Source organism: Mytilus trossulus, chromosome 1 (genome assembly GCF_036588685.1).
Source record: "Mytilus trossulus isolate FHL-02 chromosome 1, PNRI_Mtr1.1.1.hap1, whole genome shotgun sequence".
Taxonomy (NCBI): Eukaryota; Metazoa; Mollusca; class Bivalvia; order Mytilida; family Mytilidae; genus Mytilus; species Mytilus trossulus.
The window spans coordinates 59849464-59962539 of NC_086373.1; the positions used below are offsets into that span (position 1 = coordinate 59849464).

General features: G+C 31.2%; 2 protein-coding genes and 2 long non-coding RNA genes across 5 annotated transcripts; 3 read left to right on the top strand and 1 right to left on the bottom strand.

The window, feature by feature from the left end:
- Positions 1–12652: 12652 nt before the first annotated feature.
- LOC134680873 (uncharacterized) lies at positions 12653–15919 on the top strand. The gene is made up of 3 exons (XR_010100528.1): positions 12653–12789; positions 14125–14155; positions 15131–15919. It is a non-coding gene; the product is annotated as an uncharacterized LOC134680873 (long non-coding RNA).
- Positions 15920–31477: 15558 nt separating this feature from the next.
- On the top strand, positions 31478–70771 carry LOC134682748 (receptor-type tyrosine-protein phosphatase T-like). Its single transcript, XM_063541797.1, has 28 exons — positions 31478–31505; positions 32119–32358; positions 34900–35100; positions 37618–37791; positions 39322–39516; positions 41579–41713; positions 45163–45300; positions 46187–46291; positions 48255–48389; positions 51124–51258; positions 54000–54111; positions 54915–54982; positions 55265–55521; positions 55725–55812; positions 57144–57211; positions 57811–57847; positions 58553–58650; positions 60202–60339; positions 61645–61790; positions 62049–62184; positions 63487–63636; positions 64192–64291; positions 65529–65602; positions 67084–67209; positions 67854–67964; positions 68740–68885; positions 69393–69528; positions 70529–70771. Exons 1-28 carry the CDS (start codon positions 31478–31480, stop codon positions 70598–70600), a joined length of 3549 nt encoding a protein of 1182 aa, XP_063397867.1. The 3' UTR covers positions 70601–70771.
- Positions 70772–74709: 3938 nt separating this feature from the next.
- LOC134680839 (uncharacterized) lies at positions 74710–84485 on the top strand. The gene is made up of 7 exons (XM_063540094.1): positions 74710–74942; positions 76415–76614; positions 76936–77079; positions 78648–78698; positions 79590–79746; positions 83375–83488; positions 84050–84485. Exons 2-7 carry the CDS (start codon positions 76436–76438, stop codon positions 84077–84079), a joined length of 675 nt encoding a protein of 224 aa, XP_063396164.1. The 5' UTR covers positions 74710–74942; positions 76415–76435; the 3' UTR covers positions 84080–84485.
- Positions 84486–98587: 14102 nt separating this feature from the next.
- LOC134680866 (uncharacterized) lies at positions 98588–108409 on the bottom strand. 2 transcript variants are annotated; one of them, XR_010100527.1, is made up of 6 exons: positions 108143–108409; positions 104897–104991; positions 103897–104076; positions 102717–102880; positions 101453–101476; positions 98588–99707 (listed from the first exon to the last, which is right to left on the bottom strand). It is a non-coding gene; the product is annotated as an uncharacterized LOC134680866 (long non-coding RNA). The 2 variants fall into 2 exon arrangements; XR_010100526.1 differs by lacking the exon at positions 101453–101476.
- Between the last annotated feature and the right edge of the window lie 4667 nt (positions 108410–113076).

Below are 113076 nucleotides of genomic sequence, written 5' to 3' on the forward strand. Positions count from 1 at the left end.
TACATACCCGACACCTTTACATTCAATGCTCTGAACTATATGCTTCTTTCTGAATTCACATATATATTATATATTTTTTTTAGAATGTCCTTACGGTAGCTTTGGAAGAAATTGTTCAGGATTTTGTGAGGGATGTATATTAACTATGTGTGATAATGGTAATGGATTGTGTGATAACAAAACTAGCTGCAAGCCCGGTTATGCAATAGGTGAATATTGCAATATACGTACGTTAAGTGTAGATTTTAGTTTTAAATTGCATATACATGTATCTGATATTACAAAATATTTAACAATTTGAAAGATAACGTCAATGATATTATAATGTAGATTTTTAAAAAGTTACACATTGAAAAATATATAATGGAATAAATAAAGGAAAGAATAGTTATGTCATTATAAATAATTTTACCTGGGTTTTTTTACGAAAACATTATAATTTGTCAATTTCTGTAAAATCTGTAAAATGAAAAATCGTTGAATACCACTAAATGGCGTCGCTATCAATATCTCTGTACCGTTGTACCTTATGGTTTATGAGAATAAAGATTATTATTCATCAAAAACAGACCCAAAATAAAGTGCGTTATATTCCTTTTCACAGGATGGTAAGCTATAGAGGTTATGCATGCCCTTTTGACTAAATTAGGATTAATTTGTACACACATTTTATACGTTTGGTTTAAACAACTTATAGTCACGAAAGTTCGTGGATCAAGATTAAAGTTTAAAAAAAAATTACATTCAACACGTGAAGACTCTGAAAAGAAGCTTAAGGTAAGGTTGAATTTGTAGAGATATTATATATATATATATATATGGAAACTATGGAAACTATTGCATATATGTGTTCGACTTGTCCATTACAGCATGTTCAAGTAATACTTATGGCAAGGACTGTCGTCAAGCATGCTCAACAAACTGCTTAAATCCAACATGTAATCGCATAAATGGAGAATGTATTGGTGATTGTAATGATGGATGGAAGGGACTCGACTGTACAATAAGTTTGTGTTATTTATAAGTATTATTTCTTTTTGTATAAATAAGTAAAAAGAAAATATGTTTATAAGATCATTGGATATACTTTATTCAAACCGGAAAGCATTATATATGTGTTTTAATCATATGAAATCATTATAATAATGAAATACTAATTATTTGTATTTCGTGGTTCGTTCTTATTCAAATCTTCCAATTCTATGAATAAGTGGAATTTAAATATCGGATTTGGTAAAGTTTTTTCGAAGTAGCTTTAAAACTGAATGAAACTAGTTAGACTATCTTACACAAAAAAACAGTAAAAAATTACAATGACAATTACCTACCAGAATCTTTACATTCAATGCGCTGAACTATATGCTTCTTTCTGAAGTCACACATATCATTTTTTCAGAATGTCCTAAAGGTAGCTTTGGGAGGAATTGCTTAGGATTTTGTGATGGATGTATATCAACTTTGTGCGATAATGTTAATGGATTGTGTGATAACATAACTAGCTGCAAGCCTGGTTATGATATCGGGGAATACTGTAACACAAGTACGTTAAGTATGGATTTGTTTTTAAATTGCATACACTGGAATCTAGTATTACAAAATATCAAACCATTTGATGGATAACATCAATGAGAAAGTAATGTAAATTTCACAAATAGAAACACATTTAAAAATAAATAAATAAATAAATAGATAAGAGTGAAAATATATCATTATCAATAATGTAGCATAGTTAATAGTGTTTACGAGAACACATGAGAATAAAATAAACATGTGCTGTCGCGAAAGCAAACTAGGAAATTTGATAATCATAAAAGGTTTTGTTAGCTTTGTATGACTTTTTTTCAAAATGATAAGACGTAAGAACCATAAGCTTGGTCATATGCATGTTTCTATTAATGAATAGTTAGTTGCATTTAATTTTACTTCTTTTAGCTTCTTTTTATATAATTTAACATGTTTAATGTATGTGTACATATCTCTTCAATATTGGTACGCAAAACCAAAAAAGTACATGTACTCTTAACTGTTTCAGCTGTAACAAGTGTTTAATCTAAAAGAAGATGAAACATGCCCCAGACTTTTATCATCTACTTCAATAATGTTATATTGCGCCCATTCTGTTTGCATTTTCATTAAACAATACTCGGTTAAAGGTAAATCTATGAACGCATGATTTATAGATATATACGTGTCAAGTTTTACTAGTATATCAAAATAAGACGATGTTCTTGAATTTTATTTTTGAAATTTTAATGTTTGTTTATCTGTTTCACTGTAGGTTGTGACGATTGGTATTTCGGTAATAATTGTACAAAACATTGTCACTGTCTAGAGAAACCCTGCAACAATGAAGATGGAATATGTTCACTAGAAGGATGTAAGGAAGGATGGCATGGTCAATCATGCGATCAAGGTATTTGAAACTATGTTTGTCATACCAATAGAAACGACAACGCATACAGGTATTCATTGATACAATTATTAATGATTTCTGTACAAATAGTTCCTTTGGCTAACACACTTGATTTCTTCTATAGCCGGAACCTACATATGACAATCATTGATTTTAGGTGTGTCTATCCCTTATAATCACGGCGTTAATTTGTGATTTTGTTCTGTGTATATAGAAAATTCAAAAACACCGTTATGGGTGCACCTGGCTGAGCGGGAAGATTAGACAAAAACACACAAGATATTGGTATCGGATTTGATCCGGCACTTGTGAAGTATGAGTAATTTTAATTATTTGGAAAACAAAAGGACTGGCAATTGTGTATTTTTTTTTATGAATACCATTATCCCATAATAGTAACATGAATATATAAAGTTGATTTCATTAAATAATCGTGTTAACGTCATTCCATTTAACAAATTGGACCTCGTTATTTTAGTCGTATAGATAAAAAGAATCGCAGGTAAATGCTGTTTGATCTTGCATTATGTATATGCTATACTAGGTGCAATTAGAAAGCTGACACAATAAGCTGTGTCGGTATCTTGTCGCAGCTTCGATTCCTGAGGAATCAAACATAATGGAATTAAAAATTATAATGAATACATTTAAATTATGACAAATAATTTATTCTTTCAAGACTAATAACTTTTAACCTTTTTTAAAATGTTTTAATCTTTCGTTCACTTTCAAAACAAGAAAATTTATGCAGCGTCGTTTTTTTTATAAATTCAAAGAACTGGCGCTCAGAAGTAAAATTAAAAAAGGTATTGCAATTCTAAATTTATATCAAGGGTGCTTAATTGCGACCCACCATTACATACACATTTCCATTAGGAAAAAGTGAATTCGACGTTCACTATTGTGACAACATGACACCTGCACTATTCCATATATATATTAGTCAACAATTACAGCGACGATTATATCTTATACCAGAGAGTGACGTCGTACATGTAAAATCAATGTACGTAAAACTAACAGCATTTCACATTCCTGACATATAGACATGAGTTATTTTAGGTTATAACAATGGTATGGCACAAATAAAACTGGCGTATGAAATTTTCCAAAGTAGATTACATTTATAAAGATCAGAAATAGAAAGACCGTTACAATATTTTCATATTTCTAAAGCAAATCCGTTATTTCATTGATATACGATAATATATTGGTTTTATTGTAGCATGTGATGATTGGTATTTTGGTTACAACTGTGCATGGAAGTGTTACTGCTTGACTGGTCCTTGTAATTTATTAACAGGAGAGTGTCCACCTGGAGGTTGTCAAAAGGGCTGGCACGGCGTAGCATGCGAAGGTAGAATGAAGTAGGAGAGGCTAACAGTTTTAACTCCGTTTCGCCTTAAAAATAGCATCATGTTCCATCTCGCTTTGCTCGCTTCGTTCGCTTTGCTCGTCCGAACATACAGTATTTCTCATTCTAAAAAATGAATAGACTAATATGGCAGGAGATACACATCAAACAGTTTTAACTAAAAAATTGTTTTCAAAATACATATGTATCAAAGTAAAGTCCATATTACATCATGCGTCATATTATTCATCTCAACTACTTATATATACAAATAGAAAATACAAAGAGTTAGGATTAATACAAAGCTCAATTTTACAATAAGGTTGTCAAACAAGTTGTGTGTGTGAAATCTCGATGACATGAAAAGGGCGCGAAAACAGTATATAAAGTCCGAAAACCGAATTACTTAGTATTGCGCAACAGAAATAGTAAGAAATCTTAAAAACGAAAAACAATACAAAATTATCATAATTAAAACAGTGTGTGTAAAATTGCAGGTTCTGTATGTTCTCTGATTAAAAAAATAATCCCTGGTTGAGGTAGGTCGGGGTTCATGCATAACAAGAACAACTTTAATGTACATGTATGTTAAGTTAGTGGCCGGTTCGTCGTTAGATATTCAGTAACCAAACGGCTGCTAGCAGTCAGTTCAATATCAAACGTTTCTTTAAAATAATAAAAATGAAAATAGTCGATTACATTAAAAGCACTATAGTCCTAGTTAACAAAAATGGGAAAACATGTGTAGGGAATGATGTTATGATCACTTCAATCTATCATGTATTCAAACATAAACCCCTATATAAATCGTACACGTATGTATGTTTCTGTCCCAAGTCAGGAACCTGTAATTCAGTTGATGTCGTTTGTTGGTGTGTTACATATTTGTTTTTCGTTCATTTTTTTTTATGTAAATAAGGCCGTTAGTTTTCACGTTTGAATTGTTTTACATTGTCATTTCGTTGCCTTCAGTAGCTGACTATGCGGTGTGTAGAGGGCCTTACGGTGACCTATAGATGTTAATTTCTGTGACATTGACTCTTGTGGACGGTTTTCTCATTGGCAATTATATCACATCTTCTTTTCGCTACACCAATCGAGGGAGACGTCCTTACATTGGTAGCATATAACTAGCACATGTCTTGTTACCGGTTTCTAAATATACTTTTTTTATATACATGTATATAAGTATATCACAGACGACACAAAGGTGAACAACCATATAAATTTTCTGAACAATTTTATGACACCTATCAATTAATAATGTACATTTCATTAGGGACTATCATTTGCTCTTGATTTTTTTTCATTTTCATAGTACATGTACCTTCTGATATGTGTTTTTTTTTTTTGTCTCTCAACATATACATATATTTTCTAGTAATTCAGCAACCATGTTCGTCAAAGTTTCATAAGATTACTCGCCAAAACGTTAAATACTAAAAATAAATTAAAGACTGAAAGTATAATTATATACATAATATCTTAAATTATGTTATATGAATTTAAGGCGCAATTACTTCATAAGTAAGCCGCCTTCCAAAACCAATAACAACAACAACATCTTCTTTTATATATTTGTCTTTTTGAAATATTGATTTGTTCCTATAAAATGCAATCAAAGATGAACTTTTATACATGCTTTTCCAGAAACAAAAACAAACAATCACTCAAGTACAAAATGTATTATATACAACTATATATAGGATACTCAAGGAAAGCCCCCTTTGAAATATATAGTCACTTTATAGTTAAAATATACACTAAAGGGCAAATGGAGTTGGTTCACCTCCCTGAACTCTTAATCTTCAAATTATTATCCATGTAGCTGCTAATAAAGAAAAAGAAAAAATGGCCAACAAAAGAAATCACATATTCTGACATTGGACTCGGAATGCCTGTAAATGCATTTTATTGTACGTATTGTTGTGTGTTTGTTCTACATTTACTACATATATAGGCGGAAGGTTGAAAAAATATAAAATATATATAACCTCGCAGCATTTTTGCGCTTGTCCCGAGTCAGGAGCCTCTGACCTTTGTTTCTCTTGTGTATATTTTTTTAATTATTATTATAGTTCATTTATATATTTTATGAAGAACATGTTTACTGAGCTAGTTGTCACACATTATTTTGGTACTAAATTTTATTTTCAAACTGTTTAATTATATTGTTTTCTATAATGTACATTTCGTATACAGCATGCACATTTAATTTATTCAACACGAATGATCTTGGAAGTCGCTATGATTTTACCTGTCCGAAATATTTGTTAACATCTGAAACATGTAAGATTATAAATTTCTATTTGTCAATAACCTTTTAAACTCTAAGCTAATGTAAATATTTTACAAGTTCGTTATTCAACTTTTTATTCGGTCATATCAAAATACACACACAATTCTATTGATTGATTGATTGATCACCTATCGTAATTATCTTTGATAAATTAAATCAGTTTATCATATAACTTCTGTTTACAACATGACCCAAACAAACTGTGGTGTTATAGCAACTTTATTTGGTATTCAAAGAAAGATAAACTTCTATTCAGGGACTCCGTTTGGATATGCCAACGAGAGCACATGAACTGCGTTCGGATTTTCCCTCGCAATCATATACATTGTTTTTAATTTAAAATAACCAAGTTGTAACACCATCATTTCATATTCGGACTTTATTAAATGAATTTGGATTTTACCAATTTGTTTATGTTTACTGTATTGAACTGCCGACTTGTGTGTGAATAAAGAGCTCGTACTCCGCATTGTGAATCGTTTCCAAAGACGAAATCTCACTCGAAGCGGTTCTGCCAATGTTAGTAAAGAAAGCACAAAATACTCTCTTTATACTAGTACATATTTTTGTTAAGGGGCCTCTGGGTGCGGGGTTTCCCCACTGTGTTGAAGACCGATTAATGGCCTTCGACTTTTTTTGCCCTTTGATAGTTGTTATTGTGTCTTTGACGCATTCCTTATTTTCATTCTCAAATCTATTTTTTGTCTACGGGGGACTGAAAATGTCAGTTTGATAGTCGAAATACCTTTTGGTGTCTTTATATTAACTTACTATAATTTTAAAACTTTAAAAATGACAATATTTGTTGGGCTTCCCATAGGTATTTTGAATTATAGTTTCAAATGGTAATGGAGTGAATATTTGTTTTTATTTATAGAGTTAACCTGTATAAAAGTTCATCTTTGGTTAAATTTTATTCACAAAAATCGGTTTTACATAAAGACAAATGTGCAATTTACAGACGATTTATATTTGAGACTTAAGGGCATACGATACAGTTACAGGAAAGGTAATGACGTTGCTAACGTCATTTGTTATTTTCCCCTATTTTTCAAAACGGCATTTTGTTTCATTTTGCCGGGAGGTTATGTGACCCAAATTTTATAAAACTATAAATAGAGGATTTTTTTTAATTTTGATAAACATGCAGTAAAAAATTACGTTTTTTCCTCAATTCATAAACATTTGACAAATATGAGTTATTTCTGAATAAAAAATTGCATATTTTTTAAAGATATTTATAAAATACAGAAATTACCGATTATTTAACAAAAAACAATTTGTGTTTATCTTTTATAACAAAAAAGTTATGTCTTTCTTTCGAAAAAGAAATTAATGCCTCAAATCTGAATTTCGAGCAAATCTACAAAATTTCGACCTCATTTTACTCAAAAAGTAGCACATGAAGGTATAATTTTTATTACATATTTGATTTAATCAGGTAAAAAATAGCCTACATGCAAATTTTCATGAACTTGTAAATACAGGATCAAAACTGTATCGTATGCCCTTAAGGTTGCTGCTCACAATAAAGCTATTAAACCAAGACTTGTGCCATGTGTAATATTGTTTGTCTTTTTGTCTTTTTCATTTTTATACGCCCGTCTTTTAGACGGGACGTATTATGGTATACCGTTGTCTGTCCGTCCGTCCGTCTGCCCGTCTGTCTGTCCGTCTGTCGTCCATACTTTGGACAATAACTCAAAAACACTATCACCAATTTCCATGAAACTTGAGTGAATTGTTTATATCTATTGACGTAAGCTCCCTTTCGTTTTTTTTTAATTTCATATTTTAAGCTTTGGATTTATGGGGCTTTATTCATAATAAGGGGGGAAATTCAACACTTCGGACAATAACTCAAAAAGGCCTTCACCAATGTCCATGAAACTTTGGTGAATTGTTTATATCTATTGACGTAAGCTCCCTTTTATTTTTATAAATTTCAGATTGTAAGTTTTGGATTTATGGGACTTTATTCATAAAAAAGGGGGGATTTTCAACACTTCGGATAATAACTCAAAAAAGGCTTTCACCAATGTCCATGAAACTTTGGTGAATTGTTTATATCTATTGACGTAAGCTCCCTTTTAATTTTTATAAATTTCAGATTGTAAGTTTTGGATTTATTGGGCTTTATTCATAAAAAAGGGGGATTTTCAACAATTCGGTCAATAACTTAAAAAGGCTTTCATCAATGTCCATGAAACTTTGGTGAGTTGTTTATATCTATTGATGTAAGCTCCCTTTTAATTTTTATAAATTTCAGATTTTAAGTTTTGGATTTATGGGGCTTTATTCCTAAAAAAAGGGGGATTTTCAACACTTCGGACAATATCTCAAAAAGGCTTTCACCAATGTCCATGAAACTTTGGTGAATTGTTTATATCTATTGATGTAAGCTCCCTTTCGTTTTTTATTAATTTCAGATTTTACATTTCCATGTTATGAAATTTTATGCTTAAAAAAGGGGGGATTTTCCAATTTTGGGACAATAACTAACACTTTCACAAAATTTTACGCAACTTTGATAAATTGTTTATATCTATTGACATAAGCTCCCTTTCCATTTTTATAAATTTTAGATTTTACGTTTTCTTAAGTAATGAATTTTTATACTTAAAAAAGGGGGATTTTATGAAACTTTGGTGAATATATTAATGTTACATCCCTTTTGATTTGTATATATATTTCTAGTTGATCATATAAATTCATTTAAAGCATAAAAGACAAGTTAAAAGAGCAACGGGTGTATCATGCACTATAGCGCAGCCCTGCATTAGCCATGGCGTTGTCAGTTTGTTTTAGATATACGAGTTTGACTGTCCCTTTGGTATCTTTCGTCCCTCTTTTTTAAGGACAACAAGAATGTAAGACAGCTGGAAAGGGTTATAAAACTATTTCATTCATATCATTATTTTCCTGTTAATCTTGACTATAATGCTTTTAATGTTATCGAGTATTTTAACATTTTTATTATTTTCAACTAATATAGTGTCATATCGAACCGAGTGCTAGCCCCCGGTTGATTATTGTAACAGCTACTTCCCACTGTTTTTCAGTTTGTTTGTGTTTTGTGTTTTTGTTTTTGTCATTATTATTAAATTCTTAATTTAATTAAGACATATATATACTAAAGATGTTTCAAATAATGCTTCAGATTACAATAGAAAATAAATAAGGTCGAAGTTTATATTCCTTTGTTATGATGGCATCAGTTATTCAATTTTTGTATCCTATCAACCCATGGCACGAAGTGTTTCATTTACCTACAAATCATATTTGTTCTTCGGACAATCATATGGACATTTAAATCTTGAAAGATTTGATACCAATTTCTGAAAATAATTCATTCATTCTGGTAGAACAATATTTATGAGAAAATGATACGACTCCAACACTGACTTGGAACAATGGAAATAAACAAGGATGTATTATTGTTCTTATATTTTCCTGAAAGCCTATTAGACAAACAATGATTGCAGATATGTCCCTAGCAACCATTTACTTCTTAAAGCATGATGTATCAAGCTATGTTCTCTGACGTTTCATAGAATAATGAAAGGAGTAGGTCCGGTACGGGCCGATTTTGGCTTTAAATTTCGGGTTCATTTAACGAAAGGTTTTGGACACTTTTAAAACACTTAAGTGTTTATTTCAATTGATTCAATTAGTTTATGTGAAAGATTTTAACTGATTAAGTCATTGAAAACGCTCCGATTCAAGTTTAAATAAAAAAAAATCTATCAAATATGCCATAAACGTCACTTTTCAGATGGTTCTTGTCAAAAATAAATGTGGCCGCATCCTTGTTCATCATCAAACTTTATATATGTATTAGCATCAAACATGTCAAATACGACTTATATTTCAATATAGTGAATGAACTCGGCAGCCACTTTCATTTAAGACAGAAACCTTCTGAAATTTAACTCAAATGCTAAAATTGTAAAGATTTCAGTAATTTAGCATGAACAAATGATGCTAGTATCCGATATATGTGCACTGTATTGTCAAAACAGCCCATGTTCATGTAGCAGAAGCATTCTACTTTCTACATTCTACACTTTATACAAGTATTCCAAATTCCAAACTAAACGTCAAATTAATGAGTTGGTATTGCTTTGTTTTATGAAAAAGAATGGCAAACGAAGATACAAGTATCTTGTCTTAGGAAGGGATTAATCCTACTTTGTAAAGGACCACAACCAAAAATTCTCTGAAACTAACATTATCAAGATGCTTGATTTCTTGATTGACAACATATTTGTAACGTTCGGATAACGGTTTTTTTAACAGACTCTTCTTGCCGCCTTTTTTTTTTTTTTATTATTATGAGGCTGACTTCACACAGGAACTTCTTAGGAAGAAAGATAAGAAGTATGCACTATCCTTTAACTCTACTTTCCGCTATACAGATAATGTTCTTTTACGAAATAATTCAAAATTTGGTGACTTCGTCAAACGCATCTATCCAATGAACTACAGATAAAGTATACAACAGATAAGGTTAAGTCGGCCTCATATCTTGACTTAGATCTAGAAATTGACAATGAGGGTAGATTGAAAACTAAATTTACGGCAAAAGAGATGATTTCAGCTTTCCAATTGCGAACTTTCCATTTCTAAGTAGCAACATTCCAGCAGCACCTGTATACGGTGTATATATCTCCCAATTGATAAAGAGGGTTGTTGCTCACAATGAAGGTATAAAATCAAGAGTTCCAAATGGTGAAGTTTACATCATCTCTTCGTAAATTATACGGACGCCATCACGAGGTTGACCGTTATGGAATAACCGTTTCACAAATGATATCGGATATGTTCCGTTCGTCGTAACTACAATCCCCTTCCCTTTCATAAATGTGACGTACTGATTTAGACGTATTTGTTATATCATAAGCAAACGAAGGGTGCCAAATGTGTAACAGGATCTTCTTATCATTCCGGCGCACCTGAGATCGCCCCTAGTTTTGGATGGGGTTCGTTGTTTATTCTTTAGTTTTCTATTTTTTGTCATGTGTACTGTTGTTAGTCTGTTTGTCCTTTTCATGTTTAGCTATGGCGTGTTAGTTTGTTTTCGATTTATGAGTTTGACTGTCCCTCTGGTATCTTTCGTCTCTGTATTCCAGTAAATAGCTAAACTATTACATTTTCACAATTTTATAAAACTGCTATATTTTTAGTCATACATGGGTCTTACTGAACCTACTTTTTTAGAAAAGGACTTTCTATTCATATGATTTAAAATTAGTATTACCTGCACTCTGAGTTGGAACCATTATATTTCATTATGATGTGAATTTATTTTTGTTAGTTACTCTTTAGAGTCTCAGAAGCTTCAACATGATATTTTAAGTTTTTGCTTCGTGTAAACAAAGAACAAAAAGTTTTTTCTGTTATCTCACTGATTTTTTCATTGTTTCATTTACTTGTTTAAGTAGATGGTTCGTAAGAGAGCAAATGTTTTATCTTTTCTGTATCTATCAAATGTCAAACATGTAGAATCTTCACACAAAGTGATATCACTTCAACGAGACGTCTAAAGGTATATTGATATTAAAGTTTGCCGACATCTGCTTTCTGATTAAAACTTGTAACTTCTTAAATCAACCATAAGGTTTAAAGATTTTTTTCAAGTGTCAGATTCAAACAATCAAATTACTCAACGCTCTTCAACTTCGTACTTTAGTTTGGCCTTTTTAACTATTTATTTGAGCGTGGCTGGTATGTCTTTTGAAGACGAAACAATGCGCGTCTGGCGTCTGGCGCAAAACAAGTTCAAATCCTGATATCTATGATCAGTTTATTTACATTCGAACATTAAATTAATGAATTTAACGATAGCATATTAGAGTTGAAAAAAGATAACAATCAACACCATTTACTTAAATTCAGACATGAAGTCATGATATCTTTTACCTTTTTCTTTCAAGTTCATTCGATTTGTCTCTTCCTTGTCGATTTAGAAAATTTGAACATCGGCGAACTAATGTTGCCACTGTTAACAATGCTCTTTGTATGAGTAAATGAATGTTTTCTTTTTAGATAGGAATAGATTCGTGTCATACATAAAGATTCTACCACTGCTTCGAGTTTGATACGATATTTATACACAGTTAAATTTTCAAATTTAAAACGCGAGGTTCACCGAGTGGATAAATATCGTATTACACGAGATTTAGTAATGGAATGTGATTATCTAATGATTTTCCAATAACACAGCCTTACTAAGTCCTTCTTTTCGATAGATCTGCAAAAAGGTGTGTTTTTTATGTGACGTCATCAGGTATGATCGACTTTTTTCCTGCCTTCACAATAAGAAATTAAAAAGAAAGCAAGAAAATTCGACGTCATATTCGAATTTTGATCAAACGAACAACACGTTGATTAAATGTTTTTATACACTGAGAGTAGAAAGGAATATTAAACGAAGAATTAGAGAAAAATTATCCATAATGAAAGAATGTCTGTTCCATAGTATATAAATTCGACCCAATGTTCACGTATAGTGAGAATTGAAATAAGAGTTCCATATCAGAATTTTTTCTTCGTTGTATCAATTAGACTACGTCATTTTTTTTTCTACAGTTACAGATGAAAACAGAGCTTTATTACCGATTCAGATTGGTCTTTTTATTGGAGGTTTTCTTCTAGGAATTATGATGACAGCAGCTGCATGCTTTTTAGCAAGGAAAAAACGAAAACTACGGAAAAATCAAGGTATGAAATATCCGTACTACATTGGCTTTACGACAAATGAATTCGTTTAAGATACTCCAATAAACTCAAAATAAAATAAAATTTTCTCGTTTGAATTGTTTTACATTATCTTATCGGGGCCTATTATAGCTGACTATGCGGTATGGGCTTTGCTCATTGTTGAAGGCCGTACTGTGACCTAAAGTTATTTTAAATATTTGTGTAATTTTTGTCTTTTGTGGATAGTTATTTCATTGGCAATCATACCCCTCCTTCTTTTTTTTATCATCATAATTACCGAAATTGAAATTTTGCACCTGAGTCAAACGCGCGTTTCGTCTACAAAATACACATCAGTTACGCTTGAGTCAAAGAGTTGAAGACAATTGCAATTGAGGACCTCATTTGTTTTGGATATTTGCTCTATGCAGGTAAGGTCAAATATTCCTAAGGTTTAAAACCCTTATAATTTCACATATTAAAAGTTTTGTAACAGTTAATTCATATGATGACCATATCAATGACAATTCATGTCAATACAGAAGTGCTGACTACTGTGCTGGTTTAACCCTTTGAAATAATTTTAAAAATGCAAATGTTTATGTCAGCGTAACTGTAAAGTAACATTACCATCTTCGACTGCAATCCGCATCTGACCTCATTTATCTGACACCTTTGTTGTTAGACTCGTCATGACCAATTGTATCACCAGCCAAGTGTTTTGCATGTTTGTGTTCACATGAAATATCTTAAGCTTTGATTCGTGTTTTTTTTGTACATTTAGTACTTTAAGTTTTTATGACATTTTGCCCTATTGGGAACACTAAACAGATATATGTACATGGTTTACCCTATAATATCTTAGCCTAATTACTTAATACAACTTTCATATATTTTTGTTTTAACCGTTCCTAAACTTTGAATTTAAATTTCTTTCTTATTTTTATTATTCACTTTTGTGGAGTCAAAGTGACATAAGAAATGAAATGTTACTCTCTGGCGTATACGTAGGACATTCAATGAAATAGGAAAAAAAATAGATCAAATTGTTTTGACCGAACTTAAAACTTTTTTTACGTATTCATATCAAATCAAATTGTTAAAAACGGACTAGTGATTGGTAAACGCTTTATTCTTTACACACAACCGTTTATAATTTGGATTTTGTACTGTTACGACTTTATAGTAACTTTTTCACTAAGTAAAATTTTACCGTATGACTGATTATGTTTTTTTGCAATAAAATTACATATGTTAATTTCTTAAAACATTTCACTAGCCTATATGGTGAACTAAGCCATGTTATTATGGATAACAACATAATTATGCACTTTTATAAAATAATCATATTTGCAGGAAAAGATAATATCACAGAAAAAACACCCAGGTATGTAAGTTATGCTTATGCATATGTGACAATTTATTCGACATAATATTATATTATTATTATTATAAATGTCATTCATAGGAAGGAAAAAAGCTTCCAATGAAAAGTATTTTCCACCAAAAATGTCTGCACGTATTCGAACATATTCAGTGAATTTGATTTTTAAGAAACTTATTTTTCATCTCCACGGTCACAGTTTATCTTAAATTGATTTGGCTATTATTTCTAGGTCATTGATGATCTTAAACTGTTCAAAAACATTCGTTTAAATCAAACATGATTAAATGAAAAACAAATTCCAAAAACGTGGTTCAAATTTTACCTCCATTAAGTGATCAGAAATAGATACTCAGAGGACTCAATATTTTTTTTTCCAAAGTAATCACTGGAGTGGCTCTGAATTCGAAGACCTGTCCTTCCGCGTAACATTTTTATAACAAATAATATACCGGATCTGCCTGTAAACGTATTGGAGTTACTTCGGCGTGCGCCTCGCATTATTTACAAATATAGTTATGGCTACAATGGGTTGTTTCCCGGCGTAGTACACCCTCTTAAACCTTTCTTTTATAATTATAGTATATAATTCCTTGAAAATGTTGAGTCTTTCTTTTACGATCGATGGTGTTGGCTCTTTTGGTCATCTGATGTATGTTTATGTGTATGTTTACTAGTATTTACGTATTTATGTATTTATGTACGTGCATGCTTTTCTAAGAGGGAGGGGTTGGCAATGTAAAAACAGGGATTTCACTTAAATCTCGTCAAATATCTAAGGCCTACGTGCATCTGTGTTTTTCTAAGCCAGGAGTATGTTTTCCACTAAGACCATTCTAAGAAATATATACTAATGACAAGCTTTCGCCAATGTAACATTTGAATTTATTCCTCATGTTTCTGTAAGTTTTTCAACACCTAAAAATCTGTTTGCATTGAACATGTAATATTGATAAGACATTTGTTTTATTTTCATAGTCATGAGCAGCAACACTATGATGATGTTCGAATGGAAAATATATCAACATATCAAGATCTCATGACATTCCAAACTACACATGACTATGAACATATTAATACAACATTCGTCCGTCACTAAGCAAATACATGGTTTTGTTATCGACAAGATTGTAAACAACATAACAATCAAAGGAGGAAAAACAGTCTAAGTAGTTACCAGAGTTGTCTGCATATTGATATCGGAAAATATCAACCGCGAGTAGTAATGTTTGCATACTCTTCAAATACTTCTTATCACATTTATTTAAGACGTTTCCCTTTATACTTAGATGTCCTGTAAATTTCCGTCATTTTCAGCTTTTCATTTAATTCTTTCCTATCGTTAAAACCATAAGTAAATTTTCAAATAGTCATTACAAGGTTTCAATTTTATATCAGATAGACAGGAACATCAAAGAGATTACTATTCTACAATTAAAGTAAAGTGTTCTTCGCTGGAATATAGAGATGTTATTGTACAAATTACTGCTTACATGTGTATGTAAATCATTCAAATATATGTCTTCATTTAACTAGACCTAGACTATTTTATTTAATTCCTGTAACATAATAATATACAATAATATTCGATTTTTTTTTTAGATACTATTTCAGTGTATCTGAATGTTTGATGTAGCACGTCTTCGGTTTGACTGACAAGGTTTTGTCTATCATCTCAAAGACATAGTTGTGTCAGGTGTCCGTGACATCATAAACAATTTACTCCTGCTTAGAATTTTTTTTTTTTAATAAATTTTAAGGAATGACTGTAATGTGTTTTTTACTCTATTCGAAAACTCTAAAATGTGGTGCACATTCAAAATTAACAAGCTTCGCGGGTTATACAGTGTTCATCGCATTTTTTCTTAGAACAAATTTGTTTTTTTTATGTCTTGTGTATACTGGTTTGTCTTTTCATCGAAATTGATCTTTTATCAATGCAAAGTTTGTTTTCGCCTTATGATTTTGAAAATACATTTGGTATCTTTCGTATCTCATTCAGTAATAAACAGGCAATGTACATGATGTTTTCATTAGGTAACCAAGGAGTTATCGCTTTTCCATTACAAAAATGACACTTAGATTCCTATATATTATTGTAAAAAAGTACTTTAAAATGAAAAGGTATATGTCATTATCATATATTAAAAAAATATTTTAAACTTTGTATACAAAATTAGGGATTAAACTTGGTTTTCTAGCTTGCTAAATTTCTAATTTGTATGACATTCGCATATAATTGCAATGGAGGGATTGGGTAACAACATAAACAGACATGAAGTAAAAATGTCAAAAGTGTGGATGCCACAGTCATGAAAATATTATTATCACAACTTAATCATTAAAAAAACGAACAACTTTGTCACCAAAGAAAAATAAAAATACATGTAAACTCTCTTATGTTTCCATTTAAAATGTAAATTTAACACGTAATGTTGAATCAGCAACTCTCAAAATGTGTCCTTGTAAGTGTAACAAGTTCCGTAAAAATTGACACTTTCTCCCTACATTTAGTACGATTGTTTAAATAAAAGAGAGAGAGAGGCCAAGGGATAAATCAATATTGTTCTATAAAACTGAATTCATTGTCAAAACAATAGCATAAAAGAACAGGATAATTAAGAAAATGACATATGGTGTAGCATTCTAATGTTTTCATTGGATATTACGATCCCTTGTTACGTATCTGAAGCCTTGTTTCTATTTATACGTATATTGACGCTATTTTTCTTTTTATTTGTATATTGGTATTCATTATAAGAAGTCTGTTACTCAATTTAGATTGATAACGTCATGACGTTAAACATCACAATCATGGAGGACGCCCGGCAGCATACGAAAAGAAATTTGCAACTTTATTAGAAGGAGATATAAAAAAATTCATGTTAAATGCGGACGCTAAGAATAGTAAAAAGCTAACACAACAAGATATAAAGTTGATATTTTGAATAGCATGGTATTTCTTTTGCAAAATACAATTTAAGAATACACAGAAAGAACATAAAGCGCCATCTAATTTTCCTAATACATTATTTACATATGTAATATAACAATTAAGGACTTTCACTCAGTCAAAATGTTATATATGGACTTGTAAATTAGATTATTATTTTACTTACTTCATGTAGAAAGACGAAGATAGCAAATTGTGTTGAGATAAATAACAATTCAGACTGGTCGAGTACAGATCAGTACAGTTGAGTACAGATATAGGCTTTCTTAGATTTTACTGGTTTGTAGTGTAGTGTTAATCTGACGTTTTTACTATTGCCTTCATTTTTGAAACAAAGAATCATACATGAATTTGCACACATTTTAATTCATTAGTTTTTCTGTTTTGTTTTAATTAGTTTTATTTTCGGTTTCTGAAAATCATTACTTTCAGTTTAAAAAATTTAATCTTCCAGTATTCTCTTGAACAGCTTGGGGGTTTCAAATCCGTTTAACTTCGATCTTGATTGACTATGATTATCAGTTTTCATCCAACGTCAGTGGTTCTCTACAGACACTACAAAAGTTATTAACCCCACGATATGGCAAACAAGTGGTGAAGGTGGCGATAAATACTTACAATCAATTAATCAATATGCAGGTTTTGCACCATTTATCATGTTACATATATCATGTATATACAACTTGTTATTCGAAATTATGCAATTTAAGAAATAGAGTCAATTGTCGAAAAAAAGAAATTACCATTTCTATGTATTTAAAGTTCTAAAATAAATCGTAAAAATTCATAGATTCATTTAATAACTTTAATGTTGTTTTAGAAATATAATGTATTGTTATTTTCATGTAACATCTTTCTGACAATGACGTTCTATCTCAATATGCTGTCAAATATCGTAACAGGTCGAATATAGTTAGTGAAATTCGCAAAACATTCAGTACTGAATGTTTAGTGAAGGAAATTAAATTTTTTTGAATTGTTCAATACAAATATATGCTTCAATAGTTTCAATTATGAAATTGTGTCCATTTTGAGTTGAAATTACATGGAAAAACTTAAAACAATATATATACATCCGCATACATTCATGCATTGTTTAGAGACATTTCTATAATAAGGTACGTTGTTCTTATGTAGCATTATTCATTGAGACATAAGGGCATTTCCATATATGTTGTCGAAAGGTTTTTATTCGTCGAAAGATAAAGATAATTGCTTTTGTTCCTTATTCATGAGAGTTAAATAGAAATATTGCATACATATATCAAAGGTCAATGTGTAACCAACACCTACCTGCTAGTGTGTATAATTACCATTTTAAAGCTTCCTGTTTTTACAAGCTGTAGATATTGAACAGGTAAGTTAAATTTAATAATGTTAACCTTCAGTTGTATATTTGTCGTCTAAAATCATAGGAAATATATTTTTTTATTCAGGCCAGCGCTTATAAAAAAATATGCATCCTTTGATGTTAGACTTCTGTTAAAAGATAAAAAAAAAATGTCCGATTTTTCCGATAGGAGGCTCTTTTATTTGCATTTTCAATTGTTTTGTCTTCATTACATTTTGATATGAAGACAATATGAAAATAAGTGTATACGATAAGGAGATACAAGTACACTACACTATTTCAGGGCTGGTACTGCTTATGTTTTACACAGTTAGGTCCCTCTCGTCGTCTTGTGTAATTGAATTGTTAAAATGTAGGTACAATGTAAAAGTCCAAATGACAAATACAGGTAGTTAACTCTATTTCTTTGGTAAGATAGACAAAAAATAGGGTTTAAATACAACATAGTTACAACAAGTGGTTGATTTACAATTGGACTTGATATATGAACATATTATTCCAAATGATGTTTCCAAATACATAACTGGTCTAAAACTTGGTTAATGTTATTGAATCCAAATAAGCAGAAATTGGATATCTACATCACCAAGTTATTAGTTGTGTGGATGACCACTTGTGAATGACTTTAATGTCGCGATACAGAATGGAATGGTCCCGCTCTTTGAAAAAAACAAAACATATCTATACGGATATGTTTACAACGAAAGTTTTAATATAATCTCATAAATTTAAATCTAAATGGACTATATTTAACTGACATGATACAATCACTAGAGTATGATTGAAAAGTATGAGATAACTGTGTTGTCGCCAATATTGAACCGTTATAAAAACTTAAGTAGAGCGAGAATTGTTACACGTCTCTATTTAAAATGCAGTCTTATATTTTTAAATAGGCTCTGAAACTTTGTTTGATAGAAAAAACCATAGAAACTTAAGGTATTCTACAATGTTTTTCGTGGACCTGCTACTTATTATTTACTAACACTTATACCACTTCCTGAATCAACTATTTATATCCTTTGGTAGATTGAAACTTATAAAAAACAATCACATTTTTCAAATAGTATATAATATGGCAATACAATGACATTGATAAGTATTTAGAAATAAAAATATTCCTTACGTTAATTTGTCATTGATTAACTAATATGTATCCCGTCTTTAGATCTAGTTGTTTAATAAATCGATAAGAAAATTTAGCCATAATCTCAATGTTTCCTTAGTGAAAAAAGAAAGTGCACGTTTTAACTTTTATATTTTTTTCTTTCTTCCATATGAGTATATATGGTTCAGTATGTTGGAGAAATTTTTTTTATGACGTAGGAGTGTTATCTATTTTGGGGAATTTTGTACTTGTTTATGTTACTGTTGTGTATAATTATAATTGTAAAATTTTCTGTTGCGTGTCTTTATTCTTATAAATTCTGTCTTATTATATTTAGGAGAATACTATCTTAGTTGTGATAACTTGTGTTTGATTCTCTAAGCTACAAAAATTGTTAACAGTTTACTTCATGCATGCAGTTATTGGACGCTTTCTAAAAACTTCTTAGAATGGTTAGCCTGTGGATGAAAATTGTCCATTATAATGTGTTAGAAACGCAGAAACAAGTTTTAATACTAGAAAAGAAATATCGTTTAAAGATAAAGTTTTTTGTCATTTGTTACATTTAAAAAAGCTAAATCGATTACATACTACACGTGATACCATGTTAACTTCTTCGTTAATTAAAATACTGTATTCAAATGTAGGTATAGTGTAAGACAAAATTTTGTGAGTTATGCGAACTCGGCTTAATAGTTATCGAATTAAAATTTAATGTTCAAAGTCATCACGATGTTTCAGTTTGACGTCAACATTCACTGAACTACTACATATTTGTTAAGGGGCCAGCTAAATCCCGCCAACGGGATTATTTCGCGGTGATAAAGATTTATTGGTGGATGTTGTCTTCTTCTGTTCGGGTTGTTGTAACTACATATGTTGGTATATTTTTTTGGTTTTAAAACACACAAGTGTCTTATTTTGTGTATTCGCTGGGATAAAATGTGATTTTTTTTTCTCTTTAAAAAAAGTATCTTTTTTTCACAGATGAAAACGAATGGTCTGTAGAATTTCATCAATTTTATTAGAATACGTGGTAAAATTCTAAGAAAAGGACATTCGTTAAAAAATGAAAATTTGTTAATCAAATCGTTTATGCATAAATATGAAACGTTTATAAATGTTTTACAAGAGCGTGTAAAAGATGCAAATTAACCAATTTTTGAATAAGTTGTTGTTATTTTTTTTTTATATTTAAATTCTAAAAGCTAATTGTCTACAACATATGAACCCTTAAACAAAAGTTTTCACTTTAAATGATATCAAATTAAAAAAAAATATTAAAAGATTGTTACAAATTGAGAGCACATAAATAAAGGAACTAAAAAGCAGGAAAAAAAATGAAGGGTACCTTCGCTTGATTTTAAGATATAAGCCATTAAAAACTGGGCGGGAAATAATTATCACTAGACTGTTAATACGTTTAACACTAGTACCCTTATTCTTTTAAAAGTTATGAAAAAAATAACAAGGAATTTATAGCATCTTCAACTATGGCTTTTTAAAATATATGTTATAAAATTGTGAAAAGAAAAGCATATTTAGGAACTACCGTTTTGTGTGCAATTAGGGGGGGGTCGAGTCATTTTTAAAAGGGGGTTCCCAACTCTGGAGACAGGGGGTTTCCAACCATATGTCCTCATTAAAATGCATTGATCGTTCGAAAAAAGAGGGTTCAAACCCCCGGCCCCCTCCCTGGATTGCCAAGTAAAAATCGCCGTTTTGTGTAAGACCAATACCTTAGAATAGAGACATATGACTGGTATCAATAATGTTTTTTTCCAAAATATGCTTAATATTTGTTCGCTATTGAAATTTCTTAAATGTGCTTTTTTATTATCTTGAAACCACTTGTAGTAAACACTGTTAGTCATTTCTTATGTTCAGGCTATTAAATGTAAGAAATAATCAATTTCTATTGTTATGAATAACAATAGACTATGTTTTCGGGATGAAAAATAGGGGTTTCAATAAATCCCGCTCGTTTCACCCTGTGGTCAAAATCCATTGTTATTTGTATCAATAGATCTATTCAATGTCCATGTGATTCAGATATAGAAACTATGAAGTAAAACAATATTACTCGGGTGTAACAATATTGCAGAGTTAGTGTACAAATGAATGGCCGGTTTAAATTAAAGTTTATACTGATTTTCTTAACATGATCGATTTCTCTACACATAGTATGTCGTCTTTGTCATGTGATTATCATTTGACACGTTTTACTGGCATTATGTTTTAATAAGTGGTCTGATAACATTTGTATACGACTTCAAAACAGTGTTTTGATATGATACTTGTATTATTGTTTCGTTGTTTATTGTACATTTTTGAAAACCATTTCTAACAATGTCAAACAGCTCGCGAAAATAAATTATAATCGGTACACCTGTACCACAAATGACTGATTTTATGTACACCATTTACTACATAATGTTGACTTTCCCTTAAATAAAATCGTAAAAAAAATTGGTAATGCAAACGATAGTCCGCTTTAAATTTATTTCAGGATAATATAAGTTCCGCATGCCGAATTATAATAACGCTGAAATGTTATTAGTGATACTAGTCCAGGCAACTGTACTGTTGACCGTAGCCCAACGTAAGTTTATATTTTGTAAAATTGAATGTTTGTTGTATTTATGTCAATCATATATTTTTTTTAGTGATTGTTATTCACGACCTATATATAGCTAATAGTTCATGTGTTCCAATTCTAAGATATTTATGTTCTTGCTTTTTGCATTTTTCACTTACAAGGTTTTCATCATATAATGTGAACACAGATTTTCTGTGTGCTTTCAAAATATTAAATACATCATGTAGTTTATTGTTCTTATACATCATTGCCTTTCAAAATTCGGTTTTGACCGTTCCTAATGACAGCCAATCCAGAAAAAAAGTGCTTCGATATGACGACATTTGTTAAGTTTTTGCTTCATTTTAAATTCTGTTCGAAATCTTACAAGCACTTTATATTTGTTCTCTTATTTTTGTTTGCTGACTATAAAAGATATTTCTCCATGTATTCGTATCAACAAAAATCACGTATAGTTTTTAATATACACACAATATTAAACTCTTCACTCAAAATGTTAAAAAATTATTAAGGAAATAAATGTGGAAAACTTAATATTACAGGAATGAATAAAGTATATGCAAAAACTTCCTTACCAAATGATTTGAATAATCGTTACTGTAGTTATTTTCTGGCTTAGATTTAGAAATGTACGTTCTTGTTTACAAATCATTATCAAATTGAACACTCACTGACACTTAGCCAATGTAAAAAAGAGAGTGTTAAACTAGATGATTGGGTAAATAAATTTTAAAATATTTACTCGTTTCTATGGAAGTTGGATGCGGTTCATTTGACGTTTAGCGTTTGTGCAAATTACCGTTTGTCAATTACTGTCCATCTCTGTCAGTCATCTCGTGTTTTTGTTCTGATTGAATATTGATTAACAATTTAAAGATTTGACGCCTATAAAGTTACAATGCGTAATTAAGTATGCACACTATTTGCCAAAGACAACTGGTAACACTTGTCGGTTTGATTTTATTTTTGTTTGGCTAAACTAAATTCCAACGCAAAATGAGCATACGATAAACACGTACAAAAATTAAGTACATTTCAAATTGAAGTATAAATCTGAACTAAGTTTTAAAGACTTTTTTAATTTTCTATTTTTAGTTGATAAATTCCCTTAGCTTGACTTGAAAATCAGACCACAACAATTTTAAGAGAAGTTAAAATATGAAATATCTTCCTATGCACAAATATCAGTAATGCAAATAGGTTTATTTCTCATTCATGTTAAATGAAAAAGAGCAAAAAACATGTTTTACCCAAAGTCAAAATGTCCTTAAAATGTAAAAGGTTAAGGATTTGGGAAACCTCAATAAATAGTTCTTATTCTATCTTGTTTTGGATTAAAAAAAATCGGCACAGTTAGCACATATGTTTGAAAAACTGCATTATCTTCATTTTCCGTGAGTTAAATATGCCACTGTAACATAAACTTTACAGGAATGATGTATAGAAGGGCCTACTCAAACTATACCTATTTAGCTCTGATTGGAAGAAAATATAGCCACTAGATTAACCCTCGTGATTTTGATTGGCCGCAGTATTTAAAACTGCATGGCGAATCGGTTTGAATCTTAACTTGGTTGAGGATTCGTAGACCCTTGAGTAACTAACATCGTTATCATTATTCGGATGGCGAAACATTGAATTATATTTTGCACAAAGATACCGTTCAAGTTATATGTATAGATTTTCTTTTTGTAGCCATCAGTATAAATTTCAACAACCATTTTCTTTACATATTTTTTCATACTAGGTATTCTGGTAAAATAAATTATAATTATTCGCAATGTATTTAGAGTACCGAGTATTATTTGATCTCCAACTACCACTCTCCTTTCCACAACGTATCTAAAAGATAAGAAAATTGTTATTATTGTTATAATTCTATTTTATCAAATTGATATGTGTGTACAATTAAGGATTATTGGAACCTCATGGTGTTAGTAGTGAAGGGAAATATATATGCATAATATAGTATAAAAACTCACAATACTCCGATCACAAAATTAACCGTTATATATATGCTCACAATATCCCTACTACAAATTAAATCATTTAATATATGCATATATTTTCATTTTTACACTAAGTTCCCAGTGATAAAACGAATTAGGAAACTTATTCGTGGAAAACAGGCCGAAACATGTTTCATGTGAATGATAATGAGGAACACTGAATTGAACAAAAACGTATAATTTCTGCATGTTTGCTACGATTTTCTATATTTACCTTCAGCAGGAAAACTAAAACCTAAAATTGAAAATGAAATGCGACATAACCAAACTAAAGCTAAATGACCAAAAGGAATAAGAAAAATAGTTACGGATAACTGTTTAAACGGCGAGTAAGACCTTTCTGTTCATGTTTCAAAGAAGTATAATTACAGTTATCAAAGGTACCAGGCTTATAATTTTGATACGTCAGACGCGCGTTTTGTCTACATTAAACTCATCAGGGAGGCTCCGATAACAAAAGTTAAAAAGCCAAACAAGTATAAAATTAAAGAACATTGAGGATCCAAAGTTCCAAAATAAATTCCAATTACGGCTTAGGTAATCTATGCCTGGGTTACGAAAATCCACACTTTTTCGAATAATTTTTACTTTTGCAAACAGTTAATAAAAATTAATTATCAAAGGTACCAGGATCATAGTTTAGTACGCCAGACGTGCTTTTCGTCTACATAAAACTCATCATTGACGCTCATATTAAAATATTTATAAAGCCAAACAAGTACAAAGCTGAAGAGCATGGAGGATCCAAAATTTCAAACAGTTGTGCCAAATACAGCTAAGGTAATCTATGCCTGGGATAAGAAAATCCTTAGTTTTTCGAAAAAAATCAAAGTTTTGTAAACATGAAATTTATAAAAATTACCCCATTATTGATATTCATGTCAACACCAAAATGTTGACTACTGGGCTGGTGATACACTCGGAGACGAAACGTCCACCAGCAGTAGCATCGACCCAGTGGTGTTCACAATTATCAAAGGTACCAGGATTATAATTTAGTACGCCAGACGCGCGTTTCGTCTACATATGACTCATCAGTGACGCTCATATCAAATATATTTATAAAGCCAAACAAGTACAAAGCTGAAGAGCATCGAGGATCCAAAATTCCAAAAAGTTGTGCCAAATACATGTACAGTTCAGGTAATTTATGCGAAAAAAAAGTTCATACAACATTTATACAAAATGATCATATAATTCATATTTATGTCAACACCGAAGTGCTAACTACTGGGCTTGTGATATCCTCGGAGACGGAAAGTTCCACCAGCATCGACCAAGTTATGTAAATAGTTATCAAAGGTACCATGCTTATAATTTTGATACGCGTTTCGTCTACATTAAACTCATCAGTGACGCTCCAATCAAAAATGACAAAACGATATCATAATAACTATCATAAAATCTTCCAATAGATGTGGCTACCAAAATAAACAAGCTATTGACTGTCTGGTCATGATAGAAAACGAGTTACTTTGTTTTTGTTTTCCTTATATTGGTTTCTTAAGGAGTAAATATAAAGAGCCTTTTGGAAATTCATCGGGTTCTGATGCTTAATTAATAATATAATATAATAGGTAAATAATAGTCAGACATTATATTGATATCTTAAAATTTCATACAACAGTCATCCAATGAATACATCTATCACTTAATTTGGTTATATATTCTGCTCATTGGTTTTACATTTTGATAGTAGAAAAAACAAATATGATGTCATCCACATCACGTACTTGAATTCCATGTATATTTGTTTTAAAACAAATCAGAAAAAAATCATCTTCTTATATTGCAGATCGATTTAAACACATTTTTTGTAGGTTTTTTAAATGTTCAATACATTAGTATATAAGTTGATTCGTATATGTAAAATATCTGTACTTTGCAAACAGTGACACGTTTTTATTTTGTTTTGCTTCGAATTTTACAGATAACCTTACACCACACGGCATTGCTTCGCAAAGTTCTAGTTACAAGAAACCTAATGGTAACGCGGAATATGCCATAAACCCACCTGCATCAAACACTTTTACATATCGTACGTGTTCCACTACAGTTGTGATGGATACAAATAGTCAAGCTTGGTGGATGTTTCAGTTTTCGTTCGAATTTGCACATATAACAGATATAACAATTTACTACAGAGAAGGCTGTACGTATATATACGTAGATATCAAAACATGTTTAATTTTTCTAATCTTTGATTTATCTAAAATGCAATTCCTTGGTGCTATATATGTATATGTGGTTGCAGTGATGACTATTTCATTATAGTATATAATAATATGGTTTTTAAAATACAATATACACACACAATGATTAAATTTGCAATATATACACACAATAATTAAATTTGCAACACCTTAGTAAATATAAAACAAAAGAGTTATGTAATGCCATGGGTAATTTACGCCAATAAACCCTAATATAATAGTGTAATAATGAATTATACTAACTAATAATATTCTATTAAGAGAAACCTCCGCTCATCTGATGAATATCAATTCTTAATTGTCATTTTTCATTGTTAGCCAATTACATTAAAGTGATAATGTAAACATGGCAATCGTTCCCGCTTAAATTTGAAGAAGATAAGCAAGATTAATTTCTAGTGAATGAAAGCAAACAAATAATTTTACCCTCAACTAAATTAAACAGCCACATGCCTCACTGTCTATGTCTTAAAAGTTCAATTATGATATACTAAACCTTCATTTATTCCACTACACCAATTCCACACCACAAATATTTACATTCAATGAGTTTCTATAAGTCCTTCTGGTGCCTTTTTTCTCTTTCTGAGAGGCCAGTAATGATAGTGGCATAAGCATTTTCAACAGTTGTATTTTTGGTTATCTTAGTTGGTCCGGTTTTCAGAGTTTTTGTATCGCGGCTTGAACTTAATGTTGGTACTATAAATATATATAATTCATTGTCAATATCAGATTTGGTATTTGAAGTATGTTTGGTATGTCTTTACTTTCCTTCGGTATTTATTCATGAATTTGATCAATATACATCGCCATATCGAATCACCAACTTGGACTTGATAAATTATTGGTCCCACATTATGGACGATAACTTATTGTTTCCTCTTGTCACTGTCTCCATAGCCCCTTAATTAAAAAAAAAAGTAAAATCACAACAATACAGGAATCCGAACGAATGGTCCCTAATCAAATGGCAAAATGAAAAGCTCAAACACATCATACGAATTGACTACCACTGTCATATCCCTGACTTAATATGGGATTTTCTTTGTAGAAAATGGTTAATTAAACTGGTTTTATAGCTAGTTAAACCTTTCACTTGTATGATAGCCGTATAAAATTCGAACAAAACAACTTACATTGGTTCTGTTTATGCGATTGTCTTACTTTTCTGTTTTTGTATTCTTTCATTGATATTTGGTTTCAGCGATTTTAACCTAATAATCACTCGTATTGATTTAGCTTTATATGTGTATTGAACAATCAACTTGAAAGTCTTTCTTTTTCCTTTTTATTGTTTACTTCAGTAAAAAAAAGTTGAATGTGTCATTCGGAGTCTGGAAATTTATTTAACAGGATGTATATTTTTACACAAAAGACTATTTGCAACATTAAACATGACACAATTGTAAATAAAAAGATTAATCAGCAGATCGTAAGATGATCATAAGATTTCAGATTTATGTGGATCAGCTGTGAAAGATGAAAATAACTCCTTTTAGACTGTCACAAAATACTATTGATTGTTACATTTTAAACAATATGAATACCTTTATGTAAGCTTAGTAGACAAAAAATCCAAAGTAATAGTTATACACCGAGGGAAAGGTATGTCTGGATAAGAAACCCAGTCGGCCGTAGGCGTTAGGGATTTCTTATCCAGACATGCCGTATCCTGAGATGTATAACTAACTTACACCCTTATTCTAATCTATAACATTGATTATCAAATGAAAAAAAAACCCGATAGCATATATTAAATTGATAATATCAAACCATGATTTATAATATTTTTTTGTTAATACATGAAAACCCACTAGTAACCTTTTTTGGTTATCTTCGTTCACACTTTGACAAGTGAGTATGTTTTACCAATGTCAAGGTTGTTTTGCATATTCCAAATAAATCCTTGGGTTGATATGAATCAGCAGGTCAAGGTTGACCGTATCGTGTATTCATATTAAAAACAAAAAATATGTCATGCTCCTTGTATGCAGTTGTCAATATAAAAGGGTAGGAGACGGACGATATTTCTTAGGAAGCATTGGATTTGGTAGATGAGACTAATTTAAAAGATAAAGGCAATATTATAACTCAAAGTACTTACCTGTATCAGTTTAATAAAGGTAATCATAACTATATGTTCTATCTTACGGTTTTATGGGGGAAAAGCCCCCCCTCTTCTCGAGAATAAATAAACATTCATATTCGGACCTTCAAAGGGATAAGTGTGTCTGCAATAGAAACCCTACCAGGCAAACTCAGAATACAAAGATACAGAGAGTTAGAATCCCCCTTTTTTTTTATAATAGAAAGATAGGACTGGGATAACATAATATTACTTTCAGCAAAGGAGTAAGTGAAGGATTTTTTTTTTAATTTAAAATAAATGCTTAATTTTTTTTTCGCTATTGGAATTTTCTTAAATGTTTTTTTTTTCTCAATATCTTGAAACAATATGTAGTGAACACTGTAAGTAATTTCTTGTGTTCATGCTATTTAAAGAATACTATCAATTTCTATTGTTACGAATAACAATGGACTTTAATTGCGGGATGTAGAAGCAGGGGTTTCCAGAAACCCCGCTTGTCACAGCCTGTGGTCAAAATCCATTGTTATTCGTAACAATAGATCTATTCAATTTACACGTGTTTCAAAAATAGAAACTATGAAGTATAACAATAGAGCTGGGGTATAATTCATGTTCCTTATGTCTGCTGCATGTCAATGTTCTTTTTTTTTTGCCTAATGTAAGCTTAGTAGACAAAAAATCCAAATTCATGTTCCTTATGTCTGCTGCAGCTCAATGTTCTTTTTTTTGCCTAATGAAAAATCGAAGTATGTATTACATTTTTTTTGTATTTCTCATTAAAAGTTTTTACAGAAATCTGTTTTCGTGTAACGTTCAGTTCGTAATTCATTTATGCTGGGTTTTTTTTTGTGCTGTCTCAAATTAATTTTAGGTATTCGCTTATTTAACAGTGCCATTAAGTGCGAGGTTTGGTTCAAACCGACCATTTATTTTTTCTTAAAATATCTGTACCTAATCATGAATATGGCAGTTGTTATCTAATAGTTCATTTCTATGTATGTTGCATTGTTGCTGGTTTTGTTGCTCTTCAGTGTTTTTTTGGTAACGTTGTTACTTTGTCTTCTTCTTATAGTTGATGTGTTTCCCTCAGTTTTAGTTTGTAGCCCGGATTTGTTTTCTCTCAATCGATTTATGACTTTAGAACAGCGGTATACTACCTTTCATTTGACTGTAATTTTTTTATAAAGGCACTTTATAAAGTTTATACACTGATGTCTTGGTTTCATTATTGATACATACATTGGTAATAAAGAATTTTGTTGGTAGTGGGGGTGTTGTTGTCGATTCCAATGTAAAATTAACAGACTTCTGTTACTGTTTGTAAAGGTATGAATTATTCAAAACACTAAAGATTTTCTTATGAGACATAGATTACCTTAGCCGTATTTGGCACACCTTTTTGAATTTTGGGTCCTCAGTGCAATCTAACATTATACTTGTTTGGCTTTCTAACTTTTTGGATCTGATCGTCACTGATGAGTCTGATGGAGATTAAACGCGTGACTGGCGTATAAAATTATAAGCCTGGTACCTACGATAACTATTTACACAACTGGGTCGATGCCAGTACTAGGTAACATATCGTCCCCGAGTGTATCACCACCCCAGTAGTCAGCATACTCTGAATTTACTGTTTGCAAAAGTATGAATCATTCGAAATACAAATGATTTTCTTATCACAGGCATACATTACCTTGGCCGTTTTTGACACAATTTTCTGGAATTTTAAGTCTCAAATGATCTTTATCTTTATAGCTGTTTTGCTTTCGAACTATTTTGATCTGAGCGTCACTGGTGAGTCTTAGGTAGTCTAAACGAGCGTCTGACGTATCAATTATAAGCCTGATACCTTTGATAACTATTTATACTTCTGGTTCGATGCCACTGCTGGTGGAAGTTAGTCCCGATGGTATCACACGCCAAGAAGTCAACACTTCGGTGTTGGCATGAATATCAACTGTATGGTATTTTTTTTTTATAAATTTACTGTTTGCAAAAAAAGAACCATTCGATATATTAAGGATTTCTAATCACCGGCTTAAATTATTTAGTCGTATTTGGCAAAACTTTTGAAATTCTGGGGTCCTCAATTCACTTTAACTTTATACTTGTTTGGCTTAAACACTATTTTAATCTGCGTGTAACTAATCAGTCTTGTGTAAAAAAAAAAAAACGCGCGTTTGGCGTATCAAATAATATAATCATGTATTAATTTAAAAGTAGAAGCCCGTACCAACATATCATGGCCCTGTCTTTATTTAGAAATGAACTATATCAGTACGCATTCGTGCACTTTTTAAACTGGTATAACCCTGTACTTGAAAAAAAAGAACTAAGTTTTGGTAAATTCGACCGACAACCAATTGTAATGAAATATATTTTGGCCTACATGACCTTATCAAAAACACTAATAAATACCTTTAGTGTCATACAAATGTTGATTGTTTTAAAAAGGAATAGACCTGACAATGGGTAAAGTTGCAACATTGACCCCAAAATGTAGTAGTCTAGTAGTAGTAGTTATCAACGTCTTGGGTTCAAGTAAATAAAGGCAACAGTAGCATACCGCTGTTCGAAATTCATTATTCGATTGAGAGAAAAAACAAATCCGGGTTACAAAAAAAAACTGAGGGAAACACATCAAATATAAGAGAACTAAGAAATCTACGACACAACAGAAAACAACATTAAAATGTAACACACATAGAAACGAAAAAAAATATAACAATGGCCATTTTCCTGACTTGGTACAGGACATGTTAAGAAAAAAATGGTGGGTTAAATATAACATTAAAATGACAAATTTAAATAATAAGTTGAATTGTTTACTTCTTAACTTACTACGTGTTTGTTCACATTCCCTAACTTTCAAAAAAGAAACTGCTTTCAGCATGATCATCCGTATAGACATAAGTGTGGTATGAGTGCCAATGAGAAAACTCTCTATCACAATTACAATTTGTAAAATAAGCTATTAGAGAGACAACTATAACCCTGGGCAACATGCCGCCAAATAAAATAGTGTACACAGGTAAATGAAAATACTTTTTTTGTTTAGTATAGTTTATTTGTGAGCGTTACAAATTTATATATTTAACATACATACGTAAAATATATGGGTTAAAGAGCGTAGTAATAAATATTTGAACCCAAAAATACAGATTTTAGTATTAATTGATATACCATTCATAGATATTGTTGTGTTAATCATTGTCTAAGCGTTTGGGAAATCAACCTAAGATGTAGACATTCTGCATAACCCGAAGTGAACTGCACCATATTTTCCGACCAACGGTGTTACAAGTAGAAACAACGAAGATACAAAAGGGACAATAGAAATGAAGTGTATACAATGAAAACAAACAACACCATATGCAAAAGTTAAAGTGAAGAAAAGAAAAACATTCATAACACAAAGTTACACAGGAACCTAAAGCTTATAACTCATTACCTAAACCAAAAATCATCGTTGTGCTCAAGTAGCTTATGAATTTTTATTTCTGAAGAGTCCTCATGTTTACTTTTTGATTTGAAAAACATCAATAGTCAAACATTTTTTTTAATCAAACTGTATAAATTACCAGTTTCTAAAATATACTTACAAGTTGACAACTAACATTGAATCAGAATAATTTGTATTACAGTTGCTAAACGTATGGACGGATTTCAGTTATATGTGACCAACACATCGAATATTCCGCCTGATGGTTATCTCTGTTATGCAGATCCTGAACCTAAGGGATTTCTAAAATTCCCAAACATCACTCAGACAATACCATGTAATCAACTAGGAAAATATGTCGTTTATTACGATGGAAAAGGTTCAGATGAAGGCAATCGCATCCCAGGACCCATTGTTGAATTGTGTTACGTTGCCATCCAAGGTAGGTTTAGTATAATTATGAAAACAACCGTATTTCTTTTAAATCATGCCCGAATTGCTTCTTTTCCTTCCTAAAAAAGACATCTGCTGAATAAAATTTCGTTTTATATTGAAATTAACTTATATTTAATAGACCAAGTTCATAAATAAAGTTGAATAATCAAAACAATTCTCAAATAAAAAAAAAGATTGAAAAGTTATAGGGATTCTCTTAAGTGTAATCAAATGCAGACAAAAGCACCAGGTTTTATCCACCGTATTCCACATAAGGAAATGACTGTAACATCAAGAATAGGTATTGCTTTCCAACCGTTTTATGTGTTTGGGCTTTTGACTTTTTGAATTTTATGAAAGGATTTATCGTTTCGAATTACCTCGAATTTTGTTATTTTTGTAATCTGCTATGTTCATACAGAACGAGACAAACTATGCTCACATCAAATGATAAAAACTGGTCGAGAATGAGATCGTAATATGTGTGCGCCAACACAATAATCATTCCTCATTATGGTGGTTGCCAATCGTGCAGCAGGAACTATGCAACCTTCTTGGTCGGCACATGATCCAAACACCAGATTTTGATGAAGTATACGTTTCTTACTTTACAGTTTCTCTGTCCTGTAGAATGTCGTTTATATTTTATTTTTTTTGCTTTTAATTCATGCTTTTTCCAGTTTTCTTCGACATACTTTGCAAAATTGTCCTTTTGCATCTTTGCCCTTTTTGAATTTCGAATTGATTAAATGAACTGTAAAATCATAATTTTCAGAAGGTGGTGGATGCATCAAGATTGAGACTAGAATAGATCATGTATGATTATTTCTGTTGAATAGAAAACGTGTTTAAGTTCCTTTGCATATTCCTGAGTTCATAAATAATAAATATAATTATGAAATAATTGATGCAAGCTATACTTTATTGTTGTTTTAACATGGATAAATAACACGAATATAATGCCTACCCAGGTTAAAACTACAATAAAGTATAGCTTGCATCAATTATTTCGATTCTGAGTAGGACAATTTAGGTTATTTCTATGTTCGATGTGTATAAAGAGAAGCGTTTGTGAAGGCTCTTCCATGAACCTTCCTGTTTGTTTGTAAACAAGCAAACGACTGGCAATGTGATTTTTCAGAGGAATGAGTTTTTATAACAGACAGCCTGAACGGTTGTCGTATCCAGGTCAAATACATCATTTAAGAGTTTGGAAGTGTTTTAAGTTAATGAATTATCTTACATGCATGCCAACTTGATAAAATGCATCAATCTGCAGTAGTCAATATACGCATTTGCAAACAAAATTTATTGGATTTAGAGCATGAATGTATTCACAAAGCGAAAGAAGCACGTCATATTGGAATCACCAATAAGTATTATTATCATAAACTTATCAAATAACACATATATTAGCAGTTTACTACAATGAGGAATGTGTCATAGAGACAACAAACCAACCAAAGAGCAGAAAACAACCGAAGGACATCAATTGGTCTTCAATACAGTGGCCCCTTAACAAAAATGTCTGCACGTTCAGTGATAACGGACGTCATACTAAAACATATGTTTAATTTAATACTATACATATTAAATTAAAAATCTTACAAGACTAATATAAATAAAGGCCAGAGGCAACCTAACACATTTCAACAATTAATATTGCTCCGAGGACGCTTTTGCCTTCATCTGATCCTTTACTATCGTAATAAATGACATATTTTCCTAGTTAATTACAGGGTATTGTCTGACTTTGGACGGGCGCAAAAATGCAGTTGGGTTAACAATGTTTTTTGATATCTCAACCCTCTCCTTATACCGTAAGAAAATGTAGAACAAACATCAATATGCGCAGTAAAACTCGGTAAACAATAGTCAGAGTCTGATGTAAGAAATGGTAACAAAAGAAACGAAACACAGTCACAATAATAAATTAACAAAGGACTACTAGATGTTACTGACATGCTTGATCCAGACTTTAATTAGACTGATTGAAAGATATGTTTTCGTCATATGTATATGAAGCACAATCCCCCCGGTTTATGATTTAGTATCATACCATCATAAGATATATGACAAGAACATAACCCGTATCATGCCAACAAATGGGTTAAGAATAAATGTGTTTATTTCCTATGCACAGACCCTATGAGTGAATCAATATTAAAACCAAAAAATGCCATCTGTTTAATATTTTAGTATTATGTTTAGCATGTTTCAAATCGGCTCTAATGTTTATACAATTAACATGTATGTTCTAATGAGTACATATTATATCATATTATATAAATAAGTAATATAAAAGACTAATTAATGGCTCTCCTATACCTCAGTCTTTGTCACAGAAATATGGATCGATGACGTTATAGTAACGTTGAACTTTAAAAAATGACAATAAAAAAAAACAACAATAAGTTGATTTTTTTTTTTAAATAAATATAATTGGCCCCTTTTTAAACACAACATGCAAAATATAAAACAATATTATAAAATATGAAAATTGTATAAGTATCATTTTGTAATAAAAATTGTATAAGTTATATTTCAGGTTGTGCAATGAGTTATTGGGGAATCAAATGCGACAAATATTGTCCCGAAAATTGTCTAGGGCAACATTGCTTCATTGAAACTGGTTCCTGTGTTTGGGGATGTAATGCCGAAAACTGTTTTGGCAATAATTGCAATAGAGACACATCAATTTGTACCGATGGTTGTAAAAAAAACCGAACTGGACTTTACTGTAACAAGTGTAAGTATTTGTGCATTTTTGTAATCTATTACAAAACAGATTTTACAACAGTTATGAATACTCGTTTGATGTTGGTTATCGCCGGCTTTGACGACAATTGATTACAATGATGTCTTATATAAAATTATGAATATGAGGCTTTGCTTTTGACAAAAGTAGAAAAGTTAACAATTGACGACTTTTTTTCATTGATTCGTTTTTTTATTTAGATATTTGGGTAAATAGAAACTTTCATCTGTTTGAACATTAAGATGACCATGGTTCCATCTTTAATGACAGAAATACCCATACCAGCAACTATATGGATGTTATTATTGCATATAATATAATAACCATCACTCGAAGTAAAAGATTCAATTGTCTACCCTTTTTTATTACTATTCCATTGCCCCATTGCTTTCTATGTTAAATGCCTCCATTTCAAGCAGGCACACCTCCTTTGTTTTAAGTTCAAATACAGTGGCAATGATTGCATGTCAAAGCAACACTTTATGGTGTCTTGTTCTGAAAATAATCAGCATACCTGTAATGGCATATCAGCATGAACTGGTCCCCGGAACTTCAGATATACCAAAACAGGTTCTTCAGATCTGATGAACAGACAAAATGTACCCTCTTTGTTGGTTCAACTTGGTACAGTTATTTGAATATTCATAATTATAAGTCAAAAAGTGTTCTACAATGATCAACAGTCCATCAGCTTACATTTGATACCAAAAATACCTAAGTATTTTACATATTTTGAAAGATACACTCATGCGTAGGAATCATTTTGTGTTAAATATGTACTACTTTCTGGTATGTGCTTTTTGACCCGCCCGAATTAGTGGTGTTGCACCTTTTATTTCCTGAATTCAAGCTTTAGTAACCATGTAAACCATGTATAGAAACATAAAAAAAAGAATTGTGCTTTTTTAAAAACCCAAAATATATGTTTATGACTCAGAATTGTTTAACTGCTTTAAAATGTAGGATTCTTTTCCTACAATTCATATTCAAGGTAATTTTTTCTTCCTTTTTTTCATAACCGGATGTGACATTCTATGATTTGGTGGTATTATAACTAAAATTAGACTTTTTTGCTGAATAAATTTACTGTGAAATTGCCTTTGTGAAACTGGTTATTTCAATCATTCCTGTCAAGTTTTTTCATAATCAGTTCTATAGTTTGAGAAAAATTTAATATAGCGTATGACGATATCTACAGCAATTGGAACAAAATATCTCCAAACCGTATATTTCTCATTTTCTCAAACATTTTATTTGAGACCAGTCAATCAAAATTTTAGTGTACATTTCACACATGTATGCAAGAAATGTGATAATAAATGAGTAATTGAAGTATTTAAAACTGAACGAACAGTCCATACAAAAGTTTACTGATTAAATGTAGGTTTCAATAAGTCCTTACGTTTAACTTAAATTTGCTCCGTGCTCCTGTGCTGTACATAAAATGCTTCCCTTTAGGTGAATACATTAATGTTACTGCATCAAAAAATTTTCATTAACTTATTACTATATATTTATTTTTCAAAGTATTATTCAGGAAAATAAAATTTTATAAGTCTATTTTAACCTAACCTTTGAGATGAGCGCCCTTGGTGAGTCTTACATGTAAACGAAACGAGCGTCTAACGTAACCCAGCATTAGTAGATTTGATGAATTTAACATAGTTTTTAACTAAAAGCACTTTTTCTGAATATGTCTGAATTGACATAAATTATCAAACGTACCCACATGAGTGTATGCTTATATGATCAACAATATGTCTAACTTAAAGGCTACTCATTGGAAACAGTACTATATATTTAAAACTATTCAATCAATCATAATCGTAAGCAACCAACAATTATCAATCCAATATAATCACATGTGTTAGAACATAATGTCGTACGTGAAAAGAATCAGTATTTTAGAATATTTCATGAAGCTTTAGATTTAATACAAGTACATTTAACTATTTAATAAGGCATTAAATTGTTTCATATGTTATCCTTTTTTTAGAAAAGGGGAAAATAACCGAGTCCGTTTTATAAAAAGAAATAGCTTGCACCTGGTTAAATTTATTTATCAGCAATTCATGTTTAAACACCACTTTAAATTTAAACTGAAAATTACCAGAAAATTACCAGAAAATATGATAGTCGACATTGTGTTTTGCAATTGTTAGATAATAAATTATACTACTGTATACTACAATGTACTGCTGAGTCAATGCTGGTGAAGATTAAGTTCCGGAAAATGTAGTCTTTCCAGCCATCATTGCTTTTGTCTTAGTGTGTGTTAAAACACTTCAAGACTATATTTTTAGTAATATCGTATTTAGTATGATAATAATTATTAAAGACGATCGTGTTGCGGTATATATACCAAAGCCGTAACAAAAATCAGACATACTTGTAAATGAAAACAAGCATGCATTCATTAGAAGTGAACAATCATTTACATGCGATATCAGCTTCGATCACTATCAATATAAATAAAAAGATTCACACTTTATACATCTTTTATTACAGATAATATGGCGTCTGATAGTTTAGTCTCACAATATCCAAATGGTAGTGAACCTGCGAATAAAGCAACTGATGGATATAAGATATCATGTTCAAGAACACAGGGACATAATGTAAAATTTCAGGTTGACCTAAAAAAAGAAAGCATTGTGACAGGAATTTATATAACATTAGGTGGTATGTTTGTTAAACATGTTAAATATATCAACATGGCAGAAATCGACAATTTTTTTCAAATATAGCTGTTACATAGGTACTGCCTAATGATGGTTTTACCAATTTTTTTTCATTTTTGGGTGTATACAGTAGATAAAGTGTACCTTTTATAGTGATCTACAAATAAATCAACTTGAACGAATTCGTCAGTTAACCCCTTATTAGATTCTTTTCCCTTTCGAAATATTTTTTTAAAGTTTTTTTTATTACACTTTATTAAATGCAGAGAAACTGCAAAACAGAACATATAGTTCAACATAACAAAATATAGTTATCTGAACTCTTTTATGAGTTATTGTTCTTAGGAAAGCTGTTGTTTACCCGTTTTATTTACAGATCGAGGAATTGCAAAACTACAACTTATGATATAGAAATAGGCTTATGACCTTTTATTAGAGTTTGTGCCCTTGAAAAATGATGTTTACCTGTTTTAGCGTTTTTCACACCTACAATAAATTAAGACAAGTTATTTTTGGCAAACATAAAATAAAAAAATAAGTCAATATTATTTGATCTCTAATAATTGGCATTCATAAAGCATATCTTCTTTTTTATGTAGCCAAAATTGTCAACTGACTCCATTGATTAAATTTTTTACCAAAGTTATGATTTTTTGCAGTAACTACGATATATAGAGAGCAGCAGTAAAAGGAAACATTGTTTGTCAAAATAAGATCTACAAATAAGACGATAATATATATGACACTCATAATTAATATAAGATTTATGAATAATGAAACAGTCGGATTGCAATAAAGGTGAAATAAATATCAAGATCACATATTTTAACCGGTTTAGAAATCTATGCTCTTTTGACCTCTCCGTGTCGTTCTACCAAACCAATGTCTACAATTACGCTGGTTACTTAACCACTTATAACAGTCATATCTTAACGATCTGCATTCACTATGTTCCATATCTATGCTCTGAACTTGTAGTTCCTAGATGTCCTATAGATATAGGAATAGACCCGACAAGCATTCGTAATAGTATTAAAAACAAAGCATTAAGCATGCAATTCAATACATAAAGGGCTTGCAAAGATGAACTTCAAATCATAGATAAATCAAGTGCGTTCCATGATATATGTAAGGTCCTCTAACTGAATTATCAACTAATTGTTAATTTATAGGTGGCATTTATCGCAATGAACTGAATAAAAAGATATCTCAATTTAACAATATTGGTTTTTTTTTTAGATTATCCTGCACCATGCAATCGTTAATAAAAAAAACTCACTTTAAATGTTTACATTTCCCGTACCATTTCTTTATGCACCTTTTTTAAACAGAATCTTCATTTGAAATTATTTTCATTGCGGAACATCATTTCAACGTTTACATTTGTCCTATCATTTTCGGTGAAAACGTGATACTCAATAATAAACACAGTTCAACAGCATGTATTAATGTTCAATTATGATTTATATTCAAACTTCAGTTTAATTCATACAAAAAAAATCTTTTAATAAGTTCGATTTTATTTATTTAGAATTGACTACAAAGAATGGTATGTATAGTGTTTATGCTTCAAATACAAGCATCTGGACAGATGGAATTGTGTTATATAACGGAAATGTTTTGCCTAAAGAAATCCATTTCAATGAAGTTTTCAGATATTTGACTTATTTACCTACAATCAAAGGTTTATCATTTGACCTTGAAGTATGCGAAATTGGGATTATTGGTGAGTATTTTTCTGATAGCATTTTGCAAAGCTTTTGAATGTTGATACACTAAAATAAAATTAATAATACATACTATGCATATGTGTGATCATCTTACAAAAATTCGACACCTTTAAAAAAAACTTGAAAACAAGCAGTGGTCTAACTTAAGTTCTAACAAGGTTGACAATCAATTCAATTGACAAAATAACCACCATATGTAGTTATGTGGCCATGGCAACAAGCTACATAATTGCATATGATAGGGGTTTACACTTTAAAACATTCCATCGATTAGAAAGCAAGTCGTCTATCTTTTTATTATTATTATTATAAATTAAGACACTACTACCATGTATGCCAAACTTTAATGTAACACAACAATTTAAAAAAAACTGATGAAAAAAATGAGGATTACTTTCAATTATCGATATATAAATATCTATGTTAAAAAATATAATGCTGCAAAGTTTTTTGATAATAATGTATATTAACTTTGATTACTTGTCATAAGATGTGCTATAAATTATTTCCAAAAAAGGTTTGCGACTTTAATTGTTAAATTTGTGCTAGTTAAGTTCTCCTTGGCCGTCCCATATTTTGTAGGAACTTTGTTTTTCTTTTTTTTTCTTAAATGGTTAAGAACGAAATCATGTTTTATTTCATTCAAATTTCACAAGCTCTTGTACATGTCTTTGAGAAAAATAAAATTGAGAATGGAAATGAGTTATATGTCAAAGAAACAACAACACGACCAAAGACCAGACAACAGCCGAAGTCTACCTAATAGTCGTCAACGCAGCACTAAAATCCTCAACTTGCCCCTGAATGAAATTGTGTTCCAGATCAGTGAAAATAGACGTCACACTTAACTTTAAAACATATAATATATAAGTATGTATATTTCTGAAAGACATAGGTGTATGCTTAACTTTTAGAATTGTAACACTTTTAACGTTAAATTTGGGGTATTTTAATATGATCAAAAAGACATAAACATTATGAACATGTCAACTTCTAGGGGTTTCTGATATCTTTGTTATAGAAGGATCTTCATTTTAAGTATGATAATATGCCTCTGGGTTAGTGGTAAAATTTTAATTTGACTTTTGAACAGCCAAAACCTTTTTTTTCAATCGATTTATTGTAATTAGTATTCTCTGAAATTTTAATGTTTTGCTTTGTAATATTGTACAATCTGTCAATGTTATAGTGATTGTGAAATCATTCCTATTCCATGAATACCAATTTGCCTGGATTACTTGGGTAAATGGAAACCACAAATTATAATGTTCAACGTTGTGAATTGGCGCTATTATTAAATTAGTTACTAGTATCCAAGAATATGCAAGTTTTCCTCAATCTGTTGGTTCCATAGGATATAACTGAATCAACATTGCAAGTACATTGAAAAGTTTTTAAAAATAATTATCATTTGATCTACATTATATAATATCATTAAGAATATTACTAAAAAAACCAAAATTTAAATATTGAATTATTCTTCAAACTCAAATACTGAAAATGTTGAAGTGATTTAATGCACATAATTTAGAATTTGATTGAAAACCCAAATTTTACGACTGTACACATCCCTACAGTGATTATTTACGAAAACTTCAATATTTAAATTGTTATACACTACGGATACTTGAATACCACTTATATCGTTCGATTTCAACTCTAAACAGTTTTATGGGATTGTTAATTACTGAATTTAATGTTGTCGACATTTTCAAACAACCAATCACTAATTTAGAAATGAAAACTCTAGTTTGAGTAGACTAATATGATAAGAAACTTGAAAAGAAAAAAACTGAACAAATTGTAGCTATCACGGGAACAGACACACTGAACTGACATAAACATGATGAAATATCAATGTTAAAATAAGCTGTTCAGTTGCCATTCACAACCGCATTTAAATCTACGACGATTCCAAAAACAAAGGACGCAATGGCGATATTATAAACATGTTGGATTTCATCGACAATAGTATTGTTGGGTCCAGTGGCTTAAAATTTAGGGAGAAACATTAAATTAAAAAAACTTTTTCCTTTTTTTACCTTTTTTATCTTTTAGGTTGTCCTCCTTCACAGTATGGTCCGGTTTGTGATCAAAAGTGCCCAGAAAATTGCCACGGTCCATGTGACCTTGAAACTGGGCTTTGCATATTTGGTTGTTTAAATGGATGGACTGGTGATGAGTGTAAAAACGGTAAACAATTTAAATAGTATATTGTATCTCCCATTCTACTGTCTTTCGATGGAGAAAAGCTTTCTTTCGTCAAATTAAAAAAAGTAATATAAATAAACTTTAAATATATTGTATACCAATACGGAACCAGTTTGACAGAGTAAATGCAAGAGAAGTAAACATGGTAAAGACCTCGACAAAAGAAAAGAAAGGTACATACATTTAATAAAATCATTACACGAAGGGCTCAAGATTTTAAAAATACTGATGGTTTGAATTTGAAATTGCTTTGTAAGGTAATCACGTGACACGCATTATAGGTTATTTTTCATCACCATAATTAGAGACAACAAAATGCTTTCTTCTTTATTTGAGTTTAAATGCATATCAAATTAATAACACATCACAATCACAGAAAATTACGACAAAGTAAAACGCTAATGAATGCATTATCATTATCTGATCTTATCTACTGTATCAGATGCGCATGACAAAATAAATGACTCAATAGATATTTGAAAATCAATAGTTCACAACAACACTAGTAATGCTAGTAGAGTAAATAAAATTATAGAGGGAACAAATGAAAAGAAAAGATAACATTCAACACATACTCAGAAATACAATAACAAAAAATTGAGAATTGAAATGGGGAATGTGTCAAAGCGACAACAACCCATATGCATGATGGAGATGTATTAGTATATGCTAGATATGGTATAACCCTTTAGAGAATAAATAAAATGACAGCGCAAATGACAGTTGTTAACCTATTAACATAAAAAATTACAAGAATTGTAAAAAGGTCATTCTTCAATGTTCACATTGCAAACAAAATATGCTTTATTTGACACCTTGTATATATAATACAGCTATTATCCGTTATATAATACGTATATGGGATACAAAGGGAAATTGTATTTGGCTAATTTCCTTATATAACCTTATAAAAAGGTGAGTCAATTATATCTATATCATAAAGTGTTTTTACAGTAATGAAATTCCTTTCAATGCGAGAAAAAATGTTGGCATGGCGTTTTTTTAACGAACTTTTCAATATTACTGTCGTCTAATCATTCAGATAACCCGATATAAGATAAAGTGGCAAACTGTTTCCAATCTATGTATTTGTAAACTTTCTAAGACGTTTGGTTTTTCGAAACCGGAATCGATTACTCAACATCAATAACTTGTAAAGACACAAACTACTTACAGAAATTTAGAAAATCTGAAAAACGAACCATTTACCTAGAACTTGCATTTTTTCAGATTCGTAAACTGTTTCTTCTTGATAATGGTTCATCATTTGTTAGAATAAATTGTTCACAAAAACTTACAAATTAAGGGATGGAACAACAGAACAGTTTTATCTGTGATAATAAATTCATTTCAAATAGATATACGACGATGGTGTATGGGTGCCAATGAGTAAACTTTCCATTCAATTCCCAAATTGTAAAAATAAACCCTTTTGAGCGAAAGTACGGTCTTCAACACGGATCATTGTTCCTCACCGAACAGAAAGGTATAAAGGGCCCTAAAACGAACCATTGCAAATCCATACAATTAGGAATATATAAAGCATGCTTATATAGGTTCGATTAATTGAAAAAAAGATGGACACATCTTGTATTTTATTTATTATTTCTGAAAGCAACGAATTTGATCGTTATTTGACTTTTTCATATAATATTTGGATGGTTGAATATGTTACACATGTGTCCTGTTTTTTACAAATACATCGTTTGGAGTATAATCATGATAATCTCATCTGAAGATATTACATTGAATATCCTATGATGTATTAAACCATTGATTTGTACAGACCCAAATAATTTTTGGGAAAGTGAAGATACAGCTAAAAACCAGGCATATTCTATATAAGAAAATGTCTGTACCAAGTCAGGAATGTGACATTTGTTATCAATTCGTTTGATGTGATTGGGCTTTTGATGAGTGAATTTCCGTTTTGAATTTTCCTCGGAGTGAAATATAATTTAATTTATACTTGAATTCGTATATCTTTGCATCACAACTAGAAGTATGGCGAAAACAATGCTTTAGAGAGTCAATATGTGTGATTGTGTATAATGTATAATTCGACCGAGCGTTTCTGTTTCTAATTAACATACCTCAGTTTCAAGCAACTGTCAAATCATTTCACCGAGTAATTTTATTCCACAACTTTTCTGATTTATTATGTTTATGTACTCGTCTTAAATCTTTATTAAATTTTGGCTACTGAATGGAAACAAACACAATCAGTCAATAAAAAACATGCTTATTTTTCTCTGCTAAATTAATTATATAAATAAAATGTTCTCTTGAATCTAAATTTTCTACAACTTCGTTTCTTAATATTTTTATTTGTATTGTAGTCCTGTAATATTATGTTGTCATTTCAATGTTATATTTAACTTTGCCATTAAAGTGCGAGGTTTGGCATGCCATAAAACCAGGTTCAACCCACCACTTTTATTCCCATTTAAAAGTGTCCTGTACCAAGTCAGGAAGATGGCCATTGTTATAATATTGTTCGTTTCTGTGTGTGTTGCATTTTAACGTTGAGTCGTTTGTGTTTTCTCTTATTTTTGAGATATTGAGATAAGACGTGTCACGGTACTTGTCTATCCCAAATTCATGTATTTGGTTTTGATGTTATATTTGTTATTCTCGTGGTGTTTTGTCTGTTGCTTGGTCCTTTTCTGTGTGTGTTACGTTTCGGTGTTGTGTCGTTGTTCTCCTCTTATATTTAATTTGTTTCCCTCGGTTTTAGTTTGTTACCCCGATTTTGTTTTTTGTCCATGGATTTATGAGTTTTGAACAGCGGTATACAACTGTTGCCTTTACTTAACTTTTACTTTTTGCAAGAACAGAATCTTTCATTATGACTAGAATATAATCAAATCATATTACATTTTGTGTACATACTTTACGTTGTTTTACCAAAAAGGATAACATCTTTCCAAACTCGTTTTGAAAGATAAACTCATTTTTATCAAAATATTTTTTTTGGTTAAATGAATCTCAATGGTTTAACAAAGCGCGAAATATACCAGAGGAGAGCAAAATATACCAGACGAGGGCGAAAGATACCAGAGGGATATTCAAACTCATAAATCTAAAATAAACTGAAAACGCCATGGCTAAAAAAGAAAAAGACAAATAGACAATTAATAGAACATAAAACACAACATAGAAAAATAAAGACTGAGCAGCACGAACCCACAAAACAACTGGAGGTTATTTCAATTTAACAAATAACATGAAACGAACCAGACAATTTGATGAATTTTGTTTTAAAATTTGAGTCATTCTACAAAATGACTGCCAGTAATTTGTTAAAATGCCTATCAAGGTTACTCATTTTAAAGTATTTAAAATTGCCTAAAATTTTAGTCATATTACAAAATACTTATTGCATATCCATGTTTGTTTTTTCGAGTTTTAATTATTGCTTTATTTTACAGCATGCAAATCGGGTAAATACGGTAGAGACTGTCAACAGGCATGTTCAACAAACTGTTTAAGTCAAACATGTAATCGCGTGAATGGAGAATGCATTGGTGGATGTAATGACGGATGGCAAGGATTCAATTGTTCACAAAGTTCGTGTCATTTCCAAGCATTATTGTTTTCCTTATGATTGAACCACAAAAATAATAATTAAACCTGATTAACATTTTTTTCAACACAGAAGGGATATTATTAAAGTTTTAATTACATAGAAATTAAAGAAACTCAATTATCTGATTACATCACATCAGTAATAATTTGATGCAAACCTTCCTATTCCTTAATAAAAAAAATTAAAGAGTTTTCTATTTTCAATCTTATCGGTGTGCAAATTCGTTGACCGATGCACATATTAAATGAATATGCTATATATCCGTACATTTGTACTATTAATGTGCGTATATAGTTATCAAAGGTACCAGGATGATCGATATTGTTGCAACCCTATTTAATTTAAAAAAGAAGAGTTTAAATCGTATTATTACATTGTCATGCTTCAACCATGACATTATGACACATGTCATTTGTTAACATTGTTTTACAGTGCATTGTCGTGACATTGTCATCGGAGGCATTACTAGTATATATGTTGAATTTAATTACTCCTCAATTTTTGTTGCCAAATTAAATGTACCGATTCTTTTGAAACATTTATAATGTAATGTAAACATAATCCTGTACTTAGATATACTTTCAAAATATTGTTTATTTAAAAGAAGTAAAATCACAAAAATACTGTAATCCAAGGAAATTTTTAAAATTCACTAATCAAATGGGAAGTTCAAATGATTTAACGCATTGAACGTATGGACAACACCTGTCTTATTCCTGACTTGGTATAGAAGTTAAATTTACCAGTTATTTAAAAGAAAATACAACGTTATAAAAATACCTGAATCTTTGCGTTTGACAGTTTAAACCTATTTTTGAGTTTTTTTTTCTATCCAAAATCATAAAAGATTTATTCTTTTTTTTCAGAATGTCCCAACAGTCAATTTGGGAGAAATTGTTCAGAATTGTGTGAGGGATGTATATCAAGCTTATGTGATCATGTTAATGGGTTGTGCGATGACAAAACTGTCTGTAAGCCGGGTTATGTAATCGGAGAGTACTGCAACAAACGTATGTTTAGCAATGACTTTCAAAAAATGAGCATATACATGTTTGTGATATAATAATTATATAAAAGAAAAGGAAAATGAGCAATACTATAATTAATGTAGCAAAGTGCATTAACGATAATGAATGGCAATGATAACAAACTGCTCTGTTGTGGAAACAGGAAGTGACAAGCCACCTGACTATATAATACACAAACCAATTTTATTAAGACGGTGTTTCCAACTTGAAGCTCCGACTGACGCTTAAAATTCACCACACAAATTATTTATATTCAACATAAGTTAGTTCAAATGTACAAAATTAAACCATATATTTCAATGTTTATTTCTCTAGTGTAAATGTGTTAAAACAAAATGAAAAAAGCTTGACGTGAAACTAATTGGTGCCACTAAATAAAAACAATATAAAGAGAGGTAAAGTAATATATATACAGATACGAGCTCCATCCACACGAATGAAAGATGTAAGCGAACATTTCGAAACGTGCAGTAGTGGACAATTTACCGTATATCCGTTCTATCAAATGACATACCGAACAAATATAAAAGACTGGCAATGGAAGCTCACTTTATTAAGGACTTTCAGCCAAAAACACGTTTGAATGTTTGATTTATCTCCCCTTACCGTTATTGTAACGAAATAAACGTTACCAACGGCAGTGTCGTCAAGGACATTGTTACAACATCGCATGAAGATTGCCAGAAGGCATGAAAGCGCTAGTGACAATATTTTAACAAACTGTTATTATTTGATGTGAAATGTAGTTTGCAATTTTTTTTTGTTTTTTTGTTATAGATATATATATATATATTTAAATAAAAAAGTCCAACATTCCGGATAGTGCATATATTATTATATATATATCATTTGTATATTGATATCATCATGATATATGGTTTCCTACAAACAAGAATGATGTTTTCTACAATCAATAGTTGATTATTTATGGTTAAATGTATATTACAAAGTTAATTTTGAAATTGTGGGAAACAAAAAATTGAAATATAGTAATAACAAAGAAACCAATGTTTCCACTCCTCATGCAAACTTGACCTTTGAATGATTTTGCTATTTCTAAAGTCCTTTTCTAGTTAAATAGGGTGTGTATAGTTTTTCAACTCTTACGGTCTATTTTCATCCTATGCTCTTAAATATTCGACTCAGAGCGTTCCTGATGAAGGTTTCTGTTTCCAAATAAAGTATATTATATTGCTACTTGAAATCATCAATTTCCTATACCTAAGTAGCAATATACACACTTCACCTGCATATAAGATATACAATATACATTTCTCAACTCATTCAGTTTTTAAAACAGCTTGCAGCTACTTATAGGACATTGTAAAACTTTACAAGTGTCTGAGCAGACCGTTGATGAACTAGGAGTATGCCTAAGAACGTTTCTTCCCTTTCTATAAACATTCCTTGAAAGATACCAATTATTATTGTCTTTTATTTTTGCTAATGTGTTATGTCTGTTTGCCATTTTGTTTTTCTGTGTTCACATATGACTGTTTTATCCCTATTTTTGTCAATGTAATGAAATTTCATGCAGTTACATGTAGTACATGTACACAAGTGATAGGTTTAGCGAGCTAAAAAACAGAATCCCTGTAATAAGTCAGAAATATGATAGTTGTTTCCCATTTGTCTGATGTGTTAACGTTTGAGACTTTGATTTTGCCATTTTATAAAGGACTTTCCGTTTTGAGTTTTCCTCTGAAGACGGTATTTTTGCTATTTTAATTATTTTACATATTATTTAACTTTTATTGCAGTCGGTTATAATGTGAAACTCAGAAAACATGCTTAATAGAGAGAGAAATTGTATATACTCAGTAGATGTCAAAGTTTTTATAACGATTCAAGTTTGTGTCCGTGAATATAATTTTGTCCATAATCATTTCATTTGTGAATCTTTCAGCCTGTGAAGAATGGTATTTTGGTAATAATTGTTCGATGCAATGTAACTGTCTAGACCTACCATGCAACACAGTTGATGGACTTTGTCCACCTGAAGGTTGTAAGGAAGGATGGCATGGGAAATCATGCGATCAAGGTATGGAACCAAAAATGTCATTATAAAAACATTCCGATCTGACGAAAGCGATATATTAACTGAAATAACAACCGGATGGAACATTTAAGATGATCTCCATTCACATTTAATGTTGATTATAATTATAGAGGGCACTATTCTTTTGATTTCTTGTTGTCCTTGTTGGGTGTTTTTGTGGCCCCGCAACGAAGTTGTCGGTGCCATATAGTTTTACCCTTGTCCGAAATTCCGTCATTCGGTCATTCCGCAACAAACCATAATTCGAAGGTTTTTTTTCTAAACGCCTTCAGATATTTGGCTGATTTTTTTATGTGAGTAAGCCATGATGAGTTACAAATCAAGTATAAGTTTTGTTGGGCTCCACTAATTTTTGCAGAAATAACGGGCGTTGGACTTTGATAAATTGTTGAAAATTCACATTTATACGGACTTTTTTTCTAAACGCTTTCAGATATTGGGCTGATTTTTGGTATGTGAGTTTACCATGATGAATTAAAGATCAAAGTTTTGTTCAGCTCCACTAATTCTTGCCGAAAAAAAGGGCTTTGGACTTTGAGAAATTGTTGAAAAATCACAGTTATACGGACTTTTCTTCTAAACGCCTTCAGATATTGGGCTGATTTTTGGTATCTGTGTTAACCATGATGAGTAACCGGTCAAGTAAAAGTTTCGTTCCGCTTCAATAGTTTTGGCCGAAATCATGTGCTTTGGACTTTGATAAATTATTGAAAATCACAGTTATACGGATTTTTTTCTATACGCTTCCATATTTTGAACAATTTTTGATATGTGAGACTACCATCATGTTTGTGTCCACATGTGTTTATATTGAAATTGCCGATTTTTCAACTTTTTGGGACGGGGCCATTCGTGTTGATTTGACACATCTAGTTTCGTTTTATTTCTTTTCTGTGTATGTACTGATTTTGCGTGATGGATATATATCCTATATCATGTATATCCTTTGTTATGATATTCAATGTACGTTACAAGTATCGAGATATTTTTAGTAACTTTGAAGCTTAAGTAAAACCAAATTGAACTTCGTTAATATAAAGTTTACAAGTTAAAGAGGTTCTACGCATCCATTTGCTCATTGGAAAAAACAAGTCATGAACTAAATGAAAAAAGCTACTACAGAATTGTATATGACAGATTTAAAACAGATCTAATGTTCATCCATTTTGATTTGGTCGTTCTAAATTTGTTCGAAAAAGAAAGGTCAATCCACAGCATACGAAACAAAAAAAAATGAAAAATACTAACGCCACTAAAAACAGTTGCTCCGAAAGGGTAAGCAAATCCTGCCTCATATGAAGCGCCAGTTGGGTTGCTTGTGTTTGAACAAACACGGTGATACATTGTAAGTCTTATTTGGTGATTCATATTGGTAAAAAAAGAGTACTGGTTGTGGTTATGACAATAAGGACATGTCAATCATCATGTTATTCACGTTTTCAGTACACAAAACTTATTGTTTCAGAATGTAAAGGAGGATTTTTCGGTCGAAACTGTGAAACATACTGTAAAGGATGTGTATTGAATATATGTAATTCCATGAATGGATTATGTTATAACAACACTGACTGTGAATCTGGTTTTATTTTCGAGAACTACTGCAACAATAGTACGTAAATGATAAGTATTGTGTATTATTCCGTACTAAATGCATCAACCCTTTTCAATTTCGGTTGCGTGTGGGATAATTTTTTTTAATCAATTATGATACAAATCTAGTTGACAGAAATATTAATATTATGCAAGGATTTTATATTGTTGTACGATTTATCAAACACTTCATAAGAGGGAAAGATGATTTTTATTTTCTCTTGCAGATTTTGTACGATTTATCAAACAATATTTATGTATGAGAGAGAAACATGGTTTCGATTTTCTCTTGCAGAAATTTAAAAAATATGACGAATACTTTTACTTTTATTTTGTATAGTTTTAGAGACAGATTTCTTTTATATACAAAATAAATGCTTATTTCATGCTAACGAAGGGCAAATTCGTCTAGCAATATTCCTAGATTGTTAACAAGTTTTTAACCCCTGCAATCACAAGATACATCTCTTGTAAAAGAGGGACAAAAGATACCAAAAGGACAGTCAAACTCACAAATCGAAAATAAACTGACAACGCCATGGCTAAAAATGAAAAAGACAAACAGACAAACTATAGTACACATGACAGAACATAGAAAACTAAAGAATAAATAACACGAACCCCACCAAAAACTAAGGGTCATCTCATGTGCTCTGAAAGGGTAAGCAGATCCTGCTCCACATGTGGCACCCGTCGTGTTGCTTATGTGATTATAAATCCGGTAACTAGTCTAATTCGGAAGGTCACATTCATGAAAGGGGGTTGTAGTTACGACGTAAGAAACATATCCGATATCATTTGTGAAACGATATTCATTAACGGTCAACCAACTCGTGATGGCGTCCGTAAAATTTACGAAGGGATAATTTCATTGGTGAGTCATTCAATGGGTTTCGTTTGCCAAAACTTTGTTTCGCTAAATCATATTAACTTAAATCATGAGATTACTATTCTCTGTCTGTTGTTTTATCTTTTTTTACATGGTGTAATCTTTGTCTCTTTCTAGCACACTCTACTTAAAAAGTTGCTCTAATGTCTTTTGTATTCAACCATTTATATGTAATTTATAATGTTTATTGGTTCATTGATCTACTATGACATGTAGGATATATGTGTTAATTTTTAGCATGTGATGACTGGTATTTTGGTAACAACTGTACAAGGAAGTGTAATTGTTTGACTGGACCATGCAACCCGTTAACAGGAAAATGTCCACCCGGCGGCTGTGAAAAGGAATGGCATGGTGAATCATGTGATAAAGGTTGACTTTTTTACAGAATGTTTAACATTTAAAGCATACTTAGTCATTATTATTCAAGTAGTTGAAAGTTACGTAATTTCTTGGTACAGATACACAACCATTTTTAACATCTTGAACGGAGTTTTAATTTTCTACAGACTAGTAGGAGACTTTCGTCAAATTGACGAATACATACTTTTTTCGATATTGAAGCTGAAGCTACATGTATGCAATTATAGTTAGGTAATTTGATGAAATGATTTTTTAAATGTTAATTATTTTTCTTTGTTGATCTGTTAACAAACCTTCTCTGCTGATTTTAAACTGATGCAATAATAGTTTGGTAATTTGATGTAGTGATTTTTAAATGATAATTATTTTTCTTTGTTGATCTGTTAACTTACCTTCTGTGCCGATTTTAAAAAGTAATCAAAGGTACCAGGATTATAATTGAGTACTCCAGACGCGCGTTTTGTCTACATAAGACTCATCAGTGACGTTCAAATCAAAATATTTATAAAGCCAAACAAGTACAAAGTTGAAGAGCATTGAGGATAAAAAAATTCCCAAAAAGTTGGGCCGAATACTTTTAATTTCACTTATATATGATAAAACACATAGCAGACAATACATTCATAGGATAAAGGATATAAAATCGCAGGTTATTTTTATAAATTTTTATTCAAAACATATACCGATTAAAATAGGAAGAGGCGGAAATATGTACTTCCAATGTTCAATTCCTAATTACTAGTGTGTCATTGGTCAATTTTTTATGGAACATTTCTGTATGTTACTGTTTAACCGATTATTTTTTTCCGCCTAATGACCGATCGGTGGACTTTTCCTCCCCTATGGTATCAGCAGACAAGATGTCAGCACTTTTGTATTGACATGAAAAATCATTGACATATTGATTTTCTTTAATTTGATGTTCATAAAATGTTGAATTACTCGAGACACTAAGCTTTTTCTACCACAATACTTGATGACATGCGCCTTATTTGGTGCGTATATAATAGTATATTGTAATGGTCCTCAACTTTGCATTTGATGAAGTTGATATCGTTTAATTAAATAAAAAATATCTGAATATTGTCGTCTATATCCCTTTATAACCACAATTTTATTGGTTGTGGCCCTTTCGCAAAATTAAAGAATTTTGCTTGCAATCTTTAAAAAATGAATTCTAAACTAGTATTGTATTACTAGTATTGCTTCCTAATGACGTAGAAGTTGTGTTGCCTTAATGTTTACCGTTGTCAAGTGTATCCAGAGTATTACTGATATTCGAGTAAGGACGATTACACTTTAAACAAATTAGCATTCAGGCTAAAACAAGAAATATTTCGAAAAGGTTACAATGTGCCACAAGTATCGCCTATCGTAACGCTTACTATCGCTGAAACTTCATACCGCCGTTGAAAGTTTAACATTTTGTTCCTTCTTTTGCTTTCTCTGAACTTCCAAGACTACATTTCGATGATTTCAAATGCCATTTCCCAAAAGTATATTTATTTGTATTATATTTTTAAGATTGTTTTTCTCGGTCATTGTTTGATCCTTTAACCTTTCACAATCATTTTAATGCTTTCATTTGGTGATTATTTCTGTGAAACCGTTCTTTTGTATCGTTACACTATGCTCACAATCAAAGTATAACTGTATTTATTGCAAAGCAATATAATATTTCCCACAGAAAGTAACCAAAAATTAGCGTGCAATAAATTCCAATATTGCACTAGTGCAATAAATCTTCAAAAAATCATGACGTCATCAACGACAAACTCTTAATTTATTTTTACTTTCAAATATTATATTGTTATACAATAAAAGGGTTAGTGCATGAATATTGGGGAAAATTATCCCTCGTAGATCATATATTGAACTCGCAAGCTTGTGTAATATAAAATTCTACTCGGAACAATGTTCCCCAATATTCATGCAATAACCCTATAATATGTTATATAGATGACTAATCAATATTTGAAAACGATAAGTGACTTTTTAAAAATTTGCAGGAGTGGTCTCCCAAACGCTTGGTTTCCAACTTATTTTATAAGCTAAAGCGACAGCGCGCTTCAATCTTCTGATGCGTTAAGCCTTTTTAACTGATTTTTATAGCTCGTTCTTATGTTGCACTGTTATACCACTGTCCCAGGTTTGGGGAGGGTTGGTATCCCGCTAGCATGTTTAACCCCGCCACATTTTTCATGTATGTGCCTGTCCCAAGTCAGGAGCCTGTAATTCAGTGGTTGTCGTTTGTTTATGTGTTACATATTTGTTTTTCGTTCATTTGTTTATATAGCTAAGGCCATTAGTTTTCTCGTTTGAATTGTTTTACATTGTCATATCGGGCTCTTTTATAGCAGACTATGCGGTATGAGCTTTCTTCATTGTTGAAGGCCGTACGGTGATCTATAGTTGTTAGTGTATGTGTCTTTTTGGTCTCTTGTGGACAGTTGTCTCATTGGCAATCATACCACATCTTCTTTTTATATTCAACACGGAGCCTTAAGCTCGTCTCACACCGAGCAACAAGGTATACAGGGCTATTATATCGCTATTTTTGTTTTCAACAATATAGATATTATTTTTGCTTGAAGGTGACGTTGAATGGGTTGCTATCGTCCAAATATAATATCTTGAGTTTTCCTGAAGGCTGAATAATAATCATACATGTATATATTATATGTATAAATCAACTTTTATTGAAAAGTTCTTACTTTCATTCGACAATAGGTTTTGTTTTATTATTTAAGTTGGATCTGAGTCACTGAAAGAAGAACCTACAAACGCCGCTGCTATAAGTGGAACTGTTGCTGCTATTATAATTGTTGTTCTCATATTGGTGGCGGCATTTATCGTTTATAAGTAAGTGTTTGAACAGCGAAATTCTACTTTTGCCCTTATTCATGGTTTTATTCCGGAATATGTTATTAGAGTAATCAGTATATCTTTTAGTGCATGCAGTAATAGTTTTCAACCCTTTGATTGCCTGAAAGGATTTTAATGATCTTCGTGTTATGGTTGTACACCCCTCGAGGGTGTGCTGTAAATAATATTGGAATTTCTGTCTGTAAGGTTAGGACCAAAAACGATTACAAGTAGCGTCGAAAATTTTGATCGCAATACATGTAATTTATCCTTGCTGTACATTGCCGTGGTATTTGTTTGTCAGGATTTATGTTAGGAATCTTTTTTGTGTTGTTTATCATTTACTGAAACATAATCCCAAAAACAATCGTAATTCATATTAAATGTACATAAAAAATTTTGCAAATAAGATTATGTTTTTTCTCCCAAAACATTATTTCACATCTGGACAGATTCATATTAAAACGTTCTCATAATTCATTAAGAATACGTTAAATAAATGGAGACGGGTTTTGATTGCTAAAGACTGAGGTAACAATCGCCCACAACGTAAAGTCGGGGATTTAAAACAAAGAACAGATCACAGTACGGTTATCATTAATGAGCAAAATCAAAACCGAACAGTAAGCTTTAAAAGCCTTGGATAACAATATTTTAGATATGATACAGATTATGTATGCGCTCTTTATTTACTAAACTATGTTTTATCACGTAGAGACAAAAAATGTTTTGGGATTATCTACCGACCATAAATTGTGCTTTTAACTTTTATGTGTTACATTAAGCGCTTATTTTTCCAGGCGAAGATCAATATCAACGAAAGGCATATTTATACACTGGACAAAATCAAATGATAAGATAATTTTGGGTGAGTTTATATGTTTATATTGTCTCTTAGAGAAGTCTATTTCAAAATGAGTATTACAAAACAAACTTCATTAAAACTGAACATTAAAGTTATAGTCGTTGCCTCCGAGCGAAAAGAAACACGCAACTTAAGCATTGTGTAGTTCAACGAAAGAGACAACATTTTCCTTACTGCGATTTAAAATGTGCTTTTTGAAGAATCAAAATTCAAATTCAATTTTTAGTCAACAATTGCTAAACAAATATATTTTTCCTTTTCATTAATTTATGGTTCGTTCTGAAGATACGAAAAAGAATGTTAATTCTGGAAAGGGATACGCTAATGTAAATGTAGCTACAGTGGCCGATAGAGCAGAGATAACATTATCAACCACAGAACGTGAAGATACTAAATTACAATTATCTGAAAACGAAGATCGTAACGTGTATAATAATGTACCCAGTGAACTCAATGTTTTCAAATACAAAATACTTATCAGGGATCTGAAGGAGGCTATAAACGAGAAACAGAAAAACGATGGTTTCAATAAAGAATATGAGGTAAATAAAATTATGTATACAAAGAAATTAAGTTTGTCATGATATAGAAGGTTAAACGTTATTTCACGTTCAAAAACAGTCAGAGCTTACTTTACAAGTGGTTTTGTAATGATATAATCAGTTATATTGAATAAATCAAAGCAGTTAAATAAATGGGATACAAAACGCTCATAAATAAATTGCATTGTTTTGTTTATTTGTAGGTTTTACCAAAAGGACTTGCTTATGCGCACGTGGAAGGCTCAAAAGCAGAGAATAAAGAAAAAAATCGTTTCCTTACAACATGGCCTTGTATGTTATTATATGAAATATACAAAACATCTTTACATCAAATACTATTTAAAGTTCAAAAGAATTTGATATATTTTTTAAAAGATCAAGACCTAATCTGAAAATGTCAGTAAAGTTATTAATGGTTTATTAGCGTACATGTAAAATACAAATAAGAAAATGATTTTACTCTTGTCGTTTGTAGGCAATTATCACTGAATACTAGAACACATTTTTATTTAGAGGCCAGCTGAAGCGAGCTTCCGGGTTTGAGATTTTCTAGTTGTATTGAAAACCCATTGGTGGCTTTCGGCTGTTTTCTACTCTTTGGTCGGATTGTAATCTTTTTGAAACATTCCCAATTTCCATTCTCAAGTTATATTAGTTATGATTTAATAGAAAAAGTAGAGAGATACAAAAAGAGTGTTAGGTGCATCGATGATGACTTTATCTAAACACATCATTACCCGTTTAAAATCTAAAACTGCAAAATCTAAAAAAAAAAAAAAAAGGAATCGGTACTGATATAAAGTTAGAATCAGAGTTGAAACCAATGTTACTAAAACGATGTTTACCCAGAGATCCTATGGATGAACTGAACTTTAAGAATTGAAAATGGAAATGGTGAATGTGTCAAAGATACAATAACCCGACGATAAAGCAGAGGACAGCCGAAGGCCACCAATGATCTTCAATGGAGCGAGAAACTCCCGCAACGGGAGGCATTCTTCAGTTGACCCCTAAACAAATATTTAAATTAGTTAAGTGACAATGAACGTCACACTAAACTCTGAATTATACAATAGAAGCTAAAGTTAAAAATCATACCAGAATAACAAAGATCAGAAGCTCCTGACTTGGGGCAGGCGCAAAAAAGCAGCAGAGTTAAACATGTGTTTTGAGATCTCAACCATCCACATATACCCTTAGCCAATGTAGAAAAAAATACGCACATCAATACGCACTGTAAAACTCGGTTTTAGAGAAGTCCGTGTGCGATGCCATAATAGGTAACCCAAACAAATAAACAAAATGACAACAATACATGAAAAACAAAAAACTTGCTAGCAGTTACTGACATACTTGCTCCAGACTTCAATTAAACTGATTGAAAGATTATGTACACGTTTGTATTTCCACGCCAGCTACAGACCGCCTCCATGTGCGGGATTTCTTGCTATGTTTTAAACCCATTCATGGCCACCAATGTGTTATTAACACAGGGAGAAAATTGCGATCCCGAAGAAGGGCTTGCTCCCAAACAAAAATGTGTACTACTTTAGTAAAAAATGGACGTCACACTGCATATATTTTTAGAAACCACACATCCAATTAATAATTATATATTGTAGATGATCATTCGAGGGTTATTTTGAAGGGAGACACGAAACATGGTTACATTAATGCTAGTTATATTGATGTAAGTTTTGAAAATATTTTCATTTCGTTTTAGTAGGAAACTTTTCCATTTTCAACTGTTTCCAGAATTAGAGAGTTTTTCAAAAAAATTAAGTTTTAAATTCAAAGTAAACTTACCGAATACTAATATCAAAATCAGAACCTCGGTTATTTCAGAAATCTATGATAGTACTGCTCAGAAGGTTGTTTTTTTTGTTGTCACACTACTATGGTTAGATCATGGGTAAATTAAGGTAGTACACATTCACATTGTCAAATAATAAGGACAAGATCATAATTATGTGCTGTGAATTTTAATCCTGATCTTTCATTGCCGGTAACCGCATTTTAAATCTGTTTGTTGACACGATAACATAGAAAACATTTTTATCCTAGCTGCAAACATTGATATAACGCCCAATTCTCTTTACTCTTTTTCTCTTTTTCTAAATAAAACCGAAAAGTAGCAAATACAAATCAAGTAACGATCAAACCACAAAATTAAGACAGCATTAATTTTTGTATCAGTAAATCAGTACTAAACAATGTATGACAGTTTAGATTATTGGTAATGAAACACATCTATGTTTTTCAACATAATTTCATTTTTTACGCTTTCAGAACTATGAAAAGGAAAAAGCATATATAGCATCACAAGGTGTGTATATAGATTCTGAATGCTATCTTTTGATTTCAACATAGTTCATATTATGTTATTGTAATTTATTCATATGTAATGTTTAGATATTTGTATTATGAAGATTAATTATAAATAGATATTATAATTTTTATTTCGTTAAAATTTCTTTATTCTTCATTGAAATATTTCTGCCTGCGTGTAATTATTAAATATATATTTCGAATATATGTAATGCAAACACACTTTTTTGCCTCTTTTTGTGATATAGTACAAAAAGGTTATAATGTGTTTAAGAAATTCCCATGTTTTTTATCATCAATATAATTGTCCTTGTTATAATTATCCTTTCATAACTTTCTATGATTCTTAAATGATCATAACTAATTCTTTTTAAATTTGTCAATTTTTCCTGGCCTTATTTTAGTTTTTGCCATTTTGATTTGTACAATTCCTTTGACATTCAAAATATCAACTAGTTAAAATAAATCTTGATACATTTTCAAAAATAACGTTTTAGAAATCGTGTGTTTAGATTTAAAAAAAAATAATAACATCTTTAGTTTTGAAAAGTATGCAGAAATATTTTCATTAGACGTAGAAAGTTGATTACTTTTGGAACTTAGTTTTATAATTATGAGGATCTTATTCTTGTTGACATATGCTTGTCCTTCCAGATAAAATATACTCTAATTGTCTTTACTTTTATTTTTTCTTAATATGAAGGTCCTAAAAAGAAAACATTGAGAGATTTCTGGCATATGGTATGGCAAGAAAATGTTGGGAAAATAGTGATGGTAACACAACTACTAGAAAATAAAAAGGTATCAATAACCTTACTGTATCTTCAAAACCTATTACTTTTTCTAGACATAGGCGAGTGTGTTCCCATTTCGCCTTAGCTGTGAATTCCGGGTAAAAAAGGTATAAAATATACTAAGGCCAGATGGGAAGTGAACTAAGGCGAAATGTGAATAAAGATAAAAATATTAAATAAACAAATTTAACCTTTGTGTTTTATAGCAATTTGAGTTAACAACATGTAATTAGGGATTTGTTTCTCTTTTTATTATTTTTTTTTAATAAAAGTGTCCATTTATATGATTTCAAAAGTTGTGAAATCAGAAAAAATCTACAATTAAATAAATGTAGTTGGAAAGTTGCTTCTCTTGAAATATTGTTTTTTGATATTTAATAAAAGTTGCAATTTTTTTTTAATTCATGCAGTTAGAAAAAACTAAATTATTTAATTATCCTTTACATTATGCAACACAAAAAGTTTAATAGAAAGAAAGAAAAACATATTTTCCCAAAGACTTGTTAAATTACATAACAGAAACCTTTAATAAAAAAAATATAAAAAAATCTCCAAAACTGTGCTAATTATATATATAAAGCAAAATCCATGGTATTCAATGACTTGACTTCTTCAAGATTTGAACAAATTACCAATGATTAGTTTATCATGAGATGCACAGACCAATGAGAATGCACAAAAACTGCCTTCATTCGAAAGCAGGAGTTCAGCACTCTACCAGACAAAACTGCAATCACGTTTACCAAATACGAGTAGGTTCAGTAAGACGCCTTATTGGTCCCAAAATATAGCAGTTTTACAAAATTGTGAAAATATAAACTTTTAGCTATTCATTGGAAAGAAAAATACTTCTGCTACACAAATATGGGCTGTTTTTGACATGAAAATGGACATATATCGGGTATTAACATCATTAAGTCATGCTAAATTACTGAAATCTTCATAATTTTAGCATTTCAGTTAAATTTTAGACGGTTTCCGTCTTAAATGAAAGTGGCCGCATTCGTGTTCATTCATAAAATTGAAGTGTAAGTTGTATTTGATGATAATACATAACATATATAAAGATTGAGGATTAACACGGATGCGGTCTTTTTTCATTTTTGACAAAAAAACATGTGTAAAGTGACGAATTTTGGCATATTTGATAGATTTTTCATATTTGTGCTTAAATCGGAGCGTTTTAAATGATTTAATCAGTTAAAACCCATCACATAAACTAAATCAATCAATTGAAATAGACAATTAAGTGTTTAAAAAGTGTCCAAAATATTTCGTTAGATGAACCTATAATTTGAGGCTAAAATCGACCCTTACCGGGCCTACTGATTTCAAAAACTTAATGGATTTGAATAGACCAACTGTCAAAAATAGTAAGAAAACCTTTGTATTTAACAAATAATTGAAAACAGGAATAAAATTCTTGCTGTTTTTATGACATTACAAGTATATAAAAAATAAATACAAAGAGACCTTTGTGATATTAATGTGACAATCAAACACTTCTGTATAATACTTTGAGTTTTTATATTCATTTGCATTCATAAATTTTCTACAGATAAAATGTGAAAGATATTGGCCTGAAACAGTTAATGAACCATTGGTAGTAAACAACTATATAGTCACAATGAAGGAAGAAAGAGAACATACAGTTTATGTTTATAGATTGCTCACAGTATCGAACAAAACGTTATTGGTAATATCATTATTGTTTTAAAAAAGTAAAATCACACAAATTCCGAGGAAAATTCAAAAAGGCAAGTCACTTATCAAATGGCAAAATCAAAATCAAAAGTTCAAACCCATCAAACTAATTGATAATAATTGCCCTATTCCTGACTTGGTACAGACATTTCTTATGTAGATCATGTTGGATTCAAACTGGTTTTATGGCTAGCTTTACCTCTAATGTGTATGGCAGTCGCATAGAATTCAATTATAAGTTTGATGCAGTATAACAAAATACGCAATGTTTTAATAAACCCGTTAACATGACGAATCTACGTAAAAATAGCGTAAAAATAATTTCAGTTTTCCATTTCAATTGTTCCTTTTCCGTATTTAAAATATACAGCAAGTTGTGATGTTACTTTTTTTTCAGATTAAGCTGAATGTAAAAGGGTTAACCCATTGCATTTATTTGCACCTGTCGTGAGTCAGGAACCAAATGTTCAGTGGTTGTCGTTTATTAATGTGGTTCATACATGCTTTTCGTTCTCGTTCCTTATATAAATTATATTATAATTGGTTTTCCTGTTTGAATGGTTTACCACTATTTATTTTCTGGCGCCTTTATATATTGCTATTCTTTGTAAGCCAAGGCTACGTGTTGAAGGCTGTAGTTTGACCTATTATGATTCACTTTTACATTTTGTGACTTGGATAATGACTGATACGATATCTTGTAATATATGTTTAACAGCATGTATACACTTTAAAATTTGTTGATTGCCTTAAGAACGATTTATACATGTTATGTTACAAAGCTCTGATTCCTTTCACGAATTTGGCTATACTTTTTGGACCTTTTGGATTATAGCTCCTCATCTTTTATATATGCTTTGGATTTCAAATATTTTGGCCACGAGCATCACTGAAGTGACATGTATTGTCGAAATGCGCATCTGGTGCAACAAAATTGGTACCGTTGATTTTATTACATCAAAGATACATCCGTTCACACAATGAACGAGTGACAGCAGTATTGATTAGTTTCCATCTTCGCGTTCTTTATTTGTTATTGGTTTATTAGAAGACTCTGTAATATATTGACGTTATACATTGTGATGATACGATGTCTTAATTTCGGGTTTTTACTTATATTTCTAGGACATCAAGTTGTATTCTTTTTTATCCCACTGATGAAAAAAGATTTTCGAAATCAAATGTAAATGTCGTATATTTCAATTACAGCAAAATGCCTTACCTGCACGTATTTTAGATCTCATTTACACAATATATGGTTCAGACCTCAAATACCTGTAGTATTCTCCTATTTCAGAGGGAGCAAGAAAGAGAAATTCACCATTTTCATTTTACTGAGTGGCCAGACCATGGTGTTCCAGACAGCATAAAAGTTGTAAACTTTTACAGGAAAGTCAAAAGTAGAACATGTTGTCAACATGGGCCAATGGTTGTACACTGCAGGTATTTATGTGAAAAGATATATATGATTTGCTCCAAAAATGCACATATATTTGAATATTTGTTATAAATATATTAGTTATTAATACACATAATAATGATATAATAACCAATCTACATTTATAAAGTATACAGCGCTGAAACAAGTATATATAATACACATAATAATGATATAATAACAAATACTTTGCATGTGTTTGTCCTGTTATTAATACTCATTATATTGATATAATAACCAATATACATTAATAACATATACAGCGCTGGAATTGGACGGACAGGGACTTTTATAGCCATAGATGCCTTATATGAAAATGGAAAAAAAGTTAGTCATATAAATGTTATGGAATGTATACAGATGATGAGAAAAGACAGAATGAATATGGTTCAAACATATGTAAGTTTCATTGTTGAAATTCCATACTTATAGTTAAAAAGAAGGTTAAAGAGACCTGCCTACATTTCTACTCATTTGCAATTTGCTTGGAATATCTTTAATTCAATTCTAAATGTATCGATGTTGTTCTCTCATTGTTTATGAAATGAGAAACGAAAAAATCAATAACATTTGAAAGCAGTCGAATTCTGGTTATTGCGTTGGCTTACCATTTTCCAGAAAATGTTTTGATGTGTTGTTATGTCAACTAAAACTTGAGTTCATACTTGTATACTTCATGTATGCTATACATGTATATGTGTCGCCACGTACTTCGTTTCCATGGCTCAATCGCATTATCTTATTACTTATTCTTAAGACATTGTATAAACTCTAATTTGTTTGTATTTTCGTTGTTTGTCATTTTTAAGCATGACATTGTCAGTTTCTTCGGAAAATGCTTGTACCATACCAGAAATTTTGCAGTTAACTTGTTTTTCACTTGATCCGTTGATAAGCGTTAGATTCTGTGGACTCTTCCCATTTTGAGTTTGACTAAGAGTTCGGAATTTTTGCTATTCTATTTTGTCTTCTGAGCGTCAATATTGCTTTGTTATCCTTCTTCTCCTCTTTTTTAACACGAATTGAATAACATTAAATTCTACGATGATTTGGCTGAATTTAAGGCAACTATCATTGAAAGACTATTGCATAAGATTGTGATAGCTATGGTCGGGTTGTTGTCGCTTTGACACATTCCCCATTTTCTTTCTCAATTTTACATTAAGTACATTCAACTTTTATTTGTTTGGCTTTATAAATATTTTGATGTGAGCGTCACTGATGAGTCTTATGGAGACGAAATGCCCGTCTGGCGTACTAAATTATAATCCTGGTACCTTTGATAACTATTTTTAAGTTAGATAAATGTTTTTGAGCATTTAAATCCCACTAAATCTGGCAGTGTTTGATGACAAAAAAATAATTTTGTGACATAAAAATAACAAGAAAAACTACAAAATTTAATGGAACAGATTTATTATACTTGATTTGTTCTGATTTATAGAGAGGATTTTCTTATGGAACACCTTACCAGATAAAACTTCTTGCCTTTAACATGACTTTATCACACGGTGTAAAACAATTAAACTTTTATAAACTGTATCATGTCAAAACGCTCAAGTTGATTGCAAGAATAATTACTAATAACCATTTATCTATGTTATAAATGTTTATAGCTGGGGAAAATAATTTTTAAAAAATCTGAGAAAGAACCATAGGGAGAAAACAATTTCTTTCTAATTGAGTCGTTTTCAATTACAGGAACAATATGAGGCAATCTTTGAAGCTTTGTTAGAGTTGTTTACAGTACCAGATACATCTATTCCAAAGAAAGAGTTCTGTCAATTTATTTCAGATGAAGAACAGAAGAAATTACCACAAAATCAAAATCTTTATAAACTAGAATTTCAGGTATATTTTATAGTAATTAGAAGTGAGTTAAAAGAAATATTTTATGTCAATCCAATTCATATACTAGTAAATCATACGCCCAATTTTCAATGGTAACCTGAATCAAAATAAAACATATGTGCTACCACCTGGAATTACAATCGCTATGTCTCAGCTTTAAAATAGAATGTTTTCATCGGGTCCTGTACAACCTTTACGTGTATTTGTAATTACAACTTAGACTTTTTTATTAACTTTTATAGTTTTTAATGGGAAGTTTATTTTTCTATCTCAAGAATAGATTTACTTAGATGTAATTTGCACAACTTAGAGGATTTTTTAGTCATCAATGCACTTCCCACTTCGTTCTTTAGTTGGCCTTTTTAAGTTCTATTTATTCGAGCGTCACTGATGAGTCTTTTGCGAAACGCGCGACGCAATTACAAAATGTCATTCCTGGAACCTATGCTGAGTTTATTTGGTTAGTAAACTTGAGGCAAAGCTTTCTCTATACAATTATTTACCTACTAATCAGTAGTAGAACTAATTGTCAATTAAATTCTATAATTGATTTAGAGATTGGAAACCCTAAGACCTGTGTATCCTCCATCAGCATTTTCTGCTGCTACATCAAAAGAAAATATTTCTAAAAATTCGACAAAGAAAATATTTCCTCGTAAGTAAAGAATACAATTAGTTTATGCTATGTGTATCAATTGCTGAAAACGATATTTATAAATCATATGAAAGAGAGATGAAAGATTCCAGATGGATTATCAAACTCATAAATCGAAAATAAACTGACAACGCCTGGCTAAAAATGAAAGAAGACAAACACACAAAAAAAAAAACACATGACACAAAATAGAAAACTAAAGATTAAGCAACACGAAACCCATAACATGACATTTATAATAAGCTGAATCTGAATGTTTACTATAAAATCAGGTTCAACCCACCATTTTCGAAATTTCTTTACATAGTCAAGATTATTGTAGTTGTTTTTACTTTTTCCGTTGAATGATAGTTTCTAGTTTTGTAAGTTTTTATGGACTCCCTCCTTTTTGAATTTGCTCTGAAGCTGGGCATTTTTGTTAATATTCATCGTGATACTGAAAAAACAACTGCTATATTCTGACTTGGAACATGCATTTTGCGAACATTTTATGACAGTTATTTAAAGTTCCGTTGATGAGTTTCCATCGGTTCTAGCTTGTAACCCGGATTTTGTTTAAGTTGAATTGATTTTTGATAATTGAGCAGCTGTTTACTAATGTTAATTTGAATGAGCAAACGAAACTGATATAATAGGTTGATGTAACAACAATTTGGATCAAACAGCCAAAACTGTGAAACAAATCTCTGATTAACTGATTAAACTGATTCAAAATTCAAACAAACGTGAAAATTGAAAAAAACAAGGACGCAAACAAAAAGGTGTGATAGATAGGAAATTTCAAATATGACAGCGACATCAACTAACAAATGTCATCGTTGATACGAAGAAAGTATATATTTGTGAAGTCAACTCGTTTCATGAACATTGGCTGTATATCTGACGATCCCGGTAGTATTTAAAATTGTACGACTGTCGAAAAATATGTTTACTTGAATTTGTCAGTTTACACATTATATTTATATAATTATTTTGCATTTTCAATTTTGTGCTGCGTTGATGAGTTTATTAGATAGAACTACATATGTCATGTTTTATCTATCTTTCTTTAAGAGGAATTTTGTCTCGAATAGAAAAATTAGATTACAATCTATCTATCAAATTTTTACTTTTAATAATAAAATGATGGTTCATTCGTTCGACAATACTAAATTAAAAACAGAACATAGTTCGTTGCACAACATATGACAGATATCAAACAATAAAGAAATATTTAATTAACTTGATTTCGTTTTAGACAACAGGTATAGACCGTATACAATTTCATATTCAAGAACGCGTAATGATTACATCAATGCAGTGATTATACCCGTAAGTAAACTTTCTGTTATAATTGATTTACATTAGATTAAAAATACTTCTCATATATTTAGTAGTAAATACAGAATATTTAATAAATAGCCTGCTGTTTAATCTATATCGCACAACTGTGATGCGCACCCTTTATCATACTCTTTATCACACCCCTACCCTTTATCGCACCCTTTATCACCTCCCTATTTTTTAATTTTTTTTTATGCAAGGCTTTCAAGAAATATTTTTCCGCAAAATGTGTCCTAAATGAACGGTCATTCGGGCGTGACGCAATTTATTGAATGACGTCAGTGTATGCCATGTGACGACACAAACGGCGAGTTTTTTTTATATTTTCTGGCACACCATTGCGAAATTCAACTTTAAAAAAGAACGCAATAAAATACCATACAAAACACACACAAACAATACAGTCAACAAAATATTCTTTAAAACAACAACACGCAAATTGTAAGGTAGCTCAAGTGGTTCGGAGTAGTAATTGAACAGTTCTTTTAAAGCTTTTGAAACAAGACAAAAGTAGAAGTAAGGGTTACCCATTTGCTAGGGACCGGAAAGCATTTCGTGTTGAAATGTATGATAAAGCGTATGAAACATGGCAAAATATGTATCACATGCCGTATCACCCTCGACCAATATCATCCCTAAAGGCCCTCAGGCTGATATTGGTATCTCGGGATGATACGGCATGTGATACATATGTTGTCATGTATTATTCTCTATATATTGACGGATACAAAGAAAAAAATAGGGGAGTTAAATTTGTATCAACAACTTAAATTATTCCCGGGGAAATTCCAATGCATGCTAAGGTTTGACTCGTATGTTATAAGGACTTTTCGCAATCAGATTTTAATTTAGTAGTTATATTTCTAAAAAAAAGGCTACATCTAGCTATTCGTGTGTCGTCACTAATCGTTGACGAAGCCTTTCGGGCGATTGTGTATTCAAGCAAAACTCATGCATTTATTTTCTGAACATTAAAATTCCCAATATGGCAGTTCCCTTTTGAACACGTATATATTATTACGCCGGGTCTTTTTTTTCTTTCTTTTTATTTTCGTTGTTACTGAAAGTTGCTACTTAAAACATAAAATAGAAGGTTTTAGATTGCATGCGTCTGAAGCGCTTTTTCAAGACATAATTTTGTCAGGATCGTTTAAAACCGAGTAATTGAAAGCTAAGTATATATTAGAACCGAAACAGATAAGGAGACAAATAACAATAAATGTTTCTATTTCTTTTAAAAAATAATAACATCCCGCAAATTGAATAGTGTTACTTATAATCAAATCAAAGGTGGATTCATAATGTATTATATATTTGTTTGTATGTTTTTTTAAGTCTTATTCACATTTTAATCTTCTGAAAGGAAATATCCAAATTGATGATTAACATGGATGATTTCACTTCATGATAACAGCGGAAAGCATCATGTGTCCAACGCATATATAATACAATGCATTTTTCATTTACAGGGATATACATATGGCAGTAAGATTTTAGTAACTCAATGTCCTCTTGAAGAAACTGTTGTTGATTTCTGGACCATGGTATATGACCATCACTCTCCTATTGTTGTCGTGTTGGACCAGTTGAACACGGTAAGATATCGTCATTGAACATGGAGTGTATGTAGTTGAAATACATTTAACGATAGCACGTTTCATTAAAAAAAAATCTCAGAAAACAAAGCTCCTTTTTATCAATTTTTTATTTGCTTAATTACAAATAAATGGATCTTTTGAAACAAAATATCTTTTTGATCATTCCAAAGGCTTATATTTTATTTTTGAATGTAACAAGGAACATTATGGTAGTTAACAGAACATAATTTTTGCCAAAAAAACATTATATTTAAAACTTCACAGTTGTTATCGGTTCACAAGGAGAAAGAACTGAATAGTTTGGGTACCAATTGTTAAAAGTGTTCCATAATACACAAGTGTTCATCCCTTATTTATTATATGGTAACTGTTCATCGCCGCCTAATATCTATACTCCACATTGTACGATGACTGTTGTTAAATTATTTTTAAAATAAAATGTAAACTATAAGATGTATTGATTTGAATTAAGTATGTAAATAAAACTGTATTGTTTTTTTTGTTTATTTCAGTTGAAGACATTGTTGGCCATACATAAATGTGTTTTTTTCTCATATGTATTTTTTTTACACCTGCTTAAAATCAATTGAAAAGGGTTATATTTAAAGAAGTTATTAAAATAACTATTGTGTTTCTCTTAGAATGCTCCGTTGTGTTTAGGACGACAGGAAGTGCTGGAGTTTAAAGATTTAACTATTGTGCAAGACAACTCACCCAATCCAGAGGAGCTCAAGCTTACGTTGAGCCATAGGGTAAATGTGAAGGTTATAAAAGAATTTTTCCTGAGCAGAATTAGTATGTTCTGCTTTTGTTACTTCTGTAACAAACGTTATTCCGTATGATTCGAATGAGACAGCTATCCATCAAGTGCGAATGAAGTGAATGCAAGAAATGAAAAGCAACTGTACGACCTGCGAACCTGGATTAAATAGTACCACACACTTCAAGAAATAACTTCGGTAAAAAAAACGATTAGATGTCGACGTTACAATATGAAATTTGAAAACAAAAGGGACAAGCAGACATCCTTATTTCAACACAACACCACATATGAACACGAAAATCTAACGATTGACCACTACAAACCCAAAAGTTTTAAACAAAGAACTGAAAAAATCAATATCATGATACCACATAAATTGTCTAAGGAGAATAAAAAAAAATCTTTTCACACATCGTTGTCTATATCGGAATTGTATATGACTATCATTCCAGTGAGAGGTTAAGCTAGCTATAAAACCAGGTTTAATTCACAATTTTCTACATAAGAAAATGCATGTACCAAGTCAGGAATATGAAAATTGTTATCCATTCGTTTGATTTGTTTGAGCTTTTGATTTTGCTATTTGATAAGGGACTTTTCGTTTTCAATTTTCTGTAATTTTATGATTTTACTGTTCAAATCAAGCAAAAAACGAAAACAGGCGAGTAAACAGTGTATGCGTCGTGTGTTCTATTAAAATTAATCAATAAGAGATTTTCATTAAACAATTTAACTTGTGATAATACATACTGGTTTTTTTTTAGGAAAAGGATCCGGTGACAATAACTGTTTTTACCACGAGTAAAGTAAACAATGATGCAATGCTACCATCAAACATTTTACTTGGCTTGTTGAAAAAAGTAATAGAGTGCTGGAAAATACAGAAAGGTCCGATTACTGTTGTATGTAGGTGCGTCTTGAACATATGAATATCATACATGAAATGTCTCAATGGATATCAATTTCAATTTGTTGACTTCTTCAGAGTTTAAGATCAAAAATATATAAATAGAGTACTGTTCAGACATCTTGCTAGGTGATAATTGTATATGATAGAATCTTTTTTATAGGCAATCTATCGTTTATTGCATAGCAAGGAAAGCTTAAACTTGAATTAAATGCAAATTTTGCACTGAAATTTGATATTGGCTTACTTGAAAAGTACATAGAACATTCAAATAAGAAATATGTTTTAAAAATAATTAGACCTGGTATAATTGCCGATGAGAATACTATCTTTTTTCTTATTTAATTTATTTCATATTCAATTACTGAAATGGTTATTCTTACTCATCTGATAGGTTCAAAGGTTATTGCCATGTTTATTAGACCAGTTATGTTTATTTATTGTTACTTGATTATTTAAACGGTCATGTCATTATTCTTTAAACATGAAACAACCCCCGTCTTTTTTCAGTGATGGTTGCAGTAAAAGCGGGGTATTTATTGCACTAAAACTTATCTTGGAAAAAATGGAGATAGACGATGAAATTGATGTTTTCCAAGTTGTTAGAACAATGCAAGTTAGACGACCTGAATTTTTCACAGACTTTGTAGGTTTTGTTTGAGTAAATATTAATTGGCTAATGCAAGATTTTTACAAATAAAACGGCAACATTGTAAAAGGATCAGTACCAAATACAGGCACCAGTGTTATATCGGTATTCAAAAGTCAGTCTATTGAGAGAAAATAATATAAACTAACTAAAACCGAGGGAAGCACATCAACTTTAAGAGTAAAATCAATAACAACACTGAAGTGCAACACAACAAACATAGTATCCTATTTAACCCTTTCAAATATTCAAAATCATTAACTTCAGATTGTTATCTAAATGTTAGCTTTAAAGTTCTTCCATACTTTATTTATTCAACGCTAAGAAAGATACTAGACGGAATACTTATCATGGTGTTTATTGTGTGTGATTATACATGCTTTAGCATCTCTTATTCACAAGGGGGGGGAAGAAAAAGTAAATGTACAAGAATTCCGTCGTTCTTTTTTCATCATACATTAAATGTATGTCAGATCCTATTATAATTATAGCTATTGTTTTAATAGGTACATTGGTCCAGTTTTACAATAAATTGTCCAATGTTTTAGTATCCCGAATGTTTCAGGTTTAGTTGTGATATTTAAAAAAACAGCAAAACAAAATCGTGCATCTGGTTGGGTTTTTTAATGTTTGAGGCTAAAATCTATTACAAATCTATCACAAACGTTATGTCGTATGCCAATCGCATGATTCGTCTATTTCATATTCACCAGTAATATTTGACTCAACGCAGTTGTAGAAAAACCTAAATACGAATTGGAAGAGCTTTATTAACAGTACATTTCTAGGGCACAAACACTTTTGTTCAGAGACATTTATATCTGTATATATGCTTAATTTAAAAACAAAAATCATTTAGTTTTGGTTATTAATTTCAATGTTTACTATATTCCATTGTCTTAAGTTTCCAACTGTGAGGTTAATATAATTTCCGACTGTCTACATCTGAATCATTAGAATGTTGTTTCTTAAATGACTGTGTATTTCTGTTTGACAGGACCAGTATGAATATTGCTACAGGTGTATCAAAGAGTATTTAGAAAACGACTCGGTGTATGCAAATCTATAGTGGTACCAGACTCCGCGGTCATAGAAGTATTTGTGACGAACAAATGAGAATGGCTATAACATAGTGTTATTGGAACATTTCAACTGTTATGCTATTGATAAATTGGTCATTAATTATTAACCATTACTATAGCTTCCATACGTATATTGATGCATAGAAACAGTTATCATGACTATAAAAACAGATAATAGGTGTTAATGTATATAGGGCTAAAATCGTTTTGTTAAACTTTACTATTTGTATTAAAATCAAACAAATGCTGGTTTTTTTTTATTGGATGAAAAAATATTCAATTCCGTCATATGCTTTCATTTCTTAAGATTAAATAATATGGCTTATGAAGCAATTTTAACAAGAATTATATATTTACAATTTTCAGATACCTAAGTGCTGACTTGACAATATATCTTTCAATATAGAGCTTAATATAGTTTATACTGCTGCTGGTGTCGCCAAGTTTATCCTTTTATTTTTTTTACCAGAAACATCATTTTTTTAATATTACCTAAATTTGTAAATTGAACTTTGATCATCTGAAGTGAATACAAACTGTATGTTTTAAATAGGATGCTGACGCATACATTTCCATCGATGTAATGATAGCACATAATTATCCATGCTATTGTTGTTATGTAAGTCAAATCATGACATTAGTAACTAAAGTAAAAATGCTCTTTTACTGGATTCCTGACTGCTTTTTGTTAACATCCAGGAGACCTGCTAATGATATATAGTAAAATTTAAACATGTTTTTGTTATTCAAATGTTATCGTTTTTGTTTACGTATAGAATGGAATTGATTTTTTTCGGCAAGTTGATCCAATATCTTTACAGGAAACAATACAATAATAGCACGACACAAAAAGTAGGTAATAGCATATACTAGTATCCTGATCTTGTCGTCACATATGGTCTCACTCTTCTTTTGAGTTCAGATAATTGAACACACTGTGTGCGTGTTTGGCCATTAATTATGTTATTACAATTCTAATTTAACTGAATTTGGTCTTTAGTTGCACTTATAAAAATACTCGTTTGTCTAAATGCAAAACTCTTAATAAATTTGTAACTCTAGCAAATATATTTTTTATACTAGGCGTACTGTTATCTTGTTTATCTCATATTTCCCTTTAATATTTTTCGTATCTTCAAGAGCCACCTTTCAGATTGATTACTAAACTGTTTATTTTTCCATCTTCTGGAGTAAAAACGTAGCTGATTACATTGCCATATGAACAATGCTTACCCTATTTTGTATCGAGTTAGAGATATCACATCTCATTGTTTAATGATTTGTAGTTGTTAAAAAAAGCATAAAAATGCAAACTGTATACATGTTATCTACAGACGTTATTAAATAATATTAATGAATAAAAAAAAAACTTGTTGGGGATATTTTCAACATCACGATGTACACGATGTGCACGGTGTAAATACAAACTTTAAGGCAGAGACTTGGTACACATTATTTATACGATATTGACAATGTAACGATATTGTCAACATCACGATGTAAGGGATGTTAACGATGAAAACAGAAAGTTATAAAGTCGATTAACAACATAAACACGACGTTGACACAATATTGTCAACTTCGCGATGTATACGATGTTAACGATAAAACATAAAAGTATAGATTCTCCGTCACCCCTCTTATGGTCATTAGGGGCACATATCGTTTATACTCAGTTTATTTCTCTATCAATCAACTTTGATTTCGTGTATAATTTGTTCCTTGATGAGGAGCTGACGGGTTGCAGCAGTCCATTTCATTATTCAAAATAAGCTATTCCTCAATGTTCACGCGTATTTCGATATTTCAGTCCTTCGTTACTCCTCTAATATCCTTTGCTAAACATATTGACTACATACATTTTGTGCCCCTTTTAATAAGTTTTCGAAAGAGGTATTAAGGGCTAAAAGGTCGCAGCAGTCCATTCCATTATTCAAAATATCCATTTCAGTTTCAAAATTGGGTATTATTTAATTTCACGCGTAATGTCGCACTTAGGTTCTCAGTAACCCCTTTACTGGCTATTACGGCACATATCGTTTATACTCAGTTTATTTCCCTATCAATAAGCTTTAATTTGGTGTATACATTGCCAAAATTGAGGGCTGACGGCTTGCAGCAGTCCCTTCCATTATTCAAAATCAGCTTTTTATTAATGTTTAAGCGTATATCGATGTTTAGGTCTTTCGTTACTCCTCTAATATGTGTTGCGGAACATATCGAATATATATATTGTGTTCTTTTTTTAATCAGCTTTCAAATGAGGTATAAGGTATATCTATAATTAGGGGCTAAAGGGTCGCAAAATTCATTCCATTATTCAAAATATGCATTTCATTATTTAAAATTGACTATAATTTACTAACTTTCACGCGTATTTTGACATATAGGTCCTCCACAACCCCTCTAATGGTCATTGCGGCACAATCGACTACTTATGTCTATAATTAAAGGATGAAGAATAGAAAAGGTCCAGTGAAAAAAAAATACAAGTATTTTAGTTTTGATGTATGTTTTGGTATTCAGGTCTTCCATACATTAAAACCAAGGAATTTCTGTTAAGAATAGTTAGAAAACACAAACTAGTTTATCCTACGAAACTAAATAAATAAATAAAATTATAAATATAAAGGGATTTTTATTCTATTTTCTGATATTAATTTGAATATTAGAACTTAGATAACACCAATAATACGAATTTAGAAATACGAGATAAAGCTACAGTATAGTGTCAGTTATTTATTTTTATTTTTATTTCACTATTCAACGCTTCAAGTTGAATAATGAAACATAAACTATTTCCTTATTCATTATTCTTTTTCTAACATTGAATAATAAATAGTGAACTTTTTCATTATTCATTTTTGAATTTTGAATAGTGAACAATGAATAATGAATAATAGAGGAACTTCAGCGCGGTTCGTAAACGTGAGAAATGGGCTGCTTCCAATGATTCAAACCATGCTTGAAAATAGTAATATTGGAACTCTAACAAAATCTTAAATGAAAAATAATTATTAATATCAAACAATTTGAGTTAAGCAATCAATTAAAAGTACATGTGCTTATAATTAACAGATTTGAAAACAGATAAAATCATATACATGTACAAATGTATATACAAAATATATAAAATTATATAGATAACGCATAGATACATGTTCTGAATCTCATTCCACTAGCCATGATCCATAGAGATTATTGTAGTAGTCTTTTGTTATTTATGTACTTTTGTCATTTTGTTTATTTTCTTTTGTTACGTATTCTGACATTGGACTCCTGGACTTCTCTTAAGGAATCTAAGTTTTATTGTGCGTATTGATGTGAGTTTGTTTTTTCTACATTTTTACGCTTGTCCCAAGTCAGGAGCCTCTGGCCTTTATAAGTATTGTTTGATGTTTAATTTTAGTTTCTTGTGTATGATTTGGAGTTTAGTATGACGTCCATTATCAAACTCCGCGGCAGTTCCAGTTCCGATCCGCATACGGGCCCGAATACTACTCTACACTTTGATGGAGTAAAGGAAAATAGTTCCGGAACGGAAACGATCACTGTCCGGAGTTTGTTCCATTATAGCTCAACTAGTATACATAATTTAAGGGCTAGCTGACGGACGACTCCGGGTGCGGGGGTTTCTCGGTACATTGAAGACCCATTGGTGGCCTTCGGGTGTTGTCTGCTCTATAGTCGGGTCGTTTTCCTTTTGCCGCTTTTCCCATTTCCTTTCTTAATTTTATGTCTTTTAATCTTGTGTGTTTTTTTTATATTATTTTTTGTTCATTTGAATGTTTCGAAATTAATTGTAGCCTTCATTTCGTCGAACGAGTATACATCATTGTTAAGGGATCACCTGAAGCCCGCCTCGGGGTGCTTGATTATCTCGCTGCGAAGACCCGTTGGTGATCTTGAGCTGTGATCTATTTTTTTGTCGGGTTTTTATCTCTTTGACACATTCTCCGTTTCCATTCTCTATTCTTACTTTCCTAAGGGAAACAATTCATCCATGTATTGATCTTTTATTGTAGGATCAATAACAGAGTTGACCACCCGTGTTGTGATATTTAATATAGTGTGTTCTCTCCCTTTAATTTTACATTCACCAATTTATTTACTGGACCATTTAGTTCATTGTATTTCATTTTTAAATACCTTTATTGTAATACACAGTGGCAATATTTGCAACACGTATTTGAGCAAATATGTATAAGTGTGTTGAATTAATAGACTGAAAAGGTTATAAACTATGTACTAGTATACACATGACACTTAGAACAGTGTCACTGGAAATAGCAGTGTAAGACAACAGAACAAGAACATAACGATTTACTTGTAAGTATAGATAATCTATATAAATATATGTTTATCTTGAACATGAAATCTAGGTCGTCACACTTCATACATTCGTGTTATAAACATAGAAGTTTCATTAACACTCTGTTTATACAAATGTACTATATTATACTACAATAACCATGGTAACTATTTAAATATTGTACTTCTTTAAAGTATTTGAGCATTTTCAAAATTTAGATTTTTTTTTTTTTTTTTTTGTCATTTTAAAAGGGCTTGTTTTTGTGCTTTATTGTCTTCTCAATATTAAACACAAAACTGCACAGATGATATATAACCCCAAATCGATACTAGAAAAACGTGTTTACCTGAGGTACGTTGTACTTCGAATGACAGGCACTTCTCCAGTCGGAGTATACATTACAGATAAATGTAGATAGAACACCGTTTTCTAGATGCTATAAGACAGATTGTTAGGTTCATACTCACTACATTGTACATTGAATTTGGTAAAAATATCATTTTGTAATTGTAAAAAAAAAAGAGATGTTAAGTTTTATGATTAGCAAGAGAGCAACTCTCCATCGAACTCCGGAGTCGCACAGAAGTTTTAAACAACTTTATGATAGTATGTCTCTGTGTCTTGTCGTGTTTCAGGGAAAAGTAAAATCTCTTTTAGGGATTTGAGATTAATTTCATTGTTTCACATCAAAATATAATGGTTCATTATACTTAAATCTGACTAATTTGATTATTTGGTACTGTCTGAGTGCATGCTAATCAATTCTTAAATGTCATTCTATTGTCCATGGTTACAATACAAATGTTAACTGATCACACACGGCTATCCCACCTTACAGTATAAGAGGAGGGTAAAAAGGGGGGTGCTTGGAAGTAAAAAAACGTTAAATAAGACATAATTTCACGTTGAACGTGAAATAATTTCTATAATGAACGTTACACGAAAAATTAATACTTTTTTGTGAACCTTTTGTGACTGAGTCACTGTCTTCTTGTATAGAGTCTATATTAACTCTTTGTTTTACTTGAGATATTCCCGATTTAGTATACTACACATTTATGATATAATTGTTTTACGACTTTGAAAAAAGTATTTCTTGACTATCCCTGCCAATTGTTTGAATTTTATTTGAGAAATACCGAACACGCAAAATAAGACTTTGAAAATCATGATGCACGTAAAATTAAATAAGCAGAACACGTTGATCAAGACAACCGTCTTGCACGACTGAACGTCAAATAAAAAAAATAAAAACACGTTGAACGTGAAATAAAAAACGGCGATCACATTGCACGAAAATAACCCTTTACCACCCTCTTATAATGACCATTAAAATGAAAGAGAGTATACCACAATGTGAAACTCATATTCATTTTAATTTGGCAATAAAAATTGTAAATGAAAAAGGATATGTAAGTTATTTTTTTTATTCTCGATTTTCCTTTTGTATGCCATCTATATTTTACACACTTTTTTTAATTTGATGTAGGCAAAAAAAAAACAATCACTCATGGCAGTAGTTACTCAGCAACCATTTTATTACGCACCGCCTGTCGAAGAAGTACTATACAATAATGGTCCAATCAAAATACGTAAAATGATGGATACACATGAAGACTGCAGCTTTTATGCACATTTGTCAACAGAAGCTTTCAAAGACAAAATGGTTCATGCAACAAAGGAATCGAGGTATAAATTCTTTGTATATTATGCATGTCAACTTTTGAACTAGACTTTTTGGTCTGTTAGTACACACATTATTTTTTTTTATCATAGCGTGAATCAAGTTTAACCTTTTGGGGAATTTTGCAGTTCACAAATATATGCAGCATCTATATATACATTATTATACATTCAAATAGAACATAGTAAAAAAATTGGGCACTGTCTAGGGAGATACTGAACCAAAATGCAAAGCAGAACAATCAGCTTCGATTTTATGAAATGGTTTGTATTTTCACATAAAACGCAACGAATTTACAATTTTGAATCCAATTATAAATATTTCAGTATTCCAAAGGTTATAGAATACACTAGAGTGACCAGTAAGGGTCGACCTCAGGAATTATATGATCGAATATTTGTTGCTGAATATGATGGAGTACGCGCTGGCTTATGCAGTATAGCTTATCACGGAGACAAAGAAAAATTCCCGTAAGTTATAAGTTATTACAGCAGATTTAGCATCAGACTTGTACACTCCGTTTAGTTTAGCAATTATACATGTACGATAGATGTCAAAAGTAAATATAAAAAATAAGATGTGATATGATTGCCAATGAGACAACTCTCCACAAGAGACCAAAATGACACAGACAATAACAACTATGGTCTATAGGTCATCGTACGGCCTTCAACAATGAACAAAGCCCATGTTGCATAGTCATAAAAGGCCCCGAAACGACAATGTAAAACAATTCAAACGAGAAATCTAACGGCCTTCTTCATTTTTAGAAAAATGAAAGGAAAACAAATATGTAACACATAAACAAACGACAACCACTGAATTGCGGGCTCCTGACTTGGGACATGCACATATTCATAGTCTTTGCTCTTCTGTGTAAAGTTTGATCGTGTTTCAACTTTTTGTTGTTGTTCTTTTTATTATTGTTTAGACCTTGTCTGTCATCGACATATTTTTATAGTCTATCTTGAAATATACTCTATCTGCTTCCTTTTTTCGTTCTATGTTAGTTTTTTTTCTAATTTGTATTCGATCAAAGCGACAAAATTATGTCAAACTATGTCAAAAAGAAGTGTTCTTTCACGAACTTCCTTGTCAAAATTAAATTGACCAAACCATTTTACAATCAACTGCATTTTTAACAATGGTGGATGGGACTTGAGGCATAGAATTTGATTTGTCAAAGTATGGAAAATTACAAGATGGAATTGTGGTATTAGCACAAAATTTAACAGTTCATGGTGTTAAATATAAAAAAAAAACACGGCATCAGGGGTGGTGGCACAGATCCCCTATTTCTATTTATTTTAAGATTATTTATTTAATATTTTAACTAATGTTATGTTCTTGCATTTGTTCTTATCCAAACGAACCGTTTCGGTGAGAACATGGTAGCGTGTTCGCCTCAAGTAATGTCAGTCGTTAGTTATTACTGGCGGATCTAGAAATTTTCATAAGTGGGGGCCCACTGACTGCCTAAGAGGGGGCCCTCTCAGTGACGCGTCAGTGATTCTTTATATAAGCATTCAATTTTTTTCCCGAAAAACCTCAATCCGCCTCTGGTTATAACCCCGGCCAAGTCACTTCAACGACTTTTAAATTGGTATTTATTAAACAAATAATAAACAATAAAGCATTAACAAATACATAATACCAAAAGTGAAACCTTGATTTCACTAAGAAAGTTATTCATTTCGTTTTATGATGTCCTTTGATGCAAAATTGCCTATGATACAATTCCAATTTCTAATTCGCTTCGGTATGTCTACCGAGAATGTCGATCAGCAAGCCTAGAACCCCGGCCAGTTTAACCACCTCTCCACTTCCCTACAAATTCCAACTGACCGATGTTAAACATGTAACACCACTTACATATTGTTTGTCAATACATCTCATAACATTATATCCATTTACATATGTCCGTTAGACTATTCAAATCGAATTACCTTTTTTAAAATAAAGAATGTATTATCTTTACTATTACTATTCTCATTACACGTTTCTTACTGTCTTTAGTTAACTATATAATATTTTACAGTGAAAGGTCGAGTGATGTAGTTCCAGATTTTGATTGCTGTGATATATGTGGGTAAGTACAAGATCAGGCACAAGTATGAGGGTCTCAATTGGGTTTACAGAAGAGTATAATGGACAAAACATCTGTATGCATGTAAAAGTTTTTGGGAAAAGTTTGGCACCAACTTAACCCGAATAATTCAGTCGTTTTATTCCGCTGATCTATGATGGCTACATGTAAGGAAATCGGACACGGAGAGGGATTGAATTATTCGAGTTAGCACCAACTTTAAACAATGAGCAGTAAATGTTGATACACTTACTTCCAGTTAAATAATTTGGAATACTGACATATATCAATATGATTTTAAAAGAGTGAAACAACTTCTCAACTTAAATCTCAGTTAAGATTTCTGAAGTAAAAGGAGTTAGGAAATGCATGAATGCATGATAGACTGAGAAACATGTAACACCACTTACTATGTCTGACCTAATATACTCAACTTTAGAAACGTTTTAAAATGTTGATGTGTGGCTCTGTACTTGCATTACAATACAAATATTTTTTGGAGAAGACTGTCTACACTATTCTTCTTTTTTTGTTGTTGCGGTATCTGCATTGTGCGTCCTCATGTGATATCTATTACTTAATAGGAGTAATGTAAATCGTACATGTACATGTACGTTCTAAAAGGAAATGTGTACAACGTATTTAGTCGTATACGTACGATTTCTTCGTCGTAAACATACGATCGTACAATTTTATCAAATGAGTAATATTTAGATTCAAGACGATGTGATATAAGTGCCAAAAAGACAACTTTCAATCCAAGTCCCAATTTGTTAAAGTAAACCATCATAAGTCAAAGGATGGTCTTCAACACAGAGCCTTGGCTCACACCGAACAGCAAGATATAAAGGGTATAATATTTTTTTTTTATATATGTGTATTAACATTTTTTAGGTTGTTATGCTTAGATAGCGCAACAACAGAAAAAAATGTTCCTGTCGGAAATTGCTATCTTGAATGTATATGTGTTGATGACAAGTTTAGAGGGAAAGGAATCGGGAAAGTTCTTATGGACGTTGTTGAAACAGATGCAAGACATCATAATTGTAAAGTAAGTATGAATGTGACTTAACATAATTCATTCTGCTTTATTATAATTTCTATATTTGACTGTCAAATGATTGACAAACACGACAACTTTAATGCAAGGGCAAATATTCATAAGCTGTAATTCGAATAGACCACTATCGAGTTCATCCGTCACCGTAAAAAAACTCGTCAATTATGCGCGCCTTTGTGACGTCATTTACCAGATAGAGGGGGTCGCCTGTATCCCTGCACTATTTACGTTTATTAAGCGTTTTAGTGATAGTCATTGTGATGGATAAACTAGAAATAATGGTTGTTCTGTAGGCACTTAGTGACAATTCCCTAATGACAGCAATGCTAATTTGTCAATTTTGAGAATTCAATTTGCCGAATAATTCGTACAATATAGAATTATAGTTTTGCAACCACTCGCTCAACGTTGGAATGGAAGTGACGAAGCCCCTAAACGCACAAATGACGTTCATTAAAACCAGACTTTTTGACGGAAATGCATCGAACTTGAAAGTTGTCTATTCGATTCGAATTAACTAATTCGAATGAGTTTAAGGAAGATGGTGTGTCTAAATTTTCATCAATAGAATTTTTTAATAATTTGTCATAATGTAGTTTATATCATGCTTTAAAAACAATGAATAAATCACGGGGCTTATTTTCACGGTACAGGTCGTTTAGAATGGACAGATTTGTTATAGATTGTGCATGGAAATATTGGTTTGCCATAAAACGGAAATTACACCATATAATTTTGAGATAAAATATGATAAGATACAAGTTCTAATATAATGTTATCAGATAAGACAAAGAAAAAAAAACGGGTCACGCGGTTCGTTTCTTGCTACATCGCAAAATATATATAGGTATATTCTTAACACATTCTATTGTAAAACTAACTTTCTCTGGATTATCTGCCTTTACAGTGTGGTCCTGGCCATTGATTGACGACCTAAATTATCCCATTGACTGGGACAGATTAGGTGAACTTTTGTCTGTAACGGCCATTGTTCACTTCTAATTACTTATTATAGAATTTAAACTGTGGGGTTACCAAAGGTTCTTAACGCCTTTAATAATAAAATAATTCGAAAAATTATTCAGGAATAACCTTTATGTTTTGATTTATATTATTGATATAAATCAACACATCGTATTATTCCGAATTCGTTTTTCGAATTGCTTTATTTCGGTGTTGAGAACCTTTGGTGACCCCACAGTTTCAGTGTCTTTAACAAGGACATAGTGAGCAGTGAGTGTTACCGACAAACGTTCACCTAATCTGTCCCAGTCAATGGGATAATTTAGGTCGTCAATCAATGGCCACGACCACACTGTTTTGAATATGATTCTATTCTATTTTTTTGTAAAATGCAACCATAAATATGATAAAACATGTCATTATCTATATTGAAATGAAAATCCAATTCTTGCAAATGAATTACCTACTTCTCTCAAAAGTTGCACATTTTATTGAAGATCTAGACCGATTGTTTTCTGATATTTCAAAATCCAAAAAAAAGAAAGACCCACGTTAAATCCGACCGTGCAAGGGCTGCATAGCCAGACAATGTAGTTTAAATATTTCATTTGTTTCTTCCTCAAATCGCATTCATAACGTTATACTTGCGAAGGTCGTTTCTAATACGAATTGCAATTCGTGTTTAATAAAGTTATGCTGAGTTCACACGTATAATTCGAATTCGATTCGTATCAACTTATTCGAATTAGTTTAATTCGCATTCGAAATGTTTCATGTCCGAACGTAAAATCTAATTCGAATTGCAATGCGCGTAAAACTTGCTAAAATACTGTCCGAAAGACCTTTTTATATAAATTAGTTCGTATTAACAAAAATGCATTTCTAATGCGAATTGGATAATGCAAATTAGCCAATTCGAATCAATTCGAATTAAAAAAAGAAAAGTGTGTGAACGCGAATAGTGAATTCGATTCGCATTCGATTTGAATTCAATTCGAATTAAATCTACGTGTGAACGAGCCATAGCTGTCCTAGTGACGATTACTTTTAATTCACAGTATTTATTAATAGTGTAATTCGAATTACAAATTAGAAAGTGTCCACATCTTAGTTTAATTCGAATTAATGCAAATAAACAAGCTCGTATTAACTGGCACAAACGCATTTCAAATGCGAATTAGATAACGCGAATTAGCCAATTCGAATTTGATTAGTATTAAAATGTAAATTGGATAATGAGAATTAGCCAATTTGAATTCGATTCGAATTAAAAATGAAGAATGTGTGACGTGATGAGCGAATTCGATTGGAATTGCATTAGAATTGAACAAACGTGTGAACGAGGCATAGATATTCGTACCTTTTGTAGCTTTGTAGAATAATTATGTTAGTCAAAAATGAAAATAATTTGATACAGATTCTCATGTAAGAGTAATTATTCTCTTTTTGTTGTATCTGTTTTCACATCTCCAAAATGATTGCTAATAATGATGAAATAACTGTTCCCGGTAAATGCATGGTCGAAATTTAACTATATATTTGGTTTCTTCTGAATTTCTATCGTGAAGTCTTTGAAAAACGGCGACCATGTCTGATAGCGTCACAAATAAATAACAAAACTGTTTGCAAAAACAAACAAAAAATCATTAGAGAAATAGATTTCTCTAATTTTTGTGCTATTTTCACATTTCCTGACCGGTGTGAGAAAAATAGTTCTCCTCACTAGTGAAAAATCTGTTCTCGGCAAATGATTAGTCGAAATTTGATTATGACGTCAAAATGTTTTGTTTTCTTCTCAATTTTCCTATTGTGACGTCATGTAAAAAGGCGACCTTGCCTGATGACGTCGCATACAAAGAGCACAATTTTCTGAAAATCTTTGAAAAAGAACGATAAAAAGCATTAGAGAAACAGATTCCGACACTATAACTCGTGTATTACGATATTTCTCCACTCTCGACAGTTAAATTTTATTATTTAAAGGGCTCGGCAAGCCTCGCGCTTTAAATAATAAAATTTAACTGTCTCGAGTGGAGAAATATCGTAATACACTTGTTGCAGTGTAAGAATCTATATTTAATATAATTCGGAGTTTAGTATGACGTCCATTATCACTGTACTAGTATGCATATTTTTTCGGGGCCAGCTGAAGGACACCTACGGATGCGGGAATTCTCGCTACATTGAAGACCCGATGATGGCCTTCGGCTGTTGTCTGCTCTATGGTCGGGCAGTTGTCGCTTTGACACATTTACCATTTCCTTTCTCAACTTTATTTACCATCATAAATCGTGTATTACGGTATATTTCTCAAATCTCATCAGATAAGTTTTATTTTTTTAAAAAGGTCAGCAAGCCTCACGCTTTTGTTGTTTAGATCTAACGGTCTCGGGTAAAAATATATTGTAACAAAGTAGTTGCAGTGTTTGAGTCTATACTACTTTAAAAAGTCGTCTGACGATTTTTGGTTTAATATATATTTGACTTATTTTTAGGTCTTATTTTGCTGATCATTTTTTCATCTTAAATTCGGCTCAGACTCGGACAACAAAATCGTAAACCCCCTTTTATAGTTAAGTGGTTGTTTCCTAAATTAAGAGAAATAGTGATTCTATCGCGTTGTGCAATGCTTATCCTTTTGTTTAATTAATTTCAGACTATGTATCTATGGGTTGTTTCAACAAATCGAGCTCTGAATTTATACTCTCGTCAAGGATATGTTGTTACAGAAAATAAAACTTGCTGTTTGAAATGCATGTTAGGTGTAAAGGTATGTACATCTATAAGAGGGTCTTTATGTTGTTGTTTTTTTACGAATAACGGTAAAAATGCTTGTAAAATGATTTTAAATATATTTTGTGTGTGCATGACGATAAAACGATAAAACAAATCACGTTATTTTTTTCCCAAAAAATAACGGTAACGATAATTATTAGTGATGGATCACGTTGAAGTTTTAACCAATTTAAAACTAATGGTGACTGAAAATGACTGTTTGACGCTTGAGGGTAAAGTGCGAATACTTTACCCTCATATAATTTGATAAAATTTATTAAAAAAAGGTATTTAAAATAAGGTACATTTTTAATGTAGAAGACTAGTAAAAAAAAATTAATCACGATACTATGTTGGATATGGATATAAACATATATACTGACTATCAAAAAGAAAATGATACAACAAACTTTCAAAAAGTAATCTTATCGTCATGCCTTTTCTAAACTAACATTACTTTAAAATATTTTAAGCTTACATTAAATGATAATTAATAACCGAATTCTTAACTTTAAACTACGGATGAAATTAATTCATTTACTTCATCTATTTTCAGAAGGCGTCACGAATGGATAAACCCCTATGATACCAAGAAGCCAAACATAATTCTGTAATCATTATTGTGACAATCATTATGTAACCTAGTGATCCCCTATTTCATAATAACCATACATTAACATGCAATTATATACATCTACTGTAACACCTTAACTTTAGGCTTAGCAGCCACTGTTGAGAATAGGAACTGGAAAATATGAACGAAAACTAAAGACATTCGCAGGAAAACTTGATCTTCTGCCTGGGTGTGGAATGCTCTGTCAACATTGTTCACACAGCTTGATAGAAAATCTATTGCATTTTGTTTTAGGTACCCCCTGTAATATTTGTTCCATGAGCATGCAGTAACATTTCCAAATGGGATAATTATTTTACATCTCATCTGTTTATATAGGTTATATAAAACATTTACTCTAAATTACATCTACTTGAAATTCTTGGGTCTATATGCTAAAGTTTTGAGTTTATTGTTAATTTGACATTTCCGTAAAAATATTAGAGAACAAAGGAAAGCCTGCAGAACAAAGAGACACAAGCAAGACTGTTTCGGTGATCTGATAGTATATTGATCATGCCAAAAAACAGATTGGGATATTTTAACACAGTTTTTAGTCAAAATTAAGCAAGACGGACAAAAGTTAAGGTTTATAAATAGAGTTATCCCTCTTTGTACTGGCTTTCTCCTTTAATGACTACAAGTATGCATGTTAGATGGTATGTGTTTTTTGTGTGGATATTGCCTTATCTTTGTGGATCAGTGTATTATATAATGTGCTCGTTATGGGCCCTATGATAAAGAATAAAGACATTTTATTTGATTTAATTTAATAAATTACTCCATGTACATGCAGTAGTTGCTAATGTTAATTCAAAAAATATTGCGCTGTTTTTATCATTGCGAAAAATGCGATAGGGTTATAATCGCAATAATTCAAACTCGTTTTTTTTTATATGAATTAAACTGTATTTTTCTCAATATCGCAAAAAAATAAATCGCATTTTAGTCTAAAATAACAAAATCGTAATAATAAATGCACACAATAATCTGTGAACATGCTGAATTTACTGTATTTAATAATACTGAAAATGAGTAAATTATTTTATGTTGTACACACATTTAATAATGTGATATGAATTGACAGCATCCATTAATCCATTCCATCTGCTTATACCCATTAGATATAATACAGTGAGATAAACGAATCCAAACACTTATAATTAGTCTAGTATGTTGTGGGGATGCATAAATACGCGTCAACGTCCATTGTATATATTTTGTTTTGTCAAAATTTTATTATATAGATAGAATGTATTGACCTTGCTGGTAAGCCATCGCACGATCGGTGCGATGCCCCCCCCCCCCCCCCCCCCCCCATAGAAGTATTGTGAGTATTAAATCTTTTTGTCGTATAAGTGAAACTGGTTTGCCGGTTTATGAATCGAGGCCTCAGTGGCGAATGTTCTCAGAAAGTCGGTAAATATCCGAATTGTAAGATGTAGAAAATATACTGATATACTGTAGTTCTTCCACAATGGAAAACGTTTTCATTAGCCAGAACAACTCGAATACAGTGTGTCGTTCAACCATACACCCAGTGTATCATCTTGGAGCTAGTAGATAATGAGAAGCTGACCCTGCACGTTTTTTTTAGCTGCAAGGACTGAAGCGTAACATGGTTCGATTACTTGCATATGAATTGTAACAATACCACTTAATAGTTTCCTGAAACAGTTATCATTGGCGTGTTAGGTAAAACATTGACATGTACTTTAACGAGAACATTTAAAAACTCCGTTGTGTAGTATACCATGTATACTGCAAATAGCATTATACTTGAACCCGGACGTACCACTCATTCAACCACAACATGCACCGAGAAACTTAAAAGCAATTTAACTATAATAACAATATGTGGGACTTTTTACGTTTTTCCCTTGACTACATGAAGCAAATGAATGCCCGTGATGTAATTTATATTGATACTGGTTTTCCCGTATTGATATGATTTACATTTCACATGTTTTGACATACTTTATGTTTTACATTGACATTTATAAAACATATAAGATTTAATTTTAACATAAGTAAGTAGCTTATATAATAAATTGCGGTTTGTACAACGATAACTATATATGCAATTGACATAGAATGTTACTTTAAAAACGTGTTCATCCGCTGTGTGTATGTCTGGTATGTTTTTATAATTTTAGTTCAGTTATATTTTTTGTAATTGAATGTAACGTTTATTTACGCTGAACTAAATTGAGAATGAAAATGGGGACCATGACAAAGAGACAACAATCCTACCAAAGAGCAGATAACAACAGAAGGCCACCAATTTGTCCTCAACGCAGCAAAAAAAATGCGCCCGGAGGAGGGTCTCACCTGGCGGGCCTTATTGGCCCCTACGGAAGAATGTGTTTTCTCCGCCACATTCTGTATGTATGTGCCTGTCCCAAGTCAGGAGCCTGTAATTCAGTGGTTGTCGTTTGTTTATGTGTTATATATTTGCTTTCGTTCATTTTTGTATATAAATTAGGCCGTTAGTTTTCTCGTTTGAATTGTTTACATTGTCATTTCGTTGCCTTGTATATAGAAAAAAGAAGATGTGGTATGATTGCCAATCTTCCATTACTATCTACTGAATAATTGTATTTCTTGTTAGGTTCAGCTTCTGATTCCTTAATAAAATGAGGATGGACAGAATGCAAATAAGATTATAATCGTTCATCATAAGAGGTATATTCAAACGTCTGAAATAGTGGAAACAGTTCTGATGATTGATTGATCATAACATGTTAAACCTCGCCACATTCTGTATGTGCCTGTCCAAAGTGAGGGGTCTGCAGTGCATTGGTTCTCGGTTTTGAATGTTTGTAATATTTGTTTTCCGTAACCTGTTTTAAATTGATTTTTTCTTTATTTATATATGTGGTCTTTTATATCCGAAATTACGGTAAAAAAAATATTCATTGTTGAATGCCTTGCGATTGCCTTTAATTTCGTAAATTTACTTCATTTGAACTTTGGTTGATCTTATGATGAAGTCTCATTTGCAATCATACCTCATCATCTTATTTTTATAATATTCCGGTTTGGTTGTTGAATCAGTATTTTGATATATTATAGTATAATACAAGCCAATTTACGGACCTTGTGGACGGTTTTCTGCACATAATAGGGATATGAAATCAAGAACGATTCTTAAATAAAATAGGTGTTTAACCAGAAAACATCAAGTTCAATATTTTTTTATTTTTGTTTTTCTGTTAATGGGTTACAAGTTTATTTTAGTTAAAATTCTTTCTTGGAAAAATAAACCATAAGTTGTAAAAACATGAAAAAATACTGTAAGGGAAAAATGGCAAAGATAAATGTCTCAACAATCATAAGGTTCAAAATACTTACGGTGAGATGCGATTTGTCTAATCTTAGTCAAAATATACCAACGCAAGAACTGGAATGATTGAAAACCATGATAGTGTGATCACATTTGAACCGAAAATAACTTTTTCAAACCATGCATTATTTGGATGGAGAGTTGTCTCATTGGCACTCACACCACATCTTCCTATATATATGCATCTTCCAACCTTTTATTTTGAGTTAGTTATCAGGAACCGGTACTGGTTTTACACATAGGTTTACTTGTTTATGAGGCACTAACTTCTACAGTCAAACAAAACAAAAACCTCTAATTTTCTGGAAACAAACTTTACATTGTCTTATCGGGGCTTTTTATAGCTGACTTTATGTGGTTCGGGCTTTGCTCATTGTTGAAGGCCATACGGTGACCTATAATTGTTAATGTTTGTGTCATTTTGGTCTTTTGTGGATAGTTGTCTCATTGGCAATCATAACACATCTTCTTTTTTATATTTACGTTCACGTAATTCATATTGCTAAAGACGCCAAAATAGAATAAAGGAAACACATATCTTGTGTTAATATGTTTGAAGCTCATAAAATATGTAACTACCATAAACGTAACTGTATGCCATTTCAAAAGTAAAAATGTATCACACAACTAATGTGATAGATGACAATTATTTTTATAATCTGATTAATACAGTAGGTTAACCGCATGTTTCCGATTTAGCACCAGTAAGAAACTACATTACTTATCATGCTTATGGTTTTATAGATATGTGTATGTCATTTTGCGAAGACATCGTTTTCGTTAAATCATTGAACATCTTCTTCCACAAGGGAGCAAACAAATAGTTGACACATTATGTCTGACCTTTTTAATGCTTCATTAGTTAAAACATACATTTACACATGTGTGCATCTATATATGATTGTTTTTGTCAATTAGTACTTTGCGAGTCGTCGGTCAAGGTATATTATTACTGTATTCCGCCATCTTCAATTGTAAAATAGCAGTACACAGTCGGTCTAGTTCTTTGCTTAAGTCTGCAAATAGGTAAACAGTCGCGCAATTAATATGAAAAATGTTCGTTGAATAAAGAAAACTAAGTGTTTTATTGTTCTATGTAGACATGCAGCAAGAAAACAATTTCGTTGACATACAGCATACCAAATAAACAGCTGCGCCATGATCACATGATACGCCCGACGTCTGGTGTGGAAGTTTAATGCAAAAATCATAAATAGTTTCTGAGAAAGTTTTAGGCAATAACCATATATTGTTTTTGAGATACGGCAAGACATGTGACCCCCCCCCCCTTCTTTTTTTTTTTTTTTACAAAAAACTAAATATCACTAAAATAAAATTTTAAATCAAAACCAAAAAGTATACAGATCTTTAAATTAATATAACAAAGAAGTGTGTAAAGTTTTTTCTTCGATTTCCTTGCTTTAAGAAACATCGGTATTGCTTGAACCTGGAAACAATTTTTATACAAAAACAAGCTGAGATTGCTGTTCGAGATGAGCCAAGGCTCTGTCTTGAAGGCTGTACTTTGACCTATCATTATTAACATTAAATACCTTGTGAACGCGGATTTTTTTTCTCAAATTGAAATGGCTTAAATGACCCGTTTTCCTTCAATTTCCTTTCTTTTAAACACATCAGTATTGCCGGATCCTGGAAGCAATTTTTATGCAAACAATAGGCCATTTGTCAATTCCCGTTATTGACCCTGTTATTAGAGATACCTCTTCCAGTTGTCTCCCTTATGAGGGACATTAATTTTCATTTATATTGGAGAGCTAGCAGAACGAGCAAATTTATCTGAGTGTAATGTGAGTAATCTTTAATGTTTTCAAATCTTTTAATTTAAATATACATTAATTTGTTGTTAAACTAAATACTTTTGACATAAAAAATTATTATTGTGAAAAATTAGTTCAACCGCCAATACATCACTTTCAATTCATCATACTTTGCACTGTCATTGGAACCAGTCTACAATTGACAAAGGAAAGTAATTTGTTTAAAAAGTGTGTAATTACAGAATCAAATCTGTAATTGGCAAATGGACTATTATTATCTGTATACATATAATTTAATTTTGGACGTAACATGTCTTCTGATTGTCTGACCGTTATTTTGTTATGAGCCCATAGACATAATTTAGTCATGTGACTATGACGTCATCAACATTTTATCATGGTTTTCTACGGTTTAAAATGGAATTTAGAATTAAATTATAAGAAATGACTAATATTTTTTCTGTCTATTCGAAATAACATAAAAAATGTGGTGCTCACTGTTAAATAACCCTCTACTCGCGTTATTCAGTGTGCACCAAACTTTTTATGTTATTTTTTCATAGACAGAAAAAATATGTCAGTCATTCCTTAATTAAAAATCTTGTTGTTAGAAATAAAACTGATAAGTTAGAAAAAACATATACAGCAAGATCATAGAATGCAAGTTATATTTTTTTATCGAGGACCCTGAATTTCAATATTGTTGAAAGCTGAACAGACATGTACATGTATATAACTACAACCAGGGACTTTCTATACTAGTATACTTAGTATAGAAAGTCCCTGCTACAACGAATGGGAGTGTTTAAATATTTTAAAGACATTGACCATAATGTTCTCGTACGATCAGGAAACGATAAAAATAAATGATCCAACTGCTGATTCAGCTGGTTACGAATTTCCGATATTATTAAAGATTCACAGTACAAAGGGAACTTCCTATGCTTAATTGAGTTCTAAATAAATGTGAACAGTTAAGGTTTATTCAAAATTGTCAAAAAACAAAGTTTAATATGTGTTCTCGTACGAATACTGAATAACAGACAGACGGCCACAGGAAAAAAAATTCCAAACAAATACTGAAACGTTTCACTAAAAAATCCGAAAAATTACACATATCACGTATCATGATAACATTGTTAAACTGTAAACTTGTGTTGTTTATAATATAAATTGAAATTCTTCGTGTACATATTGTCAATATTTCATTTTATTACTTGAAATTTTGCAGGTGTAGAAAATTCAGGGGAGGCAACTGCCTTCCCTTCCTCAGTCATATGTAGTTACGGCCCTGAAAACTGTTAATATTAAAAAGGCTATAGGCATGATAGGCATGGTAGGTATTGATAGCATGAAGAAGCTAAAAACCAACATTAAAATGCATTTGAATGCCCCCTTGAATGTTTTTTAGGACTGTAAGAGCCATCTTACATATTCAACCACCATGGGCATTTTGAAAAGTTGGAAAGTAGGACAATTATAACTTTTTTTAATCTTTCTTTTCTAGTCTCTAACTTTAGTTTGTTACAACAATAAAACTTATACACTGCTTGTTACCACAAAACATAGATCTGAACTAGACTACTAATAACTATAGTACACATAGTAGTTTCAGCACATATCAAGGTAAAATTTGAACTGCATCACTGTTACTGTTCTTGAGTAACCTGTACTTATGCTCCTTTATTATTAAATGGAAAATTGCCAAATCTATGGCTGATCCCACAAACTTTTGTATACAGATTATATTTTTTTAGATATGATTTACAAACTTTAGAAAAGGTTGAGAAGCTTTTTTATTCTAGGGAATATCAACCTGAAGCAAGTTGTACCAATGGAAATGACAGAAGACCCAGTAAGAACACTTCATAATTGGGATTGCAACTTCACCATCTGATACAGCATCTAGTTCATCAAAGATGACCTATGCTGAAGTAGTGAGACTTCTTGTGCGTGCAAAAGGAGACAAAACTAAGACCACCTTTGATATTAAGGTATGAAAATAATGTCTAATATTATATGAATGGAATATGTGCCGGAGACTTGTAGTTAACCCCTCTGTCATTCCTCTGTATGTCCATCCTTTTTGCAAGTGCAACCCCTCTGATCTGCTAATATTGATGAAACATTACACATTAATTTTGATGCGCAACTGTTCAGGGATGACCTCTGGGGTTGTATAAAGCAGTGCCCTGCGGAGCACCTGGTTACATGATAAACACTATTAATTCATGCAAGCTTCTTCAGAACATTTTTCCTCAAAATGGGTCCTAAATGAAGGTTACGGTCATTCTGGCGTGACACAATTTATTGACTGACATCATTGTTTGGAATGTGACGTCACAAAGGTCAAATTTTCATATTTCTGACACATGAAATGCAAATATAAAAAAAAGAACTCAATGAAATACCATACAAAACACACAAAAAACACAATTTATTTTTTTAAAACAACAGCACACAAATTGTAAGGTAACCCACGTACTTCTGATGAGTAATTGAGCAGTTCTTTTAAAGCTTTTAAAACAATAGAAAAGAAAAAATGAAGGTAACCCAGGTTCTATGGATCAGAAAGCAATCATATACATGATATATACTCTTGATAAAGCGTATAAAAATATTATATATATATATATATATAGAGAATAATACATGGCAAAATCCGTATCATATGTCGTATCATCCCGAGACATCAATATCAGTCCGAGGGCCTTTAGGCCCGAGGGCTGATATTGGTCGAGGGTGATACGGCATGTGATACGGATTTTGCCATGTATTATACGCTTTATCATATATTTCAACAGAAGAGTATTATATTATATGAACTTTTTTCTGATCCATAGCACTGGGTTACCTTCAGTTCTGCTTTTGTCTTATTTCAAAGCCTTAAAATAACTGCTCAATTATTTATACGAAGCACTGGGTTACCTTACAATCTGTTGTTTTGAAAATATTTTGTTTATTATTGTATTTATTTGAGTGTTTCGTATATTTTAAAGTTGCATTTAGTTCGCCAAAAAATATGTTGTAAAAGCTTGATTTTCTTGACGTCACATACAAAATGAAAACTTAACGTTCGTGACGTTACATACCAAACAATGACGTCATTCAAAAAATTGACCTATTTTTAGAAAAAAAATTCTTGAGCAAAAAAAAACAAAAAAAATGACTTGATTTAAAAAAAAAAAAAAAAAAAAAAGGTATTCGATACGGGTTTTACCATGCGATACGGGGTATGCGATACGGGTTTAGCTATGCGATACGGGGTATGCGATACAGGGTAGGTGATACAGATTAGAAAAACGAACCTTTATTAGATATACAAAATAGCTGTATTTTGTACTAAATATATGATAAATATGTATATATCATGTTCCAGACCATATGAGTATTTGGACCATATAGTTTTTATATGCGTTACGGTTGGACCTGTGAGAATACTAGTATGGTCCAGTATGAGCTGACCATACATATTATTGGATTATATGGGTTTAAACAAACATTTATCACAATCTTTATTTTTTAGTTTTACAAAATGTTATTACAAAAATGTACATGTATTACAATTTAACTAGTAGATGGATAAGATGAACAAACGGACATTTGAAATTAAATATTTGTTTTATTGTATATCTGAATCATATTGAGGTACTCTTGCCCAAGGTGACATTTGCTATCTCACGTGACAAGAAACGTAATATTTTTAACGTTTCCATATTTGCAGTTCATGCATGTTACAGATCCTTTGCATTTGCCTATTTTTGTCGAGCCTGCAACTTTTGTTGCAGAAAGCTCGACATAGGGATAGTGACCCTTTGGGTCGTGCACTATTGTATCTCACCCTGGGTACTATTTTGGCATAGTCAATGTAAAACACAACATTATTATATAAATAATTAATCCGCTAAAAATAAATCTTAAAATTCTTAATTTTTAATTTGGTCTCCTGACATAAAGAAGCTGTACAGCATATTATCATATGTTTAGTAGTAAATACAGTAGTTTTGCATATGTGATAAATAGCCTGCTGTTTAATCCATATCGTGCAACTTTGATGCGCACCCTTAATCGCATACCTTTTTTTTTTTTTTTTTTATACATAAAGTCAGTTTTATTTTATTTTGCACAAGAAAAATTTTCTTCAAAATATGTCAATTTTTGGAATGACATCATTGTCTGGTATGTGACGTCACGAACGTCAAGTTTCATATTTTTGGCACACTTAATGCAACTATAAAAAGTACAAAACACACAAATAAATACAATAATAAACAAAATATTTTTTTAAAACAACAGCACGCAAATTGTAAGGTGCTTCGGATAAGTAATTGAGCAGTTCTTTTAAGGCCTTTGAAACAAAACAAAAGTAGAACTAAAGGTAACCCAGTGCTATGGATCAGAAAACATTTTATATAATATAATACTCTTCGGTTGAAATATATGATAAAGCGTATAATACATGGCAAAAAGGCCCTTGGGCTGATATTGATGTCTCGGGATGATACGACATATGATACGGATTTTGCCATGTATTAATCTCTATATATTGCAGTTAATAGACTGAGATGTGACTATGAGTCTCCTATAAACCTAGAAAAAATTTATACCAGGCAAATATTGCATGTAAAATACTGAGATGTGACTATGGGTCTCCTTCAAACCTGGAAAACAATTTATACTGGGCAAATATTGCATGTAAAATACTGATATGTGACAATTGGTCACCTGTAAACATAGAAAACAATTTATACCAGGCAAATAATGTATTTAAAATCTGAGATGTGACTATGGATTTCTTTTAAAACTAGAAAACAATTCATACTGGTCAAATATTGCATGTAAAATACTGAGATGTGACTATGGGTCATTTATAAATCTAGAAAACAATTTATACTGGGCAAATTTTGCATGTAAAATACTGAGATGTGACTATGGCTATGGGTCTTCTATAAACATAGAAAACAATTTTTACTGGGCAAATATTGCATGTAAAAATACTTAGATGTGACTATGGGTCATCTATAAACCTAGAAAACAATTTATACCGGACAAATATTGCATGTAAAATACCGAGATGTGACTATGGGTCTCCTTCAAACCTAGAAAACCATTTATACTGGGCAATATTGCAGGTAAAATACTGAGATGTGACTATGGCTATGGGTCATCTATAAAACTAGAAAACAATTTACACCACGCAAATATTACATGTAAAATACTGAGATGTGACTATGGGTCTCCTTCAAACCTAGAAAACCATTTATACTGGGCAAATATTGCATGTAAAATACTGAGATGTGACTATGGGTCTCCTCCAAACCTGGAAACAATTTATACCAGACAAATATTGCATGTAAAATACTGAGATTTGACTATGGGTCTCCTTCAAACCTAGTAAACAATTTATACCAGACAAATATTGCATGTAAAATACTGAGATATGACTATGGGTCTCCTTCAAACCTGGAAAACAATTTATACTGGGCAAATATTGCATGTAAAATACTGAGATGTGATTATGGCTATGGGTCTCCTATAAACATAGAAAACAATAAACAACAGGCAAATATTGCATTTAAAATACCGAAATGTGACTATGGGTCTCCTTTAAACCTAGTAAACAATTTATACCAGACAAATATTGCATGTAAAATACTGAGATGTGACTTTGGCTATGGGTCTTCTATAAACATAGAAAACAATTTACACCAGGCAAATATTGCATGTGAAATACTGAGATGTGACTATTGGTCTTCTATTAACATAGAAAACAATTTATGTGTTCTATAAACCTAAAAACAATTTACACCAGGCAAAAATTGCATGTAAAATACTGAGATGTGACTATTGGTCTTCTTTTAACATAGAAAACAATTTATAACATGCAAATATTGCATTTATAAAACTGAGATGTGACTATGGGTCATCTATAAACCTATAAAACAATTTATACTGGGGATATATTGCAAATAAAATACTGAGTTGGATAGTTGTCTTATTGTAACAATTGTTCATTGTTGAAGGTCAAATTACCTATAATTGCTTAAATGCAAGATCTCAGCTGGATAGTTGTCTTATTGGAACCATTGTTCATTGTTGAAGGTCAGATTACCTGTAATTGCTTATATCCAAGATATTAGTTGGATAGTTGTCTTATTGTAACAATTGTTCATTGTTGAAGGTCAAATTACCTATACTTGCTTATATACAAGATCTCAGCTGGATAGTTGTCTTATTGGAACCATTGTTCATTGTTGAAGGTCAGATTACCTATAATTGATTATATCCAAGATATTAGTTGGATAGTTGTCTTATTGTAACAATTGTTCATTGTTGAAGGTCAAATTATCTTAACTTGCTTATATACAAGATCTCAGCTGGATAGTTGTCTTATTGGAACCATTGTTCATTGTTGAAGGTCAGATTACCTGTAATTGCTTATATCCAAGATATTAGTTGGAAAGTTGTCTTATTGTAACAATTGTTCATTGTTGAAGGTCAAATTACCTATACTTGCTTATATACAAGATCTCAGCTGGATAGTTGTCTTATTGGAACCATTGTTCATTGTTGAAGGTCAGATTACCTATAATTGCTTTAATATATCCAAGATATTAGTTGGATAGTTGTCTTATTGTAACAATTGTTCATTTTTGATGGTCAAATTACCTATAATTGCTTATATACAAGATCTCAGCTGGATTGTTGTCTTATTGTAACCGTTGTTCAAGGTCAGATTACCTATAATTACTTATATCCAAGATATTAGTTGGATAGTTGTCTTATTGTAACAATTGTTCATTTTTGAAGGTCAGAATACCTATAATTGCTTATATACAAAATATTAGTTGGATAGTTGTCTTATTGTAACGATTGTTCTTTGTTGAAGGTCAGATATAACTGCTAAAATTCTAGATAATGTAGAACTTGTAACCATTCCATACATCAATATTGTAGACTTAATGCTTACAGTATCCAAGAAACAGATCAAACTGAGAGAATTTAAAATTGACCAATGAACCATATATATGTTGTCATGTTTTTGTAGCTGTCACTGATTTGTTCACATCACAATCATCTTATACACCAAAACAAAGTCTTTTATGACAGGGGGACAAAATTAAACATAGGCATTCAATCAGCACTATATAAGAAATATCAAATAAATACTTCAAGCCTGACGAAAAAGTGTGGAAAACTTGACTTGATTTGACAGAAAATAAAACAGCGTTCAAACTTTTAGTTGGACTGTCCTCTTTGACTTCGTCAGTAAGGGACTTATTACTTGCATATAAATCGTTTGAATTGTTTTACATTGTCATTTCGGGGCCTTTTTATAGCTGACTATGCGGTATGGGCTTTGTTTGCTGTTGAAAGCAATAGTGACCTATAGTTGTTAATTTCTGTGTCATTTTGGTCTCTTGTGGACAGTTGTCTCACTAGCAATCATACCACATCTTTTTATATATAATACTGGGTTCAAACTAGTAATAACATTTTTTGACACAAATTTTATTTCATTTTTAGTCACAAATAATTAATAAATCATTCATCAGTTAATGTTCTTGTTGCATCTATGCTAATCAGCAATGAAGTTTGTGAGGGCTGACTTTCAAATATCCCTACAACCAAGAACATTTTTTTAGATAATTTTACATAAGGGTAATAGAGGCTTACTAAAAAAAGACTAATGACACACATTCAATAACCAAACTTCCCTTCCTTCCCTCCCACATAAATTGTTATGGAATAGCCCTCACAGATAACATACAGGCTGTAAAAAAACCATTTTAGCCATAGTGGCTATGTTTCTTGATCTACAAGGTAATAAGATACATAATTTCTAATAGATACTCTGAAACTCATCCAGCCAAATTTTAGCTGAAATTGAAAATCGTTTCGAAGAAAAGTAAAGCAAACTTAAGATGAATAAATTCATGAAATTGTGAAAATTTCTATAAAGGGCATGAATTGACAATTTTGGTCGTATATATACTTTAATATGTAGATCTTAATTTTGCTGAATTTTTTTCTATGTACAGTTTATCTGTATCACTTTAATAATATTCAAGATTATAATCAAAAATTGCAAATTTACTTAAAATTACCAAATTAGTGGCAGCAAGTGGGTTGTTAGATTCATTTGGAAATGTTATGGCTGAAAGAATTTGACCTTCCAGCAATCAACATTTTTATGTCACATCAGATTTGTTATATATGCTTAAAGTGTTTGAGATTTAAGCCAAAAACTGCATTTCACCCCTATGTTCTTTTTTTAGCCATAGCGGCTATGTTTTTTTTCACAAAAACAGAAAATATACCCATACTTTATTTTAGATACCCTAAGGATCATTAAGCTTAGTTTGCTTGGAATTAGTTCATTAGTTTCAGAGTTGAAGATGTTTGAAAAAGTTTACACCACAGACGATTGACGTCATGTGATGGCAAAAGCTCAATGTTCCTTTGGAATGGCGACCTTAAAAGGAGAACATTTTATACATGTGATATTGTTATGAAGACATACATCAAAATATTTTACAACCATCATTTCAAAAAAGTTTTTCTGTATTTGATGTATTTGCGACATCATAAATGTAGGTGGATTTGGTTAAAACATTAATTTTTGCATTATTTCGCAAAATTCATGACTGTATTCTAAAAAAAAATCAGATTTCCACCATTATTTGCTAAATATTCATATATATATATAAATATAACCAACAAGTCAATAGGTGATGAGTGGAGCCACATACAAATCTACAAAAAGATAAAATAAAGGTGCAACATTTATACAAATATGGACAAAAATGAAATCTGTCCTATGGAATACATATAAGGCCTATATTATTTATCAATTTTTTATGACTTCCTAATACAAGTTTAAAAATTTGTCAATCATTTTGAACTATCTTAATACATCTGTATAAGTTTTTGTTAAAATCCTGTTATAAGAAGACATTTGAAAAATTATGATGCACAACTGTGAAAAAAAATAATGTTAAACCAAAATAATTTTTTTAAAATATTTATGTTAATTTTCACTATTTACTGTTCTTGAATCAATGATATGCTGGACACACTAATATGAAGACCTGTCAATACGTTGGCCGTATTAGAATAATGGATACTCCAAAAACAATACTAACGTTATCTCAATTTGTGATGGAGTATGCGCTAAATCAGGTCTCATTTAGAATTTGAAATTTTTATGAAATGAACTTTAGACAAATCAAAATAGTTTTATTTTTAAAATAAGAAAAAAATCTTCCAAAATGAGCTGAAAATAAAATCATTGTTTCATGGCTATTAATTATTGATTTTAAATATCAATGTACTTTAATAAAGCTTTTTTTCCACATATTCCCTTTGATTATAAAATCCATTAAGAGATAGGCTAATTTGCAAAAACTGATCTATGAAGAGTATCAAAATAATGTTAGCTACAGATAATCAAATGTTTTTTGTTTCGAAAATGAAAAAAATGATGTCATATCCAGAATGAGTAGGTAGCCATTTAAATATGTAGTTTATCATAAACATCTGCATCATTAATCTATAGGTCTCTGGTGGAGAGTTGTCTCATTGGCAAACTTAATGCCACATCTGGTAACCTGGATTGGAGTAATATAAATTCTATCACAATTTTTTTTATTGCATTTATCAACTTGAAAAAAATAAAATGTTAAATCTATTTTTTTTTTTATTATATTAAAACACATAAGGGCTGTTCCAGAAAATACATTGCCAACAAAAACACACCAGATGTTTTTACTTTGTTATTCAAAATTCATGATTTCCATATACCTATTAATGAAATCAACAAAGAAACTAATAAAAATGCTTCACTGAGCACAGCCTGATACGACTGCAGAGGTAGACCCCTGAACAATTGGGGCAATTTGGACTTAATATTCAAGGTTGATACTGTTGGAATTTGGAATATGATCATATTTTTTACATAATATAGGTTTCAATGGTTTCCATATTAATTGTTTTTTTATTTCATTTAGTAAATCTGGTTGTTGTTCTTTCTAATTAGTAATGTTTAGGTCTTTTATACTCATTGTTAAAGGCATTATTTATTGTTCCTTATATCTACATCATTTCATTTGAGGATAGCTTTACATTGGTAATCATACCACATCTCCATATTTTCACATTTAACACTCACTTAATTAAGTTTAAAAAAAACATTTGTAAAGGAAAGAGAAAGATATAAATAAACAAAATGAACTTGGGTAATTTACAAATCTATTATTTTCCTTTGTAATACAGAAAAAACATCATATTATCATCTTATTCACTAGCATCAACAATATCAATATGAAATGGAAATTACATTCACCAAATGAATCCTCTTTACCACAGGAGTTTTATACAATGCTGTTATAAATGTTATTATACTAACCAGTTGTTTTCAATTTCCAGTATCAGAAGAAGTTCCAGTAGGGTTTTCAAGGACCCAGCAATGATTCATCTGAAAAAAGTAGACATTTTTAATGATTTTGACAGATTGGGGAAAAAGCATGTTCCACGGCATAACTATGAAAAAAGGAAATAAACAATGACAATGTTGAATTCCTGGCATATCGATACAAGTAATGACCTTCTACAGTTCACATTTAAAACAAAATAACTATAGCTCTGGTATGCATAGGACTTTACATATCAATAAAAAAAATTGTGATGTTTATTTCTTTTTTAATTGTTATTGTGAAAATTGTGATTGGTAAGTTGAGCATAAAATATTGGCAAGTTATTTTAATAACAGCTTTTTTATATACGTCTGTCCATCAAGCCATTACATAAAATGGGAAATAGTTATTTTCTAAAATGAGATGCAGGTCAAAACCAAATTGTGTTTATTATTAAGAAATATAATATATCAAGTTGTCCAGAAAAACACAGAAGATAGTTTGAACATTTTAGCAATTGACATTTGTAGCATATTAGGGAATAGGTTTTGATCTAAATAATCACTAAGAAAAAGAATTAATAAACAGTTATTGATTAATTGATTTTTTATCTGATAAAACTTTAAAATCATTTAAGTTAATGAATACATGTACATGTTCTTCTTCTTTAAGTTTGCTATATACCAATCAATATGTACCCTTAATTAATTCAAACTTTTGTAAAATATATAGAATAATATATCCACAAAGCAAAAAGTAAATAAGTTTAATATAACCATGCATGTATTCACAATTTTGGTACCACTATCAAACTTTAAGCAATACATGTATTAAGATATATTTGCTGTCTCAATCAACAGATCAACTGAGCAGCAGACTCATACTCGACAACAACATGTTTACACAGAGAAATTAACACAAAACAATTTTACTTATTTCTACACCAGCCATGATAAGTTGAACACCAGTGATATCTCTCTTTTTTTTAAAAACAAAATCATCAACTATTATTATTTTAATATTCTTCAATTACAATTTTCTTTCAAGTGATTTGCCTACAAGTTACCATTATCTTTTTTAAAGTAACTACTTGATGGGTATTATTTCGGTAAAAAAGCCATACATGATATCTATAAGTTAGACTATAACCATGATAACACACATATGTAAAGCAAAATATTGTCCTATGAAATATTGTATGACAATATATAAGGGAGGTTGTATTTGTGTGAATTGAGACAATATAGCACAGATGAATACTATGAAATTTTGTCCTGTTAAAGGGAGGTTATATTTAGTGATTATTGAGACAATATTTCATAGACAGATTGTCATTGAATTTTGTCTCATGAAGGGGAGGTTATTAACATATTTTCATGTTATATAGGTTGTTTTTTTCTGCAACATGTGCCTGTGTATAAATTTACAAAATAAGTGATTGTCAGTGCATTTATTATATTTGTATATTAGTATTATAATGTAATACAATGAAACATATTTGTAGACAATTCTTTATTGTATACTTAACCATTTGTAATGTATAGATGCAAATTTAAAACTGCACTATTAGTAATAATAGAAATTCCTTGATATACAAAACCATTTCAATTATAAATCAAAAATGTGCATGCTGCATGCTTATGTACTATTTCAAATTTAATTGTGTAATAATTTGATTAAAAAATATTTTAAAATAAAATTGAGAAAGGAAATGGGGAATGTATCAAAGAGACAACAACCCAACCATAGAAAAAACAACAGTGGAAGGTCACCAACAGGTCTTCAATGTAACGAGAAATTCACTCACCCTGAGGTGTCCTTCAGCTGGCCCCTAAACAAATATATACTAGTTCAGTGAAAATGAACTCCATACTAATTTCCAAATTGTACACAAGAAACTAAAATTAAAATAATACAAGACTAACAAAGACCAGAGGCTCCTAACTTGGGACAGGCGCAAAAATGCGGCGGGGTCAAACATGTTTATGAGATCACAACCCTCCCCCTATACCTCTAGTCAATGTAGAAAAGTAAACGCATAACAATATGTACATTTAAAAATCAATTCAAGAGAAGTCCGAGTCTGATGTCAGAAGATGTAACCAAAGAAAATAAACAAAATGACAATTATACATAAATAACAACAGACTACTTGCAGTTAACTGACATGCCAGCTCCAGACTTCAATTAAACTGATTGAAAGATAATGATTTCATCATATGAATATCAGGCACAATCCTTCCCGTTAGGGGTTTAGTATCATACCATCATAACATATATGAGAAGAACATAACCCGTGTCATGCCAACAACTGTTTTTTGAATAAATGTGTTTAGTTCCGATGCAAAGACCCTAAGTGAATCAATATTAACACCAAAATATGCAATCTTTAATGACCTGACAACAGTATCGTAACTATATCCCTTCTTAATAAGTCTATCTGAAGGTTTTGTTAGTTTCTGCAGTGAATACTGACATTTTTGTGCTTTATAAAGAATATTTCCATAAAAAATTGGATGTGAAATACCTAAACGTATAAGAAGTCTGCATGTTGAGCTATATTTACGAATGATGTCCTTATAATGATGATAAAATTTAGTAAATGTTTTGACTAGTTTGTGATATCGAATATAAAGCCCGTATTTCGTACAGGAGTGGAATTTCATAGTGAAATATCGACCAGAAGGAGGTGACAAAATTTCATGGACAAGGACACTATTTCATTATGAAATACTGTCAGTGGACAATATTTTTTATGAAATTTTGTCCGACAGACAATATTTCATGGGGGACAATATTTTAAGTACACATACACAACAAAACTGCATGATCAACCTGGCGGCTGAGTATAATTCTTATAAACAAAATGTTTAAACGGAAAATTAGCAGAAATCTATTTTACTTATTTCTCTACCTCTTCCATATTGGGATCCTTGTAACAATGTAACTGCAGAAATATAAAGTTCATAATAAAGTAGGATGCAATCATCTCTTTAGTCTTAAAAGTTTTGTTCTTTACCGACCATTACTGTCTTTTTCTAGATGTCAGTTAAGATATGAGGCAGACTTACCTGTACCTGTTGTATCCTTTATTTCAAGTTCAATAGGATACATGCATTCAACAAAGTTACCATACTTTGAATTATTCAATAAGAGGATCTTTATAGCAAATTGTGAAGTCTAGGATAATGCTTCTTTTCAAACCTCCAAAGAAGCTCCTGTACATGTATGAAGTCTGCCTCATATGAAAAAAAAGAACAAATGTATATATTGATCACATGTTGCTTTTTGAGCCCAGAAGTATAGAAAAGACTTATCTATCTTTTAAATTAATTTATTCGAAAAGGTTATTAAATCAACACAATAATTAGTTATTAGATCTTTGAATACTGTTTTTTTTTTTGGTATTGTTATTGATTTGTTATCTGTAAATCAAAAACAAACTATAATTGTAGTTGTTTACATATGCACATTCATGGATCTACAATTCTGTCAATACCTGTATCTTGGCATTGCACATGGTCATGTTTTTCTCTGACTGTTTATGACGCCTTATCACTAAATCCATTGGCTGAACATTGCAGGTGTATTGATTAATTATTTAGTCTTAGATGCATGAATTTTATTAATAATTATTATTGGCTTTGAACTACATGAACCAGCTGTCCGTAACAGATCTATCCTTAGTGTATGTGCCTGAAATTCAGTGGTTGTCTCTTGTTGCTGTGTTAAATATTTGTTTTTCATTCATTAATAACTTTAGGCTGTTAGTTTTCTAGTTTTTTTGGTTCTTTTTAGATGTATTCCTATTCATATCCCATGAGATGAGCTATTAAGCATTTTTCAATTGATTTTTATAGTTTGTTATAATGACTCTTTATAATGTTCAGCACAGTTCCCGGTTAGGGGAAGGAGAATGGCACCTTCAAACAAGTGTAACGGCCGGCCTGCACATTCTGTAAGTGCCTGTCCCATGTCAAGAACCTGTAATTCAGTAGTTGTTGTTTGTTGCTGAGTTACATATTATTTTTTACATAAATAAGGCCATTAGTTTTCTCGTTTGAATTGTTTTACATTTTTTATTTTGGGTCTTTTTACAGCTGACTATGTGGTGTTAGTTTTGCTCTTTGTTAAAGGCTTACAGTGACCTACAGTTGTTGACTTCTGTGTAATTGGAAGACAGACAATTTCTTTAAATATTTGCTTAATATCTTTAAATTATTTGAATAATTTCAGTGCAATGTGGTTTACCCTAAAAACATCTTCTCAGTAATTCTCATGTGTGAACTATATATTGGTGTCCAATCATGCCAATCGGTATTCTTTGTCATATTGTCTGGGAATTAAAGTCATGCAGTATCGCTGCTAAATGGGATAGTATCTTGCTCTTTACTTCATCAAACACTTTAACATGTTTAAGGGCATCTGTACCTGAAATATAAGAATTTATTCCTGTACAAAAATAGTATGTGAGTAGAATAGAATAGAATATTTTTATTTCCCAAATAACAGGGCCTATAAAGGGCATAAAATCAGTTACAATCGATAGACATAATTGGTAATTACAACAATAAAATCACAATGAAAGATATATTAACTATGTGAGCATAGGCCAGTTCTGAGATATGGTTTTCAGACGAATCTGTCATGTGACTTCCATCACCACATGACAAAAATGTATGCATCATCATTCCAAAAACATGCATACATGTACATGTTGAACAAACAGGAGAAAAAGTGTGATTTTATACTGCACAAAATATTTGGGAAATTTAAATCCAAAAAGATAGTCACCCTCCTTCAGTCATACACATGATACAGGAATCAAGATTAAAGACTTACAAAACATTATTTATTTCTATATTCTATACTAACCTACAGAATAACGATTGTGAAAGTGCTAGAGCCTTTTAATAGAGCAAAGATACATTTGTACAGGCGAGCCATTTCTGGTTTTAATATGACATAATAAAGATGTGCCAAATTGACGATCCTTTCTGGTGAAAAACTTTAATTCAGAACTCACTTATTGGTCAGAATCAGAGCCAACAACAATATATATAATGTGAAGAATGAAATTACATTCTAGGCATTCATTGTAAATTATTTACTAGACTAATTCATTTGTATTTAGTGAATAATTATCAAACTTAGAATAGTTTAGAGGGACTTTGTTTTCTGCTCTTTGATACAAACATTAATACACGTACAAAGTCAGGGGATGTTGAATATGTTAAAATAAAAGTTTTACATTATACATTAACTGCTGATATCTGTATCTTGGTTTCTGTTTCAAGTTTTCTTCCATTGTTGAAAATTGCCAAAAACTGCAGTCCATGAGTTGAGCTTCAATAAAGAAGATATAAACAAACAATTAATAGCAATAAAAAATCTTTTCACATAATATGGAATTATCATATTACCTACATTGTACATATATATATATATATTCTATTATTATTATATAAGTACATATTATATATGGCAATTTTAAATTATTTTGTCCATCTCTTCAAATTGTTTTTATTGAACACCACACAAAACACTTAACATGCTTAAGCAACACACAAAAACAACAAAGGGTGGTTAACAGTTAGTAAAACCTACAGCCAGGGATAAGTGATGTTAATTGATACTGCCGGCATATCATTGTCTCTTGAAACGTGTGAGAGTAGCTGTGCTTCCACTTTTATAAGTCTCACTTTCACTGACCTTGTTGATATTTCAACATGTGCTTGTGGATTACTCATTGAGCTGAGTTAGTAGAGCAGAGACTTTTTCTGCAAGGATCACAGGTTCGGTTCAAATTTGGATCGGTACAGTTATTCAATTTGGAAGGCAAATAATGATCCCTGAGTAGGTTATGTGTTAACGTATTTAGCTGAATATGGTCTCCTAATAATCTATCAAAGCACCTGGTTAAATTCTAGCACCCATTTTAAATATTATGTTAAATAAATATTTTTTTAAGTATTTGAAGCAAAAAGATCTCTGTGTCTGAATGAATCCATTAATGTTGTCAATTTAATACCAATACTAGCTTTAATACAAAAACTTAATATATATTTTGTAAAGAGCATGCACTGCCGATTTATTGATGGGGCATGACAGCAGATTTGAAGCTCTCTTTGCTTCATTTCTTGATGTGGTGACACTACAGTGTTGTCGAGATGACTCCACACGATCACCGTCTTTATCGATACAAAGAATGAGTCTGAATATTGTGGTACTTTGCTTTGTGGAATGTCAAAACACTTAGAGTGATTCTTTTCTTGATTTTCCACAATATTTGTTGTGTGAAATCTGGTTATTGTTCGAATTTCTTGGCAGTTGTGGTTCTCTTAAGCTTCCGACATGCTTATTTGAGGAATTGGACTGGAACCAGCCCCTCAACCACTTTGTACATAAATATTAACTTTTGGCTTAATTGTTTGTCTTGTCTTAAGATCTTGTTCGGCAAGAATTTTGGAATTACATCAGTCTAAATATAGATAGATTAAAAAAGCAAGGGGTTGTCCAGAAACATGACTTAATTATTTTCATTTTACATGTTTTATGAGGGTTTCTGTGTATTTTACACTCAACTGATTGTACATTCAGATTCACCCTGGGAACAGTATATCTAATATATGTTCCTGATTCACAATATATATTATTGAATGCTTTTTATGCATGTTTTAACCAAAAGATAATTTTGCCATTAGCATTGGCCATTGACATTGTACAGACGATACAGCACAGGCACTTGTTTCTATCCATATGAAAGTCGACTATCCATATGTAACTGGAGAGTATACTGTATCTCCTCTACAAATTTATATCGTCACCACCAAGATTCAAACCGTGGTAGCTTGGGTGACAGTCAGTGCTTTAACCCACTGAGCCAAGGAATCAATACCCTAGCTCGGTTGATTAAGACTGGCTTTATATGTTCTACATGTACTAAGGAGAAGAAACTCCGCCACACTATTCCACTGCCACAACAGTCATCATATCTTTATATATGACTCTAAACAACGCAAATCCGGGCAATACTCCAGATAACCATCATGGATATTTTAGTTAGGCGCCAAATGTAACCAGTGCATCTACTCTACAAATTTATATCCTCACCACAGGCATATCATTCGAACCCAGGCCGCCTGCGTAAGTCAGTGTGTTAAACCACTGAGCCAAAGAATCAATTCCCTAGCTCAGTTGATTGAGACTGGCTTTAAATGTTCTACCTGTACTAAGGAGGGGAAGCAAGAATCCGCGTCCGTCCGCCCTGATTTCGGTTCGCCCTAGTTACTGTTCGCCCTGAGACCGTTCCCCCTGATACCTGTTCGCCCTGGGTATGTTTGCCCTGATTTTTATTTTTTATTACAGTGTTGTGTTGTGTGTATTTAATTGAATATTTTGGAGTCAGTCTACAATTTCGTCGAATATTTACGATGTATTGTGTTGTATACAGCTAGCTGCTACTAGGTTATTAGTTCTTGACAATTTCGTCGAATATGTACGATGTATTGTGTTGTCTACAGCTAGCTGCTACTTGATTATAAGTTCTGGTAAATTTCAGGACTACAAGATATTTTGACTTCAAGATATTGAGAACTAAGTTAGTATCTGTATGTAAATATGTTAATAGGAAATTAGTTTTTGTGAATTACTTGTTGCTGCTTCTGGGAAATAAGTGTCTTGAAATTTCAGCACTACATTGTATTTTTAAATGTAAAACAACTGAAGACTAAACTATTTGTATGTTGAAGTCTGTTTAAATTCACCGAATATTTATTTATGATGCAATTACGTGTTGCTGTTTGTATAACAACTGAATACTAAGTTATTATGTTGTCCTTCTGCTACAAGGATAATTAAGGTTCTGTGGCTTCAAAGACTACAAAGTATTTGACATGAAAAAAAACTAAAGACTAAGTTATTTATATGTTTAACTTTAGCCACAAATTTTATTTAATTAATATTCTGTATTCAGCTTTTAATAGATAAACATAAATTTTAATATAAATATGCATTTCTTTCATTAATGTAACATACATACATATCGTTAATGAGAAAAGGGGGAACGGAACACCAGGGCGAACAAACTCAGTGCGAACGAACCTAGGGCGAACATGTAATCAGAGCGAACGATCCCGATACCGGGAAGCAACTCCGCTACACCAGAGACATATATATGCTACACATATAGGCCTAAATAGATTATTTTGTATTTAATTTAAAGGGTAGAAAAAGCGTCCTAAGTGGAGACCGTGGTGACCTAAAAAAAACTGTTATCCACCTTCTATTTATGGATATTCGACTTCCTATGGATAGAAACAAGTGTCTGTGCGATACATGCTCATTAAAGCCAATACGGTACCGATCAATACCGGCAATACAGGATCCGCTCACGGTTTTGGAGAGTGTTTGAAAAGTTAGAATGTTTAACATGAAACAGTAATGTTAAACCATGTCAGTATCGACCCCTGTTATGTGCTTGTCTATATATTTTTACCAATACATGCTTTTGTGGCAAATAAATCACAGATTTCTTTCTTCTGATCGCTTCAAAATTCCAAAAATGGCGGCTGGAAACTTACAAATAACACGTGACTCTGGGTATGCATAATACCAAAAGGTAGAAAGGTATAGCCTAGATACCAATACAAATAATATAGAATATTAAAAAAATAAATCGAGTGATAAATAGGTTAAAACATTTATAAATCCCGGTTTATATTTGATATATTTGTAACTACCTTTTCAATAAAATGCGTCTTAATTCATGTAAACGAAAAACTATATCTTCCGAGTAAAGAAAAAAAGATACAGATTTTTTTTTTAATAATATTCTTTATGAGCGCTCAAAATTGTACAACATATAAAAGCACATGAAAATACTCTCAAAATACTATACATATGATGCACATGCAACTTACAGATTATTGTCAATAACTGCTTATGAAAACTAGTCTATGCTCAACAGTACACATTATGTCATACTGAGACTACTATATATATATGTTATAGTAGTCTCAGTGTCATATGATAATGGTTATTTGATAGTCCTTGATACCCATGATCCATCATGGATCATCATGCAGGTATCCAACTGTTATGTAAAAGTCATTTATGCTTATTTTGATACATTTACAACATGTACAACATGCAGGACTGAGGTATCTAACTATTCCGTCAGAGCAACTTTTTCCAATAAAACTGACCTAGAAAAAAATGAAGGAAAAAAAAAGTTCATGCAGTTGTTGGTCTGATGTTTATTGACCAATTAGCTATTGCCTAGCTTCAGGATGAGATATATATCTATAAAACTAAAACCAACCGTTGTTACAAAATAAACAAACTTTTTATGATTCTAAGGAAAATCAGTCTTTGAAGAATAGCAACCATTCGTTTATAAATAAAAAAGGTAATTAAAGTTTTTAACTATTAAAGATGTCTCTTGTAATACTACTCTATAATAAACATTTGTGTTGTTTCAAAAACCGACAGTCGCTTTACCGCAGAAGTTATTTCCGTCGTTGTTCCGGGTAATACAACAAGTACGTTAACATTATCCCGGAAAAGATCCGTGTTTGTACTGAGTATTTATATATTGTACGTTGTTACGTTCTACAACTGCTAACATCTTATACTGTGCAGTATAAAAGTATACTGTTGTTAGTGTTACTAGTGGACTAATTTTACTAATAGATCTCCACTATTACTGGCTAACATTGCAGGATCGGGTGGCAGGACATGCAAAAAACATGTTTACGCCGGACAGACAGACGGACGGACATCGGACATTTGTTTACCATAATACGTCCCGTCAAAATTTTGACGGGTGTATAAAAACTTTTCTTTCTTATATCTTAATTTAAAATTCTATCTCGTACAATTTGTTTTTTTCACCAATCTGTATTTTTTTCATAGATAAGTAATTTTGCACGACTTTAATAAGCATGAAAATAGCACGATAATATAATAGTACGTTTGATAGACATTGGAGCCAGTGATAAATATTATATTATATATTATATATTGATATATATACTGTAACTTTACAAAAAATACTTCGTAGTTGCATATTCTTGTTATGAAACATTTACAATTATGTTAATTAGTATAACACGAGACTTAGCTACATGTATCTTCGACTGCATTGAAGTTTTTTTTAGTTAGACCCACTTTTTGAGATGAAATAAAAAGTTAATTTAACCGGTGTATTTTTGTTTACATGCTAACACAATACGATTGTCTTAAGATTTGCTGTATAATTATGTTCATGTTCAATATGATAAATATAAATAAAAAGTACAAGTGAGATTTAGTCTCATGCTGAATATGTCGGCGTTTTGCATTTGCGCCGATTTTTTCTTTCATTTTCGCCGATTTTTTTTTTATTTGCGCCGATTTTTTACAGGTAAATTACAGGTGAAAAGATCTAAGAAGATGCGGTATGAGTGCTAATGAGACAACTCTCTATCATAGTCATGTTGTAATTGTTTGTTCTTTAGTTTTCTATGTTGTGTTATGTGTACTATTGTCTGTCTGTTTGTCCTTTTCATTTTTAGTCATGGCGTTGTCAGTTTATTGTCGATTTATGAGTTCGACTGTCCCTCTGGAATCTGCCGTCCCTCTTTCATTTACCATTTATCAACCTCTTCCGTTAGCCAGTTGTACAAATGTTATGAATTGTCAATCATAACATGTGTATAACTGTTGTCCTCTGCTCACCACGGGGAGGCGGAAGTAGGGTTTCGAGCAAGATAAATCAACATAAAAGCTATCTATTTACATACTTTAAAATCAAGACGCAAAAACCTAAGATAAAAGCACTCTGTTAATGCTAAAATGAAGGATTCAAAACCATTAAAACGGAATACATTCAAATCATAAATCTGTTCTTGTCGAGTGTGTATAGGCAACACAACAAATATATTCCTATAATTGTCGATAACGAGGTCCATATTTTCTTTGTCTGGCTTACGAACTGATGAGGGCATTCCTAGAGTTTGCATTTTAATATACGTAACGGCCTGGATTTTCTTGATAAAATCTATAAAACATATAAGTTTGAGTGAAGCTGCTCAGAAATGAGGTGGATAGCGTTACATTGTACATATGTATGTACTTAGTCTGTTGGCTAAGAATGTAAGACATTTGTCATCAGAAGGAGCGTCAGACATATTGTCAACGTGAAGCAGTCATCGATTTTATTTGGGGGAAGGAATGGTTACCCGAAAAGATTGGATAGCCATTTACCAATGTTGCTTAATTTGTCTTTATACTCTGTGCTCAGCCCATGTAAAAGTATTAACTTACTTGTTAATCCAATTACTAGTAGGAGAAGAAAAAAATGAACCAAAATCGGCGCAAATGTCATACGCTCGAATATGGCCGTGTTCACATTGACCTAAATTCGGTGTTGTGTTAGTGTAACTCACACGTAAACTAAACACAATTGCGTTCCCATTGATAAAACTCAATGTTTACATGTTACAGTAGTTTAAATCATGTTTTATCTACACACAGTCGATAGTCAATGTAGGCCTTGTGTAGGTTAAGTGTACACAAAACAAGGCATTTATGACATTAGTTTTACCGTGTATATATTTAAGGGGGAAACTATTTTGAGTAAAATTGATATTTTTGATAATTATTTTAAATATGATATGTCTTTACAGAAATTGTTGTCTAAAATTTACAGATATTTTTTTGTTAAAAAAAATTATCGTACTTTATTAACCCCTGATCAAGACTCAAAGCAGCATCATTGCCGAACCCATAATTGATTTTTTTTTGGGGGGGGATCTATTATAGTTGAATACAAATATAAAGGCAGGGGAGTGGGGTGGGGTGGTGGGCTATGGATTTTGTTTTTAAAAAAATGTTTCCAGTTTTTGGCCATGATTTTTTTTGTTTCTTTCACCCTCAGTTGCCACTTTATATAATGCTAATATAATTGATTTCGTCTTGTCATCAAATTTTTTCCTGAAAAATTCTATAGCCCACGACCCCTACCCCTCAACCCCCCCCCCCCCCCCCCCCCCCGCTCCACCTCCAAAAAAAATAAAGAAATAGCTGCTGCCTAATTCATTTGAAAAGGTCTTCCCGAATCGACCTGACGTACACAGAAATATTCCCGAATGGTCTTTTCTCAAACAACGATTCACGCATACATGCATGACTGAAAAAAGTGTGAAGTAAATGATATTTTTGTCTAGCACGCTGCTGCAGCTAACGTTTTTTAATGCGTAATCGAGACATCACTAGTATATTCAAACTACTACAAATTATAAAAATGGCTTTCATAAAGTAGCAACACCTTAACTCAAAATTGGGGAGGGTTATTTTTTTTTATCTGAGTCAGATTCTTTTTGGTGCGTACGTTTTTATTCCGGTTTTTGTTTGATGCTGGTGATCAAATATTTTTTTCAGTATTTAACACTATAATGTATGGGGAAACTCTTGATTCAGAATATTTTTCTTATCATCTGTTATAATGAACAGATTTTTTTTTTTATCACATTGGGGATCGGAATATTTCCATCCCCCCTTTTGAAGTCAAATGGTCGTTCCGTTACCGCTAGAAAAAAATGTCCGAAAACTTTGAATTCAGTTCTACGTAATGAACATTTAAATGACATATAGTTTACAAGTGTGAACAAAACTTGTGTACAGGTAGCTAAACAAGGTGTATAGATGTGAACAAATGTAATGTAAAACCAGTGTATATTACGGTAAACTAATTGTAAACATGTTTACTGTACACGGCGTTTGGTGTGAACACGGCCTATGTTGATGTTCTAACAGTTCATATTGTATTTATAGGTTAAAAACTTAGACAATTATTATACTTGGTCATGTTTTATGAAGATTCAAGCCCAAGGCGAAGCCGAGGGCTTAAATCCTTATAAAACATGACCAAGTATTCAATTTGTCTGACAAATTTAAAACATATTCACAATTTCGAGAGACCTTATACAAAACTATCCTTTCCCTTTGTTATATTCAAACCTAAATAAGAGTTCACATTTTATAATGAACCAAATGTAAAACATAGGTAAGGATAAATTGTTTCTCTTCTGCTTCAGGTAAAATTTAATACTGATATTTCTTTAGTGTTTTTTTTTTTATTTTAAAAAGCAACACAATGTTATATAAATCTCGTTTTTTTTTTGTTTTTTTTTTTAAATATAAAACTATCTGTATGAATATTTGAATTCAGACCATTCAACATTAAATGCTTACTTATTATTGATAAATTTAAATGTATTGTGATTTTCCGAAAACAATCCTTTGCTATATATATATCAGCAGTCTGGCATTAAGTTTTTATTGAAAGAAAAAGAAAATAATTCTCTCAAATGTAAGGTATATAAATGAAATAAATTCGGAGGCTACATGTATATCAATAACACAATTTTTGTAGTTACCAAATTGTGA

Excerpts from the sequence above, each read along its gene's own strand:
- LOC134680839 (XM_063540094.1), top strand. The coding sequence starts at position 76,436 with ATGGCAGTAGTTACTCAGCAACCATTTTATTACGCACCGCCTGTCGAA. Across the intron at positions 77,080-78,647 it reads GGAGACAAAGAAAAATTCCC|TGAAAGGTCGAGTGATGTAG; the intron begins GTAAGTTATAAG and ends AATATTTTACAG. Across the intron at positions 83,489-84,049 it reads AATGCATGTTAGGTGTAAAG|AAGGCGTCACGAATGGATAA; the intron begins GTATGTACATCT and ends ATCTATTTTCAG.
- LOC134682748 (XM_063541797.1), top strand. The coding sequence starts at position 31,478 with ATGCCGCCAAATAAAATAGTGTACACAG. Across the intron at positions 37,792-39,321 it reads AATTTATATAACATTAGGTG|AATTGACTACAAAGAATGGT; the intron begins GTATGTTTGTTA and ends TTATTTATTTAG. Across the intron at positions 67,210-67,853 it reads TGTTGGACCAGTTGAACACG|AATGCTCCGTTGTGTTTAGG; the intron begins GTAAGATATCGT and ends TGTTTCTCTTAG.